At 38.3% G+C, this 136,272-nt stretch overlaps 3 protein-coding genes across 8 annotated transcripts; 1 reads left to right on the top strand and 2 right to left on the bottom strand.

Moving 5' to 3' along the window:
- Window positions 1-197: 197 nt before the first annotated feature.
- Window positions 198-8,739, bottom strand: tnfsf10.L (TNF superfamily member 10 L homeolog). Its single transcript, XM_018263687.2, has 5 exons — window positions 8,546-8,739; window positions 4,952-5,101; window positions 3,264-3,297; window positions 2,511-2,621; window positions 198-1,021 (listed from the first exon to the last, which is right to left on the bottom strand). Exons 1-5 carry the CDS (start codon window positions 8,672-8,674, stop codon window positions 597-599), a joined length of 849 nt encoding a protein of 282 aa, XP_018119176.1. The 5' UTR covers window positions 8,675-8,739; the 3' UTR covers window positions 198-596.
- A 20,515-nt stretch (window positions 8,740-29,254) lies between these two features.
- Window positions 29,255-55,507, bottom strand: nceh1.L (neutral cholesterol ester hydrolase 1 L homeolog). Its single transcript, XM_018263686.2, has 5 exons — window positions 55,129-55,507; window positions 45,407-45,635; window positions 42,768-42,837; window positions 33,932-34,103; window positions 29,255-30,536 (listed from the first exon to the last, which is right to left on the bottom strand). Exons 1-5 carry the CDS (start codon window positions 55,264-55,266, stop codon window positions 29,919-29,921), a joined length of 1,227 nt encoding a protein of 408 aa, XP_018119175.1. The 5' UTR covers window positions 55,267-55,507; the 3' UTR covers window positions 29,255-29,918.
- A 5,516-nt stretch (window positions 55,508-61,023) lies between these two features.
- On the top strand, window positions 61,024-98,085 carry ect2.L (epithelial cell transforming 2 L homeolog). 6 transcript variants are annotated; one of them, XM_018261788.2, is made up of 26 exons: window positions 61,024-61,239; window positions 65,122-65,263; window positions 66,122-66,201; window positions 66,285-66,377; window positions 67,025-67,207; window positions 71,010-71,099; window positions 71,919-72,026; window positions 75,442-75,515; window positions 76,154-76,284; window positions 76,583-76,698; window positions 76,791-76,853; window positions 76,928-77,150; window positions 78,314-78,444; window positions 78,566-78,685; window positions 79,389-79,457; window positions 79,678-79,788; window positions 80,763-80,859; window positions 81,694-81,775; window positions 83,251-83,329; window positions 87,136-87,255; window positions 88,122-88,260; window positions 89,602-89,756; window positions 91,367-91,474; window positions 93,630-93,773; window positions 94,021-94,353; window positions 97,225-97,364. In XM_018261788.2, exons 2-25 carry the CDS (start codon window positions 65,137-65,139, stop codon window positions 94,336-94,338), a joined length of 2,961 nt encoding a protein of 986 aa, XP_018117277.1. In that variant the 5' UTR covers window positions 61,024-61,239; window positions 65,122-65,136; the 3' UTR covers window positions 94,339-94,353; window positions 97,225-97,364.
- The last annotated feature ends 38,187 nt before the right edge of the window (window positions 98,086-136,272 follow it).

Here is a 136,272-nt window from a genome sequence, read left to right as displayed (position 1 = left end):
ATACCACGTCAAGGTAAACCCCAATATGGTGGTCCTAACTTTTTACCTCTGGTCATATCTTTCATAGGCTGGCACCAACCAAAAATCTGTAGAAAATGTGACCAGATGAGTTGAACTTCCATTATATTTTACTTTTATTTTATTTAGCCTTGGGGTGCACCCACAACCCCATTTTTCTTTATTAGTGCTGCCGATCCTTCGTGGCCAATGTGTGTTTTATTGTTAAATAAAATAAAAAACACAAAATCAGACCTTACCCCCAAAGATGAAGATGATGGAAGCCTGATCTGCGGTGTATCATTCCATATGCCTTACTTTAGAGGCAAGTCGAATGTAGAGATGATCCATTACCGTTTTAGTCAGCTCTTGTTGGTTCTTTACTTGCATTGATTAATCCATGGTGCTATGAACATGTTTATTCTTGCCTCATGTTTGAGATCACTGCTGTCCATTAATTTAAAAAAAATATGTGTTGAATTATATGGAAATGGTGATGTTATACAAAGAAGTCTACAGAACCTTTGGTCAGCCTGGGCACCATAAAATCAATCAGAGGCCACTTTTGGCCCACAGTCCTACAGCTGGACAGCACTCATTTAGACCACCAAAAAAGCTCCCATGAATGTTGAGTTTTCATCCATATCTATCACATTAATGTCGCTGACTGTGACAAATATTCGGTCATTTTCATTGAGTTTGAAAACCCCTCCTTGATAGATGGAATGTAGCCCGTAATCTGCCTCTTTAGACCAACATGTTGTTTTAGCATTTTTCATTAAAAGAAGTGGTTCTGGGTAGCTCGTTACCTTGTAAATCTGTTGAACTAGTTGTTTCCCTTTTCTTTCTTCTGTTCCCCTAACGAAACGTTGTCGGAAGTATGTCTGAGAGTAGATGTAGTAAAATCCGCTTTTTCTGATAATTAGCTCACCGTTTTCTACTTCTACGTTGCTTAGAAAAGAGGGAGACCTGTGGGATTTCCATCCTTGTATTTTCTGCCCATTATAGTTCTTAATAAAGGCATCTTTTAAAAGGAAGTGGACAAAGAACAAAAGAACATTTGAATGGCTGCAGGTAAATGACAATGCAGGTGAATGACAATGCAGGTAAATGTTTAATAAGGAAGCAGATAGGGAATTTCAGTCATTCCAAGGTACACAAGGAAATTAGCAGAAGGAAAATACAAGTCAAAGATTTATTGTAAGTGCAGAACTGTAAATTCCAGCAGAAATGAACTTTATGCAAAACATGTATTCCAATAAATTCAGTAGGAGATAGCAGCTATAATATCTTATTAATTCTGATAACGCTCATATACACCACTGTCATTCTGGCTGAACAAATATATACTCATTCATCAAGCATAATGGGTATGGAATAAAAGTGTAATGGAATAAAAGTGGAAAATGGAAAAAAAAAATTGAGCAGAGTGCATTTTCTAAAACCTGCTTGAATTTGGCATATTTCTCGCAATCATAACAAATTTTTCTTTAATTCATTTACTTTTTTTTATTACATACACTTGTTTCTACTTGCATATGGGTTGCTAAATACATCAGAAGATTTGCCAAACCTACATTATATATGTGCCAAAGAGAAGTTGCTTGTATTATGCAAATGTTATTACTGTATTACAACCCCCCATAATTCTTCATGAAAATCATTTGACTCTGTCGATCCACAAGAAAGTAAAGCACTCAATCCTGAAATTCTTTAACAATGTTCTTTTAAGGGTTCATTCACAGCTCCTAAAAGGATCATTCTGCTATTGTATTGCATTGTAATACTTGTTAAACTAATGACTGCACTCTCAATATATATGATATATCACAAAGCAATATAAAGCGTCTTTGAATTACGGGGCTCTGCCATGAAAGACACTTTTGATCTTTTTGAAGTGTCTCCATGTTAGTTATGCGTCATAAGATATATTAAGATATATAAAATAAGGTATATTTTGATCGGAAGTGCGAATAATACAGATAGAGAAATTCTGGCTTAGTAAGTGAAATGTATTTATGCAAGTCTTTATGTTCTGCCAAATATTTGGGTGAATTAGAAAAATTTGTTTACTCTAAACAACATTCATCGCAATCTAGCCTCAGCAGCACTGGCAGGGACACTCTAAAGATTGTGATTTATTATAGAAATTAAATTGAGATATTCCCCTGGGAGAGAAGACCCAGGTATGGGATGGTGGTAGGATGTTTTTGAGGGATGAATGATAGCTAACTTAAGATGTGTTGACAACACTATTACATGCATGGGATGTTCCATTAATATGTTATGCTGTGTTTTTATACCCAAAGGTACTCGTTTATTGTGCAAGAGAAAGGTCTTCTTCGAACATAATTCAAGACAGATAGTCTTTCTCATTCTACAAGTTTCATATAACAGAGAATTGTAAATTGGCAAAGTATTGAAATAACTGTGGTTTTAATTGGGTGTGTATCCACCAATGAAAAGACATTCAGTTACATACTCATTCCATGAGATTCCTTATTATGACTTACTTTCCGGGGGGAGAGCTTTCCCACTATCTCCAGTTACATGTGCGGCTATTACTCCAGCGGGATATTCTTCTTTTTGAGAAACAGCAAATGGAGTCTTTTCTTTAACATTACCTGTGTGAATAACAGGACATTGTGAAACATTTATGAACTTCAAAAATCAGATGAAAATGTGGGTTATTTGAGAGAATGTGCTGAAGATGGATTGCCCCGTAGCTATAAACAGAAGTAATCAGTGGTGTGGCTCAGTCAATTTCCTGCACTCTGTATATTTTCTAGTGCAAAATTATTATGAATATTATAGTTTTGAAAACAGATTTTGTCTTTGTGATTTTGTTTTGCATAAAGCTAGAAGGTGGTACATATTGGGGCATATTTAAGAGTGAAATTAGAGCTCACCACAGTTTGTTAGGGCAAAATGGCACCATTTAATCCCCATACACCATACACTTGAACAAGGTGCAAAGCACAACTTAAACCAGATAATAAGTACAGGGCTCTATGTGTGTTACTCATTGATGTGGCCACCATTTACATGTTATTAACTAACTGGCGCAAGTGTGTGCATCTCTGGAGTCTAGCCTAAGATTCTGACTGCTGCAGTGTCTGAATTTTGGGAAATCATGATGAATTTAAGCAAATTGAGTAGATCTTGTGTTTTGTTTTCTTTTTGCCAGCGATCGTCCCCTTACAGAACCCAGAAGCAAATTCAATATGGTGTGTACAAAATGAAATCGAAATAAAATGAAAAAGTACCTGCGTTGTCTGATTTGTAATTTTTCAAAACAATCTAGAAAAAAACATCAATAATAATAAATAAATAGATGACACAGTTTAGTAAAATGGATCATAGGCATTTACAATAAAGCATAATATTAAACTTAAGCAATTCTGTGGGGACAGTAGGTATAGACTCATGTTTCCATGTGTAGCTGAAGCTGACAGTGAGCATCAGAAAAAAAATTACACAACTAAAAACCCCATGGACATACATACAACAAAAACACCACCCCGCCCAATAAACTTGTTTGACATTTGGGTGATTCATATAATGTGAGGAATGTGAGGTGTGCATTACAGTTATTTGTGTTCATATGATGCTTACGTGAGCTTCTACAAACAGCATGTGATGTAACAACTGAAGTAAATAGCACAGATCTCTTTGCTCTTGTTGTTGTGCTCAATCTAGTCTCCCGTTAAAGGAAAACTTTCTTATATTTATAGTCTGGTCTATATTTACCATCTATTTTCTCCAAAACAGGTGCAATGATACCGTTGCATGAAATATTATGGCAAGATGAAAACAAAAGTTGGGGTGCACAAGGGGCAATTTCCAGTGTTCTGTTCCCTGATTGTTTGTTCAATTCTGTTTGCATCCTCTTATATATTCGCTTTGGGAACCAATCTGCCCTGCGTAAAGTTTATAAATGACCCCCAGTCACTCTTTACTGCTGTACTGCAAGTTGGAGTGATATCACCCCCACCCTTTCTCCCCCCCAGCAGCCCATCAGCAGAACAATGGGAAGGTAACCAGATAGCAGCTCCCTAACACAAGATAGCAGCTGCCTGGTAGCACTCAATAGTAAAATCCAGGTCCTACTGTGTTACATTCAGTTACACTAAGTTGGAGAAACAACAGCCTGTCAGAAAGCAGTTCCATCCTAAAGTGCTGGCTCTTTCTGAAAGCACATGACCAGGCAAAATGACTTGAGATGGCTGCCTACACACCAATATCACAACTAAAAAAATACACTTTTATATGAAAGAGTGAATTATTTGTAGTGTCAACAGTGTAATTTAGAAGTAAAAACTACATCATAAAAATCATGACAGAATGCCTTTAATCTAACTCTTCTTACTTTTCTACTACAGATGTATTATGGAAATGTATGACTTAATGAAGTAAGTAAACGAAGAAAACTAAAAAACAAATTCCCCACCTGGAATGAGATGAGAATGAACAAGGTGCTAACTACAGAGGAAGCAGGCCCTGATGATCACAGGAGAGGCCAGGAGTGTAGACAACCCAGTGAAGCCCTAATTGGTGAGCAGTTTCAATATACAGTATCTTGAATAGGTCAACTTACCATTAGTGATGGGCGAATTTATTCGACAGGCGCAAATTCGTGGCGAATTTGTGCGTTTCGCCGCCAGCGAATAAATTCGCGAAACGCCCGCGAAAATTCGCGGCAAAAACGGGCGAATTTTTCGGCGAAACGGCGCAAATTCGCCCATCACTACTTACCATTTTTGTAGCCCTTATTCGAATTGCTGTGGGGCCTAGAAACATCTAGTTACACCACTGGAATTGTGCCTAGCACAAGTACTAATGCAAAGCAAATGTATATTGTAGCCAGAAATGCCTAGCAGTAACTGTTCCTGCATTTCTATCAATGAAATTATCTCCAGTGCAGCAAACAGGGATATTAATTAAGATTCATTACCTTTCTGATTAAAATGTGCAAGTGGGACTTTATTTCCCAACAAGGATCATTCCTTTCATATCCATCCTCAAAAGTCGAGGGTCGCAATAAATCTCCAACATCTTCTCCAGTTAGACAGGCAATGTTGCTCTTGGCATAGGTTTCACGGAGCTAGATGGGAAAAGTCAATGTAAGGAAGCCTTTATTTACCTATATTGCCTGGGATGAGGTGCACTTGTCAGTCAAATACAGAGCTTAGCAAAAAACAACTCATTTTATATAAGCGTGGGAGAGAAAAATCTTAAATCATGGTTATAGGTCATGCTGCTTGCTCGTGTAATTTCCTATACTTGCCATTTCACTGCTTTTCAGTGGTGATAATATGAATTTGTTCTCTTGGCATTTTATTTCCTATAAGCACTGGCAGGTAGCAGTTCTAATGAAAAAATTCTTAGGGTAGTTGTGCACGGCTTCCTGCTGATACGGTGCATTATTTGTCACCTCTGTTGTTGTCGTTCCTCCATGTGAAATGATGGAATATAATGCCATACACTGATCATCAAAGTCATTTCTTGTATGGTCTTTTTTGAAATTTCGATTATAGTGTTCCATATACTGTATATGATTTATTTCCTTACAGGTGTGGTTACTGTCCTAATGACAGATAGGTGTTCAGACCAATAACAAACAGGAGCAAGAAGGCACGATACAATATTATATTAAGCATAGCAGCTACAGCTGAAAACATTACATCTGTATACACCTTATGCTCAAATGGTTTCTTTTTCATTTCAAGTTGGTAAAGACTCAAGATGAAAGCAAAAGTGAAGCAAAATAAGGAACAATTCATTAGATTAGTAAATATAATGCATCTAAAAGGGAAAAAACCCTTCTGGACAAAATATGGAACAATTCATTAGATTAGTAATATATAATGCATCTAAAAGGGAAAACCCCTTCTGGACCAATGGATCAGCACATGGGATCACATTTGAAAACACATTTTAGTACTATACTAGTAACCATGCATTTAATACTGCAACCCTTTCTTAAAGGTATCTATTCTGTTAGCATTTGGGTGGGTCACATAAAAATGTCCAGAAGGGAAAAACAGTTTCACTTCTACCATTTCCACTTTCTTGGAATACCCTATAAGTTAAAGTTCACCCACTGGGTTTTAAAGCCTGGCCAGGGCAGTTGCTGATGGGATGCCAACTACAGACTGGTTTTGCTCTTATTAGAGCTCATTAGTGTAGTAAACCTTTTCAGCTCTCTAAATCTTGTTGAACTACTTCTTCATCAATCTTGACAGCTAAAGGAATAGAAAGATGCCAGTCTTTGTCCTAGTCTAAGGTAGGAAGCTAATAGGGCCTGTGTGTGCCATGTTCTGTTTTCTATATTATTAGAAGCTGAAAGTAGAAATCATGATAGTTGATTAATGAGCCCAAAGGAACCTCTCCCACTTTAGTGTTCTGTATTCTTTTGCTTTAGGGCAGAGACACATGCTCAGATTTGGGGAGATTAGTCGCCCAGCAACAAATATCCTCTTCTTCGGGGTGACTAATCTCCCCAAACTGCCTCCCACCGGTTAGAATTTAAATTGAGCTTCGTTTTCCAAAGTTACCTGCCCGAGGAAACTTCAGGCGACTTCGGAAAATGAAGAGCACCAAGTGCTATCCCACCGGCGATTTAGATTCTAACCGGAATAGTCTATCCGAAGAAGAGGCGATTTATCGCCGGGTGACTAAATCTCCCCGAATCTTAGTGTGTGTTTCTGCCCTTAGAAAGGAAATGAAACAGGATGCAGGAGCTAACATTTAGCTAAACCTTGCTGTGTTGTTGTCCAGCTTTAGCTGAGACACATTTTGTTTCAGTTTCATGGTTAAGTAAAAAGTCCAGATAAAGAGAGAAAGAATCCAAACACTCTGTTCATGTGTACACAGTGTTATGGCCTCATGACTTATATCTGCTGCAGGCAAACAAAGGGATGATAAAAACTACTTGAGATTCACATGCAGATTTAGGAGAATGTCAGCACTTTTTGCACAGTCCTGATTTGGCCAAAACATCACTGCTTAGTCTAGTAATGAGACGTAAAACATCTAGATAACCAAAAGCAACACATTTTTCTGTGGTCATGTATTAAAGGGATTTGTCACAAAATTCAATATACAAATATTTGGATTCAGTTTAGGTGTTTATCCAAATCCCACCGTTATGTAAATCTTGCATCCCTATATGCATGGCAAAGGGGATTCAAAGAGATGCTCCGTATAATTGCAGAGCTGCCATAACTCATCAGAATCCTTCATCCAGGACACAGGGGCAATAATTGCACAGAACCTGCACTACCAGAATGCCTTGTATGTTTCTTTATGGGTCTGTTAATCAGAAGTCAGCAGTACAGAGAATAAAAAGACACAGGTAAATACTGATTTCAATAACAATTATATTCGCAAATACCAGGGAAAACACCAAATAAGTATTAATATTCATTGCAAAATTAAAATTTCTTTCATTATGGATGTGTGTACAGCGGCTTTTACAAGATGTAAATAAGGCTCTATTGCAAGGATCCGGAGCAACCAGATATTTTCTTTCAGTAGTCTCACTGCATTATATTCATTAAAGTGAATTGCAGGTTGGTTGCTTTGTGTTGCCTCAGAGGAGCAAATGTGTACAGTGCTAGTAAATTAATCCTGTTCTTTCAAAAACTACCTCTCAGAGCAGAAAGCACAGAAAGACCCATTACTGCTTAGGTGTTTCTCAAGGCATGACAAAAGTTGCTGCATATCCAATAACATTATTTGTAAGTATTCCTGTAAATGTGATATACATTATGATATGGCATCGGGAAATTGGCATGCATAAATCATGATTGCTCGATACAATCCTGTGCCAAGAGAAGCATTATTCAAGCACACAACATGTCTGCACAGGGGGCTAAGCCTCAGTAATCCAACAAAGTGTGGCTGCCTATAAAGAGAGATCTGAGCAGAAAGCAAAATGTGTAATGACTCAGATGCAAACATTTTCCTATTACTCCCCAATAAACTTTCAGAATATGTCCCCTGCTAGTGCCAGGACTCCCTGGAGTGATACAGACAGTAATAAACTGCATGAAACATATGATACGTGCATTATAACAAAAAAAAGGTAATATGCATTCCTGCCACCCAAACAAATAGGCATTATTCTTCCCACTCCTTTACCCCTGATTTGCCTGCTCCAAGCTCACTATAACCCATGACCATAAGGGAAAAAGCAGAAAAAGAAGTACAAAAGTCCTATTTAGTGTCTGATACTTTTATTAAGAAGTTATAGGAATTTTTCCTAGATTAAAGACAGGATTAATATTTAAAGATAACTCTCTCTCTGTATCTCATTGTCTTTCTCTTCTCTCCCTCTACTGCCATAATAGTGAGATAATGATGAGCCATGTAGAACAAATTAAATATAGTGTAAACATGTAGACACTTGTGTCTCCAACAGCCATCACATTTTTTTTCCAGGTGAGTCCTGTATACAAAATATTCAGGCAAATACTACAAATACAAATGGTGCCTGCAGGATAGTCCAGTGTATTGCCATATGGAATAAAAAAAGGCAGCATACCTGTTTAAGTTCATTAGTGAAGTATATATATGTGACAGCAACAAAGACAGACTGGAGTAATATTGCAAGAAGCAGTACAAGCCCACAGAGGGAAAAGGGATGGGATGCAGCAGTTGTGGTGGTGATCATCTTGGCAGCAGGCAGAAAACCAGTGATAAGTTGAGGGAATGGCGAGGTTTGTTTTGTAGGGAGGAGGAGCTCTGTTGCTTTTCAAGGAAGTGATCTGAATGTTATGATTTCTCACTAATCCCTGAAAGGCGCAATTCAGCATGTTTGTTCTTGGCTCTGGTTTCAGGAAATAACGTCCCCAGGTTTTAGAGGAAACAAAACTAAGGTCTACTGACGAGAATGTGCAGGAAACTAACAAACTCCTGCTAAAGAGGTTGTTCACCTGACAACATTGTTTCACTTTAATTGTTTACAGATTGTTAGCCAGAAATAAAAACTTTTTTTTTCTTTTCATTTTTTACCTTGCTCGGGGGGGGGGGGTCATCGACTCTGTAAACTATTCTAAATTGATACATTCGTTGATACATTTCTTCTGCTGAACAGAAGCTCTGAGCTTCATTATAGGCAGCTGTTATAATTGATATAATAGTTGCTAATATTTCACAGATTCTGCTGAGAAACCAATGTAGCAAATTGTAACCGTTCACAATTTGCTCCTGGATTAATTGAGTTTGAGACTGAAACATCAGACACAGTAAACTTTAAGGGCAGAGAAGATTCGGGGAGATTAGTCACCTGGCGACAAATCGACTCTTCTTCGGACGACTAATCTCCACAAACTGCCTCCCCGTCAGCTAGAATCTAAATCGCCGGGGGGATGGCCCTCGGAGCGCTTCATTTTCCGAAGTTGCCCGAAGTTTCCTTGTACGACTAGGGTTGCCACCTTTTCTGGAAAAAAATACTGGCCTTCCTATATATTTATCTTTTTTCCCTATTAATAACATTGGGATCAACCATCATTTTTACTGGCTAGGCCAGTGAAATACCGGCCAGGTGGCAACCCTATGTGAGGGAAGGGGAGGCAGTTCGGGGAGATTAGTTGCCCGAAGAGTCGATTTGTCGTGGTGCGACTAAATCTCCCCAAATCTTCTGGTCTGTCTCTGCCCTAAACATCAATTTCTGGATAACAATCTGAGAAGAACTGAACTGAAAAAAGTGTTTGGAAGGTAAACAACTCCTTAAATAACTTCTGCAGTAGGTACATGAAGGTGAAGGCTTTGTTTTGCAGATGGATATGTAGCCTCTCTTATTACAGTGGACATTCCCCTAAAAGTTGCAGCATGTAGAGGTTTAATCAACTTTGCAATGGTTCATGAAGGTTTACTTTGACCGTGATATAAAGAGTCTAGGAATGAAGTCAAAAGCAACTGTATTTCAACAAAAAAGCCCATCAGATGTAGTTACTCCACAAATCCATTTGCTTACGTATTACCTCTACAAGAGCCTGTCTGCAATTGTTGTTTGGTACATGGAGCTTTACCTCTTTCCTGTCTTGATCAATATGTGTCAACTATCCTTGGAAACTGGATAGCATTTCTAATATTATCCAGAGCAGTTGTTAAGCTGGCCAGACATACAGAGTTCAAGGTTGCCAAATAAATGGATCTCTCCCAGATATGCAACAATATTGGGCTCATCTGGTTGTGGGCCTTAGGTCCCAACAATCGGATCACAGAGAGGAGCATACAGCTGTTAGATCAAGAATTGGATCAACGAACCAATGTGGTGCTTGATCTGACGGGATTTTTAACTCTGCCCAATCGACATCTGGCCGACTTTCAGCAATATATCCATCAGAGGGCCCATACACCGCCCAATAAGCTGCCAGTTTATATCTGTCTGTGTATAGGCACCTTATAAAGAATGCACAAAAATTGACCTGTTGCCTCTACTAGCAGTGTTGTAGTTAACAACAGAGATAACCGACATTAGTAAGGGATTGTGTGATAACAGATATAGTGGGTCAATGTCAGGCCCGGACTGGCAATCTGTGGTTTCGGGCAAATTTGTATTAAAATGTAAATGAGCTGCTCACCTAAAAATGCAAATTAGGTTTGTATTTAATATGTAAATGAGCCACTCACGTTAGAAATGTAAATGAGTTGTTACATGAGGCAGCCTAGTCATTTCAAGTATGCCACACTTTGGCCCTATGACACACATGGTAATGAAAGGGTGCATGGTCTAGCTGGGGGCACACAAAGGAAAATTTAGAATATACTGTAAGTATATGGCCACTAGTCCATCTGATAGAATAGTTGTGATAGAAACTTGAGTGAGATATTTGTTTCAAGGGCCAGTTCCAGCACATAGGGTGTATAATATTGCTGGGGATTATATGGTAATGGACACTTAAAATATCTATTAATAAACACTAGTTCTAGTTAATCTTGAGGTTGGAAATATATATCATGCTTTGCATGCGCTTGAATAGATGGGCTGCTTTCATACTTTTGCCAGGGCTGCTTTTTCCTCACAGTCCAGACCTGGTCAATGTGGCAACAGAAAACACTTTGCTTCCTTCCACCCATTACGAACTTCCAGAGGTCTCTGAGGTCCATTCTGGAATGAAAGAGACCTGCAGCTACCCCCATAATAAAAGTGTTATTTGTGTTCATGTATCCATAATGGGTGGTAAGGGGGAGACACAGAAGTGTCACCCTCCTGCCCCCTACCTTGAATTGTGCACTGTATCGTGTGCCAGGTTTTTTGTTTTATCTGGTTCTAGGTGCAGAGCTCTGGGCAGAAGTGCTCAGTGCAAAAGCAGAGTTTGTTAACTTCTGTCCCAGGCAGTGTCCGACTGGGACACCAGGGGCCCACTGGAACACCTTTGACCAGGGGCCCACCAATTATTCTTAGACCAGGGGCCCACTCTTAATACTATTATTCTTCCTCTCCTCACTCAACCTCTATTTTCCTAGTCTCTTTTCATTACATACTATAATCTATTATTCCATCTATTTAGCCACTTCGTTCTCATATAAATAGGGAATGGCCATGAAATTTGCCAAATGTTTAACAGCATGAGGGCCCACTGACACCTGGGCCCACCGACTTTTCCTGGTATCCTGGTGGGCCAGTCCAAAACTGGTCCCAGGTCTGTCCCTCTGTAAATGAACACCCTTTATTTCATTGTTGTCCATGCTTTTCCAAGTCATTGAAGTACAGGACTGAAGAGAGTTGGTTATAGTTAAGCAAGAGCTGTAGCTAATACATTTATACTGTATGTAATTTACCTTGCAAAATCTGCTTTGCCTAGATAAATAATTTTGTAAGTTCCACCGTACCTCCTAATATCTGCTCATGTATATAAACCTACTGCTTATTCTCCTTTGATTGTACCTCTATTTGTAATATGCTGTGTACAGCACTGGCACTACATTGTAACCTGCTGTAAACAGATTGGATTGCCTCACTGCAGTAAGAATGTTTGGAGAATTTTTTAATTGTTACCAACCGCACCAGTGAATGCTGTAGAAGAGAAAACTGTTTTTACCCTTTGGAATAACATCTTGTCAGTGGTTATAAATATTGATACACATATGCTGATTTTAGCATTTTGTTCAACATGGAATTCTTCCAAGAAATATCCACACTGAGAGCTGATAGTCCTTCCAAACAGAATCAACACAAGCCAGCAGGTTTAAAGGGGTTGTTAACCTTCCAAACACTTTTTTTCAGTTCAATTGCTTTCATATTGTTCACCAGAAATAAAGATTGCTTTCCATTTTTTTTAACCATTTTTCCAATATTGAAGATTTAAAGCTCAACCATGTGCAATAATTAATAACTGATTGTCCCTTTTTTGTTTAGTTAATTTGAATGTGCCACAGATCACAACTAATGATTAAATTCAATATTTTTTGGGGTGGAGGTGGATAACCCTCCCTAATATTAGAGAAGGGAAGGTTTTATGTCTTAACTCAAGAAAGAGTTACTTTGATTAAACATATTGCAAGTTATTTTCTACTATAATTCCAAATATAACCCCAGCCAGTCCCTTTCTTCTTTTCTGCTAATTAACAACACATAAACTGCACTGTTGTAAGTTACCTAATTTAGAGACTGACCTGAAATCTACAGCATAAATACAATCTAAAATGTACTATAATTCAGATTCACATTTCATGGCAGCACAGCAAAACTGTCTTATCAGAATTCATGAATATTCTGCACAGTTGCCTCATTTTGTATGACAGATGTAATCTTAAATTATGTTAATAGTGGATTAACAAGTTGCGTGCACTCACCCTCTAAGATCCACGGGTACCAATCCACCGTGCTACAACATAGTGAGCGTCCCCGGATCCAGACGAATTAATATAGATTCAGCAATTGTACTATGGAGCACACAGGTGGTTGTGGAAAAATCAAGTCTTCTTTATTGAAAAAATAGTTTTAAAATCATCAGATCAATATACATGTGGATATGACATCCCCCACACTTGACGCGTTTCGTGGCATCTCGCCACTTCCTCAGAAGCTTCTGAGGAAGTGGCGAGATGCCACGAAACGCGTCAAGTGTGGGGGATGTCATATCCACATGTATATTGATCTGATGATTTTAAAACTATTTTTTCAATAAAGAAGACTTGATTTTTCCACAACCACCTGTGTGCTCCATAGTACAATTGCTGAATCTATATTAAATTATGTTAATGTTTTGTTGATTTCAAACAACCCCTGAATTTGCAGTAACAAATAGCAGCCTATTAAAAGATTAAATATGTGAACAAATGCTACCTGATTATTATTTGTTATAGGTGAGTAGATTAGTAACCTACCTATGCCTGGCTGGGCCCCCTGCAAAGAATCAAGCTTGCCCTTGACCCCCTCCCCTTGTACGTTTGCTGGTTTTCAAAGACACCATCAGGGTTATTTTCTCTATCTGTTTCCTGTTATAATGAGGCACAGTCTGATAAACCTAATCGTACATTTTACAATATTGCTTCCGGGTACTTTCCCGGCCCGATGCATTCAGAGTTTTTCTTTGACTTCTTCCTTAACAATGACTTAAGTGTAAATAGGAATATATAGATGTAAATACCAACTGTACAATAAATAGTAGTGATGTATTTAAAAAACTTTTTGTAATAGGTACATGACATTGTACCTTAAGTCATATATTTGTGAATAATGACATTAAAAGAACTCCAGCATAAGGCACAGTGCATGGTACGTTGTATGCAAGAGAACCCTGTAAAGCAGTGTACAGGTATGGGATCTGTTATCCAGAAAGCTCTGAATTACAGAAAAGGCCATCTCCCATACTCCATTTTATCCAAATAATCCCAATTGTTAAAGATTATTTCCTTTTTCTCTGTAAACGAGTCCGACAGTGGGTCGGGTTACCCACAAAAACCTGTGGTACCTTGCGGATTCCAGAAGTTTTAGGAGCGGGTATAGTCGCGGGTCTGTGGTTCTTTGGGTTTGCGGGTCGCGGGTCTTCTCAACAGCGAGTTTTACTCCTTTTTTTCTGATCATGCCTACTTCTAATAAAGTCACTTCTGGATTACAATGACAGCACTTCATGTTTCTTGATGGTCAGTGTGTCACGGATCGGGTTGCGGATAAGCTACTTGTGGGTCGGGTAGCGGGTCCAAGCTGGTAAGTATGCGGGTTGCGGGTCCAGGTTTTACCAAATTGATTCCTGCGCAGGAATCTACTCTACTGTAATAATAAAACAGTACCTTGTACTTGATCCCAACTAAGATAAAATTAATCATTATTGGAAGCAAAACCAGCCTATTAGGTTTATTTCATATTTACATGATTTTCTAGTAGATGAAAGGTATGAAGATCCAAATTATAGAAAAATTTGTTATCCGGAGAACCCAAAGTCCTGAGCATTATAGATAACAGGTCCCATACCTGTATATGGTTCAAACTATAATTTGTGCTTACAGACTCTCCTTGCCAGCACAAAGGGGCAAATTCACTAAAGCGCGAAGCGCCTAACGTTAGCACAAATTTGTCAGCGTCATGTCATTTTGTTACTTTGCCGATTTACTAGCGGGCGCTGGCGTAAATTCGCTAGTGAAGTGGACCTATTCTAGCGCTACTTCGCACCCTTACGCCAGGCGAAGTTGCGCTATGGCGAAGGGTCAATGTAACTACGCTAATTCACTAACTTGCGCATTTTACTGAACATTACCTCTTGCGCCAGACTTGCCTTCGCCACCTCAGACCAGGTGAAGTGCAATAGAGTAGATAGGGATTGCTTCAAAAATCTTCAAAACGCAGGCATTTTTTCCTTTTTTAAGGGTGATAGGCTGAAAAAGATAGTAAATTTTTTTGGGGGTACCCTCCTTCCCTCCTATATTTCCTAACATATGGCACCTAAACTATACAGTGGGCTCATGTATAGGTTAAAATAACAACTCTATTTTATTTTATGAAGCTTTCCCAGGTTTGTGTAGTGTAATGTATTTGCTGCTACAGATACATCCATTGTACTTTAACTTTGCGTTGTATGCAAATTAGGCATCGCTAGCGTAACTTCGCTTTGCTTGATGAATTAACGCTAGCACAAATTCTCTACTTTTGCCTCCCTGAGCGCAACTTCGGATTTTAGTGAATTTGCGTAGTGCTGGCGAAACTACGCCTGGCAAAGTGTGGCAAAGCTGTTGCTGGCGCAACTTTGTATCTTAGTGAATTTGCCCCTTAGTGTGTATAACACAAGTTTAGGGTTACTAAGAGGACTCTCCCATTCTGCATACATGCTGTCCCATACATGGCAGGTGTAAACTGCACCAGAACCCTCATTTCAGTCATCAGTAAGAGTTCTACAATATATACATTTTTTAAAACAGAAATTATACTTTTTTGTCTAGAGGCACAACCTTCTTTAAATGGTTTCAGTGAAATGTTTGAAACATATTATACCTGTAAAAAACCCATATAAATGTTTTTATTTGAACTTGTAAATGTTGTGTACCATGGTTAGGTTTTGGTATTTTTCTTGTAAATGTATATCATGATTTTAGCTGTAGAAAGCCACTCTGCCTGGTAATTATGTGGCCAATTCAGTTCATCAATAAAAAGTAATGCAGTCTAGCCTATGGTTGCCACTTTTTTAATAAAAATGACATACTGCATGACATGTGACATAAGGAGTGGTGACATATTGGGGGACCAGGTGTCTTGGTGGATTCTAAATTGCTGGGAAGGATGGTGGTTGTCATTATTTTATTTATACTGCGTAATTCCATGGTCAATGGTATTCAGTTATTTAGCTTGTTGCAGTTTGTGGGATGTCCAATCATGGATTATGAAAAATGGCATGATTAACTCCTATTGGCAGCAGAGTTCTCTTTCACAATAACACTCCTAATAAACACTGATCAGCATTGCGACAGAGAAGTGGGCTTTATTTTTTTCGTTTAGTTTTGCCCACAGTCTGCAAAACAGGAGCCCATGTGGCCAGGATTGAAGTTCCATTTCAAAACTGCAAAGGTTTTACATAGTGGAAATAAAAATATAAAATGAGAAACAAAACCAGTTAAATGCTGTTAACTACAACTCTCACTGATTCCTGGCATCTAAGACGACTAATGATATGAAACAAAGACAAGATTATACCACAGGTCACTCTGTAATCTTTGGAATGTTTGGTGTAAACGACTGAATATATATATTCAGTGGAGTGAAATCAAAGGTCAAGGAATACTTTATTTTTTATTGCAGAGTAAAAAGTAAAGTCAACTCCGGAATTTAGCATTTTGAACTTCAATATTTTTTTATTATTAGTACAGGTATGGGACCTGTTATCCAGAATGCTTGGGACCTGGGATTTTCCGGATAACGGATCTTCCTGTGATTTGGATCTTTATACCTTGAGTCTATTAGAAAATCATTAAATAAACCCAATAGGCTGGCTTTTCTTCCAATAAGGATTCATTATATCTTAGTGTGGATCAAGTACAAGCTACTGGGAAATCTTTAAATTTAAAAAAAAATTGGATTATTTGAATAAAATTGAGTCAATGGGAGACAGCCTTTCTGTAATTCGAAGCTTTCTGGATAATGGCTTCCAGATAATGGATCCCACACCTGTATAAAAAAAGTTTAAAATATATATTTTTTGTTAATTTACAAACTTTATACTGTATGACATATCAAGACTTATAGTAACGTTCAATATTCTGGGATTTTAGCCCTAATTTTTATCCCTAATTATTAAGATTAATTATTTGGGTAGGATTTGGGTGCTAGGCTGCTAGTCCTGGCCAATAGTTACATGGGGTAACCAGATTACTTTTCTAATAAGTGCAAACTGCTGGGTTACACTGCATATTGGTGCATTTAGAAGCACTTCTGCCTAGCAGCACTGGGGTTCAGGTTTGGGTGCTATCTGTAAGGATTTTGTATGTTCGGCAACCCTAGTGTGGGTTTCCTCCAAAAACATACAGGCAGGTAAATTGGCCCTAGTTAGTGTGATAGTGACCCTTATATTGAAAGCTTCACTGGGGCAGTGAATGATGTATAATCTCTGTATAGCATCAGGAATATGTCAGAACTATATTTATATATCAATGTAGCCCTTCTCCTGGATTATTAACATTGGGGGTACATTTACTAATAGTGGGCAAAGTCTCACCACTCATAACCTGCCCAGGGCAAATTTTCACCCCTCACAACCTGCCCAGGCTGCCGTAAAGAGATACTGACATCAGAAAATTATCTTTTTCTTATCTATCATAATATTGTCTTTGAATGCTATTTATAATTTTGTCATAAAAGTATTTGCCTGATGCTTTTTCATTACTTTTCTTACTACCCTATGCCAAAATTTGATTTGAATTGAAAAAACTTTGAATATTCGACCATTCGAATAAAAACTTAAAAAAACGTAGACTTCGACACTTTGCCACCTTAAACCTGACGAATTGCTATATTAGCCTATGGGGACCTCCTAGAACCTATAGCCAGTATTTGGCTAAGTTTTTAGAAGTCAAAGTTTTTCTTTTGAAAATAGTTCAATTGATCGATTAAATTGTTCGAATCGTTCGATTCGAACGATTTCTACGATCGATCGAACAATTTGAATTCGATCTAAAACAGCTAAATTCACAAAAAAAAAAAACTTAGACTATCGAATGGCCAGATATCGATCGGGAAGACCAGTCGAAAGCCCCATACACGGGCAGATAAGCTGTCAAATCGGTCCAAACGACCGATATCGGCAGCTTTATCTGCCCGTGTATGGCCACCTTTATTCATATTCCACTCTCTTATTCAAATCAGTGAATGGTGGCTAGGGTAATTTGTACCCTAGCAACCAGATTGTTGAAACTGCAAACTGCAAGTATGGAAATGAGGGGGGGGGGGTACGGAGTGCTAACAATAAAAGTAGCCCAATATGCAGTTGTGTTTTTTTATGTATCAGACACAATTGTGCTTAAAATTGTCAGAGTAGGGATTGCATCGTTTTCAGTGCTTACCTAAACTATTTCTGCTTATGATTCTTTAAATCTTTTATGATTTTTAAGAACAGTTGAGTGGGCACAATGGCACTTGGAGCAAATACATACAAGTGTGAAAGGCATCAATACGTGGACTGATCACATCCATTTTTGTGTGACCACAATTGTGCCCACCAGTGATGTAGCCCGGCGCACCCAATTGCACCAAATCCAGGCCCCCCATCACAGGACTGTGGGTGAATGTTTAAAGAAAAAATGCCTGGTCATGTGGCTGCATAAGAATATTTAAATAAGCACCAACTTATTTCAAGCTATAGAGAAAGACGACTGGGCCCCCTTTTTTCCACATACCCCACCAGTGGCATTATTATATGCTACAGTTGCAGGGGGGCCTGTGGAACAGGGGGGCCTAGACTGTGGGGTCTACTTCCTCTAAAGCTAATAAGAAAAACCCCTCCTCCCCAGCCGCTCTCGTACCTTCGAGGAAGGGGACACAAGCCACGACAGGATGTGGGCAGAGTTGGGGTGGGGTGTGGGCAGGAGGATGTGGATAGGAGTGCGCCTGTCCCCTCTGAAGGTTTTTTTGCAGGAGGGTCCAGCGCACTCTAGTTACGCCACTATACCCCACGCTACCGCAGGGTCTGCTTCCTCTATAGTTGTGTCACTGGTGCACACATTCATAAATAAGTATTGTTATCACATAAAAGGGCTGTACTTGTGTCTGTATGTGTATATTTACTTGCTGTAAAATGTGTTTTTGATGCTGGCTTAATAAAGGACACAGGAGCAGATATTATGGTTGTTTGTATTTATTATGTAGAATAAAAGGAGACAAGAACAGTACATAAGAGCAAAGAAACCAAACTAAGCCCACCTGTATATTATACCTGTATTATGTTTTAGGAAAATAAACGTAAAATAAACCTAAACAGTTCTATCGATCACATACGTTTTTCCATCAGGAATGATCTAAAGTTTCTTTTTTGACAATGACCAAAATGCTTTCTGTTCTCACAAAAGGGAATATATAGCAGGTAAACTCATAGCGAAATGAGAGAAGGAAAACAGAGGAAACAAAAGTAAAAATATATTTACACTGACTCTACCACACCCTGTTACTTTACACTGCAAATTGATATTGAGTTTGTGACATAGCAGCTTAGCACCAAGCTGTGCAAATATGTCTGTCTGCACCACTGTCATTCTTGCAATTCAGTTTACTATACAGGACTGAATCAGGGTATCAGGATGTCATTGCTCATACATATTTATTCCCCTGTCCATTGTACAGTGACGTAAATAGAATCTTGTAGTTTACACCCTTACTCTCTAACCACACACTTATGAACCATATTACCACCCATGTTTTTATACCCAGAACCCCCCTCTATCCCCCAACTTCAACATGTGAGATTGTGAGACCTGCTCTCCGTGGTGTTTATTTTTTAACTTGACCTTCCATAGTGGTAGCTCTGAATGTTTGCACCTCATGTAGTATTGCCCCTGTCAGACCTAGCACAGTCCTAGCTCCAATCAATTTGGGTGGCTGTGTGATACAATTTTCACAACCTCCCTGAAAGTATCTGTAGATTCTAGAAATGTTTTCTAAGTACATTACTGCTTGTGCCAGGTGGTTGCACAAGGATGAGTTGGGACTAAAAGGGTATCCATGCCTCAAATCTACTATAATAATCATCAGCTTCTGGTTATCTCTTTCCTGATTGCACATGTTGTTTCATGACACAGTGAACATAACTGAAGGACATCTATGTAATACTGAAGAAGTGAAACTCCTGAAAGCAGGAACAGTATGAAATGAGTCCGATGAATATTCACCCAGGATAAGTAATGCCGTCAGCAGTTCCTGACTAACATGAAATGCACGATCCCTTATGTCAATGCGGGTTTTCCAAAATTAACAGGTTAATGAAAATTTGTTCAGAAGGATGCAATTCATTAGTTTCAGGGTGACATAAATGAGCTATTAGCACAACATTACTGTCAACCACTAGTTATAGGAGGAATCAGACATAACGACAAGGATGGGCATTTTGTAAATTTAAATGAACACCCCAAAATAAAGCTTGATTACATTACTGGAACTGCTGCCTGGGGAGGTGTTTGACCGATTCAGTTACAGTAGTTACAGTAGTTGAAGACAGGGTGCTAAAAATGAAATGGGGTGCTTAAAATGTGAGGTTATTATGCAATGACATTATCATTATTAAGAATTGTATTATCTTCTTGGAAATGATTTGTTACTGTTGTAAACTTGTATGGCAATTATGGACATTATTTATATGAGTGCCCAGGAAATAGAGGGGAAACTCAGAATAGATTTCCACTTCCTTATTTAGAAATAAGGGATTATTTACAATGTCTCTCGTAGTGAGACTTTTGTTTTTTTTTTTTTGCACTTTGCATACTGTGTGGGGCATGTGAAGAATGCCAACATGCCTGTATTAGGCAGTGCTCAATCCAATATATGCAGGTGGGGGACTCATATAGGCAGGCAGTAAGGACAGGGATAGCACCTCCTCCTGATGCTGCTCTCTGAACTGAGATTTGGACTTGAGACCCAATGGTCTGTAAGTGAGCACTACTAAGGTACGGTATCTACTGTATAATCTATAGTAAAATCTAGTAACCCATTATCCAGAAAGCTCCTAATTATTGCAATACCAAAATGTTAGACAGGGGTCCTTTGTTTAGACTGGGGTATACCTGTAACTATAGCAGAGGGGTACACCAGGTGCAATAAAGATCTCAGATGTGGCAAGGATGAGACAGCTGAGCTATTTTCGTTACTTCGCCAATTTACTAACGGGTGCTGCTGTAAATTCGCTAGCGAAGTGAACCTACTCTAGCGCTACTTCGCACCCTTACGCCAGGCGAAGTTGCACTATGGCGAAGGGACATAACTACGCTAATTCACTAACTTGCGCATTTTACTGAATGTTACCTCTGGCGCCAGACTTGCCTTCGCCACCTCAGACCAGGCGAAGTGCAATAGAGTAGATAGGGATTGCTTCAAAAAAAGTTGAAATTTTTTCTTAGTCCCAAAAAAACGCTGGCGTCTTTTACTTTTTTAAGAGTGATAGGCTGAAAAAGATTGTAAATTTTTTTGGGGGTACCCTCCTTTCCCCCTAATAACAACTCTATTTTATTTTATGAAGCTTTCCCAGGCTTTTGTAGTGTAATGTATTTGCTGCTACATATACGTCCATTGTACTTTAACTTGGCGCCGTATGCAAATTAGGCATCGCTAGCGTAACTTCACTTTGCTTGACGAATTAACGCTAGCGCAACTTCATTAAGTTCCTCCTCCCTGGGTGCAACTTCGGATTTTAGTTAATTAGAGGCGCAATGGCGAAATGCGGCGAAGCCAACGCTGGCGCAACTTCAAAGGTAAGTAAATTTGCACCATGGTACGGTCCTTTCTTTGGCAGCTTTATATTATCATTTGCTTGATATATTCTTTTACATTAAGGAGGTTATTTATTAAAGCCCAAATGCCAAAAAAATCTAAAAATTCAAGCTATTTTTACTATAAAATCTGAATTTTTAGTGGAAAATAATTTACATTTTTAGAGATTTATTAAACCCAGAGGATGGAAAAAGTTTTGAAAATCCGGCATCTCAGACCTGTCGAGGTTGTATATAAGTCAATGGGAGAGGTCCCTATTATATTTGGAATAAATAATATGATTCGGAATTTCTCTCGATTTTTTTATGTTTGTGCCGATAAATAAGGTCCAAGAGTGGATTCTAGTTTGCTAGGACTTTTTTTTTTTGACAACTAAACTCATATATTTATTTACAGTTTTCTTCTTCACTTCATCAGTTTAACAATCCATCATGTAACATAGGAACAATGTGAGGGAGCAGTTGCACTGTACCACTGTAAGGTAAGGTGGAACCTCTCCACTGAAACTGCCACAGCAGCACTACAGTAAATTGTCACTATAAAGTTTTCATACAGATTTGTAGCTACCTTTGGACCCTGGTGTGTGATGTGCAAACTGCACTGCTGCCTTATCTCTAGTTAAACTGTAGCTAAATCAGATTTAGATTAGTATATCCTCTTTTACCTACATACTGTATATACATACAATAAATATATCACAAAGGCAATTGGAGGTCACCTTATACAGACGCTGTTACACAACACCCAAAGTATAATATATAAGGATGTACTGAATCCACTATTTTGGATTTGGCCCAACCCCCAAATCCTTCGCGAAAGGTTCGGCAGAATACTGAACCGAATCCTAATTTGCATATGCATATGTGGGAAGGGGAAAACAATTCTACTTCCTTATTTTGTGACAAAAAGTCATGCTATTTCCCTCCCCGCACCTAATTTTCATATGCAAATTAGGATTCGGATTCGGTCCGGCTGGGCAAAAGGATTTGGCCGAATCCTGCTAAAAAAGGCTGAATCCTGGCCGAATCCCGAACCGAATCCTGGATTCGGTGCATCTGTAATAATATATAGTACATATTATACTTTGGGTGTTGTGTTACAGCTTCTGTGTAAGGTGCCTTCCAGCTGCCTTTGTCCTACAGTATATTAGGATCACTATACATAATATTACAGGTATTGTTGATTATGCTTGTAAAATTAACGTGCGTGTAGGGTCTTTGCAGCCACTGTCTCCATCTTCTCTGGTTCTCCTTGTTAAGTTATTAGAACTAAAATATACATTCCACAGCCACATCTGTATTAAAACTCACAGAAGCCTTATCTACCTCATACCTTTCTGTGGCTCAGCTGACCCAAGATCTTCCTATATTCCATCATGAATGTGACAATGACACTTCCAAAATGTATCACAAGATCAATCTCTTCCTCACAATCACATCCAGAACCTTCCATCCAGAACCAGAAAAAAAGTGTAATTTGATAACCCATTAGTAATAAGTTGCCAAATTCACTACCACTCAACTAATACTGACTTGTTCATTATATTCATCTTTACCCCTATAGACAAGTCATGCGATATTACATATAAACCTTAATAATAGGCCCAGTGACATTGCTTTAAGCACATACTGTTGTGGTCCAAATGGCATTGCCTTCATGATAATAGCTCAGGGCAACCCAACAGTAATATAAAACAACACACTGCAAATCACCAAAAAGCATTTTAGTTGAAGAAAGACCCCCTTATTTGTAGGCAAAGTAGAAGAAACTATAGGAATAGACTATAGGAATAGACACTTCTAAAATTCCCATTTCCATGGCATACCATAGGTAGGGGCTGAAAATCACCAACTAGGGTTTAAAGCACTGATTGAAGCACATATTCTTAAAGCACTGAGCAGTATGCTGATATAAATCTGCAGTCAAATCCACTATCATTCAGTCATGCCTTTTATAAATCCTCTGATAACCAAAGTTCTTCAGATTAGTTGACTATGATGAAAACTCACCCTGGTGGTCCAGTGGGGCAGTGGGGACGCCCGCCGCGGATTTATGTGCACATAGACGCTGGCATATTACGTCAGCGTGCAATGGAAATTTGAATATTATTTAAAGGGACCTTTGCCCTGTATTCTTTGTCGTTGTTAGGTTCCATTTCTGTGTTCCTGGGTGCGTTCTATGTATATTCTGATTCCTGTTTTAACCCTGCCTGACTTTGCTGACTTCTGTGATCCCGACCTCTGCCTGTTATCTGACTATTCTGAAATCAGTTTTCTTCCTCCTACCTTGACTTATTATTGTTACTATAATTTTGTTTTTGGCATTTCTGCACCATTTTTATTTTTTTCAGGAGTGTGTACCTATGTCTCTGTACAAGACAATAACTTAATTCCAATAGCCTGGAAATAACAAAAATGTGTTGATATAAAGTTTACTAAATGGCATTACTATAGCATTAGTATGGCATTACATATGAGTGCTATTGCCAGTTATTTGCTGCAGAATTTCTAGGGAAGGATATTCTAAGGCAGTCTTTTCGGAGTACAAAAATTGGATCCCATTTCCTCATAATACTCCTTAAACATAATGTCACGTATGGCTCCCTAAATTTAGAACAAGTGCTAAGGTCCCTGGTCACAGCTCAATCTTCTGCCTGTAGCAGCTGCCTTTGGCCTCAGGATGTCATATTCGAACAAGTTAGAAGGGACCAGAACAGAACACAATAAGTCAGGCTCACTACAGAGTGACCTCAACAGAATATGTGACTTGATATTGATAGTGCCTAAAGGGGTGATTCTATGGGAATTTGGCACTTAAATGGTCTATACTGCTCTGCTGATGGAAGGCTGCTATCCTTGAGAATCCACTCACATGTACAGCCTGGCTTTGGAACTGCTTAGGTACAGGTATAGGATTCGTTAACCAAAAACCCGTTATGTGCCATTACAGGAAGGCCATCTACCATAAACTCCATTATAATCAAATAATTAAAACAATTTTAAATGACTTTCTTGTTCTCTGAAATAAAACAGCACCTTGCACTTAGGAATTGGACCGGTTAGCCAGAATCCGCAGGACCTGGGGTTTTCGGGATAAGGGATCTTTCTGTTATATGGATCTCCCTACATGTCTACTAAAAAATAATTTAAACATTTGGGGGCCGATTCACTAAATTCGAGTGAAGGATTCGAAGTAAAAAAACTTCGAATTTCTAAGTATTTTTTGGGCTACTTCGACCATCGAATAGGCTACTTCGGCCTTCGACTACGACTTCGAATCGAAGGATTCGAACTAAAAATCGTTCGACTATTCGACCATTCGATAGTCGAGGTACTGTCTCTTTAAAAAAAAACTTCGACCCCCTACTTCGGCAGCTAAAAGCTACCGAAGTCAATGTTAGCCTATGGGGAAGGTCCCCATAGGCTTGCCTAATTTTTTTTGATCGAAGGATATTCCTTCGATCGTTGGATTTAAATCCTTCGAATCGTTCGATTCGAAGGATTTAATCGTTAGATCGAAGGAATAATCCTTCGATCGTACGATCGTAGCATTTGCGCTAAATCCTTCGACTTCGATATTCGAAGTCGAAGGAATTTAATTCCTAGTCGAATATCGAGGGTTAATTAACCCTCGATATTCGACCCTTAATGAATCAGCCCCTAAATAAAGCCAGTAGGATTGTGTTTCCTCCAAAAAGGATTACTTATATCTTAGTTGAGATCAAGTACAAGGTACTGTTTCATTATTATAGAGAAAAAGGAAATAATTTTTAAAAATGTGAATGATTTAATTTTATTGGAGTCTATAGGAGACCTTTCTGTAATTTGGAACTTTCTGGATAACGGTTTCCGGATAATGCATCCCATACCTGTATAACCGGGAGGTATTTATTAAAAGGTGTAATAAAGCCTGCCACAGAGGAATTCTGCCACTTTCTATTTACTTGTATAGGGGCTTCTGCAACATTTTTATCAAAGGATCAAAATGAGATATAGCGATGCCACTAACAACCCCATACAAGTGAATACAGAGCAGCAGAATTTCCCTCTGGTCATCTGTGGTGGGCCCTCTTTCATCTTTTGATAATTATACCTAATATGTGATCACAGAATTTGAGAATCTAATTTTTAATTGATGAAAACATATTTACAAACAGTCAGCACAGTAGCTCCCCTTTAAATCTAGCTGAACTATGTTTTCTTCCCTTTACTGCCAGGTAATATTGCAACTTTAGACAGCCTTTCATTATCATTTATTATTTTATTGATATTTCAGAAAGGTACACACAAAAGAATAAAAGAATCTTTTTATAGAAGAATTACTGTTGACAAGACAAGATCATAATATAATCATAATATAATCGTTGATACATTTAGTAAGAGGTAATCAATGTAATGTGCCTTATCATTTCCATAACAGTACAAAAGCAGATTAACCCTTTAACGCCCGAAAGAAAATAAATATGTGACTAATGTTTAGTCACCATGTAAGCTACAATACTGCTTTGGGGGTTATCTTAGGATACCTGGGAAATGTATCCAAAAGATAGCACTGCTGGCATATGAAAGAATCATTACTGTGTGTTTTCAAAGGGCAGGGACCATAAAAGGGGACCTGTCACCCTAAGAAATTATTCCAAATTATTTTCTATTTTTCTATTTTCTTTACTATATTTATTGTTTACATTTTCTTTCCTTCAGTCTTGGAATTCAAAATCATCGTAAGCAGGCAGGTGCCATTTTGGGGACAAGGCAAGTTGTGTATCACCCCAAAATCTTGTGAATGTGCCAGAATGGGTGACTTTATGCCCATGCATACTCTACACAATTATATAGTGTGAGAAGGGAAGGGGAATGGAAGGAGAGCAGTGACATCTAGGAAGTATTGAAGGAAAACTGAAAGTGAGTGACTCTATGGCATAGAGGAGGGGCAGGCAATATATGATTGACAGCTGAGACTTTTAAATGAGTTTATAAAAGGTATGGATGTTTAAAAAAAAAATTATTGGATTTCATGTTTCAATTACAAAGGACTTTCATTATACAGCTTTTTTTGTCTGGGTGACAGGTCCACTTTAACTAAGCATAGTTTATACAGTAATAAGCAATCACTGGAGGCATGTCCATAGTTAAATGAATGAGACATGCCACTGCTAGCTAGCCAGTCCGTTACATACAATAGGCATTTAAAGAGAAATAAACTTGAAAGGGTTGTGATCAATAAGGGTCTCAAATCTGGAAGTAGAGTCAGGGCTAACCTTAAATAAACAGCAGAAGGGAACATTACCCATGAGTCAGAAACATCTATACACATATCTTTAATACTTCAAAGAACAGGTTCTTGCTTATTTAAGTCAGACATACAGGTTCAAGTCACTAGACACAGCATAAGCAATGGAAACATATCAGGACAATATATCCCAGATACTTCCCACTGCCTACTGTCTTTTTTGCTTTTTGTTCCTAACAAATGCTGATCAACTGAACTAAAGCATTGCGATGCTAATATGTAATTCAGTGTCTTGAAATCTACATTTACTATGAATGTAACAAAACAAAACTGCAATAACCATACCCATCTGGCATGTCTTCATCGTTGACTAGTCTAAAGGTATGGGACTTTATCCAGAATGCTCTGCACCGGAGGTTTCTGGATAACAGATCTTTCCGTAATTTGGATCTTCATACCTTAAATCTACTAGAAAATCATAAAATAAACCCAATTGGCTGGTTTTGCTTCCAATAAGGATTAATTATATTTTAGTTTGGATCAAGTACAAGGCTCTGTTTTATTATTACAGAGAAAAAGGAAATCATTTTTTTTTTAATAATCTGGATTATTTGGATAAAATGGGGACAGCCTTTCTGTAATTTGGAGTTTTCTGGATAACAGGCTTCCAGATAATGCATCCCACACCTGTATAAAAAGGTATACAATGTACTGTTGGTTATTTGGATAAAATGGAGTATTTAGCAGATGACCTTTTCGTAATTCTGAGCTTTCTGGATAACAGATCCCATACATGTACTATGTAGTTGATTTTATGCAGTTGTGTAATGCAGCTGCCGAGTTGCAGGCTTTCTTTGAAAATAATTTGGCAAACAATATAGACAATCCAAATAAAATGAATTCAAGACCGCCATATTAATCATTATATGACATGGGTGTTCTGATTTGGACAGGAGGTTAAAACATGGAGGTCACCGTGCACTGAGGGCTATTATCAGAGTACACAGGCTATAGTTGCTAAGTGAGGTGGCCATTAATACAAGAAACCAATGGGGCACCACATTTATAAATTTGTGCTATGAAGGCACAGCCTTACCAGTGTATGGACTACATTTCCAACAGCCCTGCAAGATAGAGGCTAATGTCACACTATAAGGTGCAGTGGCAAAACATTAGGCATTATTCCAAACTACTTCTTTTGCTAAGCTCACGGTGCCCAATAAACTATTGTCTATTGTCATTAGAGGAACCAATCCGATGCTATTCCTGCCATTATGTCTCTTAAACAAAGCAATTTCCTTAGAAATGTGGCATAAAATCAGTAGTAGAAACACTAACAAATATTACACAAATTAAACATAAACGTAAGTAAAACTTCCGGTAACGCAGACATAGAGAAATAACATAAAGCTCTGATACACTCAAATTAAAGCTTGTTTTTGTACTGAGGCCTGTATTCTATGGGGACGTTTTGGTCATCAATATGCATGTGCCTGCTGACAGATGCTTCCTATTCAGGTATCCCCACCTAAGGGCAGCCATGTCTGCCAGGCTGCACATTTATCTTTCGCACAAATGGGCTGTTATCAGGGGCTTTTGTGGCAATGTAAAACACATGTGCCATAGGCCTGTGGAGCACTCTAGAAGATACTCTAAATTGTCTACACAAACAAGTCTTGTGCATTTAGAGCACGGACTTCTTTCTAAAGGGAATTAATTCTGATTGTCTATGCATGAGCGTGTGTCTTTGGGGAATGGAAGATTGTGATATGCTATACTGGTGGCAATTATCCTAAAACATGAAATGTTTGGAAATAAGACTGACATCTTATAAGACTGTTTCCCTTTCACTATTTTGCTACTATAGTTTAAACTGTTGGCTAATCTAGCTATAAAGCTGATTTCGGAAAACAAAGATAGTGCATACCAGGAATTGTACCTTCCTGTTGATCCTATGTATCTGCTATAGAATTTACCTGACATAACATCAAAAATGTTATCCTACATACAGTAAAAAATGTATCAAACATGTAACAGAAACTAAGTTCATTCCCTGTTCAAGCTTCCACCTAACCCAAAGGATGGCTACAGTCCAGAAATGGTAGTTTCTGACCTCATCACCTTTGTAGGGCTCAGCTAAAAGCAATTTTGTAGTTAATGCATCTGATGCTAAACACCGGATTGAGGTAGGGGCCTAATGTCTTCTCTGGGTATTAAAAATAGTTTGCTTACTAGCCTGTGAAACTGCTCAAAACCATTATTAACTATAATAATCTGCTACTACTCTTATACTAGCAGCCAAAGAACACTTTTATACTGTACTAGTATCTACTGGCAGTTTTTTTGAGGCAGTTAGTGGCAAAAGAATGAATTACTCTAGTGCAGTGATTCCCAACCAATGGTTCACAAACAACATGTTGCTCGCCAAACCCTTAGATGTTACTCCCAGTGGTGTCAAAGCAGGTACATATTATTGAATGTCTGGAGGCAAGTTTTGGTTACATAAAAAACAGGTATACTGCAAAACAGAGCCTCTTGTATGTGCCAGACCACATAGGGGCTTTTTGTACACCCCACTTTTCATGCTTGTATTGCTCCCCAGCTCTTTTTACATGTGAATGTGGCTCATGGGTAAAAAAAAAGTTAGGGATCCCTGCTCTAGAACAATACCTACACCCTATATATCTGTTTAGACAAACAACTCTCTGAATCTGACCTAGTGGCAAGAGCATAGAGTAGGACAGTGGATCTGCATAGAAGAACAGATTAAATATATATCACTGGAATAAGACAAACCATATCCAGCTTCATTTCCTTCTACTGTAAGACAGTAGTGTATAAAAGCAGGCTAGTGCAAGGTAGCTCCTATGTTAGTTTAATAAAATACCTAGGTAGTATTTACCCAATTTCACAGAATAAAAGACAAATAATAAACCATAAAGCTCGAAAATTCTAGAAAGTAACACTGTGTATCTTGTGATGCACTATATACCACATATATCCTTAATAGCAGATGCTATTGGATTATGTATTGGAATTTGTATGATTTATTCTTCATAATCCTCTGGTGCCTGCAGAAAGAAGAAATAGTTGATTGCACTGTTTAATGGAGTAGAAGCTGTGTGAGAGAGACATAATGACTGATGTATTGAGAACCAGTGTGACCTAACAAAATGAGAATTCTCATATACTGTTTCCAGCAATGTTGGGAGTAAGTCAAAAACATATACAGATGCTTTATATTTTGCATGAAGTACCCTGTAGCCTGGTATCTTAAAATTATCTACAGATTCTCATTGAGCCACTTTACATATCCATCTCTTGTCCTTGCTCCAACTGAAAAGTAAGTAGGCCATGTGGCAAACAGCATACATCCGTGGAATCCATCTTCATAGTGGTCATGGGTAACATCAACACCAGCTTCCTCCAAGCGTTTAGCATACATGGTCCCATCATCTCTTAAGACATCATGCTCACAGGTTAAGATATAAGTCTTAGGAAGGAGCTGAAGTGATACCTTCTTGGCTATCAGTGGAGATGCACGCAAGTCAAGTAATGCAGGCACCTCACTGATTATTTTGTGGGTGCCCCGGCTTTGTAAAACAGGCTTGTAATTTTTCTTGAGAGATGGAGGTAATAACGAATTCCAGTCCAATAGCTCGCGTAAGGTTACAGTTTCGCTGAGGTCAAGAGATGTGTGATTGTTTATGAGCATTGAATGTGCAAAACTGTGGCTTCCATTCAAGTAGTCGAGCCAAAATTTTATCATGACGAAGCGAGAAAGAATTGGCATGTCCTTGTTTTGTTGATAAGAGGGAGTGTTGAAATCTAACACCTGCAGCACAGGGTAGATGAAGGCTTGGAGTTTCACTTTGGTTTTTACACTGCTATCTCCAGCTAGCTATAAACAAAAAATAGCTGGTTAAAATGAGGTAAATACATAGTGAAAATGATTCATCCACATTCTTTGAACCAGTGCCCAGAGTAAAGAAGTACACGTCTCCAAGAGAAAACAAAGAAATAAAGACTAATTTATGACTGGTACAGACACAAGCGCTGGGTGCAACAAGCACTTCTGCCTGTACTAGTGGCAGCAGCAAGTTACACTATGTGCATTGTGCTGAATTATAGGGTTGTTAACCTGCCAAACACGTTTTAAGTTCAGTTGTTTTTCAGCAGAAAGGACTGTTTCAATTGCTTTCCATTTTTAATATCCTATCGTTTTTCTAAAATTTAAGTTTAACGTTTAATGTTCCTGTCTCTTGCGTTTCAGTCTGACAGTTTAGCTATCTCAACTATTACAATTTGCTGCATTAGCTGATACATTACTCAGCAGCATCTGTGGAGTATTAGTAACTATTGTATCAATTCTAACAGCTGTCTTTAATGAAACTCAGGGATTCTGCTCAGCAGGGCCAAAGATAAGAAATATCAACTAATGTATTATTTAGAACAGTTTACGGAATCAGTGACCCCCCCTGCCCAACCCGAGTGATTAGTTTTCCGAAGTCGCCCGACATTGCCTCAAGAGGAAAACTAAGTGATCCAAGTGCCATCCCGCCGGTGATTTAGATTCTAGCTGGCGGGGAGGCAGTTCAGTGAGATTAGTTGCCCAAAAAAGAGGTGATTTGTTGCCGGGCGACTACTCTCCCCTAATCTTCTGGTCTATCTCTGCCCTTAGAAAGACACAAGAAGGTGAAAAAATTAAACCTGAAACTTTAATATTAGATAAATAGTCACAAATAGAAAATGGAAAGTAAACAAAAAGTATTTATTTCTGGTGAACTATCTAAAAACAATTGAACTGAAAAAGTGTTGGAAGGTGAACAGCCCATTAAAATTTTTTACAGAGTAGTGTAGGTTGAAAGTATCATATAACTACTCTCGTGGGTAGGTTATGGATCCCACAGCAACACAGAATAATAAAGTGTGTATGATGACAACTGGTTCAGGGATTTGTATTAGTGCCTAGAGCTGCCATGATTGTCTGTAAAAAAAAATTGTAGTCTGTAAATTTACAAATCCCCACAATAGGGATTTTTACAGAGATTTTTAGGAATTATATCCTAGAGACAGATACATTAGAGAGCTTCAACAAAGGGCTGGATGGCTAGTTACAAGGTTAGTGAAATCTTACAGAACTAGCTAGCATCTATGTATATCTGTATGTCTTTAGAACACATTTGATCCATGGACTCTTACTGAAGGGAGAAGTGACTAACGCTAGCGAAAATCTGCCAGCGTGACGTCATTTCGGAACTTCGCAGATTTACTAACGGTCGGTGGCATAACTTCGCTAGCAAAGGAGATACAGGCTAGGTATACAGGTGAATTTGCGCTCCGGAGAAAGGACGTAACTACGCAAATTCACTACGATGCGGAAACTTCGTGACTTTCGGCGCATGCGCAGTAGGTCAAACTGGCAAATGCCTTCTACTGCGCATGCGCCGCCAAACACAGGAAGAAGAGCAATCAGACGAAGATCGCGTCCGTGAACTCGGCAAGAGAGGACCTGCATGGAGGGATGACTAACCAGTTAGGTGCATTTGCCCGGGGGGGGGTAGGCCAGGGGGAGGAGGGAGGGGGGAAGGAGTTTTGCGCCATAAGGGCTTCCTTCTCCTTTAAGGTTTCCCAGGCTTGTGTAGTGAAATGTATTTGCTGCAACATATACGTCCATTCAACTTTAACTTCCCATCGTATGCAAATTAGGCAACGCTATCGCGAGTTCACTTTGCTTGGCACAGTAACGCTACAGCAATTTTGTCAGCTGGACACAACTTTGGATTTTAGTGAATTAGCATTGTCTTGGCGAATCTATGTCTGGCGAAGTGTTGCGCTGTGAGGTAAGTAAATTTGCCCCTTGGAGTCAGGAAGGAATGCTTTCCTACTCTGACACAACTTGTATAAGGAATCAAATGAGATTGTTTTTTTTTTAACTTCTGTATCAGGTAAGCAGTTTGAACTTGAGGGACTCAACTACTATGTTATTTCCAATTATTTTTTTCAGTATAGTATAGAAAATGACCTAGCGTGTTTCTTTCTGTGCACATGTATTTGTTGTTTGCTTTCTAGACTTTTTTTTTCAAAATCTTTTCTGAATCTTATAGTGGACATGTAGTGCCACCTAGGGGCTAGATATTTTCTTACACTTCTATCTGTGCAGCAGCACTGTACAATCATTTATTTAGACATAGTGCTCTGAAATAATAGCAAGAACATCCCCACTGCAGTTAATCCAACATTAAGGCATGTAAGATGCCAAGAGCAGGTGGAACGCAACCTAATGTATTCCACCTTCATTTGGCACTTATATGCACCTCAATTTGTAAAGCCCAATCATTATACATGGTCTGTGTTTGTTCCTGCGGTGCAACACGTGAAGGATTAACTACAAGGGGGGTGCAGAAATAACCATCTGTGTTTAAGGGACCTATGGCATTGCTGTATTGGTGACAGGTGGGAGGAAGTGGGGAGGCATGTAGGCATTCTGATAAAATGGCCACATAACACAAAACACATTAAGCAAAGTGTATTCTAACAATATGTTGTACTCCTGTACCTGCATTGTGTTTGGAGATTTGTCTAAAGTACACTTAATAAAGAAATGTTTTTTCATTTCCCCCATCCGACCCCTAAATTGCACATTATTCAGCCATAAGGATAGGTCTCTGCTGCGCCTCCTAACATTTTCAATCTAGAATGAGGAGAAGAGCACAGCTTATCCCAGGAAGCAAGTTTATTAGGATTATTAAGAGACATGCTCTGGCACTTGCATCTCGGGGTAAAATAAATAACCCCTCAATGTTTGTGGACTAGATTATATTACTTCATTAAAATTATTTCAGGGGTCACTACCTAGCAATATTCATTCCCTACTCTTTCTCTAGACAGTACAGGTATGGCATCTATTATTGAAAATAATTTAAGACCAGGGGTTTTCCAGATAACGGATTTTCTATCATTTGTATCACATACATTAAGGGGCATATTTATTATTCTGTGTAAAATGAAATTTGCCGAAAATATTATTACAGAGAAAAAGTAATTCACTTGTAAAAAACAATTATTTGGTTGAAATGCACTCTAAGGGGATGAACTCTCATACTATGAAACTTTCTGGATTTCAGGTATGTGGATAACAGATCCCATACCTGTACATAATAATAAGCATAGTCCTGACTGAGAGAAGTATATAGGCTACTATATACTATACACTAGGTACCGTTCAGTTGAAAGAGTTTAAATGTTTCCCAAAAAGAATTTGGTTAACACAAACGGGAATATTTGTTACAGTACCTGCTGACAGACTGCAGCCGCAAGGTTTCCTCCAGCACTGTCACCAGACACTGCGATTCTCGATGGATCAACAGAATATTCTGCAAGCACTTCTGGGCGCAAAAAGTACTTGGCGGCAGCAAATGCATCATTTAATTGCTCAGGAAAATGAACATCTGGTACCAGTCTGTACCTGAAAAACATGCATTTTATGTTCAGAAGGGCTTCTCCTCAGATGATGGACAAATATACAATACAATCTGTATAAAACAAAGTTTGCATAGCCAGTATGTTTTTACAATTTGTATGCATAACTCTGCTGTGTAACATAAGGCTCCTGGCATTGGGAGCATTTCATCTTATGTATTTTAGCCAGCTAAGAAATACACGTACTGTAGCAGCTCCTACAGCACCCTTGGACTTGAACAGAATGAAAAATATGAGAACTTTCTGTGGATTCTGGACCTTATTGTTGTCTCTACTTTGTATCTCATTTTTTTGTAAAAGGGTACAGAATTTTGTATTTATTATATTAAGAAAATGTTAATTTCATTAAGATTAAGCTTGTACAGTATTTAAATTTGGGGATATCCAGTCCCTGACCTAGTTTGTAGCTCCAGATAGATCATTTCTACTTGTTTTAAGGTTACTAAAAAAATGACTGTTCTCCAGAGCTCACTGTAAGAGGCCATTGGAATGTAATTGTTTCAGTGGATACAATGGCTATCCTGGTGTGCTCTACAAACAGAAACACTTCCTATTATCTCTGTCAATTTCAGTATTTTCCATTATGAATCCAGAACACTGACAGAAACACTGCTTTTAAGCCCATTAACTACAAAAATGATAAATCTGACTGGGCATACTCTTTATTTCTATGCTTGAGATTTTCAAATGTTTTGAAGTATAAATCCTGGTTTTTATTGCAGCATGTTTGTTATCTGCTATTTCAAATATTTCAGATTTTGTGTTATTTTTCAAAATCGTGCCAAATTTACACTAGAGCAGGCTAAAGATGGTCATATACAGGCAGGTCTGGGCCTGATTGGACTACCCACATTCTGGGCCAAATCCGACTGATTAGATCATACATTAGGGTCTAAGGATAGTCACTTTTGTGCTCCTTTTTTGACAGGATTTTAAAAGCTGACCATTTCATATCGGGCAGGCCCATCAGTAGGCCCCATACAGGGGAAGATTAGCTGCAAACTCGCTCTGAGGCTAAGGGCAGACGGGCATATTCAGGGAGATTTAGTCGCCTGGCAACTAATCGCCTCTTCTGCTGGGCGACAATCTCCCAAACTGCCTTCTTCCGCAGAAGAGGCGATTAGTCGCCAGCCGACTAAATCTCCCCGAATCTGCCCATTTGCCCCTACCCTAAAGGGACCAGTTTAAATCTGCCCCTGTATGGTACAATAATAATACAGGATGACTCCTTACTTGAATACAGTTTGAATCAGTTAGAATTTTACTATAATAAATAGCAATGCACCAAATACAGGACTGAGTTTGGGATACAGGTAAGTGCCTGGCTGACCTGAATTTGGTCACACGAATAAGAAAACTGTGACTTTTTTTTCCCACAGGCTGTGTATGCTGCTCTTTTTAAGACTTCCTTGCCCTAATTTGCCTATTCTAATTAGAATCCAGATTTGGTTCATGTTTAGACTTAATCCTTCATGAAAGTTTTGGGATTTGGCCAAATCAAAAAATATTGACAGTGTAGCACACTGTAACCTACAGCACTTTAATACCCCTCAGAATTGTTTCTGTAAGTTACCCTCCCATTTAGACTGTAAGCCCTGTGGGGTAGGGTCCTCCATTCTTTTGTCTCCTTGACACTGAGGACTTAATCTATATTGTAATTATATTTTATATTTATGTGAATTGTATTTCTAATAATGCACTTATTTTTACTTATTATTGCAATGCCCACTTTTACTATGATGTAGAGAGTGATACTTTTTATTCAGCAGTTCTCCGGTTTCAGCAATCTGGTTGCTAGGGCAACCATGCATTGATTTGAATAAGAGACTGGAATATAAATAGGAGAGGCCTGAATATAAAGATGAGTAATAAAAAGTAGCAATAACAATACATTTTTAGCCTTCCAGAGCATTTGTTTTTAGATGGGGTCAGTGATTCAAAAAACAAAAATAATAAAAAATTAAAACCAATTGCAAATAGTTTCAGAATATCACTCGCTACATCATACTAAAAGTTAAGGTTATATAACACAATTTATATAACCTAATGTCTGTCACAGAAGAGTTGTTCACCTTTGAGATAACTTTTAGTAAGTTGTAGAGAGAGTGATATTCTGAGACAATTTGCAATTTGTTTTCATGTTTTATTATTGAAGGTTTTTGAGTTATTTAGCTTTTTATTCAGCAGCTCTTCAATTTGCATCTTAAAGGGGCTGTTCACCTTTGAGATGAGTTTTAATATAGTGTAGAGAGTGATATTCTGAGATAATTTGCAATTGGCTTCCATTTTTTATTATTTAAGGTTTTTGAGTTATTTAGCTTTTTATTCAGCAGCTCTTCAATTTGCATTTTAAGCAATTTGGTAGCTAGGGTTCAAATTACCCTAGCAACCATGCATTGATTTCAAAAAGAGACTGGAATATGAATAGGAGAGGCCTGATTAGAAGGATCAGCAATAAAAAGTAACAATAACAATACATTTGTACCTTACAGAGCATTAGTTTTTTAGAAGGGAGTCAGTGACGCCCATTTGAAAGCTGCAAAGAGTCAGAAGAAAAAGGCAAATAACTATAAAAAATAAATAGTGAAAACCAATTGAATAGTTGCTTAGAATTGGCCATTCTATAACATAATACAAGTTACCACCCCTTCAAACACCATAATTATAAAAAAAAAAAAAAGCAGCATAGCCTGGTCCTTAATAATTGATTACTCTCCAGTTAAACTAGAGCCGTTTTGCTTTTTAAGTAGCATCTCTCCAGAATTTCATAAGCTATTTTGTTGGTAGCCAATTTACCCTTGCAACCAGGCAGTGGTTGAAATGAGAGCCTAGACGATGGATAAGTGAGTTTATCAAATTGTGAAATTAGAGCTCATCACAGTAAAAATACACTACTCTCTATTCATTCCTATGGGATTTTTAGAGTCATATCTATCAGTGGGTGAAAGTTCACCATTTGATAAATACTGTACAATTCTAAATATTTTTTCATATTCCACGAAAAGTTCTATTTACAAATTAGGGGTGTTGCAATGGGTGCTGCCTTTCCACCAACATATGCAAACCTGTTCATGGAATGGTGGGAGGCCAATTATGTTTTCTGTGACCAATGGCCCTATATATTCAATACATCTCACACTGGTTTCGTTATATTGACAATCTGATATTCCTATGGACAGGGGATATGGCAGCTCTGACCGAATTCCTGAACCTTCTCAATCATAATAATTTGTATATTAGATTGACTCATATAATCAGTGAGAAGAGCTTGGATTTCCTGGATGTGACATTGATTATCCAGGAAGATGGCTCTATCAGTACAGATTTATTTCGTAAAACCACTGTGACCAATTCTATTCTGAATTTTGATAGCCATCATCCCATTTCCACCAAAAGAGGTATTCCAGTTGGGGAATTTTTACGTCTTAGACGCAATTGCTCAGATTTATCAGTTTTTAAACTAAGGGCATGCGAACTAACAAAACGCCTACAAGAGAGGGGATACTCACTGACCGTCATCCGGAGAGCGTACTCTAGAGCTTTAAAAACCCCTAGAAATTCCTTATTAGAGGGTCAGAAACGATTGACATCCAATGCAGATCAGCCTGTCTGATTTATCGGTACTTACTCCAAACAGTGGTCAACTATAGATACTATAATAAAGAAGCACTGGCACATTTTACACACTGACCCAACATTGGACAAATTATTGGGTACAAAACCTTTGACCTGCTGTCGCAGGGCACCCGATTTAAGGGATTGACTAGTAAAAAGTCATTTTTCCAGACCACCAATCAAACCCACACGAGTAGGCACATTTGCCTGTGGTAAATGCAGGGCCTGTGTCCTTATGTATAATCAGAATACTGTTACTGACAGGTTTGGCAAGATACACAGGATCACACAGTCATTCACTTGCACTACCGACAATGTCATTTACATGTTATTTTGTCCATGTTATAAGTTCTATATTGGCAAAATCAACAGGCCTTTTAAGAAATGCATTCTGGAGCATGTCTCTAGTATCGAGAATGCACCAGAATGGGTTAAGAACCATAGAAAATTACCACCTGTTAGTCGGCATTTCATGGAATATCTTAATAATTCCAGCACTAACCTCAAAGCAATGGGTCTTTTTAAAGTCTCCCTAGGGATTAGAGGTGGTGACATTGAAACGGTACTGCTATCTAGAGAAAGTGAATAGATCTTTAGAATGAATGCACTAATGTAAGAGCATTACAATGAATGTATTCATCTAAGGATATTCACTAGTCTTATGGAAACAGGAGGACAAATAGTTTCCATTTTGTTTCTTTGCCTTATCTGATAAAACTACAATGTTGCAATGTTTACTGTAAATGGCAACATCACCTATATATGTACTCACAATTGAGACTTGGTATCCTTTGGTGGTATCAATTTACTCTATAGTGCTCAATTCTTTTCACTATAACTATGTTTCACATACACATGTTGTCTAACTGAAGGCTTACCAGACAAGTATTTGAAATATAAGCGGCAGTCAGATTTAGATATTTTTATTACATACTACCGGCAGATGGGGTAAGATATTGCCAGTATCATCCATAGCGTTTGCGCAATCATTGTGGATGCGGCAGCTGTAACTATTTCGTGGCAGATGAGAGTCCGCACAGTTACATTAGCAGCATCATTTTTGTATTTGATCAGACCGGCACAATTGAATCAATGATGGATTGGATCCTCCTCTTGGTGACGTGTAGATCCGAGATTGGCCGGTTCAAATCTTAACCGCTCCACGCTTGTCTATTTATAGGGGTAAGCTTTTGGCAGCCGAATGCCTTTGACAAAGCCTGCTCTACGCGGGTGAAACGCGCGTCAGACACATTTTAGTTTAGTTAGGCAGGGGGACTGAACTGCAAGAATTTAGGCCACTGCTTCACGGCTCAAACGGGAGACAAGCTCTGTGGGTGAAGGGGTGAGCGATTTACAGAGCCTCTCTCTGGGGTAGCTTAAATTCGAGCTTCTGAAGTACCATTATTTACCCTTAACATTTAATTAGTGGACCAACTTTTGATGCCACCTAGACATAGCATTTCTTCCAAGATAATGGGAGGGTGCGTCGGAGGGTGAATGGGTGGCAGAATAACTAAGGCTGGAAACTGGATTGATGGTGGAAAGGGTGGTAATTAAAGAGGTTATCTATACCTGTTATAGGCTACGTGACATTTGTCCTTTTTTGCCCTACAACACGTCATTAGTGTAGTGTAGTTGTATACTACACCACGCTATTTTTGTTGTTGTTTACTACAGACTGTAGTGGTTCACTACGGACTTTGTGTATCAGCCTTATATTCAACCTAGGGGTTACAATTATCACTTAACCTAACCAAGGTTCTTTGTCTCCCTGTTCCTAACTTTGTTTTAAATGTTCTTCTGGATTAATGATTTTAATTAAGTTATTAGTAAAAGTTAAGTTTTAATATTGTTCCGTGAGTTATAAGGCTCTATGATGGGGTGGTCCAGCTTTAAGGGTTAACTTTTTCTTTTTTTCGCTTAATACTTATTTCTTTAACCTGCACACCATCTACTGGTTTTCTCAACTGATGGGTGGTGCTCCCTTACCTCGCTTGTGATACAATTCTAAATATCGCATAGGAATGACTAGAGAATGGTGGAATTTTACTCTGATGAGCTCTAATTACACACTGATAAATATGCCCCTTTGAGTTAACTGAAAGGTGATCTACCCCTTTAAAGGGGAAGGAAACCTCCTCGGCGCTAACCCCCCACCCCCCCTCCTGTGTATTGCCCCCCCTCCCTCCTCCCCCCTGGCCTACCCCTCCCGCTGGGCAAATGCCCCTAACTTGTTACTTACCCTTCTGCGCAGGTCCAGTCCAGGGAGTTCACAGGCGACATCTTCTTCCACGCGATCTTCTTCCTCCTTTGACCGGCGCATGCGCAGTAGGATCATTTCGCCGGTACGATCTACTGCGCATGCGCGTGACTTTTGGCGCATGCGCAGTAGATCCGTACCGCTGAAATGCTCCTACTGCGCATGCGCCAAAACGCCGGTCAAAGGAGGAAGAAGATCGCGTGGAAGAAGATGTCGCCTGTGAACTCCCTGGACTGGACCTGCGCAGAAGGTTAAGTAACAAGTTAGGGGCATTTGCCCAGCGGGAGGGGTAGGCCAGGGGGGAGGAGGGGCAATACACGGGAGGGGGGGTGGGGGGTTAGCGCCGAGGAGGTTTCCTTCCCCTTTAAGAGCCTAAAGGTGGCCATAGATGTAGAGATCGATAGATAGATGGCGATGTTGCTAAACAAGCGGATCTCTCCCCGATATGCCCACATTGAGGTGGGCGATATTGGGTTGATCTGATCGTGGGCCCTAGGAACGATCGGATCATAATGGATCTGATATGGCTGGTCCGGTCGCGGGACCGCATAAACATACAGATGCGGGCGCGATCCAAAGGGATTTTTTTACCTGCCCGATCGAGATCTGGCCGGCTTTCGTTCAGATATCAATCGCGGAAGGCTGTCGGATGGCCCCACACACGGTCCAATAAGCTGCCGACTCGGTCTGTCGGCAGCTTTTATCAGCCCGTGTATAGGGGCCTTTTTACCCTCTAGAGATAGAAGAATTGGTTGCTCCTAAAAATAAAAATTATTATTGAGTCTATCAAAATTTATATAACAATTTCTAATGTAATTAAGTAATTTGGAGTTAGAGGTTTAGCTCAAATTATATAGTGGATAATGTACCCCCTTCTGTAATTTATAAAGATATTATTTTACCGAGGAGTTATGTGACCATATAAAAGCATGAGGCCGCAGGCCGAGTGCTTTTATACAGGTCACATAACTCCGAGGTGACTATTAATATCTTTATAATTTTCTGTAGGGGGTACATTATCCATTATAATCTACAGTGTTTTTACTTTTTTTATTGTCTCTCTGTGTGATTCTTCTCCTTTAAACTAAGTTCTGTGGCATTCTGACCACATGGTTGCAGTTGCAGTCATTTGGCTTTAAGCTAAAAAGTGGCAGAAGGGGAAAGGCACGAAGGGTGTAAAATGCAGGGGGGTGGGCAACTCCAGAGATGAACTGAGTGAGATAAACAGAGAGGAGATTGATGGCACAAGAGGGACGTGAGTGGGAGGGACAGACGCAGCGAGACTAAAGTTTGAAGCTGGGGGGTGGGAGCAGCAAACAGATCGAGACAAAGGGTAACAGGGTGTGGGAGGGGCAGATGGAGTGTGACGAAGAAGGAGGGGGAGCAGTAGAGAGAGGCAGACGGAGCAATATTGAAGTTACCTGGATTGGAGCGCTGAAGAAACAGGAGCAAACGGTGACAGGGTGTGGGAGGGGCAGAGGGAGGAGGAGCGGAAGAGGAAGCCCGAGGCAGACGAAGCAAGATCAGTAATGGAGGGGGAACAGAAGAGGAAGAGAGACACTGAGGGAGCAAGCATCAGAAGGTGGGAGACAAATGGAGAACGGAGAGGTAGGAAAGGCAGCGAGAGAGCACGCAGCGTGAAGGCGGAAGTGAGGCAGACAAAGCAGGAGGAAAGCTGTAGGGAGAGTGCAGCACTGATAGCTGCTGACGCATTAAGCTATAATCAGCGCGTTCCGACGTCAGAATGCGCCGTTTATAAGGATATAATTTACAGTCTGGTCCCATAGGGAAATGACCAGACTGTAGATTATATAAATATTAAGTACAAGCCTAGTGAAACTTCCAGCCCATTAGGCTGTGTCAGGATTGCCAACTAACAGGTTTCAGATAATATCAGTCCACATTTCCTGCTTACACACTTGAACAACCAGATTAGATTTAATCATGGTTAATGTGATGTGACAAATGGGGAAATCAGGTTATCATGCTTGATTAACCTTAAAGGAAAAGTTTTTACCTGGTCATTTAGCATTTTATACAAATATTTGTAACCTATACCAACATTTAAACAGTGAAATTGAATAGATCCTACATTTTGCCATTAGATGGAGCATGCCATTAGATGGACAACTACCCACATAGAAAACAAGAGCTGGCAGTCAAAGCCTGCCATATTATTCTCCACACCAACAGCAAGAAAACTTGTCCAGCAGTGCTAAACTGTACTAAATACATAACTGTGTGCATAGTAATGACTATCTATCCTTTTTAGCAGCTGAGCAACTGCAGAATGAAGGTTACACTGAGCGCTGCCATACGGGTTTTGGCAATGCTGGTCATGCTATAGTGTAAGTAAAGCTGGCCATAGACGCAAAGATCCGACCGTATGAATCAAGGATTTGTACAATTTTCGGACCGTGTGTGGAGAGTCCCGACATTTTTCGTCCTGTCGTTCAGACAGGTTCGAAAATTTCTGTCGGCTGCCGATAATATCTCTGCGTGTATTGCCGATCGTATGATTTTCAGTGGGAGACTGTCACTAGCTTTGTCGGACATAACTATCGTACAATTGCTGTCAGGGGCAGAACATTGCCTGATATGTTCTTTAACTAATTTATTTGATCTGACTGGTAAGACTTTGATCTGAATGGTTAGTGGCAGGTCGGGAGATGGGGAAGTCCGATCATACGATGATTCGTACGATCGGATCTTTGCATCTATGGCCAGCTTTAGACTCAGACCTGGTCATTTATTCCCTTGGTTCTTTACACTTACTCAACAGAAACAACGACCGCATTCACATCTTCAGATATTTTACGACATAAGCTATCATAGGACCTCGTTCCTACAAAGAGAAGAGCAAACATTAGATGCATCATCAGGAACAGTATGTGGCAGACAGGAAAATCATAGCGTATAGCCCGCAGCCTCAGTGCATTGCACATAACATTCAACTTTACTTGTCTGCAGCAGGACCAAAACTGGGAGGATGATTTGTTTAACAGGAAAAGGTATGGGATAAATTTAATAGGTTTAGCTTTTTAACATGTCGTTTGCAGTGGGAAGTCACTATCAGGAAGCTGTTCTGTAGAACAGGAAGGCATTGTGCAAAATTAAGGAATTTCTTAGGACATGTAATAAAAGTTGTAAAGGAGAAAAGTGCATAAATAAAAGTTTGCAATCCACAATGAAATATTCTTCATTATTTACCAAAGTGTGAATTTTATTTTAACATATCAAATGATTAATGACCTGTTTTAGAGCAAAAATTACTTTAAGTAAGAAGTTTTATTACATGTGCCATTGTTCTTGCAAACAGTGAGACAGAAAGAAAAGAGGTCTGTATCCTGTGTCTAATGATAATGAAAAACACCAGCAGAGAATACACCAATACCATCCCATGTCTGTAGGCAGCAACATCAATGGCATAAGCCTGTCACTGCACTCACACTGCAGATTTCTGGGTGAAAATAAAGGTAAACTGAAAATAACTTTAAAGGGGATATAAACCTCCCAAAAATTAAATGGTGTAAATTTATTCAGAATAGTCCTCGGAGCACTTTTGCATTTACATTTTCTTTTTTTTCAAATTTACAGTTTTAGACTGCTAATAGCATGCAAGGTTCAACAGCTTTTGAAGGTCCAAAGTGTCAGTGATGCTAATGGTCTATGCATGTTCTATGTACTTCCTGTATTCAGTTAACCCCCAGGTTGCTGACTCTCAGTTGAGCCAAAAGCCTGCTATTCATTTAAAATGGCAAATATCTCCAAAACCATTAAAAATAGAAAACAAGTGTAAATTGCAAAGATGCTCAGAGAAGCCCAAAAAGCAAGGAAATTCTGTGGGTTTAGATTCCCTTTAATTTAACCTTCAGCTTGTGGAAATAAGAGACTAATTATAAAATTGCTTACTGCTTATGAAATAAATCTTCAATAAATCTCTCGGCAATCTGTCTGTCATCATGCAACTTTGTGTCAGAGTTGGTTATTTTGAAACAGTTGGCTCTAGTACACAATCTAGGTAAAGTGAGCACATACTAATGTATTTGACCTGTCAATGAAAATCTGACCGACTCCTCTATGAACTTTCTCTTAAGTATTTCAAAAATATTACAGTTGTTTTGATTTTACTTAATTATATATTTACATCATGATGTATGAGATAAAGCTTAATTACATTTTCACTATAGTTCCCCTTTATGTGTGCAAAATAAGGTAGTGGTATTTCCTAGGCCAGTGGAGAAGTGTGTCATTAGCCTTAGGAAACTATAATTGAAAGCAACCTTCTGAGAAGGTTAAGAAATCTTCAAATATTGCAGCCATGTAAAGCCTATGTGGTACAGATAAAGAATCTATAGCCTTAATGAATTAATTAAATTAAAAAAAAGGAGGTGTATTAAATTTCCCTGAGTGCCGCCACCCTTATGTGTGGAAAGTACTTTGTTGTTATTTGGAAAGTACTTTGTAATTAGAAAAGATGATAAGCTATTTACAGGCTTGGAGGTTAGGGAGGAATCTAACTGAAGCAGGGAATACCAGGAAAACTCTTAAAGGAGAAGGAAAGTCCTGTTATATTTGGGATGCCTAACTTTTGGCACCCCCAAGAATAACAGGACTTTACTTCTCGTTTAAGGTTTTACCTGGTATTCCCTGCTTCAGTTAGATCGCGTTTACTTACCTGACACCCTGGGCCAGTGCTCCTATCAGGAGAAAACTGCACCGGTCTGGGGTTCTTCCAGCGAGCACCACGGATCGTTCGTCTTAAGGCTTCTTCTTTCTTCTCGTGGCTGCATATACGCAGTAGAGCGAAAAGCCAAACTTTAATAAAAAAGACAGCAATTTTGTTCTACTGTGCATGCGTCTTCCCGGGAAATTTGAAGAAAGAAGAAGCAGGAAAACAATCGCTCAGTGGTGCTCCCTGGAAGGATCGTAGGCTGGTGCAGTTTTCTCCTGATAGGTGCACCGGGCCAGGGTTTTAGGTAAGTAAATCTGATCACTTGGAGGTGCCTAACTTTTGGCAACCCCAATAAGAAGGACTTTCCTTATCCTTTAAAGGCATGTAACTTCCCTTAGAATAACATTAAGATCACCATAAGCAAAACCTGGGGAAAAGCAAAGGGATCCAATTTCCCGCAATTAAACCAGATCGCTACGAGTAATAGGATTAAAATGCTCACCATAAGGGAAACCATGCATTAAAATCTATAGTGTGCTATAAGAAATAGATACTGTGTTATAGACTTGACTATTTTATGGATTGATAGAATGTCAAGAGTGCTGCCTCCAGCTTTTAAAAGCCCTGAGATGGTTGTAAATCCCTCTTGCATAGAAAAAAAATCTACAATATTTGCTTATTTTTATCCAGCTCAGAGTATTAAAGACATTTAAAGGAACAGTAAAATAAATGCACATACTTGCACTTCCCAGGGCCCATCCTCCACCATGGATATATACAATGGCTTTTTTCAATTTCTTATTAAAACCCTTTGTAGGTTCAAAGATTCTGACTTCAACCCCATCAAACACCGTATCTGTGACTTTTAAATGCTCTGAAGATACAGGATCCAACTTGTCGAAATAGTTAGAAACAAAATTCAGGACTCTCAAATGATGACTGAGACCAAAATAGTGGACCAAATTGCTCTAAAAAATAAACAAATTGTGTTAATACATGCATGAGAGCTCACTTTATTCATTAAATACAACAAATGACATTATTTTTACATAATATGTAATTTGTAATATTTTTTAGAAATAAGTTGAAGCTAGTTTTCTTTTTTCCCTTTTTGTACTCTTTGGGGATTTAAAGAAATAGTGACATTTGTGTAAATAATTATATCCTTAAATTCCATTTTTTTCAAATAACTGCTGCATTTTTAGCAATTAGATTGTTCCTCTGTCTATGTGCAGAGGGACATGTGGCTAGTGGTCAGACTACCATCGATATTGAAGAAGAAAACAGCTGTCAGAACTTTGAAGATTATAATTTTCAAGAAACATGTGCTGACTCCAGGGCCCTACGTATGATATGATTGCAACATTTCTTTAGGAGTCGGCATTCCTAATAACAAAAGTAATTTTCTGAAATACACAATTTAGTTTTACAATATATTTATCTGTATTCCACCAGTATCCAAATTAATATAAGAATAATAGTTTTTATGTACTTAGATTAACCATGGTTTGCACAAAAGGATTAATACATACAACTATGTACACAAGGGCCCTACATATGATATGATTGCAACATTTCTTACAAGAGTCGGCATTCCTATAAACAAAAGTTCTTTTCTGAAATACACAATTTAGTTTTACAATATATTTATCTTTTTTCCACCAATATCCAAATTAATATAAGAATAAAAGTTTTTATGTACTTAGATTAACCATGGTTTGCACAAAAGGATTAATACATACAACTATGTACACAATCACTAGTTTCAGATCTCACATTAATTATTGAGGCTCAGCATATGGCAGTGAAAAGTAAACAAACTAACTAGCGTCCCAAAATATACACACAGCTTAAAGCCAGTGGAACAGAGCTTTTTCTGTGCAAGCATAATTAGCTAAGAAAGGGTCAACCTGCTCCAGTCCGCCTGTTTTCCACACTGACAGACATGAATTGTCCCACCAGTGAGCAAACATGGTAGATTTCAGCACCAAAATGCTAAAATCTCACCCTGAAATCCACTGCAGTATCTGTCAGAGCACACCCAAAATAAGGCAGACTGTCAGCTTTTTCCTTACTCCAGCAGAAAAAAAACCCTGTGTGTAGTAATGGGCGAATCTGACCCGTTTCACATAGACAAAAAATTGCAAAATGGAAAAAAAAAATCACCACATTGAAGATGATGGCCGATTTTTTTGTGTAACATTTTTTTGAATAGCCATTATAGTCAATATGGTTGTTTTTTGTTGTCGAAATGAGGCAAAATATTTTGCTCATCCCTACCCTGTGTGTGGGTAATCTCGTTGTAAGGCTTAGGGCAGAGAAACGCTGCTATTCGGGAGATTAGTTGTCCTGCGACAAACCGCTTCTTCTTCAGGCGACTAATCTCCCTGAAAAGCCTTTTCGCCGGCTAGAATCTAAATCGCCGATGGGATGGCACTCGGATCGCTTTGGCTTTCTGAAGCCGTCCTCATGAGGCAACTTCAGGCAACTTTGGAAAACAAAGCATTCCGAGTGCCATCCAGTTGCGATCTTCATTCTAGCTGGCGAGAAGGCAGTTTGGGGAGATTAGTCGCCTGAAGAAGAAGCAATTTGTCGCTGGGCAACTAATCTCCCGAAATAGCAGCGTGTGTCTCTACTCTTATGTATTGCTCCTAAAAAGTGCCCAAAATTGCCCTCTTTGGCTATCAATGACTCCCACCACTGTTTGCCATAAGCATAAATACTGCAATGAAGCATTAAAATGTATACAAGGAAAGATTTACAATTTTCACAACTGCACAATAAAATAACATTTTAAAAACATAAAAAACCAACCCCCCCTCCCCGTAATCTGAAAACAAAAACTGCACCTAAAAACTTGAATAGGTTAATCACAATCATGTGTAATTGCGGAAAAAAGTTGTTTGCAAAATCATATTATTCTATTTATTTTGAAAGAGGCTGTCAATCTCAACTGTCTCAAAAAAAAACTTGAAGTTAAAAGGGCAAATCAACTTGCTTGAACACTGAAGACTTTCCAACTGACTTCTAAAAGGTTGTAGTTGTCAAATTTTTTAGTTTGACTTAAGACTTTTAACTAATATATTTTAAAAAATTGAGTTTTAAGACTTTTAACTAATATATTTTTAAAAATTGAGTTTTAAAAATACAAATATTTTTTGGCACTCTTTTCTTTGCAGCAAAATGTCTAAATTTTAATGAAACACTCCCTATGCACTGGCCTGTAAATAGTTAAAAAGTATGTCTACACTGTTTGCCTACATAACTTTCTATGCACATCACCACACTACAGAAGACCAGTAGTAAAAACAAAAAAAAAATCATTTATTTGTAGCACACCCTTTAAAACACTGCTGCTATATAGCACGTCACCTGACTGAATATATTGAGTCATCTAACTAAAACTTATAATATGAAATCGTGCACCACTATTTATAAAATATGAGAATACTAAAAGCTCTGAGTTCCATAAGCTTCAAAAAAGCACTTTCATACGTTGATGGAACTCCACAGTGACTTCCTTATATGTCAATGGCAGAGCAGGAAACAAAGAAGGGGGTAGGGTAGGGGTGATGTACTGTCAGCACAATCAAAAAGGAAAAGGTCTTAGTTTAGGAAATACTTTGCAACATAGCAAAGGGACATTGGAGTGGCTGTACAATCTACTACAGATATATGCAAACCAGAGATGTTGTGCATTGCCGACTTGACAGTATATCACATGAGCATAGAAGAGGAATAAATGTATGGTTGAGATACCAAAATGACTTTGAACTGCAACCAGTGGCCACCAGAGGGACTGTTCAATGCATCCAAGGGGTTTGGAAGAGACTGTGACCAAAACACAAGAAAAAAGAATGGCAAAACGGGTGAGAATGTAAAAACAGAAAATTATAAGAAACAAGGAAAAAATGATGGAGAAGAAAAATGGAAGGACAAGGACAGAGAGAAGGCTCATTGACTAATTTTTCACCTTTCTAAAGTTGCTCTGGGGAGACTCTCTAAACTGTTCTAAATTGATACATCAGTTGATACATTTCTTCTGCTGAGCAGCATCCTCGGGTTTCATTAAAGGCAGCTGTTAGAATTGATACAATTGTTGCTAATACTTCAGAGATGCTGCTGAGAAATGTATCAACTAAATGTTGCAAAATTGTAACGGTTTAAAGTCTGCACCTGAGTTACTGAGCTGCCAGACTCAAACACCAGAGACAGGGATATTAAACTTTAAAGGGGAACTCTGGTTTCCAAACCAAAATTCACAGTTACCTGTTTCTTCAGAAAGTATGAATAAATGCAATTTTCTATGCTGAAATCCAGCTGTTTAAGGGCTCTTACTGACGAGTGTTTTTACCTGCGCTCCCCTGCGTTCCGTTTTTCTGCGTTCAGCCACAGGGGAGCGCAGGAATAGACGCATTACATTTTTTCCAATGGGGCTGTACTCCCACATGCGCGTGTAGGCGCCGAACGCAGGAAAAATGCAGCATGTTGCGTCTCAACCTGCGTTCGTCGCCTACACGTGCCTGTGTGAGTACAGCCCTATTGGAAAAAATCGAATGCGTCTATTCCTGCGCTCCCCTGCGGCTGAACGCAAAAAATGGAACGCAGGGGAGCGCAGGTAAAAACGTTCGTCAGTAAGAGCCCTAACAGTTCTCTTTCTGCATCATTTGAAATCCTGGCAGGGAAGGAGGGACTAAACACTGATGTTACAAATTGTAACACTTTCTCCACAGCTTACAGACAGCATGCAGGAACTACATAACCCACATTGCACTGTGATCTTCTTATTGAAATCACGTGTGCAGGGAATTGTGGAGTTTGGAGGATGCATACTGAGGTCAGATGGCTGTTAAAACAAAGTAACAGTAGTCAGCCAGCTCAGAAAAGTAGTCAGAAAGATCAGCAGGAGAGCAGGGGGCTAGGGCTTAGGAAACTGTTCCAAACCATTAAAAATCATGAAAAGTCTGAATATTTTGTAATTGATTTACACTGCAAAATTGCTTGAAATTATGTTTATTTTTCAAAAAAAGCTTGTTATGTTTTTGTGGAGTTCCCCTTTAAACTTAGATTTTGGAAAAATTGTAAAAAAAAAAAAGGAAAGCAATGGGAAAGTAGAAAGTGTTCGGAAGGTGAACAACCCCTTTAATGGAGAAATATATGCGCAATGAGAACCATTTTCCTTCTGTGTAAATACTTTTCACTTTGTACATACAGTAGTTATGATATGGAAGCACACAACAACGCAAACTCTACATTGTGTGGTTTGTCATATGCACCACTGCATGTAGTAAAATATATTATTGAAAAGCAGTTATTCTTCACCAAGGAAAAAAAGTAAACATCACTTCAATCTGGACATAAAAATGTGCAATTGAAACTTGCAATGTATATTGAACATTATTACATTGCTAAATGCCATTTTTTATTCTTAGAATTCTCAGGACAAGGCAGTTCATTGCACATAATCAGCTACTGAGTGACAGACAATGGGTCATGTGACTGTTGTTTAGCAGTTGCAGATGTCCTACAGGCAGAAGTAGGGGAAAGGTCACTCACTCACACAGACCAGCTGTAATGCAAGGGAAAGGTCTGTTAGTCCCTGAGCAGTTTCACTCCCAAACTCCTTTGCTTGCAACATCCTCCGCTCTGCCATCTCTCTTTTCCCTCAGGAATTCAAAGAATTTGGGTTTCAAATAACAAAATTATGAAACACAAAAAAACGTAAAAAGTTATTTGGTCCAAAATAATAATCTGAGTGTCCTGTGCACTTTGTTTTAATGTCATGCCATGTTTCTATTGTTTTAAAATGAGTGACTACCATCAGGTCTTATTGTTCTAACGCTCTGTGCAAGACAGGCCAGCAGGAGCCCTTTGCCACTAGAAATGTTTAATAAATGCCCTTCTCGCTCACCATCCCTCTGGGTAAGGCCATGAGTGAGGTGCCCACCGCAAGACTAGTCATTAATATATATCACACATGGCTGCAGAAACAGAATAAGCTGCTAAATGCAGTTTCTATTTAAAAAGAATTGGAGCAGAGGTCATGTGTCTAGCGACTGGCAAGCCAGGGTTACTCAGGGACATGATATACATGGGGGGAAAAACTCCACAAAGGACAGATCCGTCTTAGTAAATCAAGTTGTCATGTAACTGATATAGTTATGAAGGGTCCTTTAAATGGGTGGTTCACCTTTATGGTAACTTTTATTATGTTATAGAACAGCCAATTCTAAGCAACTTTTAAATTGGTTTTCATTATTTACTTTGTATAGTTTTATAGTTATTTGCCTTTTTCTTCTAACTCTTTGCAGCTTTCAAATGGGCATAGCTGACTCCCTTCTAAAAAAACAAATGCTCTGTAAGGCTACAAATGTATTGTTATTGTTACTTTTTATTACTTATCTTTCTATTCAGGCAGTAACGTAACTAGAGGGGGACGGACCCTGGCGCGAGACGTGCAGCCGGGCCCCCGCCCCCTCCGTATGCCATTTTCTGTTGCCGGAGTCAGTGACGAGCGAGCTGCCGAGGGGCCCTGAGGGGGTGCAGGCCCTGGCCCAATCGCACCCCCTGCCCCCCCCCCCACCGTAGTTACGCCACTGTATTCAGGCCTCTCCTATTATTCTAATCAGTGCATGGTTGCTAGGGTAATTTGGACCTTAGCAATCAGACTGCTGAAATTACAAACTGGAAAGCTGTGAACAAAAAGCTAAATAACTCAAAAACCTTCAATAATAAAAAAATGAAAACCCAATGACAAATTGTCTCAGAATAGCACTCTCTACATCGTACTAAAAGTTATTTCAAAGGTGAACAACCCCTTTAAGGGATATCTTGGGAAAGGAATAATTCAGGGACTTTCTTTTTCTTCTGTGATCTCTAAAAATGTTGGCTTTTCTCTGACCTCCGTGTATCTAAAGCAAAGGTTCAAAAATGCACAGCAAAGCATTGGGTGAAAGTGCTTAAAAAAAAGAAAATCTCTTTTACCCACTCTGGGCATTTTTGGCACAAAAGCTTGCTGTGTCAGTAAATATGAAGAAGACATGGATATCCAGAAACATATTAAGCAGCTGTTAAATAAAAGTAATAAACTAGCACAGCAAATAAATGTGGCATTCAGTAAAGAGAATACATCATTACTGATGACAGAATGCAATATATCCAGGGCATCTGCCAAGCCATTTAACTGTACAATGGCAGCTTACTTGCCATTATAACTAGTAGTAGATTATCACATGAAAACGTTTCTGTGTTTCTGGTGTGCTTTAATGTGATAATCGTGCCTGTGCTGTGTCATGTGATAAACCTAGCAGTAAGGCTCACATGCAGTGTTGCCATCCAGAATTTATTTATGGCTTCTGTCTGCTAAAGGCTTTGCAGTTGCCAACCTATTTTACAAATGTGACACAACATTCACCCATCCCAGCTGGTTAGGTGACGTAATAGCCCAAATACCTTCCATTTGTGTTAAATGATTTAATTATATGTCTCACAACATTCTTTCAGACAATGACAGTAACCAAAAGTCCATAAAAATTTCATAAAAACCTTGCAATTGTATTTAGCAGTAGAGACTGTTGCTCAACCCTTAAGGCTACTTACACAAGGGCAACTATTAGAACTGAGCATGTGTGCGTACAGCACAACTGCTACCCAGTCTACCCTGGTTAAGCTGGTTAAAAAAGGCCTTGTCACTTACCACAGACCTACTAATTGCAGGGGTGACAAACTGCTTGCAAATGCTGATTGTGCCATTTTGTATGACAAGTGACACATGCTTATGCAGTGTAAAATGTGCTGTCCTAGGCTCTGGCCTTGGAGACAGTCCCACCCGCAAGGCATTATCATTCAACAGAAGCTGCTTATTGCACAGGATGAGGGGGGTGCAGTAAAAATGTTTTCGCCAGTTTTTTAGACTATTACAATGCTGCAAAACTGATATAGGTATGGGATCTGCTATTCAGAATGCAAATAACCTGGGTTTTTTCAAAAAAGGGATCTCTCTATAATTTAGATCTCCAAAATCATTTAAAGAGGTTGCTCACCATAGTTAGTATCATGTCGAGAGTGATATTCTAAGACAATTTGCTATTGGTTTTCATTTTTTATTATAGGTGTTTTTTTTTGTTATTTAGCTTTTAATGCAGCAGCTCTCCAGTTTGCAACTTCAGCAATCTGGTTGCTAGGGTCAAAATTACCCGAGCAACCATACATTGATTTGAATAGGAGACTGGAATATGAAAAGGAGAGGGCTTGAATAGAAAGATGAGTAATAATAAGTAGCAATAACAATAAATTAGTAGCTTTACAGTGCATTTGTTTTGGATGAGGTGAGTGACCCCCATTTAAAAGCTGGTAAGAGTTAGAGCAAAAATCCAAACAATTAAAAAACAATAAAAAAAGAAATAATAATTGGCCATTCTATAACATATAAAAGTTAATATAAAGGTGAACCACCCCTTTAAACATGTTGTTACATGCACCATAAAGTACAGGGTACTGTTTTATTATTGCAGAGAAAAATTAAACCATTTTTCAAAATATTCATTTGATTGAAATGGTCTCTATGGGAGATGGCTGTTCCATCATTGAAAGCTTTCTGGAGAATGGGTTTCCGGAACAGATCCCATACCTGTACAACAGCAGATTCCCTATGTTACACTTTTAAGCCACTTATTACAGCCCTTTGAAAACTATTATTTGTTCTTAATTTTTCTGAAATTGCTTTGCTCCATCAGCCTCTGTTTTTTGTTTTTATCAGCCATGAGCATTTTCTGTTTTTATAGGCGTAACCGGCTCATTGGCTTTCTTGGAGTAATGCTGCTGTAACTGGAAACCTTACTGTTTAGGCTGCGTTGGAAGCACAAATGAAGAAAACCCCTGATCACAAACATGTGAGCGCATGCCCTGCTCCTTCAAGCAGTACCTGAAATCCTGAGGCAGTATTGAGATTACTGGCCTGTCCAGTTTTTGCAAATAAGCACTTTCAGTTTTAACCTATGTTACACAAGGAGATTATTAGCTGCTGGTAAATAGTGTAATTGTTTTTTTTATTGGCCAAGCAGTCTAGTATATCTCTACAGCCCTTTGGCCCCCAGATGATGATGGACTACAACTCCCAGCATCCTCCAACATAGCCTCTAATGTCAATGCAAGGCTAAAGGTTATTGCTCTGCAACATCTGGGGTTAGGAAACAGGAAATTTAGCCCAAAAAAAGTCTTTAAGTTTCCTACTGCTTTATAGTAATAATCAAATGAATATGAAATGCATTTACTCATTATAGAATGTTTTCTAATGAGCAGGGCTCTTGGTTATTTGTTTGTAATTTGTCTTTTTGCAGGGTCGGACTGGGCCGCTTCCTAAAATTGTTCCCTAAATTAAGTTTACTGCCGCGACCTCCCTTTTTTGGGCAGGTTGCAGCAATACAAAGCGCGCACATGCGCATGTGCGCTGTGGCAGAGGGCAGCTTGGAGCGGGAACCCAGCAGGGGGGCCCTACTGCAGCAGCCCCGGTGGACCCCAGGCCCCCCAGTCCAACCCTGTCTGTTTGTATGTACCCTCCTACTGTACAGTGCTGCATAATATATTGGCATTTTACAAACACTTCTATATTTGGGTTCATAAGCACACATTATTCAAGCTTAATATAGAGACTTGCAAAGATGTGCAAATACTACTGCCTAGCAGAGTTGGGGTCCCTGGTTTGATTCTAGCCAGGGAACTATCTACAGAAAAGTTTGTATGTTCTCCCTGTGCTTGCGTGGGTACCCCCCATCAGTGTGGGTGAATGTTCAAGTTTCGTTAATTGCAAGCTCCATGGGGCAGTAAATAATGTGCAATCTCTGGAAAGCACTGCTGAATATGTCAGCACTATATAAAAAATAATTGTGTATGCCTGTTTACTCATGTATACAAAAAATTTTAAAATATTGCCTGCAGACAGAACCCCCAAAACAGCAAACTGCTCATGGACAGACTGTACCAATGCTATCAGAAACCACCCAATCAATTAGAAAGTAATGAGCCTTACATGCCCTTTGTTTATACTCCAGCATTATGCTGAGATAGATTCTACACTAGATTTATACACCTATAGTTTATACTTGAGAAATACAGCACACAATAATAATGTTCTTTTTAGAAATAATATTGGTAATAGTCTGTCTCTGAACACACACCCTGCCTGTGACATCTGTTGTGATCCACGAATGACACAGTAATGGGATAAGAAGGGCAGAAGATCGCAGACAAAGGCTGTTAGTGTTAGGGCTATTGTAGGTCAGCTTAGTAGATATGGAGGTACATTAGCGCAACAATTCTGATGAGGTTGTTCTTTTCTTAATAAGGGGAATCCTTCCCAGACATAAGCCTCCCTATAAATAAGATGGTCTCTGGGTAAGAGCGAGGAACAGCTGCTGGAGAGTGTATAGTGAGGAATACAGAGGTACCAGTGCGACTACTCACCAGATCCTGCGCACATCTGAAGGTGGCATCCAGCAGCATCAGCTTCCAGGGCTCTGACATGGTGCTGGGCAGGGGAGAGTACACATAATAGGCGCTAAGCGCAGTCAGTGCCGTAAGCACAGCAGGAGCCGCTCTCATGATGCCGCCGGCTTCTGTTCATACAAACTCCTCAATGGCCAAGTTATTGCAAGGCTGTTGATTCCATTGAAGAGGCTAAAGCCGCATCATCCAATCACGTCGAGCCTAGGAAGGAAGTCAAGCGCTTTAATAGTGTCATGTCCTTGCAAAGCCGGTAGCGCACATAACAGCAATAATGTCCGCAGCGCCCTCTAATGGTATCACGTATAAACATATACAAAGACGGGCCTTGTTCAAGGAGTGGGAAGAGGAAATCGTTGTCTCATAATTATATTATATGTTGCTAATTTCATGGCACTACGTTTGTGTTCCTATTACCAGGGCCGGATTTACATAGCGGGCGCCCTAGGCCCACTGCCATTCGTCACCCGTGTCCCCCCTTTATTTATGCAAATTTTCATGATCGGGACCTGAGCAATGGGGCTGGGCACAGGAAATTTACAAAATTACTGTATCTTCTGCACATCCCCAGTGTTTTTGTACTAATGGGGGTGTGGTTGGGCAGCATGCCGCCCCCCTAAAATCCTGCCGCCCTCGCCTAGGTGGCCTTTCCACAAATCCGGGCCTGCCTATTACTACAGAAGTAAAACAAATGTAATGAATGACGATCAGTTATACCATAGGACTGCCATAGAACTAACATTTTCCCTTTGACAAAGAGGTTGGGTGTTGTAATGTTAAAGGGACAGTTTGGCTCAAAATAAACACAACTATTGCAGTGTCTTGTATTCTAGGTTGTCTTTTAACTGTTATGTGACCACTGCTAGCTTTGCCTAAGAAAGGACTACTTGAACAACAAACGTAAGCAAAATGCTGGAGGAATGGGGGTAGATTTATATCATATCTCTTGATCTTGCTTTCTGGGTTTTGAAAAGCACTGCTGTCAAAAGTGCAAAATAGTGCAAAATATAGTGGAAATATTTAAAAGCACAACTAGTTCAACCTACCCCTCTACAAGTTTAATCCCCCATAGGTGGACTAATAAAATAACTTAATGTAGCCATATTTAGCCAAAGCCTACTGTGGACAGTTAAAACACACTGAAATCACTCCATTGGCCCTTGGTTAAAAAATACTTTCGCCCCTTTAGAATTTACTTACAGTAAAATATGCCTTAATCTCTCCCCACACCAGGCTTGGCCTTGGACCTATTGGACCAAATTGGGGCCAGCACCAGGGGGCAGCACAGATAAGAATGCCACCAGCACATAAATCTGCCCGCCCCGCCCCCCAACTCTGATATGCCCTGCCCACTGCCAACCCTGATAGACTCAGCCTGCCCAACAATCCTAATAGGTCCAGCCTGCCCCCCCCCCCAACCTCATGGACCAAGCCCGCCCAGAACCCGAATCGGCCCAGTTTGCCCAACCTTGTTCGGCCCAGTCGACTCTCCTATTTCCGTCCTGTATGGTGCCTTGTGTGCCCCTACATCTCCCTTTCTCTCGTGCCTCTATTTCCTTCCTGCCTTTGCTGAGTCTGTATGCCTCTATTTCCACCCTGTCTCCTGCTCTTTGTGCCCATATTTCCTCCCTCTCTTGCCCGTGCCATTATTTCACCCCTCTCTCTCTTTTGCCCCCGTGTGCCCCTATTTACTCCCTTTCTCTCTTGCCTTTTGTGCCCCTTTTCCTCCCTCATGCTCTGTGTGCACCTATTTCCTCCCTCTCTCCTGTCCCTGTGTGCCATTATTTCATCCCCCTCCCTCATGCTCTGTGTGGCCCTATTTCCTTCCTCCCTCTCTCCTTCCCTATGTGCCCCTATTTCCTCCCTCTCTCCATTATTTCTTACCCCTCCCTCATGCTCTGTGTGCCCTTATTTCCTCCCTCTCTCCTTTCCTGTGTGCCCCTATTTCCTCCCTCTTGCTTGTCCCTGTGTGCCATTATTTCTTCCCCCCTCATGCTCTGTGTACCCCCATATCATCCCTCTCTTCCCCTATGTGCCCCTATTTCCTCCATCTCTTTTGTAACCTTTGCATCCTCCTTTTCTTTTGTGTTGTGTACCCCTATTTTCTTGCTCTCTCTCTCTCTTGCCATGTGCTCCATTTCCTCCCTCTCTTTTGTGCTCTATGTAACCCCTATTTCCTCCCTCTCTTGGGCCTGTATAACCTTTTTTCCTACAGTATATACTTGGTGTGTCAGTAGGCAGAAAGAAGAATTCCCAATAGGGCTTGGCATTTGATAGGACCAGCCCTGCCCCAAACCGTAGTAACTCCTATTATATATGTGTCCCAGTATTTGCCCAGGGTGTTGTGGGCTGTATATTTCAATGGAGGATAGACAGGACATTGGATACAGTAGCTTCAATGCTGTCAGGTAGAAGATGACAACTATCACCTGCCATAGGGGAACACTTTTGTGCACTTCAGTTACTCCATTTTGGTACAATATGCCACACACACATTATATATATATATGACTGACATGTCCATGAGCCCCTGGATTCTGGATAAGTGTTTACAACTTGATCTATTCAGTTCTACATAATAATTACTTAATTTTTCAGGATTCTTTGAGGTCTGGCATGGTGCCGAGTGACTGGCGAATTGCTAATGTGGTGCCTCTATTCAAAAAGGGATCCTGTTCTCAGCCTCAAAACTATAGGCCTCATCTGGAGTATGCAGAGCAATTTTGGACTCCAGTCCTTAAGAGGGATATAAATGAGATGGAGAGAGTGCAGAGACGTGCAACTAAACTGGTTAGAGGGATGGAAGACTTAAATTATGAGGGTAGACTGTCAAGGTTGGGGTTGTTTTCTCTGGAAAAAAGGCGCTTGTGAGGGGACATGATTACACTTTACAAGTACATTAGAGGACATAATAGACAAATAGCAGGGGGCCTTTTTACCCACAAAGAGGATCACCGTACCAGAGGCCACCCCTTCAGACTAGAAGAAAAGAACTTTCATTTGAAGCAACATAGGTGGTTCTTCACAGTCAGGACAGTGAAGTTGTGGAATGTACTGCCAGGTGATGATGTGATGGCTGACTCTATTAATGCCTTTAAGAGGAGCTTGGATGATTTCTTGGATAGACATAATATCAAAGGCTTTTGTAATTTTAAATTCTATAGTTAGTATAGATATGGGTATATATAATTTATGTGAAAGTATGGAGGGGTGTGTGTATGGATGCTGGGTTTTCATTTGGAGGAGTTGAACTTGATGGACTTTGTCTTTTTTCAACCCGATTTAACTATGTAACTATGTAAAAGGAACAACCGACTACAAAGGAGCTTAAAAAACTGCATTATCCTAGCAGCTAGGCAACCCCTATTGAGGTCCTGGAGGCCTTCTTCTATAAACATATATTATGCCTGGCTGGATTCTTGCAAGTAAGAAATTAGTCAGTGTAACTCTGAAAAAAAACTTTAATTGCTTCTAGAAATATAAAATCCCTGGATAGACTATAGATTCATTGGATCTTTACCCACACAAATATATCTAACTTCCATGTTAATCCATGGAACTGGTTAAAAACTGCATTATCCTAGCAGCTAGGCAACCCCTATTGAGGTCCTGGAGGCCTTCTTCTATAAACATATATTATGCCTGGCTGGATTCTTGCAAGTAAGAAATTAGTCAGTGTAACTCTGAAAAAAAACTTTAATTGCTTCTAGAAATATAAAATCCCTGGATAGACTATAGATTCATTGGATCTTTACCCACACAAATATATCTAACTTCCATGTTAATCCATGGAACTGGTTATATTTAGTAAGAACTACTGGGTTATGGCCTACTACTTAACCAATAAAGTGAATTTTGCAATCCATCATCAATTATAATTACAAACACTCACTTTACACGTGGAAACAAAGGCACTTTATGTTATTTGTAGAAACTTAAATTCACACTAATGTAACAATACAGTATATTTGTGTGTCAATTTATTGTTTAAATATAAAATGAACAAACAGTGGTAAAAATAAAAAAATGTATATATCCATTTTGTCTCTAATAAATCTATCTCCACAATTTCCCTGACCCAAATAAGAGGGCTTGCATGTTCAACAATCCCTTTAGTGTCACCATGACTATTTTCACAAGCAAAGCTGCTTGAGTTCTTGGAAGTAAGGTGGGGGGGGGAGCTCCCCCCTGCCATTTGAAAGTATGATCAGTTTCCCTGCAGAGCAGTTAGGGACTGCCTAGTTTCCTATCTGTAGCAAATAAAATGAAGGAGGAATTTTACTGCATACAATCAGGTTTAATTTGTTTGCCTTTACATCCCCTTTAAGTATTCACTATTATTCTCTTAAGTGGTAGTATACAGTCCTGCTGTCCAATTTTTGAAATATGGACAAAATAAAACAATGCTAATATGATCTGGACAGGGCAAATTCCAGCTCACCAATCATAGCCCTGCATCCTGTCACCCCTTCAGGGAGGAGCTAGGGGCCACATGGCAGAGTTTGGCCCAGTAGCATAACTACAATCAACCCTGTCCCCCTGCAAAAAAAAACTCATCACTGGGGCCTGGCACTTATAGGCCAATTCCCAAACCACAGTCAGCTGGCTGCTGCTTGCTTACTTGAAGCAGGTGCCAAACTAGCATCAGTGATGGGAACTGCAATACAGCAGAACCCACAGTCTGGACCCCCTGTCCTCCAAGCTCCCCAAGGCAGCAGGGTCTTCTGTATTGTTGGTATACCACTTTTTGGGACCCAAGAGACTCACAGGTATGATTCGCAAGTAGGGTTGCCACCTGGCCTGTACTTTACCGGCCTGGCCGGTAAAAACGATGGTTGATCCCCAATGTTATTAAAAGGGAAAAAAAAAAAATATATATAGGAAGGCTGGTATTTTTTTCCAGAAAAGGTGGCAACCCTATTCGCAAGTCACAAAAGGAAACGCACTTGCGAGATTGGCTAGAGTTTGGACTAGGGTTGCCACCTGGCCGGTAAAAATGATAGTTGATCCCAGTGTTATTAATAGGTAAAAAAAGAGAAATATATTGGACAGCCAGCATTTTTATTCTAAAAAGGTGGCAACCCTAGTTTGGGCAGATCACGGGTGAGATTTTGGTAGAATTGGGGCATGGGCGAATATATGTAACACGTGCAAGAGGCATTTTATTTAAATTGGGGTAACTCCTTGAGGGGAGGGCCCTGCCTACTAAGTAGTATGATGTTCAATGACTACTGATGGTGGACCTGGATAAATATTAGTTAGTTTACACTTTCCTGAAAGACAGGAATGTTTTGTAAAATCCTAAAACACATGATGTAGCAAGTGTGTAAGGGCCAGGCTACTACTCTTTGTTAATTAGCGGTGGAAAAGGCGGGCCCTTATAGATTTCCAGTCAAATTAATGATTCTGCCTCAATAAATCCCCCAGGAAATGCCTGGAAAGTGGGAAAAAAAGGACTTTTAAAAATCGGCTACAAATGAAGTACAAAGTTCGGCTCGCAGCGAATATTCTTCAAAAAAAACTTCAACTCTCCTTTGTTTTGAATTAACACCAACACAAACATTACACACGAAAACAGCTCAGTCCACGGCTCATTTGCAGAGAGCGCTCTCTAGCACCGAGGAATGAAAGGGCAGAAAGATAAACAATCCAATACAAAGAGAAACAGTTTCGGCGTGACATCAGCCAATAGACCGCAGCCTTTCTTCCGCCACTTATTAACCAATCGTTCAAATTTGCGGACTACCAATGAGCGTTTGCTTGACGTTATCCCTTAGAGGCCAGGTGGGATCGAGTTAGCCAATCCGAAGACACGTGAGAAATGACTGTTAGCAAGCGCGTCTCCGCCAGCCAATAGGGGGTGTTCTATCATATGCTTTGCGTGCGCCCAATCAGAAGCGGCCTTATGATTAGGCTCGAGAGTTTGAATCTGGTTGATGGCTGCTTGTGCTGGAGGAGAATGAGTTCTATGTAGTGAGGCGGCTCTTGTATTGCGTGCCTCCCCGTATACCTGCATTTCCTCCATTGAGCTCGCTACTGCTGCTACCTGCTTCTCTTCAGTCCTGCGGACCGGTAATGACATTTAGGCAGATACACACCTGTGTCAATAGCTCGGCTTTTACATGGCGCCCATTGCTCTCGGTGCTGCTGGTAATCGGCACATCTCCGGTTCTACCGGAAGCCGCTGTCAGGGGATGTTGAGGTGTATAGTTCAGCAACAGCTGGAGAAGTAGGAACATGCCGGCTTGTTAGTAGTGTCTGAGTGAATGTGGGCTACAGCCGAGGGAGGGGCCTACTGAGGAAGACTCAGGTGCCAGGCCCTGAGGGGCACATTATTTCTATGCAGTATGGGTGTTTGTCTGGGTAGCACCTGTGTGAATACTTGTCTAGTTACCTGGATGTTAGTTTATTCATTCTATGACCCTCCCAATAGTGTGGGCTGCACACATAAACAGGTACGTTTTGGCACTGCTTGTCTTGGTGCTTCCATCATTTACACCAGTGATCCCCAACCAGTAACAGGTTGCTCTTCAACCCCTCGGATGTTGCTCCCAGTGGCCTCCAAGCAGGTGCTTCTTTTTGAATTTCTGGCTTAAAGGCAAGCTTTAGTTGCATACAAAATATGTATACTGCAAAACATATCCTCCTGTTGGCTGCAAGTCCACTTAGGGGCTATCAATAACCAATCACAGCCCTTATTTGGAAGCCCCGGAAACTTTTTGCATGCTTGTGTTCCTCCCCAACACTATTTTATACCTGAGTGTGGCTCATGGGTAAAAAAGGTTGGGGACCCCAATCTACACCATAGTTCTCCATGTTCTGTCCTTCCTACTGTTTTGCCACTAGAAGCCAATTTGTTTCAGGGAGTTTTAGTCCAACAACCTGTAGGATCACATTCTTTCTTGAAATTTAACTCAAATGAATACAATATTTTGGTAACTATGTAATGAGAATCAGAGGGAGATATATATGTTTCACTGTGTTTGTGTATATGTTTTTGTGTGTCACATAAGGAGTTACATACCTGGGTGCAATACAGGGATGCAATATTCACTCAAGAAAAATGCTGCTGCACACCAGGATTTATTGTGAAAAAGTTAATCCTTTATTTGATCAAATAAAGGATTAACTTTTTCACAATAAATCATATATATATATATATATATATATATATATATATATATATATATATATATATATATATATATATATATATATATATATATATAATTTTTTTTTTTTTTTTTTTTTTTTTTTTTGTTTGTGTAGTTGTTACAAGAAAGCTCCAAGTTGCGAAAAGGCTGTCTCCCATAGACTACATTTTATCCACATAATCCAAATTGTTAAAAGTTATTTTCTTTTGTCTCTCTAATAAAGCAGTACCTTATATTTGATCCAAACTAAGATATAAATGTAGTTGTTATCCAGAAAGCTCCAAATTACGGAAAGGCCATCTCCCATAGACTACATTTTAGCCACATAATCCAAACTGTTAAAAATTATTTTTCTTTTGTCTCTGTAATAATAAAACAATACCTTGTACTTGAACCAAACTAAGATATAAATAATCCTTATTGGAGAAAAAACTACCCCTTTAGGTTTATTTAATGTTTAAACGAGTAGTAGTGTAGTAGTAGTAGATTAGTTGTATTTAGATCCAAATTACTGAAAGTTCCCTTATCCAGAAAACACCAGTTCCCGAGAATTCTGCATAAGAAGTCCCTTACCTGTATCGGAAACATGTTGAGAGAAATTAAAATAAGCAATTACTGTGCCTTAGATATTCTGATTGATTTTTATGGATTACAATTGTGAGAACAATGCCCCTGCACATTTTCTGTCAGTTAAAATATTTCAGTGATTGTAAGTTTGAACACGCGGTACATAGAATGGCTGCATTTTATAATTGCCTCATTGTATTGCCTCTCCCATTAGTGCTTCTGACTGCAGTCTCTGTGTAGTGTCATATTTGTAAGAATTTGTCATAAAAGAATGTATAAGACACCTGGTGAAAAACAAGTTTTGTGATTTACTAGTTTGTGTTGTAAAAGTCTCTTTTGTAAAACCAGTTACAGTTTAAAGCATCTCTATCTGTTAAATTATAACAAAGCAACCCACCACAAACCATGTAATTACATGTTGGCAAACAATAATATTTTTTTTTCTTTTGGGAGGAGAAGAGGCTAATGTATTACTGACAAATTCTAAAAATTCTAGAAGCCACAAAAACAATAATAAAGGGGTTGTTCACCTTCCAGACCCTTTTTTCAGTTAATTTGTTTTCAGATTGTTCCCCAGAAATACTTTTTTCAATTACTTCCCATTATTTATTTGTTACTGTTAACAAAATCTAAGTTTAAAGTTGAATGTTCCTGTCTCTGGTGTTTCGGTCAGGCAGCTCAGTAATTCAGGTGCAGACTCTAAACTGTTACAATATGCAACATTTTGTTGATCAATTTCTCAGCAGCATCTCTGGAGTATTAGCAACTATTGTATCAATTCCAACAGCTGCCTGTAATGAAACCCAGTGAATCTGCTCTGCAGGGACAAAGATAAGAAATGTATCAACTAAATGTATCCATTTTGAACAGTTTAAAGGGTCGGTGACCCCCCTTCTTCCAGAGCTGCTTTAGAAGATGAAAAATTACTTTACAATTCAATATTAGTAAAACGGTGACACATAGAAAATAGAATGTATTTGGAAAAAGTCACTATTAAGGTGAGCTATCTGAAAACAACTAGTTGTTTGAAGGTAAACAACCCCTTTAATTGCTGAGGGATATTTTGCTATTGTAAAAAGTGCAAGTAATCACTAGTAAGCATAGGGTTCAATATACAAGCATAAAAATTAGTCCCACGTTCTCAAGTATAGTATTAAATTACAAATATCTTTATTATGACAGTATATAAAATATACAAACCTGTGTCATAATAAAACATATACCTTATCTGTCTCAAGTATTCTGGATAACAGGTCCCATACTTGTATCGGTAAGCAATGATCAGGAGTGGAGGGACACAGCAAATTAAAATGCTTGTTTTAATAACATTTGTGCATCTCTTCGTAAGGATAAAAGATGTTAAAAACACTTTTTCCATTGATTAATAGTTTCCTTTGGTGTTGGTTTTATTCAGTGTATTACTGATCATCTATGAGTGACCAGTTTTAGGTTTGTGTTGACCTTACTCTCAAGAATATTATTTGCTGTTTCTGCTTGTTTTTCTCCTGGCCTTTTTACAGGCTGTTTATGAGAGATGATGCCTCTCAGTTGCCATCTAATCCCTATTTGTAGATAGGCAGCCAGCTGCTTGGTGGAGCTGGGTTAGCTCCACTAAATTTCCTACTGTGAAACGCTAACAATATACATAAATTGGAGTGCATTGTACACATATTCTAAACAATACGTTCTAAAGTACAATGTGCCATATTGTTAACAAAACACAGCGACCAGAGGGAAACAACAACTAGAATATCCAAAAAAAAATCCATATCAATGCAGTTTGGCTTGCTATTCACCTAACATCATACCAGTTCCCATATTTTTAGGCCATGCCCCTTTTTAGGCTTCATGTAAAGTTTAAATGGAAGATTGTGGCCCACAACCAATAGACTGCTGTTTAGGAGCGTCTAAAAATACCTGCAAGCCAATCAGTAAGTAATGTGTTCATAGTAGCTTGGAGATCTATAAAGCAACAGGCAATAAAGTACTTATTCAACTTTGTTTCCACTGTAGTACTTCATAAGGATGATAAAAAAAAAAAAACGATTGTTATCTAGTTGCAGTTAGTTGCGGCTAATGTTTTAACTTTCTCATTGTAGGAATTTTTGCAATGATTCGCTTGAAGCTTGGCAACACTTTTTTTTTTTTTGTTTTGTATTTCTTTCTGTGGGTGGTTTAGTGGTAACTTGACTGGAAAGCTTTAATGTGTGTTATTTTTTTGCTTTGCACACAGAGTTAACATAGTATAATGGGCGACAACAGCATGCTGGCACAGATCGCAGGAAAGAGTCTCCTAGCAGACTCCTCCGTGTTTGACTCTAAAATCACAGAGACCTCCAAAGATAACCTGTTTGCTGGCTCTGCAGATATTGACGGTAAAGAACATTTTCTTCTGCTTTTGCAACAATTGTTTTTTGTCTGACACTGCTTTTAAGAGTACGAAGCCAGTCACATAATTCAACAATGGATTATAACTTCTCTGTGCAGAGTTTACTTGTGCTTTGTTGAAAATTGGGCACAGTCGGCCATCATTTCCACAGTTCAGCGTGTGAATGGTGTGTGCATCCTATTCTTTTGGAGCACTCTGAGGGGTGCAGCCTGCTGTGGTAACTCTGGTGCTACCTCCACCTCTTGACCAGGTCTTAGCGTCAATGTTCTTGCAGCGATGTGCGTCAATTACAGCAGTGTGCAACTTACTGCCACTGTGCTTGCAGGTGTAAATGAGCCCTAAGCTGTAGCTCCACTTTACTCCCTGCAGTTCCAGTAGTTTGGATTAACTGCCTCATCAATAGAATGTGACAATCCACATGTATAGTTAGCTAAAGGAGAACTCAACCCCCCACTAACAAACCCCTACCCAGTACCCTACATGAGCAGTTGCTAAGAACAGGAACACTGCTCCAACTGCGAATGCGCCAGTATGGCGCTCACTTCTAAAGAAATTCGAAGAGCCAAAAGATGGCACCCACGGAGCTTGTGGGCGCCATATTTCAGCTCTTTTGATTTCTTCGGAAGTGAGCTCAACTTTTCTCAACTTTTTAGTTGAAACGTTTCACAGGTTTTTGAAGCTGAAAAAATAATAATCGGGCTTCATTATCAAATCTCTACCCACATCTTTCCTTGTGAATTTTTCCCCAAGAATATTGCATGTCTGCTCCTAAGTTAGTCAAAATCACTGGTTACCAAACTTGGCTTTGTGCTTATTATGTATGTTCTCCCATTTTTTAATACAGAAGAAATGCCACAAATTGAAACCAGAGTGGTTTTAGTTGAAGACGCTGGAAGAAATGAAGAGTTAATAAAGGCCCTAGAGGTACAAATATAGCAAATTGTTTGTTTTTTGTTTTTTTGTAATTTTCCCCCTACATTATTGTAACTAAATATTCCTTTTCACAGACAGTAAAAGTATTGGAAGTTCCAGTTATAAAGATAAAGGAAAACTGTCCTGAAAAATCCAGGGAATCCTTTATAAAAAGTATTGTTAATATGGTATGGTCATATATTCATACCATTGTCTTGCATGCAGCACTTCATGAATTACTTTATTTGCACAACTAACATTGTCTAAATTTGAAGCACTGGGATTGTTACACATGGGCTGAAAACCAGCAAAGCTCAAACCCAGTTTGAGCTTTGCATGAAAGCACTAATGTGTTTAAGATATGCTTTCTTTCTGGAGCTAAAGTAACAACTCTAACAAGTAAATATTCATGGTTTTTTTTTTTATCAAGGTGAAGGATTTTCTGTCTCTATAAATCTTCTAAATTGGGTAAACTCGCCATATATCTTGGGCAATTTATTTACTTATTAGCCACTTTGAAATATATTTCTATTAAAAACTTCACACTTAAGTGCTGTGGTGCTTAGGGATGCACATATCTTCTTGTAACTTAAAGAAGCGTCTGTAAATGTTGTAATCTGTAACCGTGTAAACCAGTGCTGTCCAATTTTTCCATGCATTTAGCTAATTATCCAATATACCTAGTTTGTGTAAAGAGATGGTGAGTAGGCTTGAGGCCATAAAATGCTTTGGAGGACTAAGTTTGACCTTCAAACTTCTAGATGGGCAGCCCTGGTTTAGACTGTTTTAAAACAAAATTCAGTTACTCAATAACTTTTTTGTCATCGAAAAACAGGAAATCAAGGTACCCTGCATCAAAACAGATTCTGTTGAAGAATTTGTAGAAGCTGACACCCCAGAGTTCGAATCAGTGTTTGTCATATCCGACTTTCAGAAACCTTCATATCGATTCCTTTACAAAGCTGACTGCAGAGTGCTTGGTCCCCCCATCATATTTTATTGTGCACAGAAAGGAGAGGTATGTTAATGTTGATAATTATAAAGAAAAGTATATTCCATTTTTAACTAGGGGGTTCCCTTCACCTTCATTAGGCTATGTTACATAAGTGCCAAATTTGAAAGTGCCGTTGCCAACAGCAGCCAGTCCCCGATTACTTTTGAGCATTCTACTAAAAGTTTAGAAAGTGCAAGCAAAGGCCTTATTGGTTGCCTGTTTGCTGTTGGCAGCCACACATGTGCAATACGACACCTATGTTTATAAATCACCCGCCCAAGCATAGCCTTGCAAAATGTTAATAACCTGGCTATCAAGTAAAATGTGGCTTTTTAGATCAATGGCACACCGTGTTTTGTTGCCCGCATGAAATGGCTTTCTGTACATGGAACAAAATGCCTGAAAATACCTTGGCCTTGCAGACAAAGTGAATTGCAGCATACAAGTAAATACAGTTGCACAATCGCATTTAAATGCTGAAGGGAGCAATTTAATGCAGCTGTGTGATTTGCAATCGCTAAATCTCCCAAAGTTGCATCTGGAGAAAACTTTGGGTGATTAAGCGAAATCTTGGGCATACCACCAGCGATTTCAATTATTGGCAATGCAAAGACATTTTAAGGAGATTTGTCACCCGCAGCTGCGAATAAAAAACTACAGGGGACAAATGTTCTTGTGTGCTGGCCCCAAAACATCCCCCTACATACACTGAAATTGTCTGCCAAGCGCTTGTTCCAACACTACTCGGTTCTCAATTGATAGTTGCCTAAAAAACATTTTCTTTTCAGACAACAATTGCCTGACAAGCAATTTTCTTAGTGCTTTTTTAAGCGATGTTGGTGTATAGGGGACTTGTTATGTTTTGGGTAGCCGAGGATGAGTAGAGTATAACAGTGCTTTATTAGCAGGCTCTCATGCAGCCATTACACAACAGTAACTTTCACTTTTAAGCTCTCCAAGAAGTATGCACAGTATGTCTTGAGCACCTTGACATCTACAGGCCATTTGTATAAACACCACATATTCCCCCTATAGTAGGAAAGCTTTTGGACAACTATAATAACAGCAACAATGAAACCGTATGCATTTTAAAGCAATATTATACATTCTTCACATCACAAAGTCCTTGGTCCACACATGTAGTTTTCTGATTCTCTCAGTACGCCTTTTTTAAGCGATGTTGGTGTATAGGGGACTTGTTATGTTTTGGGTAGCCGAGGATGAGTAGAGTATAACAGTGCTTTATTAGCAGGCTCTCATGCAGCCATTACACAACAGTAACTTTCACTTTTAAGCTCTCCAAGAAGTATGCACAGTATGTCTTGAGCACCTTGACATCTACAGGCCATTTGTATAAACACCACATATTCCCCCTATAGTAGGAAAGCTTTTGGACAACTATAATAACAGCAACAATGAAACCGTATGCATTTTAAAGCAATATTATACATTCTTCACATCACAAAGTCCTTGGTCCACACATGTAGTTTTCTGATTCTCTCAGTACGCCTTATAGGTTCACTTTCTTCAGGCCTGTTGCAGTTGATATCAGGAGTAGGAAAATGTCCTTCATCAAATGGAGCTTCTCCAAAGTCATATCTAAAAGGAGCAAGACAACTTGCATTCCATATGGGTCCATCAGACAGTTCATATGTGTATGGTCCTCGCTGGCGTCTCACTTCAAGTGGTGTAGTAAATTTAGATTGTCCTTGTTTCAGTATTCCTGGTTTCTTCTGACTAAAGATCCAGGCTGAAAGTGTACTACTCTGGCACCACTTTTTCTGTCAGTTTAAGCCTTGCATTTGGCTTGTTGATGTTTCACAATGTCAGCAGTAGATGATTTTGTAGGCACAGTATTTTGTGGAAGTTTGATGTATGCAACATGAAACTTAGTGCGCATATGTCTGCCATGTAATAATTCAGATGGAGATGATTGGGTTGTTGCATCACATGTTGCTCTGTAGTTATGTAGTTCCAGTAAGATTTGTTGTCTGTAGTGCTTCTTTCAAACTTCTGTTGAATCACTCAATTTCTCCATTTGCTTGTGCGTAATACACTGATGATTTCCTATGCACAATATTCCTCTCTCTCAGAAAGGATTCAAACTCATATGAGACAAACTGTGGTCCTTTGTCTAATAACTCCTTTGGATTACCTTCTCTGCTGAAGACTGTAGACAGAAATGTTATTACTGTAGCTGATGTTATATGAGAGACAAATGCAATTTCAGGCCATTTACTGTAATAGTCTATCAAGGTTATAGCAAATCTACAGTCTATAGGAGCATCTGTAAAAGGACCCACAATATCAATAGCAAGTTTTCCCCATGCTGAATCAGAAATGGTACTGGTTTTACATCTGTGTACAAAGTTCTTTGCACTGATGCTGTAGTAATGAGACCATCAATTAATTGTAGGTTTAATGCAGCAAAGAGATCCCTTCCAAGTATAGCAGTACCCTTATTCACAATGTAGAAGTCACATTTTGCAGTATTTGATTCAAATTGTACAGTCACTGGCAAGCAACCAAGCACAGGGATTGGATCCTTTAAGGAACTGACCAGTTTCAGGGCAGGTGCAACAAGAGGATCTTTTGCAAAGTATTTCAAGAAAATATCCTTTGGTAGGATAGAAACAGCTAGTAGTCTCTCTCTAATGTGAGGTGAGTTTGTTTTTTCCACTATTTGGTCTCTTAGCATTTCATCTGTTTCCCAAACTCACAGGTAACACCAAGCTCTCTCAAAGCTGCTACAAACTGTTCTGTGGATTCGCCATTACACTGTCCATGTTGGCGAATTTATATCTTTCAGCAACCACATTTACTCTTGGCACGAAAAAGTTCTTTATAGCAGTTAGAGCAGTTTCATAAGTATCATCAAGTAATGGTAATGTATAGCATATACTCTGTCCCTCTGCTCCCAGGCAGTGAATAAGTAAAGCACGCTTTCTAGCAGCAGAAATCTCCTCTTGGTCAGCAGCAATAATGTAATTTTCAAACATATGGATCCAAGCAGTAAAAGGTATGCTAGGCTCACCAAGGTTTGGAATAAAGGTGCAGGCTGCTGCAGAGGTAGACGATCCATCTCGTCGTCAATATGTTATGTTTTGGGTAGGATGGGATGAGGATGAGTAGAGTATAACAGGACTTTTACATGTACTTTAACACACTTCACCTTTGAGTTAACTTTTAGTGTGATGTAGAGGGTGATATTCTGAGACAATTAGCAGTTGGTATTCATTTTTTATTTTTTGTGGTTTTTGAGTTATTTAGCTTTTTATTCAGGAGCGCTACAATTTGCAATTCAGCAATCCAAATTACCGAAGCAACCATGCAATAATTTGAATTAGATACTGCAGAGAGACCTGAATAGAAAGGTGATTAATAAAAAGTGATAACTATACATTTGTAGCCTTACAGAGCATTTGTTATTAGATGTAGTCTGGGACAACCCACTTGAAAGATCGAAAGAGTCAGAAGAAAAAGGCAAATAATTTAAAAGCTATTTAAAAAAAACAAAATGAAGAACAATTGAATAGTAGCTTAGCATTAACCACTCTATAACAAACTAAACATTAAACTAAGTTAACTTGAAGCGAACCACCCATTTAAAGTGAACAGAAACTCCCATTTACAATTGTTTACAAAAGGCCAGTGTTCCTCAGCTATTAAAGCCTTACAATAGTTAAAACTTCTAAAATAAAACTTCTCAACAATGCCCTAAAGGCTAAAACATAATATGAAAGCTTACACATAATCCTTATTTTATTTATTTATTTATTTATTTTAGAGGCTGTAATTAACTGTTCTTTTTTTGGGTTTTCTTTAGCCTTTGCCTTTTACATCCCGACCCCTCTACTGTGCAAATATGCTAAATTTAGTATTGTGCTTCACTGGTTTCAGAAGGAAAGAAGAATTGGTAAGTATTTCTTTATTGCACCATAATCTCTGTAAGGAACTGTACACATTGGTTTTACTTTTATACTGTTTAAAAAGTTTTTTTTTTCTCTTGTGTTAACATTCTATTTTTCCCACCTTGTTCTGCATTAAAAATGCAACACTTTTCTCTTGCATTTAGCTTTAGGAACCATAAGGGTATACCTTCCACCCCCAGAATAACATACGACATAGCATTGTGGTTTTACAATCTTGCATGCATGGAATTACTTCTTAATAGCTTGGAGGACAACGGGCTTTTGCCTATTTCTTACTTTCACCAGCTTTTTTTTTGTGTATGATTATTCTATTTAGCAAAAGCAGTGTTCTCTCTGAAGGGGCATTTTCTACGTGCTAGTGGAAAAAGATTTAATAGATGATAACATGATTATCATTTTGACAATTTGCTATTATTGGTAACAATTTTAGCCTGGTTGAAACTGATAGAAAAGTACTCTGATTCAAGCTTTACCTAGCCATACCATCACAATTTCATATGGTGCAATTGGACTTGGAGGCTAGCAGATTGCCACAAACATAGAATAAATGCCATAATGTATTAATATAAGATCACAATTTTTAAAGCCCAGTTGTTTGCTAGCTGCAGCAATTTGTTCTATAATCCAAAGATCAAATGCAATTTTACTTCTGTATCAGTCATCCTTTCTCTTTGTTTCAACAATTCTCAAATGTCCTTGTCATACACCTTTGTTTAAATTATGTATCCTTGATCAGTGTCCTCTCCATTTAACACAAACAGATTCTGCTAGTCTCTGATAGCTTCTTTTATTTTCTTTTTAAGGTCAAACTAGTAACGTTGGTTCATCACATGGGAGGTACAATAAGGAAAGACTTCAGCTCAAAAGTTACCCATCTTATTGCCAATTCAACTCATGGAGATAAATTTAGGGTTTGTATTGCATTTTTATTTTGCAGTAAGTTCTTTTGTTTCTGACTTTTTTTTTTTATTCCCTCCTTCTTTAAATGCAATTCCAAAATTGTACAGTAACACTGCACAAAATGTTTTATATGCATTTAAATATAATGTAGTTACCCTGCACTAGTAAAATATTTGTTTGCTTTCAAAATACCATACATATATTTATTAATACCTGTCTACAGGTCCGCCATCGGGGGGGGGGGGGAGTACTGCTGTCCTGGCCCCTGATGGTTTGGGGAGTTAAGGGGGGCCTGGCCGAGCTGCATTTACTTGCACAGCAGGACACCTGCTGTCAGTGAGCTGTAGACTTTCGAAGGGATGGTGGACTGGAGCTCCGGAGCCTGCCTGTGAAGTGTAAGTCCCAGTAAAGCAGAATGGGGATTGGATGGGTGAAGTTTGAACCGCCCCTCCAGTTTATCAAATCACCATCAGGCTTTACCGGGACTTAAACTTCACAGGCAAATCAGAGCACAAGAAACTGAAGATAAAGGCACTTGAGCTCCCTGGCTAAAGTAAGTGCAGTGTTCTTTTTTTCTTATAACTTGTAGGGGCCCTAGCCACAAACTTTTTTTCTTTAACTTGTAGGGGGTCAGTTGCCACCAAAACTTGTAGGGAGGCCCATTGGGCGCCAAAGTTCTTTAACTTGTAGGGGGGCACTTAATATTTTATCAAGTGTGTCTTTCTTACTGATGGGTGAGGGAGGGGTGACCAAGGGGGGCTCAGAAAATGTTGTTGTGCGGACCCCTGTGATTTCTGATGGCAGCCCTGCCTGTATAAATAATATAGCTATTATAAATAAGCTGCAATATTGGCATAGGGGCAGCCATTCAAATAGTTCAAAAAGAAATATGCTTACACAGCATGTGACAGTGGATAGACAGTGAATAGACTTGTTATAATAATGAGGCTTCAGATATGTATGTTCTATTAATGTCGTTAAAGGCATCCATACAACTATTGCTTTTGTGTAAAACAAACTGTATTCTGCTCATCTTGACCAGCAATAAAATTGAATTTAAAGGACTCCACCCTAAAACTGTTTTTGTATAATGAAACAAATAATTCTAATTTTCAATATACATTAATAACTAATGGCTTTATTTGTTGGCCAGAAAAATACTGCTTTCATTATCTACTACAGATGTTTATATTCTCTGCATTTCTGGTTCTGACTCCTCTGCCAAAAGCCACCTGATTAATAGACGAGGGGGAGAATTAATTCTGCTGCACTTTTATAGGAACTGTAACACCAACAAAATAAAAGCGCTTAAAGTACAGGTATGGGACCTGTTATCTAGAATGCTCTGGACCCTGGGGTTTTTCATGTATGGTATCTTTCTGTAAATGGATCTCCATACCTTAAGGCTACTTAAAATAATTTAAACATGAAATAAACTCAACCCAATCCAATAAGGATGAATCGTATCATGGTTGGGATCAAGTAAAAGGTAATGTTTTTACAGAGTTAAAATTGAATTTTTTTTTGTCAGTTATTTTATAAAAATTGCTTCTTTAATTCAGAACTTTTTGGATAATGGATTTCTGGATAACTGATCCCGTACCTATAATTATAATAGTGTGCTGTTGCACTGCACTGGTAAAAGTTGTGCTTTGCTTCAGAAAGACTGATACAGTTTATATAAATAAGCTGCACCCGTTGCATATCCGAAAACAGTTAAGCTTTGTAAAAGACCATTGATTTCTACAGTATTTATCTATCTGCTATGTAACCTGTGCCATTTAACCCTATTTGCCCCCATGGTTACACAGCAGCTTGTTTATATAAGGTGTAGTCATGTTTCTGAAGCAAACACACCGGTTGTGCAAGTACATTGTTTTTAAATTTTTGGTGTTACTGTTCCTTTGTCAGGTAACAGAAGGAGATAAACACTGCTTTCAACCACAAAAATAGACATTTTTTAATGTATATATTTTGGCAAATTGCTTAGCATTACACTTTTATCATTATGAGAAGAAAAAAAAACGTTCTGGAGTGGAGATTTTTTATACCATTTTTAAAACCAATTATGTAAAATTCAGTTTGGTTAAAGCACATTTCTGATGCTGATATTTTGGCAGCATCTTTCAGGGTTATGTATAGCTCTTTTTGAATTGAGAGGCCAGTGGTGAACTAAAAATGCTGTCGGCTTTTACAGTGGGAACCCCCTGTCATCGGTCCAATATGTACGGAAAACTTCTCACTTGTACAGTTTCCCTATGGGTAACTCCTATGCATATTCATTTAAACCATTTGCTGCTTCTACAGCAACTTTCAAGTACAGCTGTTGTGCCTAAACCTGGAAGCCCTAACCCTGGAAACTGCTTCTAAGAAAGTTTAAATGTCTTAAACTTGAAATTGAAACTTAGCAGATGGGTTATATGCCCTTTGAGTCTGCATTTATGTTATTGTTAAAGCATCTGAAAGATGTTTTATTAAAGGAGAAGGAAAGGTTAAAACTAAGTAAGCCTTATCAGAAAGGTCCATCAAAATATACCAGTAAACCCCCCAAGTAATGTTGATCTGAGTCCCCTGTAAAAAGAAATACTGCATTTCTTTCCTTCTATTGTGTACACATGGGCTTCTGTATCAGACTTCCTGCCTTCAGCTTAAACCTCATTGCCCTGGGCAAGAGCATGCTCAGTTTGCTCCTTTCCCCCCACTCCTCCCTTCTCTACTGTAATCTGAGCCCAGAGCAGGGAGAGACTCAGGCAGGAAGTGATGTCACACCACATTAATACTGCAGCTCCTATTCTAAACAAACAGAGAGTTTTTAGAGCTTTTTACTCAGGTATGGTTAAACATTGTACAGAATAAATATAGCATTCTAGCTTGCACTATTGCAGCTAATCTATTGGCAATAAAATGCCTCCGTAGCTTTCCTTCTCCTTTAAAAAAAACCTTCCCTATATAAATTGTATTCTAGTTTTTTGTTACCCATAAAGGGGTTGTGAACTCAAAAACAAAAATGTTACATAATGAAAGAAAATATTCTAAGCGCCTGTCCAATAAGCAATCGTTACAAAATGTCAATGAATTTAAAGGAATTTTTACATATAACTGCTAATAAAGAAATGTCTGTCCCTCGGTCACCATTGCTGGTTCTGACTATTGAATCAATGTAGCAGAAACTACTCTGGGGAATGGGAGTCTTGGCTGAAGGCAAGCTGACATGCTACAGTGTTCATAGGAAAAGGACAAATACTGCTTTCAGTTGCAAATATATTTACAAATAACTGTTAAAAACAGGTTAACCCCATTAATACACCACTTTACTTTTTGTATCCTGCAATTTTGGGGGATTTTGTCCAAATCTGAATATTCAAAATATATTTAGTACTTAATTGTTGGTTAATGGATTTGCTCTGTGTTTTTTTTTCTGTCTAGGTTGCAGTTAGTCTTGGAACTCCTATAATGAAGGCTGATTGGATTTTCCAAGCTTGGGAGAAAAGGAATGAACTGTAAGTTATTTTTTTATTTTTTTTTCTCTTTGTATTTCAGGACAATTATGTCTTGAATTCTGTTATGGGGTTGACATTTTATGTAGTTTGCATGAATGTTCGGTCTGCTGGACAGAAAATACACAATGCCAAGACTTGCTTCTTCTAGAACCCACCAACTTCAATATTCTGTTTAGATACTAGACATTCTTTTATTTTTTTATTTCCTGTTTTGTCTGTTAAATTCTATGACCTTTCAGTGCAAAATGTGGCTTTTCTTTTGTCCTTGTACTTTGTAAATTTTTTAACCAAAAATATTCTAATTAATTATGCATGCCTCTTTCTTGGAAATAGAATACCTTTTTGCACATGTATACCTACATTTTGTATCACTGATCTTATCACCTATTTTCTTCTTTCTGCATAAATTGATAAAGCAAAATACTAATATTTCTTGCAGCTGGTTTTGCTGTTTGTGCTTTAATTGCCTAAACCTGTGTTAAAAATCCCATATTTATTCCTATTGCAGAGATTACCTTGTACATTCATTTGTTATTCTGAGAATTATCTTCTGTATCTACATGTGTTGAACATATCAACAGAGCATTGTTGTGTTTTCTATATTTGTTTTCCTAATTATTTATGGGTTGTCTTGTCAGTGAATTCAGTGCAACAAATGAAGAGTTCAAAAATCAGTTTAAGGTTCCTCCATTCCAAGACTGCATATTAAGTTTTCTGGGGTTTTCCGATGAAGACCGAGTCAGTATGGAAGAAATGACTGAAATGCAAGGTAGAAATATTTTATATTGATTCTCAATTAAATACTATTCTATGGCAATTAGCCTGGTCGGCACTCTTGCTGGCATTTGGGATTGCAAGTGAAATTAGGGTTTGGAGCCTATGATAGATGTTTTAGGATGGTCTCCATATCTTATCTTATATATACACACACACATTTTTTTCCCAGGCTGATGTGTATAAGAGAGGTTGAATCAGAACATAATGTATAATGCTCATTTAATAATGCTAATTTTTTTCTGAAGCTTTTGTCTCCCAAAAAGAAACCTTTTAATTTTCCTATTTATTAGGAGGGAAGTTTTTATCTGTTGGAGATGAAAAATGCACACATCTGGTGGTAGACGAAAATTCTGTAAAAGAGTTACCATTTGAACCTCCTAAGAAACTGTATGTGGTGAAGCAAGAGGTATGCAGCAGCCTCTTCCAGTGTATTGTACACACTACAATTCCCTCACTCTGTTTAGAAAGCAATCATTTTTTTTTCTTTCTTCATAACAGTGGTTTTGGGGAAGTATCCAAATGGATGCCAGAGCAGGAGAAACAATGTACCTGTTTGAAAAGGTATTTTCCTTTTTAATGTTCAGATGTTGTATATTGTTAAACAAGACAGACTTAACTGGTTCTTCTTTTTGCAGAATGAAAGTCCAGCTTTAAAAAAATCTGTCTCTCTGCTGACCTTGAACACACCAAGTAGCAATCGTAAGAAACGTCGTCTTAAAGATACTCTTGCTCAGTTAACCCGGGAGACAGATCTCACACCTTTTCCTCCTCGAAAACGTCCTTCGGCCGAACATTCCCTTTCTATTGGATCGCTGCTAGATATTTCAAACACGCCCGAGTCTGGAAAATCTTTTTCAGGTACTGCCATGATACATTTTGTATGCTCTATCTGCGTGATTTACATTTTTGCTATAATCACAGCAGTACACAGTGTTCTGCAATTCAGTTTAGCAGTAACGTTTACGGTTGTGTTTCTTTTAATCGTGTATTATATGTAAACGTTCTGAAAGCTTTTCTTGTGTAGGAAGTAGAATAGCTATATTGAGGTGCAATATAAATCATAGTAATGTAGAAAGCCAAGGAAGAATACAAATGAAAGTTCTATGTTGAGTGATTCTTCTACATCACAGCAAGAGAACTTGAGAAATATCATAGAAAATGCTCCTATATATAAACCAATGAAGTACAGCCAGTTGGAAGCACTGAAGCTAGAAATTTACATCGTAACAAAAGAAATGCGTGTTGGTACATTATCATTATTATTATCTAGAGGTAACGTTTTCTGAAAGCACACTTCTTATTTGCAAAATGGTATTCTTCTGTTATTTAGTTCATTTTGAGAATGTACCAACATGCATTCATTGCATATCTAAGTTTATGAATATCAAACAGCATCTATAGAGTTTTGTAATACATCTAGTGTATTCACACTTGAGAATAGGCACCTATCAATGAATGTAGATCCAGAAGCTGTAATTCAGCAAGATTGTGCTCAAACTTGCTTTTGTGTAAAGCCTAAGCATGGATCCAAGGCAAATGTAAATGTAAATTTGAATAAAAAAGAAGTCTGAACAGAAGAATTCTTCAAATATGGGTTTCAACTCCCTAGTTCAGACTGCTACTCTCGGCTTGAGTCTTGATTTATTTAATTGCCTCCTTCCAGCTTTCACGTGGGTGGGTTGGGGGGGCACTGACCCAGATGGGCAACCAACGCCTGGTTGCTAGGGTAAATTAAACCCCAGCAGGGAAATAGCTGTTGAAGTTCCAAACTGGAGCTGCAGAACAAAAAGCTAAATAATTTAAAAAAATAAAAACCAATTGCAAATTACTGTCTACAACTTACTGAAATTTAAAGGTGAATCTCCCATTTATGCAGTTATGAAATATCTATAAAATCTTTTTATTTTACTATGAGGGAATATATACATTAAAATAACCTTTTTAAGTTGTATTACTTCGAGAATAATATAAATCTAAAAATAACATCTCTGGTAGCTTAATATGCTTTTCTGTTTTCATAGATACACCAAAAATTATAAAGCCTTCAAAAGTATCTACTCCTGTACCCCAGCAATCAGCAAGGTGGCAAGTTGCTATGGAACTGTATCAGACTGAGAGTAATTATGTTGATATTTTAACTACAATTGTACAGGTAACGGGTATAGCTGCTTTTTTTTTTTTTTTAATCTGAAAATAATAAAACCTTCTGAAATTTGTGTAAAGATGTTAAAAGCCTATTGGTCTTGATAATGGTTCTTTCATTGTTTTGACAGCTTTTTCAACTTCCGTTGGAAAAAGAGGGGCAGCTAGGAGGCCCAATCCTTGCTCAGGAAGAGATTAAAACTATTTTTGGCAGTATACCAGATATCCTTGATGTTCACACTAACATAAAGGTTATATATTTTGAATTTAAATACATGTAGTAGTTTTAGACTTTTCCTTGTATATGCTGTAATTTGTATATGCTCTAATTTAAAAAAAAAAAAAGGTGGTTATGCAAGCTTAAAAAGTTTGACTTGTGTGGGTCTCTCTAAAACGCAGTGTAACTCACTTTATCTCTTTCTACAAACAGCATATATGTAAGGGAAATTGAACTTTGTAATGCTTTTTATTATAATAGGGATTATAGTGCCTTAACTCAATGAATGTGTGACCAGATATCACACAAAAAAAACTCTTAATAGTAATGTTGTTTACTCTTATTTGCTCATGATTTATATTGTAGCATTCTCTTATATTTGGGACAGGTATGTCATCCATTAGCTTGAAACCTGTTATCCAGAATGCTCCGAGACAATCTCCCTGTAGACTCCATTTATAAACATTTTTTATTAATTTGATTATAATGATTTTCTTCTCTGTAATAATAAAACAGTACCGTGTACTTGACAACTACGATATAATTAATCTTTATTGATGGCAAAACAATCCTGTTAGGTTAATTTAATGTTTAAATGATTTTTTAGTAGACTTAAGATATGGATACTCAAATAACAAGACCCCTTATCCAGAACCGAAGGTCCAGAGCATTCTGAATAACCTGTCCCATAACATGTACTCAATATTCACATGATCTTCAACTATATTTTCTTCTAGGGTGACCTGGAAAAACTTATGATTGACTGGGCAGAAAGCAAAAGTATTGGGGACATTATCCTCACCTATGTAAGTTTTAAATTTAAAATGCTTGCTTTCACAATGTCTTATTCTTGCTGACCTTTTTACACTATGCTTAGTGTTTATAGTTAAAGGAAATTTAAGTTAAAATCAAACGTTGCAGGATCCCCATATGAGACCAACTAACCTAATGCAGTGTGCAAAGTAGCCTTGTACCTTACTTACTAGTTCTGCTTAATGTGCTAAATATATACATTTTCTGTCTTAGTCTAAAGATCTAGAGAAAATCTATCCACCTTTTGTCAACTTCTTTGAAATGAGCAAGGAAACTATTATAAAATGTGAAAAGCAAAAGCCAAGATTTCACGCTTTTCTAAAGGTATGTGTGCAGTTTATACAACTTTAAGTTTCTTAAAGAGATACGAACACCGAAAATTAAACCACATCTATCGTAAAATTGTCCTTGCATGCTTTTTATTATAATGCCATAAGAGTATTTGCCCAATGTTTTTACATTACGTATCTTATGCTCCATTTTGTTCTATGAGGGGCCTGCCAGTAGTACGTTCGTCTAAAGTTTCTTATGCCAACAGGTTGAAAAGGGGACAGTCAGGTTGGCAAAACAGTCAGGTTTACTAACTTTAGGGTAACACATAAGCAGACATTTCAGTGAAAAACTGTCCACATGACCTATCGGTAACTTTTAATGTACATAAATATTTTAAAGCTTTTACTGTCAGGATCACATTAACGCTTATATTCTTGTGATGTTTTTTGATAAGTTGGGAACATATGCCTGACTGGTACACATTTAACAGTTGTACTGTTATGGTTATCTCACAATGAAAATTATTTTAGAATGTCCCTCTGCGTTGAGGCTAAAAGGAATTCTACTGTTGGTAGAAAAAACTCCAAGGATTTTCCCTTTATACCCTTGTAGTGGTTAATGCTAAATGATGGGTAGAAGAATCTCTGCAATAGGAATAGATTAATGCAGTAGATGTAGGCTGGATTGGTATAAAGGTCTTGAGTGACTCCGATGGGTTGGAAGGTCTTTAAGATCCTTAAAAGCCACTGCTCTGTTACCTTCCATGGTTGGCACAAAAAGCAAAAGTAGTTTGTAACTTCTTGATCATTATAAAGGACCCCTCATTATACATTAGAAAGCTTCTTGTAAAATGTTATATGCATTCCTCCCAACCCACTACCTGTACTAAGTTTTTTGCTTTGCTCCTATCACCTCTGAAATGCAGGCTTATGATCATATCATTGTGTATTACACACTACCATAATGTGACTCTCTTCCTGATACGTCAATGATGGTTCTAAGACACTTTGCTAATATGCTTCTAGATCAACCAATCAAAGCCTGAATGTGGACGACAAACTTTAGTCGAGTTACTTATCAGACCTGTTCAACGGTTACCAAGCGTGGCTCTTCTTCTGAATGGTAAGAAGAATATGTATACGTTCATACGTTGTTTATTAGTACTTAGAACAGGTATGGGATTCTTTATCCGGAAACCCGTTATCCAGAAAGCTTAGAATTATGGAAAGGCTTTCTCCCATAGACTCCATTTTATTCAAATAATCAACATTTTAAATAATCATCTCTTTTTTTTTTTTTTTTTTCTCTGTAATAATAAAACAGTATCTTGTACTTAATCCAAACTAAGATCTAATTAATCCTTATTGGAGCTAAAATCAGCCTATTGGATTTATTTAATGTTTACATGATTGTCTAGTAGACTTAAGGTATAAAGACCCAAATTAGGGAAAGATCCGTTATCCGGAAAACCCCAGGTCCCAAGAATTCTTTAAAACAGGTCCCATACCTGTACTTACTACTGCTCAGCTTACTAATTCTGGTCTGCAGCTTATGCTGTAGTTAACCTACTATGTGGATATTGTGGCTGGTGGTGCACGACTTTCAATTCTGAGGATTGATTTAAAGGGCTCCCAGTACAGGCAGCTGGCGTGCATGCATATATTGAATTAGTCTCCCTGTTTGCTCAGTATGCACTCATTATGCACATGCATGTACCCTAACATGGCTACCCACACTGGGAGTATGGTCTCTGTTAACCCACACCTCTGGTGAGGTGGAACAATTTTTCAGTAATACAGTATGTGCCTTTTAAAGGATCAGTAACATAATTATTTTTTTTTTACAAAAAATTCGTTCGTATAGAATGGGAAAAAAAATGTTTTGCATAGATTGTTGTCGGTTATCACTCTCCTGTTTTTTTTTGTTTTTTTAAACGTTTCCTGTACGTTGTTTTAGATATTAAAAAGCACACCGCAGATGATAATCCAGACAAAGTGTTGTTGGAGAAAGCAATCGATTCATTAAAACAAGTCATGACGTAAGTAATAGGTATAGACCTAAAAAAAAAACATGGGTTAAAATGACATGCTTACTGTGCAATTAAATGCATGAAACTGCACTGCATAGAATAAAATATTAAATACATTGCCACAAAAGCATTTGTATGGTCTTTAGGAATCACTGTTGGAGATATTGCATTAAAAATGTTATCTGAACTTTACAAGTTCTTGCTAACATCATATGTAGGAGATACTGTTCAAATTGTATTTACAGGAGGAATCAGAAGTCATAAAGTGTATCTAAAAACTTCATTTCATGTAGGGGCACTTCCACATATTTTCTCGCTTTCTATATTGGAAATGGTAGTTGTATTTAGTAACCCGTTTAAAACAATGTGCTCATTGGTCATGAATCCAGATAATGATGGGGGGGGGGGAAATGACATGTATCCACTTACCAATATACATTTTTAACCTTTTAAGTAATAAGTCACTTGAGACTTTTTTTTTTATTTGACTGACTAAGCTCCTTCGTAGGTAGTTATGACGCTCCTGGTGCTGCCTGTGGCAGATGCCGATGTTGAAAATGTTTGGGAAGCTTAAGCTGGCCATAGATGCAAAGATCCGATCGTACGATTGGACTTTCCCATCTCCCGACCCGCCACTAACCATTCAGATCAAAGTCTTACCAGTCAGATTAGTTAAAGAACAGATCAGCAATGTTCTGCCCCTGACAGCAATCGTTCCATATCTATGTTTGACAAAGCTAGTGACAGTCTCCCACTGAAAATCGTACGATCGGCAATACACGCAGAGATATTATCGGCAGCGGACAGAAATTTTCTAACCTGTCCGATTGACCAAACGACCGATCTCCGCCGGATGAAAAATGTCGGGACTCTCCACACATGGTCCGAAAATCGAGGATTCGTACGATCAGATCTTTGCGTCTATGGCCAGCTTAAGTCTCCCATCCTGAACATTCCCTGAACAACCCCGTTGTGTCTAGAGGGGTTTGGAAATCCTTTATTTTTTTTTCTAGGGTTTGCTCACCTGGGGGGATTTCTTTGTACAGATCTTTGAGAGATCTTAAGACAGATGTTGCCATTTTGTATATGGAGGGAATTTTTCTTGGGTCTGGTCCCCATGTGTTTCCATATCTCCCAGAAAGAGTTTTTTCTTGCAGGACATCCTCCAATTGTTGGAGATTGTGTTAGATATGATTTTTACTGGCTTGTTTTTCTTGCAGCCAGTCCTTTTCAGTTGAGAGAGTTCTGCCATGAAATGTAGTATTTTATTGAGGTTGTTTGTTTCTTGGTTCACTCCTTGTGGGGGTTCTCTCGTATGGGTTGTTTTGGAAGTTTGCTGACCTCGCTCCCTCTCTCGCATCTCTTTCTGTCGCATCTCAGCTATATATCTTAATACACTCCTACTTAGTGTAAATACATAAGTGGTGCTATCAAAGGGGCAATACTGTGATGACTGAATACATTTAACTGTCCCTCATCTCTAGGTACATTAATGAAGATAAAAGGAAGACTGAAGGGCAAAAACAGATTTTTGATGTGGTCTATGAAGTAGATGGATGTCCTGTAAGTATTTATTTCATGTTTTTAGTCTTTACAGGCAGTATTTATTATGATTATAGGAGAACATAAATGTGTTTTTATGATCTTTGTGAATTGTAGTAAACTTAAAAATCTTCCCAAATTGTGCTTAGTACTTGGGAAGTTTTCATAGGATTCTTGTAAAGGCATAGGTAAATCTTGACTTTATTATCTTATATATTTGCCTTTGTGTTCCCATTTCAAAGCTTTCAGCTTCTCTACAAGGTTTATTGTTTAATCCATTTTTTTTACTTTATTACAACTGTCGGCATCATATTGAAGAACTGACAGAGGACACCACAACATCAGAAAGATGAAACTGATGACCTTGCACACTCCATATTTGGCAGCATTGTTGAAGGCAATGGTGGCTTACAGCTGTCGTCTGGAATTACAGGGTCCTATACTACCAAGTTAGCAGAAAAAAAAGTAGAATGATATAAACATGATTCTTGGAAACTGTACCATGCCCATGATCCACCCAGTCATGCCCCCACTATACTTTAACCTCACCCCCTATCCTGCAAGCCAAGCCCACTCCCAAACAGGCTGTGCCCTTTTGTGACGCTTTTAGGGCCCCTTTTTACCATTAAGCCCCTACCAGCTGCACCCCCTGAAGAGGGTTTAACTGGTTTATCTTTTTGGAAGGCCGCGTTTCCTGGATTGCGATCTCTGCTGTATCTTTAGCTGAGCGCCTTTTTAAATATAAATCCAAATATTGCATGGCTTAGTTGTATGAATCAGCCTTACAGCTTTAGGCATATACTGCCTTTCAGTTCCGAAATACATGTATTTTGGAATATGTGTAAATTTAAAGAGGAGTTGTTACACAGAAGGAGATGTTTTGTACAAATTAGAACCAAATACAAAGATTTGTTTTTTTCTTAAAACAACAAATCAGTCTGGTGATAAACCACAATTAAAAAAAAAAACTCATGTAATGATCCAATTCTGAGCATGTACGTTAAGCACTTTCAGTGACTGGTCTGGCCAACTGGCTGATTAACAGACTCTTTGCAGTTTGGCCATCCTGATTATCCTGCTGGACTGTTGTCTGCATATCTGAACCCAGCCAGAGTGGCCAGTATCAAAGCCGGTACTGAAGTGTTTAGAAGTATCATACTTGCACTGCACACATTAGCCACACTAGTACTGTACATACAAACACATTAATGCATTAGTAGGGCCATGTGAACCAGTTAAAACTGTACACATTTACAGTGGTGTGAAAAACTATTTGCCCCCTTCCTGATTTCTTATTCTTTTGCATGTTTGTCACACTTAAATGTTTCTGCTCATCAAAAACCGTTAACTATTAGTCAAAGATAACATAATTGAACACAAAATGCAGTTTTTAAATGAAGGTTTACTTTATTAAGGGAGAAAAAAAACTCCAAATCTACATGGGCCTGTGTGAAAAAGTGATTGCCCCCCTTGTTAAAAAATAACTTAACTGTGGTTTATCACACCTGAGTTCAATTTCAAAGGTTATAAAGCCATTTCTAAAGCTTTGGGACTCCAGCGAACCACAGTGAGAGCCATTATCCACAAATGGCAAAAACATGGAACAGTGGTGAACCTTCCCAGGAGTGGCCGGCCGACCAAAATGACCCCAAGAGCGCAGAGACAACTCATCCGAGAGGCCACAAAAGACTCCAGGACAACATCTAAAGAACTGCAGGCCTCACTTGCCTCAATTAAGGTTAAGGGTCAGTGTTCACGACTCCACCATAAGAAAGAGACTGGGCAAAAACGGCCTGCATGGCAGATTTCCAAGGCGCAAACCACTTTTAAGCAAAAAGAACATTAAGGCTCGTCTCAATTTTGCTAAAAGACTCAATGATTGCCAAGACTTTTGGGAAAATACCTTGTGGACCGACGAGACAAAAGTTGAACTTTTTGGAAGGTGCGCGTCCCGTTACATCTGGCGTAAAAGTAACACAGCATTTCAGAAAAAGAACATCATACCAACAGTAAAATATGGTGGTGGTAGTGTGATGGTCTGGGGTTGTTTTGCTGCTTCAGGACCTGGAAGCCTTGCTGTGATAGATGGAACCATGAATTCTACTGTCTACCAAAAAATCCTGAAGGAGAATGTCCGGCCATCTGTTCGTCAACTCAAGCTGAAGCGATCTTGGGTGCTGCAGCAGGACAATGACCCAAAACACACCAGCAAATCCACCTCTGAATGGCTGAAGAAAAACAAAATGAAGACTTTGGAGTGGACTAGTCAAAGTCCTGACCTGAATCCTATTGAGATGTTGTGGCATGACCTTAAAAAGGCGGTTCATGCTAGAAAACCCTCAAATAAAGCTGAATTACAACAATTCTGCAAAGATGAGTGGGCCAAAATTCCTCCAGAGCGCTGTAAAAGACTCGTTGCAAGTTATCGCAAACGCTTGATTGCAGTTATTGCTGCTAAGGGTGGCCAACCAGTTATTAGGTTCAGGGGGCAATTACTTTTTCACACAGGTTTGGATTTCTTTTCTCCCTAAATAATAAAAACCCATTTAAAACACTCATTTAAAAACTGCATTTTGTGTTTACTTGTGTTATCTTTGACTAATAGTTAAATGTGTTTGATGATCAGAAACATTTTGTGTGACAAACATGCAAAAGAATAAGAAATCAGGAAGGGGGCAAATAGTTTTTCACACCACTGTAGATCCACAAGTCCGGTATGAGCATTTTGCATGTGCTTTATTGGCAACTATAATAACGAGTGGTTTATTACTTGTAGAACGCTGGGGTGTTTTTGCCTCAGACTAGATTTCTTGGGCCCAGACAGGAAGCAGGATATTTGATTTAAATATAAAAGAATATAATAGATGAAAACCGTAACATTATATAGGAAATTAAAAAAAAAATGTTTGATTCTTGAGAAAAAAAAATTGTTCTGAAGCGTGGTATGGGATACGAAAAATAATCTTTACCAGCAACACTATTCTGATTGAATAGAACTCATGATGGTATTCATTTTAACAAGCTTATATTATTTGATTGTATATTTAAAGGAAAAGTGGAATCCTGCCCACAAGAATTCCACTAATTGCTTCTCACCAAAGTGCTGCTTTTTGGACGTTATGTGTACATTAGTTTTTGCTCCTGCCATTTTGCAAGCCTGTTGGATGTCCTCCTTCCTTAATTAGAAGTTCAGAAATTATTTGCGGTTTGCCACCTGACCTGCAGTCACTGAACAGCTGAACAACTGAACTGAAACCATTCTGGGCAGCAGATAATGGAAAATATGGCTAGAATTTTCTGTTAAAGGGGTTGTTCTCCTTTGTTAACTTTTAGTATGATGTAGAAAGTGATATTCTGAAATTTGCAATAGATTTTCAATTTTTATTATTTGTAGTTTTTCAGTTATTTATCTTTTTATACAGCTTGCTAGGGAACAAATTACCATAGCAACCATTCTTTGATTTGTATAAGAGACTGGAATATGAATAGGAGAGAGTCTGAATAGAAAGATGAGTAATTGAAAGTAGCAATAACAATATATTTGTAGCCTTACAGAGCATTTGTTTTTTAGACGGGGTCAGTGACTCCCATTTGAAAGGTGGAAAGATCCAGAAGAATAAGGCAAATAACTAAAACAACTATAAGAAATAAATAATGAAGACCAATTGAAAAGTTGCTTAGAATTGACAATTCTTTGACATACTAAAAGTTAAATTAAAGGTGAACCACCCCCTTTAAATGTTTTTATGAGCCGCAACTCTGACATTTTTGCAGCACTTTGGGCATGATATAGATCTATATCAAATGTTTTATTTCCATTGTTCTAGGCAAATCTACTATCTTCCCACCGAATGTTAGTGCAGCGTGTGGAAACAATTGCACTTGGTGAAGATCTTTGTGATCGAGGAGAACAAGTTACACTTTTCCTGTTTAATGACTGCCTTGAGGTAAAACACTTTTGAAAATGAGTTTAGATAGAGCATGGTGAAAAGGAACTTGTTCTAATATGCATCTGCTAATTTTCAAATTAATATTTTTGTTTTTGTTAACCGGATGGCCGTAATGTTCCTTCACACTTTTATACATATATACCTTTTTGTCCGCATTCAAATTTAAATAGTGCAAAAACAAAAAGCTATTTTTCTTCAGGGAAAAAAGTAAAAATCCATTTTTTTTCCCCATATCTGCCGCTTAGGCACTTAATAGAAATGTGCCTACATTGCTATACATTCATTTTACACACTTGTTTTCCTTTACTTAATGATATACCGAGAATTTAATACTGTACACTAGACTGCTATTGTGCTCCCAGACACGGTTCCTATCCCATACTAGAAAATCTGCATTCACATGTAAATTGATAAGCAAACACTTGTTCATACTCATTTTAAGCACCTACATATGCTTATCCAATGTTTTACACTTAGGGACATCTTAATTAACACTGGTGACAAACATCACCTGGCATGTTGCCCGTAGCAACCAATCAGATCTTTAATTTTGCTTTCTAACATGTTGATGAGGGTTGTTCAAAGCTGATTGGTTGCTATGGACAGCATCACTGGTGATGTCTATCTCCGATGTTAATAAATATGCCCCTTGATGTATCAGGCGCACATTACTCACTGTTGCATGGTCATTTCTATATATTCTTCAATTAACCTACTGCTACTAGCTTTTAAACTCCCCTTCATGTTCACTTTCAGATTTACAAAAATGAATATATGTATTAACCTACACTTGCACTGACTTTCACTGCTCGCAAACACTCACTGCTCAAAATTTGATGTTCTCTGTTCAATTTGTCTTCCAGATTGCAAGGAAACGACATAAGGGTATAGGAGCATTCAAGAGCCCTCATGGGCACACAAGACCCCCTGCGTGCTTGAAACACATATGCCTTATGCCTCTTTCACAGATTAAGAAAGTTCTTAACGTCAAAGACACTGAAGGTTAGTTTAAAGTCAACATATATTTTCTGGGGTTTGCCCTGGAACATACCTGATCAACTGTTGCCTTAGATGAGGATGGTGGCGTTTCATAAATAACCAGTTTGGTTGTGTAATTCCAGACAACAAATTAAATTGTAGAATGGCATTTGTACTCTAACTTTGAACTTTAAGTCTATTGAGGTACAAAGGTAGATTAGGTTGAAGAAAGACATGTTCAACCTTTTATCTAAATCTGAAACTTGCCTAACTGCTAGTTGGTGCAGAGAGAGTAGTAAAAAGAAAACACATCTGAAACAGCTCAGATGGGTGATATATTCCTTCCTGACTCCAACTAACCTGTTTTTATTTTCTTATTTAACTTGCTAAATAGGTATTCGGCCTTTTATATGTTAAACAAAAATAAATGTAAATTATTAGAAAAAAAAAGTCATGGCACTCAACTGATGCGGCCCTCAACAGACTGTACTTTGAAACCTCCCCAATTTTCAGCCAGGTACTGAGCATCCCGGACCCATAAACAGGCTAATCTGCCAACTTGGACTGAATTTTACACATTGATGCTTGGCATGCAACTCTTTATGCCATTGCAAGAGATTTGTTTAGTGATATTGGATTCACTTATTACAGGACACACGCAACAATGGAAAATTAGATTAGTCTGGTCACATTTCATAAAAATTGAGTACTTGTGAACGGACGAGTTCAACCCAGTCCTGCCCCCCAGGTTTATTTTTCCCAACCCAGTCTCCTTGCCAGTTTTTTAATAACTCTTAAATAAAATAACCTTTTAGCAAATCATATCCCACGTCCCCCTTTCCGAGTATTTGGATAATTTTATTGTTGTTAACTTAACTCTTTATTTTTTTCTACCTGCATCTGTTAATTTTAAAGTAAATTCTGTTACTGCTGTAAATGAAATGCTGCTGCATCTCTGTGCCTCCTCTCCTGGCAAAGCCATTGAAACGGATCATTTCCTTCCTTTCTGCACGATCGTGTAATGAATCATGTTACTTGCAAACCTGCCATGTAGGAATGTATTGCAAAGTGTATAACGCACTTGTTAAGCATTGAATGAAAGCTGTGTATCAGAGTGTTGCAGCAACACACAGTTTATTAATAACACTTAATTTGATACATATAATTTTGACTGTTCAAAGATCTGTCCAGAGTTCCTTTTATTCTGTTAATTTTGAATGTGGCTTTGTGCAATCTCGTTAATGTGTAAATGAATTGTTTATCAGGATTATAACCTGAAAACTAATTTAAGAAAGATTTCTTGAATAACTGTCTGGGAAATGAGCTAAATAACCCATCTGTAATGTTTCCTTTTAAATTCTGCAGAGTGTCATAATGCATTTGCATTGGTAGTGCGACCTCCAACAGAACAGACAAACCAGTTATTTAGTTTCCAGCTGACAACAGAGGAGCTTCCTAAGGTGGATTGGCTGAAGATGCTGTGCCGGCATGTAGCCAACACCATTTGTAAAGCAGATGCTGTAAGTTCTCTCCTACTGCTGTATCATATGACTGTGTTCCTTAACCCACTGAACATCATTCTAAATATGCAATTATAAACATTTGCTTAACAGTTATAAATCTACATGCCATGCATGTTCTATTTGGGGTCTACTGTCTTTTATATTTAAAAAGAACAATAATATAATAGTCTAAACTTTCTTACAAATGCTGTCATGTACATTGCCACATGAAAATCTGTTCAAACGCAGCATAGTTTATTACGTTTAAGACATTTTGCATTATAACAAAGACTGTTGGAAAGTTAAAGGGTTGACAATTTTTATTATTTCATCCAGCATCCAGGGTTTTTTCGAGTACGGGTTTGTTTCTCCTTTAAGGAGTTCTACCGTAATCATTTAAACATTCAATAAACCCAATAGGCTGGTTTTGCTTCCAATAAGGATTAATTATATCTTGTTTTGGATCAAGTAAAAGGTTCTGTTTTATTATTGCAGAGAATATAGAAATAATTTTTAAAAATTTGGATTATTTGGATAAAATTTTCTATGGGAGGATGACCTTTCCGTAATTCAGAGTTCTATGGATAATGGGTTTATGGATAACAGACCTTCGTGATCCGTAGTTTAGCGCTGGCCAAATTATCCAACAGAATCGCTGATTATAGCTTTTGAAAAACGGCTTTATTAAAACACACAATAAGTGATAGTATTGGCAGTGGGTAGGTGGTCAAACTAATGCGTTTCGTGCCCTTATTGTCGGCACTTCATCAGAGTCAAAGGGGAGACACATGACATGCTATTTAAATAGGCTCTCTAGTTCTTGTTCAATTAATACCCTCTTTATGTTGGATAAATTCTGGACTATGATAAAAGGGTTACTCAAAAATGGAGAAGTGGAGACTGTAGGGTTATCATTCATAAACATAGCTTCTCTAAGTTTTGTTGATTATTTTAATTTGCCAGTTATAATCCGGGTAAGATTTCTTTTTATTAGAGTTCAAAAGTAACACATTTATTAATGTGGATTTTTTTGTTATACAAAAGTCAGGTTATTTGGACTCTTATCAGCTAATAGGAAGGTCTCTATGAACATTCTGATAAGCCCAGTGTTTAAAAGTTTTAATTCTTTGGCAAAACTAGAGGCCTGTTTCCTTTTTACGTACCAGGAAGTATAGGGTAAAACCTCTTAGGCATTTATTTTACAAGAGCTGTCCTAGAACTTTGGGGTCTACTTTTTGCGCAATCCCATAAACATCTGCCATCTTGCATGTGCTGGTAGAATTTCATTGTACTGTATAGCACATCTGTATTAGTGTCTGTAGTAATTCTTGAGAACTGAGATATAAACGAAGATGAGAATGAGGTGGTGGCACTTGATATATAATATTTTTTGTTTTGCTGATTGTAAAAACAGAGATGGCTTTAATGTTTTCTGAGTAAAACACAACAAAATGTCCACACAAATACATTTCTTTATAGGCCTCCACTTGATGGCAGTAAAGGTTTAAATAACACCGCTTAGTTGTGCTATTCCTCACCAATTGGTTTAGCAACAGTGTAAATATATTGCCTTTTTGCCTGTTTTTTTTGACAGAACATGCCCTTTATTTACATGATTTTATTTCTAGGAAAATCTGATTTATTCTACTGATGCCGATTCACTGGAAGTGAGCACAAAAGATGTGGATAGTACATTGAGTAGAGCATCAAGGGCCATAAAGAAAACTTCTAAGAAAGTGAGTACGCCTGCAATTGATTTTTATTGTTCAATAAAGATGTAATTTCTTCTTCAATCTCTCATTCAAGTAGTAACTAATTTCTGCAAGCTCTTTCCTGCAGTAGCAGCTTTATAGAATTTATTTAATCACCATGGTGACACTACATTTACTCGGTTATCCGTCTGTCCTGAAAATGGTTACTGACATTCACTGAAAGCCGACATTGTTTAGGTGTGACTTCATTGTGCAGTTATTTGGTGCCCCTTAAATGATTGGGTGGGAATAAATCTGGCCTAAATGCGGTGCCTTAAAAGTTCTTCATTGTCTGTATTATAAATTTTGTTGTACACATAGCTAGCACTTGGCATCCTGGTGTTCGTACTGCCCGATAATTCAAAGGTGTTTGGATGCAGGGTCCACCAATGTGTACTTATTCTAAATACATCCTTAGGGCCATGACACACGAGGAGTTTGCGGAGGGCAACAAATAACCTGAGTGTTACCCACCGGCAATAATGTAAGTCAGCAATTGGAATACAAATGCGCCACTTTGTTTTTCTTAAGTTGCCCAAGTTCCTTGTGAGGCAACTCGTGTGACTTTAGGAAAAAACAAGTGATACAGATGTTTTCCCACCAGTAATCTACAATTTTGTTGGTGGCAAATTAATTTCTTTGAAACTAGTTGCCAGCTATAAATCCACGCTAAAACAGACTAATCAGCCCATGCGCCATCGCCACTTTTTATTTATTTATTTTTTTGCAACATAATTATTTTATGTAGATCTGTACAGCTATATTTGTTTTTTTCTTCCTTTGCTAGATTTATTTATTTATTTATTTTTTTATTGCAACTAGACTGTTGGGGTTATAAAGGTCATTGCTGAACAGGTTCCAAACAGAATTTGTAACACAATGTTTTGTTATACAGTTAGCTTGATTCTCTCTATTATACCTGGTGTTTTGATCACCATTCTTGTAATCCACTACCAACCATTACCCATATGTTACCATGTTTTCCTGCTACGGTTTGAAAGTGAACCATGGCTTGTTGCAGACATTGACATTAAAGTATTGCCGATTAAGAGTACAACTACACAATCGTCTTCAGCGCGATTCCGGCAGATCCGACACGGTGCGCCAAACGCAGGCGACATGTCGGATGCGACGGAAAATAAGGTAAGCTATAGCAATGTCGGTGTCGCAGCGTTCATCCGACGCGACATGACTGTCTGATGCAGACGCAGCGTCTGCATCAGACAGTCGTGTCGCATCAGATGAACGCTGCGACACCATCCGACATTTGTATTTCTTACCTTATTTTCCGGTGCATCCGACTTGATGCCTGCATTTTGGCGCACCGTGTCGGAATCGCGTTGAAGACGCTTGTGTAGTTGTACCCTGAAGGAGAAGTAACACCAATGTTTTAATACATTAATTACCACTATGCTGCTCTAATAATAGGCACATCTTGATCCCTGTTAAATTTTCTAGCTGTGTCGCCCTTAATTACATTTATAACATGTATTTTCTAGCTCTGCTGGAATATTCCAAATAGTTTTACTAGGCAACATACAGACTGAATACTGTAGCTCTGCATGCTCGCTTCTGCTTTGAATGAGAAGTCAACTCTCTTCAAAGCTTTGTAGTGAAGAAACTTCAGCAATCTGCATCTGCAGAGTAAGTGTTTGTAGTCTATGGCACATCTCTCCCAAGTTCAAACATACATTTTCACTGCAGACTTCAAGCCATTCTGAGCTCTGATGACTTCCGGTTTACAGCAAGTTTAGTCCTGCTGAACTAGGAAATGCCTTTTGTTAGTGTAATTAAGGTAAAGCAATTGAAAAAGTGAAGGAGCTGTATGATGTAACGGTTATTATAATAACATAGATTGTCATAAATGTATTTTAATTAAAAATATTCGTGTTACTGGCACTTTAAATGGACTTTAGCCAAACATTATTTCAGACCGAGAGAGGGGGTTCGCAGCAACATGCGTACATGGAAAGGCATGACGCTATTCAAGCTCAGAATTGGACCATGATGTCTAATTTTATGCATTTGTTTCTGGTGGATAGCTATTTTTTTATTCAACGAATACACCTTGACATGTTCATTTTATATTGGCTGAACCACAATTTTATAGGTTACTTATTAATCTGTCTTTTATTTCCAGGTTACAAGAGCCTTTTCATTCACCAAAACGCCCAAGAGAGCTCTTCAGAGGGCACTGATGGTGCAAAATGCAGATGGCCGAAGCCCTGGCCCAAGTAATGAGGGTTTTGCAAGCTGTCGTATGCCGAGCACCACATCTCTGGCAGTGAGTAACAGTCATCAGAGTATCCTATATATGTATATATAATTGCTACATAATGACTGAAGGGGCAGGTTGCTTTGCAAATTAATTTAAATTAATTTAATTAGATGTTCTGGTAATATAAAAATTTTTTTACATTTGTGTTCGTGGAATAAAATACACACAACATTTATGGCTACATTTACATTTTTATCCTGGCTGGGTATGTAAAGCTGCTTTCTTTTAACTTCTCATTCATTCCTGTTTATAGATATCTCGTTCCTCCTCTACCTTCAGCATTAATGGACCAAGCAAAATCCCTAGTGTTCAGCGCTCCAATTCTCTTGATGGGAGCCCTAGATCCCATCCTGTTCTTTGCCCAGGCTCCCCTAGCAGCCCCATGACACATTCTCTAAGAGGGGCAGCCAATCAGTCCAGCCCTCCATTATCTCCTTTCAGTGGGAAGTTTTGCAAAACCCTAGTTGTTCCACCAAATAGAACATCGGGGTGTGCAGGCCAGAGTCAACAGGGCTCCGACCCTCCCTGCGTCAAGAAATCTTTGAGCATGAAAAGGGAGACTGCGCTCTGAACTGCATGTTATTATGTGAGCCTGATGTAAATTTTCCACGAGTTCTATCACTAACGAACAGTTGCCTGCAAATTGGGGTGTTAAACCACTTAAGTATAATAAATCCAGTTTTTCTGGTCTTTCTTTCCAAGGGTTTTGAGTTTAAGCATCTTTAGGGGAAACCTGTCTCACTCCATTATGTTTAAAATAGCTGTTTGAATATCCTGTTTGATTCAAGTTGTTTTCTCCCCCACTAGTTGCTTATTCATGGAGTGAGTCCAACAGCTGCATGTTGTGGCTTTTTCTGATGACCTGTCCATTAGTGAGTTTAAATAAAAACGCATGCAATTCTGGCACCTAATGAACATTTTCAAAAGAATTTTGCCATAGGATTAATGCAGCACGTTTATACAGAGGTGCCTTTCCTGAACTCAGAAAATAATCTTCACGTAATCGAGGATTACCCCCCTACATACATCTGCCATATTGTACATAATGTCTGTTTGGTGTATCTTTTGAAAATGTTATATAATCTGCAAAGAATTCTTAGAAATAGCACACTTAAACTTGGAAAGAAAGATTGTCTTTATCACACAGAGGGTCACAAACGGTTTGTCGGGCGTAGACACTTTTTCTAACTTTTTTTCCAGTAAACCTTTTCAATAGTATATGGCTTAACCAAAATCAGTTTTAAGGTGTGTTTTGCTGGAAGCAAGATACCCAAATATTTCTAATTTTATATAATCACATTCTTTGCATCATTTTGGCTAAATCAGATAAAGGGCAATATACCCTGTTTAACTTGAGTTCAATTACCTGGGCTTGTGTGAACATTTTTTGCCTATTCTTTGCTCCGCAATTTCTCTTATTTTGTATTATGCAAACCGTGAAATTGAAAGAATTTCATTTCCAATATCCTTGTTCTTCAGCATAGTTGTGCTAGGAGGAAAAGGCAGGTTCTCAATTTACACTGCATTTGACTTCAGCTAAACGATCTGCAGCTTGGGGGGGGGGCTTGTTTATACAGAGCTCTTTATCTCTATATAAGCAGTCCCTGCGGAGGAAGGGGGTATTTATAACAATAAAAAAAACACAATCTTAAGAATTGTTTTTAAACAAATATGGGCATCATAAATATTTAACACAAGTCCTAATTTTTTTTGCTCCTGTAAGGCAAAGCACACCTATAAATGAAGAGCACTTTGTATAAAATAACTGTTCTTGAAGTGGAAACAAACATGCCCGCTTAATACTTAAGGGGAACTATCGCGAAATTGAAAATTTTAAATAAGCATCATACTGAAATAAGAAACTTTATAAATACAAGCAATTAAATATTCTGTACCATTTCTGCAATAGTCAAGTTTATCTTCACTAATCCTCTTTCAGCATCTGTTTCTCTTCATTCTGTCTTCATTCAGGAGTTGGGTGTCTGATGAATGATCCAATATATCTTATAGGGGGGCTCCTTTTGCCTAGGAGACAGTAGCGTAACTAGAGGGGGGCGGGCCCTGGTGCAGGACGTGCAGCCGGGAAACCCCCCCCCCCCCCCCCGCCTGTACACTATTTTCCACCCGAAATCAGCGGTGCGCGAGCTGCCGGGGGGCCCTGAGGGGGTGTGGGCCCTGGCCCAATCACACCCCCTCCTCCCCCGGTAGTTCCTCCACTGCTAGGAGATGTATTAGAGCTCATTCTTAAAATCACCAGAAATCTTGTCTCTCTACATGCAGGATTTGTGCAAAAGGCAGTTATTGTATTAGATTTTGTTTGTACTGGAATCTGTTATTTGAGTGAGCTCCAATTCATCTGCTAGGAAAGGGAGCCCCCCTATGAGATATATTGGATCTAACCGTCAATTAATATCTGATACCCAACTCCTGCATGAAGAGAAAATGAAGGGAAGCAAAAGTAAAAAATAGATGCAATTTTACAACTTTATACGGTGTTCACAGAGGTACCTCCAAATACCTCTGTTTACACCAAATAAAGTTGTAAGAGTGCATCTTTTTTCTAATTTGCTTCGTATTACGTTGATGTGGAGTCACATGACTTGAGGAAAGTTTGCACCGACTGGAAAATTGCAGGAAGTGTTGCATTCAAAACCGTGAGTGTATCGGACCTATTTACTTTGACAGAATGAAGAATACCGGTGCTGAGAGAGGAATAGGGAAGATAAACTTGATTATTTCAGAAACGGTACAGAATTTTTAATTGTGTATTTAGAAAGTTTCTTATTTCATTATGAAAGCTTATATTAAATTTTCATTTTCGCGATGGTTCCCCTTTAAAAAAGAATGAAAGGTAGAATCGGTATGAGAGTGCCAAATTACTAGGCAGCCCCAGTGATTCTAATTGCAGACCTGCTCCCCAGTCTAGTGATCCGCATCTTCATAAAAATGCACTGGCCTGGGATATATTTCTCCAAGTCTGCGCTATTCCCATTCAGCAGTGCCGTAGCAGATTAGTAATTAGAATCTCTGGATGGGCGCATAACATATTAACACCCCTAGTGATTTTAGCTTTAGTTCTCTATTAAAAGAAACTAGGCAAATGCTGTTTTTTAATAGAGTGAAAGCATGTATATACATTAAAAACTAGTTAATGACCCATTCATTTACAGTCTCTAACGTAGTCATTTTACTTAACTGGCACCAATCCCTTAGGAGTGTCAATGTGTATTTAGAATGCCGTGGCTCATTCAGCACTGGCCACATATTATGAGACTTTTATGGACCAGGGAGAAATGATTTAGCTTGGAATTTAGATAAGCGTTTCACTGGTAGATGACCTATTGACAACCATTTTCAGGGGAATTATACAGTAGGTCAACTGTGGAGCGGAGTGAATGTTTCTTTGGAAATTTGAAGCACACATCTTAATATTATCCCCTTTAAAATTCCGTTTCAGGCCGTTCCGTCTCCGTCCTTGGTAAACCTGTCATCCCTGTTTGAGAGGAAGTACCATACATTTAGCCGATCCACGACTCACCTTATATGAAAGTGCTGAAATCCTTCTTTTCCTGCAACTGACACAAGCAGCTGGCTCTTGTTAAAGACTTCTATCAGTTCCAGCACGGTACTTAATAGCACTTCGTAGAAACAAAGATGAAGATTTTTTTTTTGATACAATAAAGCTATGCCCAGTGTGTATTTGGCATTGTTTTATTGTGCTTTTCCGTTTGGAATTCGTTTGTTATATATGTGTATGTTCCTCTGTAATCTATTGTTAGTAATTATTTGTAAGCCGTAAATATCTATGGATCTTTAAAGGAAGTCAATAGTTATTCTTGACTGGAGCAAAACAGTTAATGTGTAAGGACGGTTTGCTTTTCCACAGCTATTATGAATTATTTTATTTTTTTTTCCAGACATGTGTATGTTATTTGAAATATATAACGTATCAAATAAGTATATGATGCAGGATTAGTCTGACTGAAATGGAGGCAACTTAATTTAAAGCAATTAAAAAAAAAAAATAAAACCTTTAGAATCTCCACTAATTTTACGTTTGCTCAAGTTTTTGATTTTACTCCTATTTATTTATAGCCAGAAGATTTCGTTTTTAATGCAAGAAAATTGTGGTAATGATTCTCTAACACTGATACACGTGACTTTCTTCTGCATCCCAACGCTACATTTTTCTTGTATATTTATTGGTAGAGTGATCACTGTCGACATATCGAGGATCGCAAACTGCTTCATTTTAAAACGGTTTGTAAAAGACAAAAAAAAACTGTATCTTGTTTGTAAATAAACTTGTAAAGCCAAACTTTTCTTTTGCATCGAGGGTTTTTTATTTTTAACCTTCTACAGATTTCTGATAGAATAAAACCTAATATATCTCTATGCAGGTATATCTAATATATTTCTTTACATCGTTTTTCCATTTTGGTTTTTCTTTTATGAGGTGTTATTGGCCTGCTTTGGGCCCCCAGTGTTAAAATTGCCACTCTCATAAATGTTCAACATAGAGCAATAGCCACCTGATGGTGGAAACCTGTCCTAGGCAGTATGTTTCCCATTCAAGTAAGTGGCCATCATCCGTATAGTGTGAAGGGTGTTCTAAACATCACGAATTTCTTTTTTTAATGTTTTAAAATACCCACTGCTATTTATATAAGGTTGGGGATAGGCAGGCAGTGAAGAAAGATGATGCAAGCTTTCAGTATAGTGGATGGATCTGAGCAAATAATAAGTGGAAGGATAATCCTTAATAGAAACATTTTTGGCCTTTCTATGCAAGGGGTGATTTAGTATCCCCTCTCTCTACACCTTGTGAAAAAATCTGTATGTAATACCCATAGGTAGGCTCTAAGTACAGTGCTACCCAGTGACTTGTGCCCACCGAGGCTCCCATGATTGCATGCAGGGCGGCCATCAGGGGGTCACATGGGGTACAAGTGTACTGGGCCCGGGCCTGAAGGGGAGCTTGGCAGTGCTGAACTTTTCGAAAGAGCCTGCCCCCCTTGACAGCGCCGAAGCCATGCCGCCTCCTTCTGAAGTCCCGAACAGCCGAAATGCGGAAGTGCCGAAAAAGCCGAACAGCAAGAAGACCCGAAGCCACCAAAATAGCTGAAATTGAAGTCTTGAAGCGGCGAAAAGACCCAAAGTCACAAAAGGAGGTGAAGCTGAAGTCCTGAAGCCACGAGTGCAAGTCCTTGGAATACCAATTTGTGTGTTTATTTTTTTAATCCCCTGGCCACCAATGTTTTTTAATATTTTATAGGCCCCTGCCACCAATGTTTTTTTTTTTTTTTTTTTAAAAATATTCTTTGGGGCCCCAATTTTTTTTTTAACTTGTAAGGGGGGCCCTGGCGCCAATGCATTTTAAAAAAAACTTTTATGGGGGGCCCTGGTGCCAATATTTTTTTTTTTTTTTAAAGTTATAGGGGGGGCCCTGGTCCCCAATAGCTTTTTATAACTTGTGTGGGGGGGTTACCGTTTTTACCCCTCATGTCTGTGTGGTCTTTTAACTGTGATGTGTAGTTGGTGGGGCCCAGGGGGCAACGAAAATTTTGTTGTAAAGGGCCCTGTGATTTCAAACTGTGGCCCTGATTGCATGACTGAATGGTGCTCCAGGGTCGCCCTAGTTCCATCCATTTATTGCCCACTCTGGATGCAGATACGCTGTATGCAGACATCCCAGCTCTAGGTGGCATAGAAAACTTTATCATCAACACCACACAGGTGAAACAATGGTCTGGCACAAAGATCTAATCTACACTCATAGCCTATAGTCAGTGTCCAGAGAAGTAGACTGACAACTGTATAAGTAAGCAACACATGTTTTTTTTTATTTACACCAAAAAAAATCCCAAGCAGAGTGGAATAAATCCAGCCAGTTTCCTACCAGTAAGTGGACAGATGGAAGGGTACTCCATGTATAGGCTACTAACTCTGCTCATTTGTAACATACCTTTATCTCTTTCTGTATTGATAACACCATCATGCATTGCTGACCATGGATCGTAAATGCTAAAATGATTTATATATATATATATATATATATATATATATATATATATATATATATATATATATATATATATATATATATATATATATATATATATATATATATATATATATATATATATATATATATATATATATATATATACTGAACTAAACAAATTAACCCAGCACTATCATTATACAACTTTAAGGAACAATTGGATTAAAGAGAACTTATCTGAATTTGGCAAAAAGAGACACTTTTGGTTACATGGTTTGTACAAAGTATGCATAAGCTGATGCCCCCCGCCAAGGCAGTGTCCATGCATCAGTCCTACCTAAGTGAAAAAGGGTATTTTCTTTGGGAGGAGAAAGACCATACCATTTTTCCTTAAAGTTGTATAATGATAGTGCTGGGTTAATTTGTTTAGTTCAGTATATGATATAAGCCACACACCCATGCACCAGACTGATTTTAATTGCAACACGTGGATGAGCTGCATTTTTTGTTTTTGTATATATATATATATAAATGAGAGTTTGAATATTCTGAGCTGAAATCCATGCCAATGCAGTACCATTGGATGGAGACACAGAACATTATTTAATACCTTTTGGATCAAAAACATCTATTAGCTTAAAAATTGTGCCCTCCCCCTTTGCAACTTCCTGTCCAGGACTTTCCAGTATCAGGCTCTAGAGTCACCATCTCTTTCTGCTTAAGTTAAAGAGCAGCAGCCAGTGAGGGAGGAGTGGGCATGTCTGTGATGTCACACTCAGTCATTCCCTGCAGACATCTGTTAACCCTTACTGCTTGTTTTTTCCCGTCACTGAACTGCTCCTTTCTGCCCTGTTCATTTAACCCCCTCTCTGCCCTGTTTGTTTTCCTTCACCGCTTGTTCTTTTCCCTTGCCCTGCAATAATTGGGGGGAAAAAGAAAAGCAAACTTCTGTATAAAGAAAACCTAATCTGCTACTAAAAGTATTTTATTCTTTTCGGGGGCAATGTGTATCAGCAGTTAGTGCAAATAACATAGTCATTTTCTGCACAGTAGTATGTTACATACAAAAAGCAATCAACATCTTTTTGGTTTTTCTTTGTAACTCCCTGCATCTGTTATATGTTATACAATTCCAGAACATCGGCTGCGTTTATTCCCTTACAACTCCCTGCACCTCAACATAAATTGTTCCATAACAGCTGCTTTTTACCTTGTACCTCAGTGCACCTAATCATAAATTGTTCCACACCAGCTCTGTATAAACCTTCACATCTATTGCTTTATGTTGAGCATTTAGGGTATATTGGTTTAAGTGAATGAACAGGCTGCAGCATAAGACAGGTATGTGCAGGCTGGAAACACGCAAGACAGAGGTTGGGAGGGGAGGAGTTTGGCTGCTACAGCTCCAGAGTTCCTGTCAGTGAGCGCTGTGACCACTTCCTGTGAGAGAATGAACAGACACTCCCACTCTTTATTTCAGCCTAGCTTCTGACCTGTAAACGACTCTGATATAAATGCTTTCAAAACGTTTCTTTTTCTGCATCATTACATTTTTTTTGAGGAAGGATGAGTAGTAAATCTGAAAATTAAGGTTATGTAAAATGTCTCCTTAAAAGGGGTGGTACACATTTAAGTTAACGTTTAGTATACTATAGAATGGCTGCTTCTAAGCAACTTTTCAATAGGCTTTTATATTTTCTTTTTTTTTGTTTTTGAATTCTTTGCCGCCTTCTTATGACTCTTTCTGGCTTTCAAATGCGGGTCACTGACCCCATCTAAAAAGCAAATATTAATATTGTTATTGCTACTTTGTATTACTCTTCTTTCTATTCAGGCCTCTCCTATTCATATTCCAGCCTCTTATTCAAATCACTGCATGGTTGCTAGGGGTCCAAATTGCTGAAACTGGAGAGCTGCTGAATAAAAAGCAAAATAACTCAAACACCAATTGCAAATTGTCAGAATATCACTTTCTAAATCAGACTAAAAGTTAATTTAAAGGTGACCAGCCCAATTAATGCAAGCAGAGGGCTTTCCATCGCTTATGAGGCCCAGAAACCGTGTGGCACTACCCTGAGTAAGGTTTAAATCTCTGGGTGCATCTGTTTCCTTCTAAAGCATCAATATTTTTGGTTTTTTTAACCTTTGCAGACAATATCTCCCTAAAACTTAAAGGGGACCTGTCAACCTAAGAAATAAATTCTAAATTATTTTTTTTATCATGTTGAGAGAAAAAAAAAAACTTACCTACACTACATTTATTATTTAAATTTTGTTTCCTTCAGTCTTGAAATTACACAATCACAGCATGCAGGCAGGAGCCATTTTGTGGACACTGTTATTAAGAAAAGTTGTATATCACCCCAAAATCTTGTGTATGTGCCCAAATGGGGGACCTAATGCCCATACACATTGCCCTAATTATAGAGTGTAAGGAGGGAGGGGGAATGTGGGGAGTGCTGCAACATCTAGGAAGTGGTGAATGGAAAGTGAAAGTATTTGACTGCCCCGCCTCAGGCATAGAGGCGGGGCATGTTATATTTGTTTGACAGCTCAGATATTTAAACACCTTTATAACAGGTATAGCTGCTTTAATGGAAAAAACAATTTGGGTTCCATGTTTAATTTGCAAACGACTTTTGATATACAGGTGTCAGGTCCACTTTAACGGACAAGGAAAGGCAAAAAAATAAAACCCCATTTTTACTTTATATAATGAAAAAAAAACCTATCTCCAATATACTATAATTAAAAAATGTGTACCATTTTATAAGAAACCTGACTGTATGCAGTGAAATTCTCCCTTCATTTACTGCTGGGGATAGGAATTGTCAGATGGTCCCTAACTGCTGGGGAGGGAAACAATTATCCTTATGAACAGTAGGGGAGCCCCCGCCTTACTTCCCAGCCATGCAGACCTCAAGCAGCTTTGTTTATGATGATCCCTTAGCAGCCCAGACCACACTGAGCATGTGCAGGGTCAGGCAAAGATGTTACAAGATGACAGCCCCCCTGTGGCCAACTTTGAAAGCATAAATCATTTGTTTGATTAGGCTTTGTGGTGCAGTAAGTTCATGCTTATGTTTAGTATACAAAATACAGCATTTCTAGCCTTATTCTATTTTAGACTTTCCTTGTCCTTTAATGGCTAGGGACTGTGTTTTTAAATATTGAATGCTATAATAATTCTTAAATTCAAAATAAATATATTTAAATTGTAGGTCCACAGGGTGCTGCTACTCATGAGAAAGAAGTCTCATTATGTGGCAATAAGCTCGTCCATGAAAAAATAAAACTGTATAAGGTTGCCCAGTTTCTCTTTCCACCTATACAATGATATAATAAAATAGAATGTGCTATGTGTACATTGCACTTTGAATTTATTCAGCTAAACCTCTCCTTTAATCAGTTCCCCCCCTGACTCAAGCCATTATTTAAAACTGTTCATAATCACCAGTCATCACCCAGCATGGTGGCCATACGTGGTGGCATGTAGTCAAGGCAAGTGTTAGCCACCCTAACCAGCAAGTACTGTGTCATCTGCTTATCTATATCTCTATTAGTCTTCCCATGTCACTTCTAACCATTACACAATATGCACACGATGTATGACTGTTTAGCAATTTATTTAGAATATGCTGTGTCTAAGCAGGCATGAATAATGCCTTCACATTAATTTGCTAATTAGGATGGGGATATTGCATGTGTGTCCTGTTTGAAAGGGTTGAATTATCTTCCTACCACTTGGTATAATTATCGTTTAAAGGGGCATTTCACCTTCACAGAACTTATGATTTTCCAATAACACCACAAATAATGACTTTTTTTTTTTCAGTTGCTTTGTGTTCATTTTACAATTTTTCTCAAATGTTTGTGAAAACTGAATGTAATCTTCGTCTGTGTCACAGAAGCTTTTAGTGATCAAGATCACTGTTTACATATAAGCTGTTGCAATTTAGTACATTCATTGATGTGTTCTCAGCAGTATCAGGGAAAAGGGCAAGTTTTTTCCGTTACAGACTTCAGTAAAACCCTGGAAGCATGCTCAGTAGAGGCAAAAGCTTCTGCCGCTAACCATTGTACCGGCTAATAATCTATCATACGGTAAGAATTAGAAAGTCACATGAGAAGAATTATTTTTAAGGACCGGTAACAGAAAAACAAAATGAAAAGGATATGAATATAATATATTTAAATATAATTTGCACTGATCTACCACAACTACTAACTACTATAACTACCGATTGTACAGTCAGTGGAACTGACTATCAAGTTTGGAGCTGTTATGAAATTCATTATATTAGAAGTTAATAAATACAATCACCTAGACGAGAGCAATTTTACATTTAACCTTTTTTAAGGTTTATGCATCCTTTAAAGGAGAAGCTACTGAGGAATTTTAGAGATTAGAAAATTTGCACATGCTAGAATGCTATATTTATTCTGTAGAATGCTCTGTTTACGATAGCACAGCCATATTAGCTTGGTATGACATCACTTCCTGTCCAAGTCTCTCCCTGCTCAATCATAGTTCTGGGCTCAGAATACTGCGAGGGGGAGAGAGGAGCAAACTGAGCATGCTCAAGACCGTGCCCTCGAGGTTTAAGCTGAATGAAGGAAGTCTGATACAGACGAATCTTTTGACAGAGGACTCTGATCAGCATTACTTTGAGGGTTTACTGGTGTATTTATATAGACCTTTCTGAGAAAGCTTAGTTTTAACATTTCCTTCTCCTTTGACCTGCATGTCATTTAGGCAAACTGGCTACAGTCGGCTGAACATGTATTTCCTAAAAAAAGTAATATCTTGCGCTGTTGCTTTACTTTAAAATGACCAGAGGAACATCATATGACTTTTCTCTTCTGCTCATTAACCACATATTCTGAGCAGAGCAACAACATAAGATGTTGCCTTTCTCAGGATATTCATTTTCTGCCAACTGCAGTTGGCCTAAATGACCAGCAGGTAGCACTGTTCTTTTAAATTCATATTAGCTGTTTTTAAACTTGAAAATGAAATCATGTAAATTGCTTTGAACAGAGCTCTGAGCCATTTTGACATTACTTGTTTTGAACGTTTATATTTCCTTTAAGAAAGACATAGAACTGTGAGTGCAAATCTGCATCTTGGGTCTTCGGTGTCATTTTTATCAGGCTTTAGCTGCCCTTTAATCATTTTTCTCTTGAGTAGATATAACATTTCTGAGCCACTGTTTCTGTTTGGCACTCCCGTGTCACTTAGCTTTGTGCATGTATATAACAAACGTTTATTGTTCTTTGAATTCAGTGCTTAGAGCTCTCCTCTTTCCACAATCCATATCCTATCACTTTTTCATTTACGCTACCTAAGCTTTGGCACTGTAACCCAGCTTAGCGACTTGTCAGTTCAGCAGTTTACAGCCTTTTATATTCTAGTTTTATTTTATTTTTTTTCCAGGCATCTGTTCAAACCTTTAACTATTTCATTGGCTAACTTAAAGGAAAACTATACCCCCCAAACAATGTAGGTCTCTATTAAAAGATACTGAGTAAAACAGCTCATGTGTAAAACCCTGCTTCATGTAAATGAACCATTATCATAATAATATACCTTTTTAGTAGTATGTGCCATTGGGTAATAATAAATAGAAAATTGCGATTTTAAAAAATAAGGGCCGCCCCCTGAGATCCTACGATTCACTGTGTACACATACAAACCACATGTAAGGTCACATGAGCCAATTAACAGACAGAGTTCTGCCTTTTGCTTCCTCACTTCTTCCTGTTACAGTTAGTGTTGTAGTATTTCTGGTCAGGTGATCTCTGAGGCAGCACAGATAGAGTCACGAAATGGTGGTTCAGGGCAAGAGATGTAAAAGGGCAATATTTATGTAAATAAATATTACCAGTTTGGTAAGATTCTTTAATATGTCATTCAATTTGATATAAACTATCTGTTGCTTAAGTATTCATTTTGGGGGTATAGTTTTCCTTTAAAGAAGTGAAAACAAAAAACCCTTAATCTTACAGTAGACCGAAGGTCCCCAACCTTCATTACTAGTGAGCAACATTCAGATGTAAAAAGAGTTGGGGAGCAAAGTAAGCATGGACATTGTTCCTGGGTGGTGCAAAATAAGTGCTGCTATTGTTATTGGCCATTTGATAGCCCCTATGTGAGCTGGTAGCCTACAGGGGGCTCTGTTTGGTGGTACACATGGATTTTATGCAACCAAAACCTCCAAACCAGGAATTCAAAAAGAAGCACTTTCTCTGAGACCAGTGGGAGCAACATCCATGGGGTTGGTGAGAAACATGTTGCTCACAAGCCACTGCTTAGACTAAGACCTACAGTATTTGGAGCCAAAATAACTTTGGCTGCAGAGACTTAGCTGAGACTGTTCCAGAACTGTGAAAGTCATTTGTTTCTCCATATGTCGGTCAATTTGTTTCAATGAGGAGCAAGTTTATCTTGGCTAAAAAGGCATCATGCAGTGTTTTATTTCACTTGGTCATGTTTTGCCGGTTGGAAGATCTTTCATACTGTTTACAAATCAGTAGTGGGAAATGTGCCACTAAATCTGGTCTGTATGATGAGATCTATCAGGGCAAAGGCATCCATCAGATCAATATAGTTCCAGGAACAGAAAAAGGACGGAGCACCGTGAGAATTCAGTAAAGTGTTAAAAAATAAAGATTTTATTCAGTAGACATATAAAAACAGGTTACAGCAGCAATAAACCCCTGGCTGCCCGCTTAACGCGTTTCGTGGCGTCCTGCCACTTCATCAGATCAATATAGTTCCACCATTATTTAAGAACATTTGTCACATAGTTCCCTATAAAGCCATGACTAATATTCCTGATGTTTCCTTGGTTTTAGCTTTGTTCCAAAATTAAATTTTAGGCTCTAACTTACCACCATCTGAAAAAACATATGTCGGTACTAAACAGGACACCACTCCAGTTCTTGGGAGGATTAAAATGACTTTTTTCCCCATTTTTGCCTACACAACTTCACAAGAAAAGTCTCCATGACAAAAGTTTGGGGAGAGTTAGGAATGCTTAGCTGTGCCATTCAAAAAATAAAATGGCACAGCTCAGCATTCCTCGCTCTCACCTAACTACCAAACTTTTGTCATGGAGACTTTTCTTGGGAAGTTGTGGAGGCAAAATAGGGGGAAAAAATCATTCTACATCTACAGTCAATCTGACAAATGGCCCAGAGAACTTGAAGAAAAATCTTACACCTATAGCATTCTATCTACAAAGCTGGATATTGAGATTCATATTCTTTCTTTAAACATTTTGATCAAAATTAAGTTCTTGCCAGGGATAAAAGTGCAGAGCAGCAGTGCACAATATGAAGAACAAGGTTGTCTGCAAGGGAAAGGCCTGAGGCTTCTTCTATTCTTTGAACTGAAAGGCAATGCGTTAAAGGCCTAGTTAACACAGGGTGAATTAAAGGAAATGTTCCAGACCTATCTGATAAGAAAATCAGGTGCTTAGTTCAGAGCATAGGTGTGAAGTACAGGTATGGGGCCTGTTATTCAGAATACGTGGGACCTGGGGTTTTCAAGATAAGGGATCTTTCCATAATTTTGATCTCCATACTTTAAATCTACTAAAAATACAATAGTATTGTTTTGCTACTAATAAGAGTTCATTACAGTATATGTTAGTTGGGATCAATTACAAGGTACTTTTTTATTATTACAGAGAACAAGCAAAACATTCAAAAAAAAAAAATATTTGATTAAAATGGAGTCTGCGGGTGCTGGTCTTTCTGTAATTCTGAGCTTTCCGGGTTTTTGGATAACTGATTGCATACCTGTACATGGCTTTCCAGCACTCTACATCCTCCCCATGCTCCCTAGTTTAGTTGTATATGTTGATACATCCCACCTACCACTATATGGAACTCTATATACAGGGCTAGGCCATTCACTGCACTCCCTTTAAGTGGGCAAAGACTTCAAATGCTGGGCAAGGCACAAAGGCATAAAAGAAAGCACTTTTCTCATTTTTTTTTTGTTATTTGCTCCTTATCATTTCCAAATGCTAGCTTTCATTTGTACAGACTGCAGTAAGATCTATTCACGGATATGGGAGGCTTTATTCCTAAAGACAGAATATACAGTAATAGTGTAAATAGTATATACAGTAAGTTAATGCATTAGAATCCTAAAATACCCAATTAAAATCATTTCAATTTCACCTTTGTAATGATATTTAGCATACGATTAATTATACCTAACGGAATGCTAAGATGTTTATTGCTCCGATTTTCTGACGAATTGAATTACATTTTGATAAATCCAAACGTCCCATTATCACCTGTTAATTATCAAAGCAGCAAGGAGGTTGCTAACACCTTTCACTGCAGTTTGAAATCCTACAGCCTAATTGGTCAGTTGTTTTTTTTGGATACACTCACTGTGTGATGTGACACATTTTGCCATGTAGGTAACACTTTGCTTGTGAATGATGTAAATAGAAGGATAATTGATTTTCCAAATATTTTCGGAGCATGTGTTGCAGTTGGCATGTCAGTGAAATCAGCAATGATTGTTAATTAGAAAGCTGAATATCTTAAGGAGATTTCCACTTATGCCTTTTTTCCATTTGGAGCTTCAAAAATGTTATTAAATTTAGCAGAGCTTATCAAGAAACCATATAATTAACTGCTATATCACTTTACCTTGCTATATGAGTTATGCGTCTCTGATGGCACTTCCACAATTGCTAATTAACTAAAATTGATATGCCTCACACACCTTGAACAATGATTTAAAAAAATCTAGCCCTGCTCATAATAAAGCAACATGATTTGGGAACCTTAAACGAGTTAGTGCTAGGAGGACTTTGGAGCATTAACCAGTTCAAAACCGATCACCTAGTAATATGTACTGGTTACTTATTTGATGCAAAACATCTGGTTCTATAAGTATATTTTCACTCTATATTAGGCATATCCAACATCCAATGTACCACTAGGTAATTTGCCCTGGTAGACATTTACCTACAAAGACACTTTAATCGTGCTGGGTGTTTGGATATTAGTGTGTAGATGATAGGATTGGGTATGGGATCTGCTCAATTGTTGAGTTCACTGACATTTATGATCCGTTATTTACAACCACAAGAGTAGAGTGCAAAATGCAATTTTAGATGCAAATGTCTTGTTTTTTTTTTTTTTTAATACCAATAATGCAGCATTTTCCCAATATTCCCAGCATAATTGAGGCTATGTAGGGGTTTGGGCTTATCTCAAAAGCAAAGCAATGCAGCCAATATATTTAGAGTTAGGATTGTAAGTCTGCTACTACTATTGACCCTATTGATCTGCTAAGGGAATCCTGAAATTACAACTAGGTTTAGGGTGGCAGTAGCTCCTGGGTTCCCCAGCATCAATGAGTACACTTGCGCCTAGTGATTCATATTACATGGCAGCTCAGAAACCAGTGCATTCTGCATCAAAAGACAGCAGCTTCTATAATCAGGGCCGGATTTATGATTTGGACGCCCTTGTGTCAGGAGTGCCCGATAATTCCTCTAGTTTTAGCTACTCAACAACAACCTAAAGAACACTGAGTATGTAAGTGATGCTCAAATGATGGCATAACAAGATCCAAGATGGTGAGCTCCTGTGGACACATTTGAAAGCCTGGATCATTAATATTATAGGGATACAGAAAGTTCTAGGGATACAGTAAGGGACTAGTCCAATTGCATTTTTGGAGTCAGGAAGGATTTTTTCCCCCTCTGAGGCAAATTGGAGATTCTTCAGATGGGTTTTTTTTGCCTTCCTCTGGATCAACTGGCAGTTACACAGGTTTAAAAAAAGTTAAAGGTTGAACTTGATAGACGTGTCTCTTTTTTTCAGCCTAACTTACTGTTACTATGTAAAATACAGCATTTCTAGCCACATTCATTGAATGCAGGATGGAGTGTGACCAGACAAGAAAATAACTTAAAATTTGTTAAATAAAAATGAAGACCAATGTAAAAGTCATATAGTATAATTTTATCTATATACCATACCGAAATATAATTTAGTTCCCAGCATGCCACCTGCCAGCTCTGTACTAAGGAAAAGGTATGTCGTAGATGGAATTATTTATCAGCGTGATATGAAAACTTACAGCCTAATGGCTGCACAGAGTTCACTTGGCTGCAATCATTAATACCGGGGAAAGAAATGTTTATTTTTAATAATACTTTTCCTGGTTGAGAGAAGAGAGTGCGTCCTTCAGTTTATGAGCAGACATTTTTCAGCACTGAAAACTGCTGTAGAACTGGCTTATTTCTATACAGGCTTTAGATATTCGAGTCATCAAGAACATTTAAAAAAAAAAAACCATAAGCCCTGGGGGCTCAGTATGAGTGGCAGATCAATCAAAATCCTATATAGCAGCTCTTCATTGTAACATAGTCGATATTTTAGGGTAAGGGGTTGAATGTGACAGCTATATATAGGGTTTACCAATTTACCCCATAAAGGCAGAAAAAAATATTGGTATATGGTACCATTGCATAAATCACCACTGACATCCAAATGAGCTCCCCAGGCAATTGGTCACTGGGGATTTGTATTCACTGTGGTTATACTTTCCCTTGTCATGAATGATGGGTGCCACTAGGCCGATGTTCAAGCCAGCAGTGTGTTTCTCATAGCAACAGCCAATTTCCCTGTCTTAACTCTCAACCTGATGAAAATGATTAAAACAAGGAGCTTAGACAGCATTTCAGCAATATGCGTGTGTCTCTCTATAGAATAAAATGGAAATAGATCGTGGTTAAGGTGCTGTCGTGTTATACTGATATTTTACTCCCTAACACATCTCGTTCTGTGTCAGTGAATTGAAACTCTATTGTTATAATTAGCAGCTATTCAGTTTGTAATTACAAGTTATAATGTGTTGTAATCCAACAGATGAATTCTTATTTACAGACTTCTTTTCATCAAGCAGGAATGTGGCAGCAGATGTTTGTACAATAATCCGGCGTCAGTTCGAAAAGTAAACACCGAAAATGAGTTTGTGGAAGAAATAAAAACTGAAAGGGGGGGGGGGGAACTGCAAATACTATTATTAATCACTTCACTCCACCTAAGCACAATAGAGTAGAGTAGAATAGTGCTTTATTAGCAGAGTCATGCAAGCATTACACAACAGTAATTTTCACTTTCACTTTTAAGCTACCAGGAAGTATGCACAGTATGTCTGAGCACAGTGACATCTACAGGCCATTTGTATAAATACCACAGTCTTGTAACGCTTCTAGGAGTAATTGAAAGCGTCGGAAGGGAATGAGGCTAATAGAGATTGCCAGGAAAAGAAAATCTTAGTTTCACAAGAATTTCTCTTTCCTAGAATTCCTAGCATGTTGAGCTAACGCAACACCTTCTCTTCTATGAACAAGTGAATAGATCAGATGCTATGGGTGCAGATAGGAAGGAGAACCTTTACTGGCTCCCATGCCACTGAATACATTTATAGGCCTAAATATTTCCTTGTGGCCGAATCTTACTTCTGCTGCCTAGGCTGCAGAAAATCCTCCAGTGGAATATGGTTTTACAGATTCCAGTGTCAGTTCCCCTGATCTGTACAGGCTTACTTGATTGCAGTACCTATTCGTGTTCTTAACTAAGCATTGGATATTGCTTCACCTTGTTCCTCCAGGAAGCTTATACTACTGGAGACATCTTTTCTATCCATTGAAATTTGCAGTCTTCCTCTTGTGCATTTAAAACTGCTCATTTTAATACTTGTTATCAGATGAATACTGAATAAGATCAGTTAACTGTCTTTAAAGTGGACCTGTCACACAAAAATTTAAAATGAATTAAAAATGAAATCCTATTTTTCTTTTAATTAAAGCATTCATAGCTATTGTGACTTTATTAAAAATATCAGCTGTCAATCAAATATTGCCTGCCCCTGCTCTATGCCTTAAGAATAGAGGTGGGCCAGGCAATTACTTTCACTTTACATTTAGCACTTACTAGATGTCACTGCTCTCCCCACATTCCCCCCCCCCCCGTTCTCTTCACCGTTTAATTGTGTAGCCAGTGCATGGAAATGGACTTCAGGTCCCCCATTCTGGAGCACATACAAGATTCTGAGATGATGCAAGGCTTGCCTTAATAACAGTGTCCACAAAATGGCTCCTGCCTGCTTGCTATCATTATGAATTCCCAGACCAAAGGAAACAAGATTCAAATACTTTAGACAGTGTTATTAAACTTAATTTTGCTTGACAATTGTAGGATTTGGAATAATATTTTGGGTGACATGTCCCCTTTAAAGATTTCGCAAAGAGATCTGCTGAAATGTTGGAGAGGCCAAGGCTCTAAACACTAAAACATATATTCTAATGTAGTAGATACTGCTTGATCAGTGGATGAATTCTCACTACTAGTGATGATTAAAACTACCCCATTTTGCCAAAAAATGTGTTAAACTGGGGAAACTTATAGAAAAAAAAAACTTTAAAGGGAATTTTTCTCACAGAAAATGCATTGGAGTCGATGGGCAGTTTTCCTTGGGGTTTTGCTCACTCCAAATGCATTGAAGTCATTGGGTGTTTAATTCTTTTACATTCACTTATTTTAAAAGTTTACTTATCCTTTAAGGCTTGATGCCACCTGCTGACTGAGTTGAATATTGGCTAACTATTCCAATCATTCCCAAAATAAATATAACCTCCTTGCAAGCAGATAGGTGACAAGTATTGCTTTAGCATATCCATCTTCTGTAATTGATTCTTAAAGAGTATGTAAAGGCATCCAATGAAAAAGAAACCAATAAATCTCCAATATACTTTAATTAAAAAATGTGTACTTTTTATTTATAAGAAACCTGACTGTATGCAGTGAAATTCACCCTTTGTTATTGTTAGGGTCATCCATAAGTACAAGAAGGGATGTCAGCTGCAGGATGATTGCATGCAAGAGAACAGACGCAGACCAGGAGTCTTATTTGTTCTGTTCTACCATATTGGTGGACAGACCGTTTATTTATAGGTAGAGTACATACAGAATTAGTTAATGATTATGCTTTAAGGTGGGTTAGGGTGGTTTCCCACCATAACCAATTAGAGAAGAGTATTTAGGTTTAGAAATAACAAGTATGACATGACCGTTCACCTAGTTCTGTCTCATGGGTTTAGTCCTTGATTGGGGTATGATTAACTAGGTGATGTTTGTTAATCATGATAAGCCTGATGGAAGTTTGGGGACTTTCTACTCATGTCATGCTGACCTAGAATATTATAGAATATTATTCAAGAAAGAGACTTAGCTTAAAGTGGTATACAGGCATATATTAGATATAGTATATATGTGACTACAATAAAGGCTACCTTATCATTCCCCCCTTTTGGTCACACCCATGACCAAAACTAATACTGAACTAAAACCTTAATCACCTAAATGCAAATAACCGTATTGAGACTACTATGCTCTGAAGAGGGGCTAGGCCTGTCTTCAAAACCAAGAACTCATTCATGACCAGCAGAATTAACACAACTACATGCTGGAGAATTTCTAATCCATCCCAATCTTGTTATTTGCCTAACTACACAAACTAATTCAGTTGAAAAGATGTAACATGAAGTATTACATATCTAATTCTACCAACACCCAAAAGATTACATGCCATGTATTTAGAAATATTGCGGTCAATAAACATAAGTCTCTTTATCCATGTTCTAGTGATGTTTACAAAAGATGGTTCCAACTTATTCATAGTAAAGGCATCTGCAAAGGTATTGTCCCAAGTATATTTCTTAGAAGTGATGAATCCTAGTGACAGGAACTTAGGATACGTGCATCTCCATCTCCATGATATAGTGGTGTTCTTGTAGAGACAGGTGTCAGCAAACACTTTCTTTAAAGTGCTTTGGAAAGAGACATGGAAAAGACGTCCGTAATTAAAGGGAACTGTGAAATAGGAATGGTTCCCATCTATCACAGATTTCGAATTATCAATAAAGAGTGTTCATTTAAAATCATCATCATCATACAAACATGATGCAAGAAAAACGATTGCCAAAATCTTCCACATGCTCAGTTGTTTATCTATAGAAGTAAACAAATTATAATGTTAGAAACTACTTTTATAAAGAATTTCAGAGTCAGGATCTTGAATCTTGACACAGTAGATATGTTTATCATTAGGTTTTGTACTTTGAGAAATTATAAACACAGTAAGTTAGCAAAGGGCATAAAATGATAGCAATATAATGAAAACCATGAACAACAAAACACTCGCTTGCTTATGTAAACTTCCAATAAAACTAAATATATTAATAAGGGTTCCACCCCATATGCCTACTTGCCCTTGTTTCATATTGTAACTCTTTAATCTTATTTACAATTCCCCAAAAATCATTCAACTTTACTTTGGTAAACAATTCTCTTAAAAGGATTGTGGCATGATATAAAATAATAAATAAATAAATATTTGCTGTTACATCATCCTAATCTACAATTGCTATGGCAGGAGCTAAAGTAGCAATAGTACAGGTACCATAGCTTTTCTCTGTTAACCACATAAGCCCATGTACCACATATAAAGTAGTAGGTAGATTTCTATGTAATTAATCCATAAATAGCTAATTCTATTTTAGAATAGAATAGGTTCCAACACTCTATACTTTTCTTAAAGTTAGTATCTGTCAAAGTAAAAGTTGTTTTACAAATACCATCCTCTGCTTGATGCTAAATTCATTAGCTTCATCTTTGGTTGCCTGTAAAAACACACTTAGACCAATCATTATTTTCCATGTGTCATTTAAACTTGTTTAATGCTTCACTAGTGCTATTTTCCAAGCCGTATATAAAAAATAATTGTTATTGTTAAACTAATTTATCAGCGGAAATTGGGAAAGCTACCATGGGTAGTCCATTTGAATCATTTGGCCTAATGCCATACACCCAACAATTAGTTCTATGTGCTTCCTTAGTTATTCTTTGTTTTTTGTATTATGTAAGGATTAGGTTGTTCATAAAAATTACTTTTGCTAAAGGACTTATGAACTAAACCAAAAACCAGTAGTACTTGGTCTCGTAGAGATGTATAACAAAGTTACAAGATGGTGACGCCCTGTGGCCAACTTTAAAATCATAAATCATTTGCTTAATTAGTCTTCTGGTGCAGTAAATTCATGTTTATGTTTAGAATACAAAATAAAACATTCTAGCATTATTAGATTTTAGACTTTAGTTTCCCTTTAAAGAGCAAATGTATTCTGTAGCACTTTAGAGAAATTTTACACCACATCATTCAGTAAGACAGCTGAAAGGACAGAGGTCTGAACTCTCAAGGTTCTGCTGCTAAGACTCTTGTGCAAGCCTAGCTGAAGACATTTTAAAACTTGTGGAACTGATGGCTATAAAGGGCTTACTCCTGATCCCATTGCACATGAATAAAAAGTCTCTTAGATCAGGCCAGACCATAATCAAGTCTTTGTCTTTGGCATCAAGTATTTGCCTTCCTTGATCTCGGAAGGGTTCCTATTACCTTCTCTGAACAGCTGTCCTCACTTAAAGGAGAACAAAAGGTAAAACCAATAGGGGTTGGAATTAGCCACACCCAATTACTGATTGTTACCTTTGGTCAACTTGCTTCTTTAAAAAACACAAACTGGTTAGGGGTCTGGCCGAGGATGAGTAGTGTATAACAGTGCTTTATTAGCAGAGTCATGCAGGCATTACACAACAGTAAGCTTTCACTTTCAAGTTGTACAGAAAGTCCTGTGTATGCACAGTAATGGTAATGTATAGAATATACACTGTCCCTCTGCTCCCAGGCAGTGAATAAGTAAAGCACGCTTTCTAGCAGCAGAAATCTCCCAGCAGCAATTATGTAATTTTCAAAAATACGGATCCAAGCAGTAAAAGGTATGGTAGGCTCACCAGGGTTTAGAGGAAAAGGTGCAGGCTGCTGCAGAGGTAGTAGAGCCATCCTTGTCGCCATTTGTTATGTTTTGGGTAGCCGAGGATGAGTAGTGTATAACAGTGCTTTATTAGCAGGCTCTCAAGCAGCCATTATACAACAATAAGCTTTCACTTTCAAGCTGTACAGAATGTTCTGTGTATGCACATTACAAGTCCTGTGCACAGTGACACCCGCAGGCCATTTGTATAAACACCACAGGGTCCTTTGCTGCAGGGTGCCCATCTTCTTACCTGCTTTTAGGTATGGACATGTATTGTACTGTGCAGGATCCTAACTTGAGTTGGGTCATTACACAATGTAGTATGGTGATGTGGGATGCACTATAACTCCACTTTCTTTTACAAATGTAACAGACCCCCCCCCCAATTAAACCCACCCACTAAGTTCCTTTTTTGCATGTTCCTTTTTGTTTAAAGTTGTGATGCCGCATATGTTGCTTTGAGCTTACTGTGCTTGAAACCTATCTATTCTGATCTATTTTGTTTTAATTTTTGTCTACTTTTTGTTTTCAGTAGGATTCGGGCAAATCCAAGTTTCTGTCCAAACTAAATCAAAATCCTTAAAATCAACTGACTTTTCTTCATACTAAAAAGGAAATTGCTGGGTTTTTTTTTCTTTTTAATTTGCACATGCAAATTAGGGTTCAGGTTCAAGATTTGCCGAATTCTTCATGAAAGATTTGGCCAAATCCCAAAATAGTAGATTCAGTGCATCTCTATATTTTAACAATTAAAATCAGTAGAAACTAGCAATTAAAATGAGATGCAAAGGCAATTTCTAAAGCAATTTTTGGTTGTGAAGCTGCTTCTCTGACTTTTCCCTTGATACTCAATTACTTTGCAAATGTTGGGAAGAAATTCATAGCATTTACTGTACATTTTGTCCTTCAGACTGGGAATTGGGATTTCTTGTACTTTTGTCCCAAGTGGCACAATGAAACAACCAATCTAAAAGAGAATTCTATGACTTAAAATAATCTCCAGTAGTTTCCCTCACATTCTAGTAATTGCAACCCTTTTTTTGAACAGGAGACAAGGCGTTAAAGACAAAGCTATACCAGTTAAATACCTTCTGAACAGTAAATGACAGAGAATGTGTTTAATTCCTTTTTCCCACATTCACTGAAAGGGTCATTATTTAAACAAGAGACAGTAAAATGCTGCTCTGTCTAATGATGCTGAGTTACTGTACCCTGATGATGAAGAGCATTCTTATTTAATAAGCGTGTTGTTTAGCACGCATCTGCTAAGCATTTATTCAAAAATAAAGCATTTTCTATGTTAAGGCATCTGGCAAGTGTTGATGGATGACAATGGAAAATGGCTGACACATCTATTAACGCTACCCATTGATAAGATTTCCTATGCAACTGTCAGTGTTTGTTTATATAGGGGTGGCTAAGAGAGAAGAAGCTAGATGCTCAAGGATATTCTGTATACAGTGGTGTGAGTGTTGTGGCTGTTGAACTAAAGACTAATGTGGTATATAGAAAATGTCTGAATAACTGGGAATAAATGAAACTAAAACAGAAGAGAAATAGGTGAATGAAGGAGATCCAAGCATGACAGAACTGAAGGACACAGTGGTCACCTATGTTTATGATTGTGGGCAAACATCCTCAAATGATTTTATCTTCCAAATGTCAACATTTCAAGAAGGCCATATGGAATCAAACCTCTGACCTATGCACACCCTATTAAATTTTCCTGCCTGTGATGCGGCTCAGTCAACCACCTATGCCAGCTCACATGACCAGTCATGACACCTCATTGACATAGGAAAAAGAGCCATTGAAAACCTTGGATGGACCATGCAATTAGTCCTCTCTCCACTACCCATGGCTCCACTGTTATTTTTCTTTGGGATGAAGATGTATCACCTTTAACCTTCCTTTTTTAATTATTATTGGCCCAGTAGGGAACCTGGACTAAACATAGCATCTCTAAATGTGGTTACTGATGACTGAGGTACCATCTTGCTTTGGCTGTAGCTTCTTTCTCCATGGTGCCATTATTCAAATACATTGCAGCAAACACTAGGGGCTACTTTATAAAAGGCAGTTAATAAACGCATAAAAGCTCAGCAAATTAAAGTCACAGTTCATCCCAAGTAAAATCTCATGCATTTATAAAAAAGTGTCATTTTTTATGTGTACATGCAGACAGGTATAACATTGTAGTGTAGAAACAGATGTTAGCTGAAATAAAGCCACTCGCAAAACACCATTGACACCACTATTCATGCTGATTTTGTCCCACTGACTTTAATGGACTATTCCATGTCTAAACAGATAAAATAATGACATTACATTGTATGACTAGTAGGGTCGTCGCCACAAGCAGTTGAAGTTGGGCAAAGGGGGTGGACCAATGGCATTGGGGGCATGTTGATATAGTCAAGGGTGAACCTAATAACTTCAGGGCAGAATCGTAACATCATGGCCATGGTTATTGTATTACTCGGAGGCAATTGGGTAGATTTTTGTCAGATTTTCACAATGTTTAAAAAAACAAAAACTAGGCAGAAGTTTTGATCCAGATGGGTGACAACCCTAATGTCTGGCATAAAAATTCACACCTTCAGTAACAGTATGCACAAAATGTCTCTGTCTTAAATATATTGATAATGGGTTGAGTGCAGAGGAATCTTGTATTTGTTTATATGTATTTTGTGGTCACACCCTCATTGCACCCCCGCCTAATGATTTTAAAAACTAGTGGTGAGCACAACTTTCCCTTGTTTGTTATAGTTCTACAGGAGCAGTGACCAGCTCCATGTTGTAGCTCCCACCCCCTCCAACTATAGTCAGGTGATCCCACTGGTGTCTAATAAAAGGGCAGCCAAGTTTGGGAGTTTTACTTTGAAAGCAGCTAGTAAGTTGCAGGTAAAACGTATTCGTCCCTTTTATAAAATGTATAATGAAACCATAGAATTCTAAATGAATCAAATGAAAATTGAGCATAGGACTGGCCAGATATGGGATGACTTTGACGTAGTTGGCCAGCTTAAATATATTGCAATATATGGACAAACAATCCCTGTTTTGTTTAAAGGGTAAGGCATTTTTCAGTAGCAGTATGCACAAAATGTCTCTGTCTTAAATATATTGATAATGGGTTGAGTGCAGAGGACTCTTGTATTTGTTTATAAAAATTCACACCTTTATAAATACTATCAGTTGCTCTATTTGAAATCGTTTTGATTCACTGTGTGTGTAAGAACAACAATGGAGCTTTGTTTATTATAATGTATAAATAGATACCAATTTCTAAATGTGCCCTAAAATGACAAATTAAGAGTTTTTTTACCATTAGGTATTTTTCTTAAGATAAAAATACACGAAGACCAGCATAAAATATGAGATAATAAAATACTGATGGCTGTTCTATTTTTTTGCGTAACCGTGAAATACATCTTTAGTCTATCAGTTTGCATGAAATACTAAAACCGATACTGTGGTACAGATTTACTATATCACTTTCAGTTCTCCTGAACATTATCCAGAAAAAGGTTAACTTCATTCACTGACATTTAGTGTTGCTTTTAATCAGTGCTTCGATAAAAGTGTCTAAGGCAAACTTTAAACTCATCTACTGATTGAGACTTTATAGGGGAACTACTGATTGATTTAGTGAGATCCTTACTGGAAACAATCACTTACCAACATTGTACAGTTTACACAGTGACTTTATCTGAAATGTGTTTATATCGATAGATAGATAGATAGATAGATAGATAGATAGATAGATAGATAGATAGATAGATAGATAGATAGATAGATAGATAGATAGATAGATAGATAGATAGATAGATTTACAGATGAGTTATACTGTTCCGTTTCAGATTGTACTTTTTGCCAAAATGTCCAACAGATCATAGAACTATTACAGGCATGGGACCTGCTATCCAGAATGGTCAGGGCCTGTAATTTTCTGGATAAGGGATCTTATCTTTACTTATCTTTACCTTAAGTCTACTAAAAAACCCCAATAGGATTATTTTATCTTCAGTAAAGATTAATTAGATTTTGGTTACCCTCAAGTACAAGGTGCTGTTTTATTATTAAAGCTAAAAAGGAAATCATTTTTTCTAAATCAGAATTATTTGAAAATGGAGTCTATGGGAGATGGCCTTTCCATAATTTGGAGCTTTCTGGATAACATATCCCATACTTGTACAGAATACTGTTACTACAGAAGCCATGGCACAACAAAGAAATACCATTAGGTTAATTTAATCTTCATTAGTGCCGAGCCAACTTCACTGGGCCCCTTCACTGCCCCACTTTATTCCATACATATCAGATTTACCTATACAAAAGGGGCATATACAGTTGAAGAGTGAATAAGGAAAGAGCAAAACTTTCACTTTTGCTATTAGTTTATACTGGAGCAGTGGCCAGATCCTTGTTGTTGCTTCCATTTTTCCCAAAAGGGCAATAATTTGGACATTTTAAAAAACAGGAAAGGCAAATTGCTGGTAAAATGTAAATGCATGATAAATATGAAATAGATCTTAATCAGATGATAGCAGTGTAAGACTGACCAGACCAGGGATGAACTTCAAGTAGTTGGTCAGCTCAAAGAAGAACAAAACTCATAAAACAGTACTGGTCCATTGATGCACCCCAATAATGAAGTAGTGAATAGCAGGTTGGCAACTTTATTTCTTCTCCCAGGCTCCCTGGCAGAGATTGCAGACCAGGAGCATACACTGTTGAAGCTGATGTAGTCCTGAGATCTAGCTTTTAAAAGGATATCCAGCAACTGATGGCATCTGCTAACCTGCTGTGCATCTATAGTGTAGTTTGTGAGGGGGGAGGGGGAAGGCCTTTGCATGGCACTTCATGGGTTGCAGTAATGCATTTCTTTCTTCTACAGTGCCATAGGTTGTTAAAAATAATAACAGAGACTTTGATTTTCTTTTTTAAACCCTTTTTGAGCATGCAGGTCTTAAAACAATTAAGAAAAGTTGCCCTTTAACCACAATACTGTATTTCCATTTTTTACCCACACTTAGACTGAATTGTTTTACTATTAATATGCTTTAAAATGTTTTTGCAATGAAGTCCTTGCAAGTGTAGAAATCAATTCCTCGCTTTGTTTTTCTTCCCTCTTGATTGCTGCTTTACAATCCTTGTAGTAATATGTATAGGTCCAAAAAGATGCATCTTCCTATTCCCTATGACTTTAAAGGGATACTGTCACAGGAAAACATGTTTTTTTCAAAACGCATCAGTTAATAGTGCTGATCCCGGAGAATTCTGCACTTTTTATATTTAATTTTGAAATTTGGAAGGTTGTAGACATATTGTCAGTTTCCCAGGAGCCCTCAGATCATGTGACTTGTGCTCTGATAGACTTCAGTCACTCTTTACTGCTGTACTACAAGTTGTGATATCACCCCCTCCCTTCTCTCCCGAGCAGCCCATCAGCAGCCTAAGGGTGGTGGCAGACGGGGAGATTTATCGCCAAGCAACAAATCTCTACTTTGGGCGACTAATCTCCCAGAAATGCCTTCCCATTGGCAAGAATACAAATAGTCGGATGGGGTGACATACGAATTGCTTCGGATTTCCGAGTCACCTGAAATTCCTCGTAATAGCAGATGGCGGCTACCTGACACCTCGGCTGAAGGTATGGAAGTGGACCAGCGCTTACAGCTTAGGGATAGACGACAAAGATAAATGCCAAATATGGTGTAGTAGTTTTGAACCTAAAGCTAAACTCCAAACCGTAGTGCCACTGTTTTTTTTTTTTTATAGATGGGTTCTTACAAACGTATAAATAGTATTGTGGGCCTTAGAATAGTATCGGTCTTCAGATTTCCAGTAGCTATACAAGATAGGCTTAAACTAGTATAAAACCTTTTATTAAATGATTTTGAGAGCAAAAATTGCAGTCACATTCTCGTATGTATAAAATCGCATGTATAATTGTCTCCGCAATGTCACGTTCCAGACCACCAGTTCAGTAAGTTGTGCTGATTCTGGCATGGCGTGTGATCCTGGACGCACGTGAATGACTTCACTGTCTGACGCGTTTCGCCTTCCAAATTCCTCAAACTACTACACCATATTTGGCATTTATCTTTGTTGTCTATCCCTAAGCTGTAAGTGCTGGTCCACTTCCATAAACTATATTGATTGCTATAACCGACAGAGAAAGGATACTAGGAACTAAACTAAACTAAAAGACTCTAGATATCTACTCTATTTGACCTCTGATGAAGGATTTGTTTGCATTATTTGCAACCCCACCTAGTGGTAGACATGAGAATAGCACCAAAGCAGATAAACCTCTGCTTTTTTTAGCACTGGGAACACAACATAGGGGCAAATTTACTACAGGCCGAAGTGACTAACGCCAGCGAAAATTTGCCAGTGTGAAATCATGGCATAACTTCGCTAGCGAAGGAGATAGACTCTAGCGGTACTTCACTCCCTAACGCCTGGCGAATTTGCGCTCTGGTGAATGGACGGAACTACTCAAATGCACTAACATGCGGATTTTACTGAACGTTACCCTTGTGCCAGACTTGCCTTCGCCACCTCAGACCAGGCCAAGTGCAATAGAGTTGATAGGACTTCCTAAAAAATAGTTGAAAATTTTTCTAAGTCCCAAAAAACGCTTGCGTCTTTTCCTTTTTTAGGGTGATAGGCTGAAAAAGAGTGTACATTTTTTTTGGGGTAACCGGCTTCCCCCCTACATTTCCAAACATATGGCACATAAACTATACACTGGGCTCATGTGTAGGGCAATATGACAACTCTATTTTCTTTTATTAAGGTTTCCCGGGCTTGTGTATTGTATTTGCTGCTACATATACGTCCCGCGTATGCAAATGAGGCAACGCTAGGGCAACTTCGCCAACATTTGGTGCCCTGGACGCAACTTCGGATTTTTGTGAAATAGCGTTAGCCTGGCAAATCTACACCTGGCGACGTGTTGCAATGTGAGCAAAGCCGTTGCTGGTGAATTTTCGGAGGTTAGTAAATTTGCCCCATAGGGTTGTGGTATAATACATTCGGAAGGAGAGAAATAATAGCTGTCTTGAAGCACTTCCATCCTCAAGTGCTGGCTCCTTCTCAGTGCTCAGGATCAGGTACAATGCACTGAGACGGCTGCCTCCACACCAATACTACAGCTAAAAAAATGTTTTGGTTTAAGAATCCAATTTTAAATATTAGAGTAAATTATTTGCAATCCAAACAGTGTAATTTAGAAATAAAAAGTAAATCATAAAAAATCTTGACAGAATCCCTATCAATTGTTGGCCCACAGGCCAAATGATTAGGTCAGCCTTATTCAGCTCAGCACATGGGTGGCTAAATCAGGTGAAGATTTGAAGGGTCAATTACAATTACCTAAGTGCTAGAGCATTAATGGGCCTGAAACATTTTTCTTAGTGCTCATTTATTAATTTAATTTAAGAACTTGCATATGAGGTTTTGTTATACTCTGCACCTTGTGATGGTGGGAAGGACAGGTGTTCTTTAAGCCGGTGTCCTCTGAAGCTCTCCAACAGCTGAATGACAGGTAAGGGGAGTGTGGTAAGACATCTACCTGCCTCCCCCATGCTGTGCCTCATGAATAAATTACTGCTGAATGTAGGCAGCTCTTTATTCATATGGATTGCATAGGTAATTGTACAAGACCTTTGTCCATAGCCATTGATGGCGGGGCAGGGTGCAAAAAAAAAAATGTGGCTTTCACCTCTTTTTTGCACTTCTCACTATCACTTGGCTGCTCTTTTGGCAACCTCACCAAACAAGTGGGTGTTGCTGTGTTTGGCCAGTTTTACTTTAGCCCTGTGGATTGGTCCTAATGCTTTTACATTTCTGCCTTCAGTGAATTAACTGAGAAAAAGTAATGCTTTAAATTTGCAGTTCTATACCTGTTACTGTTTCTTTAAGCAAAAGCATCTCACCTTATGGAAAGTTGCGGGTGTTAAGTGTCAGAATGCCAGCCTTCTTGCCACTTTGCCATGTAGAAACTGTAAAGCAGTTAAAACATGAAAAAATAAGGGAGGAAAAAGCAAGTATATCTTTATTTATGACGGCTGGCAGAGAATGTTCCTGCTAGTTGCTAGGATACCAGTAATAATTTTCTCTCGCCATGTTTAAGGATAGAGGAACACCATGCAACGTACCTACATCCAGTTTATCCGGGCTATGCAAGGTTAGTGTTAGCCATTGCTTTCCCTGAATGCAAGAAACAATCTGCTGAAACTGTTGAAACATGATGGTTTGTGAAACATACTATTTATTTTGATTTATCTGATCTTGTTTAGAAGGTCACCCTGAACTCAGATCTGAGAGACTATTTATAAGGAAATAATGCCTTTTGGGATACCAGGCTAGTCTCACAAATTATATCATGTGAATAATTCATTGAAACTTTTTCTATTCCTTAAAAAGCCTCACATTAAATGTCAAGCTGATTCAAAAGGACAGGTGATGAAAGACCTAAGTCATGGTAGAAAACAAGGTCAAAATGTTTAAAATTATATTATATTTTAACGATTATTGATTGTTGGTTTGCAGGCATAAGCGTAAGGAGGCCAGGGACACTGGGGAGGCTTTTTGAATACACTGAAGCTTGAATGAGCTTTTTATCAAACAATCATGTCACTTCTGGAGGAATAATATGCTATTTAGAATTCTCTTCTGTGGCACAAAAGGCAGTTTGATGTCAGTTACTGGTAGCTTATCACTGAAGGCAAAGGGAAATTCTACTAGTAGTTTGAAACCTGTGAAGATAGTTTTGGGACTATATTATAGACATATAAATAAAAAAAATGTTGTTAAAACCGAATAAAATATGAGGTAGCATGTAGAAAAGTGTATAATTAGTTTCAAAGGGGCACTTTCAATAATTTTCTTTGCTGTTAATATTACCAACATGCTCCACCCTGTGGAAGAATACAAAATTTGTTAATAAATATGAATATGTACAAATATATAAATGAATAAAAGTAACTAATGTAGGGGATCAGACAAATCCTTCCCCTGTTTGTCTGTCTGTGACATCATCCAGTCCAGTTACAACTTACAGGAAATCCGATTGGCTGGGCGCCCCAGTGCATCCTTGGGAGAGGGGGAGTGCCTGACTTTGAAGCCAAATGTACAGGGTTTTCCAGACAGAGCTTATAAAGGGATCATTGCTGCAGCAGCTAGAGAGAATCAGAGCTGTGGAGTGTGACAGTGTTGCTTGAAATGAGTTTCCAGGAAGAAGGAAAGGGCTGTGTTTTGCTCTGCTGGAGAAAGTATTTGATCATTAGGGAAAGCCAGTTTCTATCTCCTGCCTGTGGATACTTTGGTCACTGTGTGTTTCCAGGGGCGATCCTGGCCATTTTGCCGCCCGAGGCAGCCTTCATTCTGACGCCACCTTTCCCTGCGGCACTTACATTTTCAGCACAGGAGGGGGGCGGAGGCGTCCATGTCACTAGTGCAGAGAGTGCAATTGTGCACTTCTGGGTTGAAAAAACTGAAATTTGGCTCATAGTTACCAGAAACAGCATTTTTCCCACCCCTGGCAACCTGGGGGGTGCTGCTGCCTGAGGCGAGTCTCTCAACTCACTTCATTGTGGAGCGCCCCTGTGTGTTTCCCCAGGGTAAAGACAAGTCTTGCTCGTGTACCTGCCACGAGGGAGCAGCTACTACTTTCAAAGGGAATGGTACCTTGGGACAGGTAGCACTAGCTGGGGGCATAAGAGCTTTTGGGGAAGGGACATTGAACTGACCGGAGTGATTCTGCATTTATCCACCCAGTGTAGGACTGTGGCATTGAGAGACTGTGCCAGGGGTGGGGGGGCACAGGTTTCCCAGAGTAAAAGCTATATTGTGTGATTTGCATTTACAGTTACTAAATACAGTTTACATAAAGTTTATATTTGTTTTATTGCAAACTGTGTGTTTTATTTTTCCTAGTGGAAATCCCCTGAGGTGTGCTCCTCAGTGTTCCCTAGGTGGCGGCACTGCATTGTATTTCCCAGTTCCCAGTACTTTTTATACGCAAATGGGATTCGGGGCCCTGGATTGCCAAGGGTTAATTGCTATTTAAAGAGACAATAAGCAAATTATGGTTATACTATTAATGTTAAAACAAAAGCAATGAATGATCATGCTTACAGTATGAGGAGCAGTGTGCAAAGTGTAATTGTTGGACACAAATTGCAATGGTTTTCTTCCCACAATGAAGTGTTATTTTCCAATAGTCTTGCAGCGTGCAGAGTTGTGTTTGCTGCAATTGAGCATGTTTTGTCAAAACAACGCACATTTTTGTAAATCAGTTGCAAGTTGCAGCTAGCATTTCCAGAATATTCCCCTGACTCAAACAGCTGCCCCCACGCTTACCTCCTACCTCCAGAACATTACCTCCCTTGCTCCAAAATGCTTTGGATCCTGGGTCAAGGCCCTTGATTACTAGGGCCCACTGGATCCCAGTCTCCTGCCAGCCTAGTCCCAGCCTGTGTAGCACTTACTAATGCAACCCCGCTGTGGGAACCCTGGAATTACTGGCACGTCCAGATTGGTCATTGCTCCAGGATTCCCCAGCAGCAATAGATGTACTTGCACACTATTTATCAGTAGAGGCAGGATGTATGTACTAGAGAACAGGGGAATGAGTGTGTTTGGTCGCAAAAATGTTTAATGTATAGGGTCAATATACACACAACCTTTTGTCCCAAACTAAAGTGTGTCCAAGCCTATGGTTGCGTTCTAGTGTCCCTATAAATACACTAACATTGTGTTCTATTTTAGTTTAATGTCGCACATTTGTTACTTCTGACATTCTAGCTTGTGCCAATGAGGAGCAGGTGTTATTTTTTGGCACTTCAGAAGTCAGTGTTGCCAAGTGGCAGTATGTGCATTACACAATGCATTTCTAATTTAAGGGAGTGGGAAGCAGTTCTTTGGGACAAGGGGGGGTTGTGATAGTCATAGAACAACAATGATCATAATTAAAACCCTGTGCGCATCAGCCTAAGTATGTGGAATATAGAATTGTTTGGTTCAGTGAGCTTGCGGCTGTCTTTAGTCTGTGGATATAGTATTTCGGGTAAAGTGTTTCCGGCAGGTCTAGTCTATGGTATTTAAGCCTTTCTGTTAAACTTATGGTTCACAAATTTCTGCTTCTGCAGATCTACAGATGAATAGTTCTGTTGTAGGAAAAAAAGCTGCCTAATGCTCTATTCACATAGCAAGATTTTTGCAGTGTTCAGCCAATCAAGTGATCCAATTAGCTCTGCGTCCCGGAGTGCTTTATGAGAATGAACAATTACTATGCAGTGTATTTCTTTAATGGACACGTTGCTTTAATCCAATCCTTTACATCTTTTCTTCGGTTTAATTATTTATGCCAAAAAAAAATTCTAATCTTCATAATCGCATGTAACAACAGCACGGCAACGAATGCTTTCTTCTTGTTTTTTTTATTTTAAACACATTTACTGAGCTGTGATCCCAAGTATGTTCAGGAAAATCACTCCTACACAAAAAATAAGAACACAGTTTTAACCTCTAGAGAGATGTCCTTTGAAATGTTTTGTCTTCCGACCTTATCTTCTTTTGTGTGGATATAAATAGAATGATGGAGAGCAGTTGCCTTTCCTTTCTGTCACTTTTACATAAAGATTCCTCATTTTTGTGCATCAAGAAGAGAGAGTGTGGCATAATATATGGCATCTAGATGAACATCCCCTAACTCATCATGGCCTATATTTTATTTTTCAGGATTTGTACTGCAGTGGAATATTTTTATATTGCAGGATAATTCACAGATGATGAAATCGTATTCATTATAGCTATGGCGTATTCTGTGCAGTCTTTAGTGTGTGCAAGCAAGGATAACGGCACAGGCCCTTTGTTTGTAGGGCCCTATGGAATAGCATTTATACAGTTGGCCTTTGTGATGGTAAAAAAAAAAACATTTACTAGGATGTTCTTTTTTAATCAGACTATTCAGTCTCCAGCAGTTAAAATACAGTTCACAGCATCCCTCTATAGTCTATAGTTAAAGGCCAGGAGTTGTAGTGCAATGACAGCTGTGGGGCTGCAGGTTGGATTATATATAATGGGGCCCACATATAGTATTTAGCTCTGGGCCCTGCAACTATCAAGGACAGACCTGCAGGAAATACAGTTCATCTACTATACAGATCCTGGTGTAAAATGAATGCAGAAGGGCATATACTGTACCTGTTGTTTGTTGGTCTCTTTCATACTCAAAAGTCAATTTGCATTTCTAAAATGTAAAATGTACATTCTCAACATAACATGTTGTATGTAGGTACATTGTCTACATATTTTTTTTATAGGCATATGGCCATTGAGGAATTCTTAGCATATAATGTGTTATTCCCAGAATGAATAAGTTATATGAAGAATTGCAGACCCAATGGTTTACATGGTCAGATAGTCCCTGGTTGCTCCTGCTTAAATATTAATTTCTAAACATTAATGATAGGCTTTGACAACACTGAAATAGTGACCTTAGACAACTCAAGATCTGGACATAAAAGAATATCTTTTTAAGGGCATTTTATTATTATATGCATGTGTGGGTATCAGAATCACACTAATAATCATAAGAATATTCACACAGTGATACCTCTAGTTTAGCTTATAAAGAAAAATATTTATGTATTCTATCCAAAATGCCAACCACTGTCATCTAGAAGATATATCCTACTCCCTGGGGCTGATGGTATGGGTGACACCCAAAGCATTATTTGCATGTAAAGGTAGAGATGGAAGAAGGATACTGGTATTAAGAGTGGATATGGTGGTGTTTGTTATTTACAGAAAGCTCAATTTCAGAGAGAGGATTATTGAAAGCATTTCCCCCAAACTTCAGATATGTGCTCCCCCTGAGTTTCAGATACAGTCATGTTTGAAAGTTTGTGAACCATTTAAAATTTTGTAGGAATGTGACCTAAAACCTCATCTGATTTTCAAACAGTTCCTAAAAGTAGATAAAGAAAACCTAGTCGGTCATGTATTTATTGAAAAAAAATTACCCAATCACATATTTGCATATGGTCAAAGTAAGTGAAACCTTAGGATGATTTAATCAAAGAATTCACCAACGTTCATGCAAGTCTGTACATGCTGCAATTGTGATGTTCTCTCTCAAAAGTCCCTTATACAATACTGTATATAATAAATTTCCAACTAGAAAATTTGGTATTACACTATGCACTCTTACTGGCTATATTTCCCTGCTATGTAGGTTTGTTAGCTGGACATATCATAAAGAAATAATAGCAACAATTCCATGTATCCAAAACTGCAACAAGACCAATGGAATATATATATACAAAAAAAGAACAAAATGCCAGCACCAAGGGTCTTGTGTCAATAAAAGAAACTTGTATTATAACATGGTATGTAAAAACCGACATTTTGGTCCCTCTTGGGACAAATACACACACAATTATTTAATTAAATAACCTCCACCCACATAACGTGACTGTGCCTGTGATTCCTTGTGCATTTAACCTCTTGTATGGCTGTTTTCCAGCAGTATAACAATAAATATGAAAATACATATAAAAAAACTTCATATTAAAAACACAATTTTTTTTTTAGCATTCTAAAAAGTGCTGAGTGCCTGTAAAAGTGTAAAAAGCTTTTGCCACACAAAGTGTATCACCTCCTGGATATACTGAACCCTTAGTACTCCCCATGTTAGTATAAGAAAGAAATTGTATACCTCAGTAACACTGTTGCCGAACATGACCCAATCGCTACATTGTCATTTAAATAGGGAATACTTACAGAAAAGTTACATTGTTTTACTACCACTGTAACCAAGAACATTATCTCTTATTTAGAAAGCCATTAAATTGGAGGGTAGAGTTCAGTCCTTTAGGAGCCACGCATCCCAGTTCAAAAGTCCAGAATGCCTCTTTCTGAAGTAAAATTTGGTTAGGCACCACCTCTACGTGGAGGTTTCACATAGTCAATGGGCATACATTTAAACGATGAAATCGAGTGATTCGCTTGCAGCCAGTGTTGTACAATGGGTTGTTTCAATATATCTTGTTTACCCCTTTTGGTATGATAATCCGAGTCCAGTGACACTCTTATTGTAGACCAGTGCGTGCTGATCCTGCCTCTCAGCTGCCTTGTGGTTTTGCCACAATACAAAAACCCACATGGACATTTAAGGGCACATTTACTAAGCTTGAGTGAAGGATTCGAAGTAAAAAAACATCGAATTTCGAATTTTTTTTGGGGGTACTTCGACCATTGAATAGGCTACTTCAACCTTCAACTACGACTTGAAATCGAACGATTCAAACTAAAAATCGTTCGACCATTCGACCATTCGATAGTTGAAGTACTGTCTCTTAAAAAAAAACTTCGACTACCGAGTTTAAACCTACCGAGCTACAATGTTAGCCTATGGGGACCTTCCCCATAAGCTTTCTAAGTTTTTTTTTGATCGAAGGAAAATCCTTTGATCGATGGATCGTTCGATTCGCAGGATTTAATCGTTTGATCGATTGATTTTTCCTTCGATCGTTCGATCAAAGTATTTGCAGTATATCCTTCGACTTCGATATTTGAAGTTGAAGGATTTTACTTCGATGGTCGAATATTGAGGGTTAATTTACCCTCGATATTCAACCCTTAGTGAATATGCCCCTTAATGATATATAGATTAGGTCAAATTCTGCAACAGTGTTACTGAGATGACAATTTCTTTCATATAATAAAATGGAGAGTACTAAGGGTTCAGTATATCCAGGAGGTGATACACTTTGTGTGGCAAAAGCTTTTTACACTTTTTTACAGGCACTCAGCACTTTTAGAATGCTAAAAAAAATTGTTAGTGTTTTTAATTTGAATGTTTTTTATATGTATTTTCATATTTATTGTTATACTTCAGCCATACAAGAGATTAAATGCACAAGGAATAACAGGCAAAGTCACGTGATGGGGGTGGAGGTTATTTAATGAAATAATTGTGTGTGTATTTGTACCTTGAAAAAGGTTATAGTACAAGTTCTTTTTTTGTATATGAAATTGGATTCGTGCACAGGGGCAGCTATAGACTAGCTGTTTGGAGGTGCTGTCCATACAGGAATATATATATATATATATAACCTTGTTGCACTTCTGTATTGTCTTTTAAGGTGTATTCATGCTGTGATATGATGCATGATGCACAATATAACCCATAAAAGAAGTTAATACATACAAAGTTGTTATTCGGTTCTTCTTCAGTAGCCACAGAAGATCAGAAAGAACATTCTTTTGCTAAACTCTCCCTTCGGAGAATCTTGTCACAGGCACATATACACAGTAATTCTGTTTACTGTTATAGCCAACATTTTTTAACCGACGTTTCTTCACTACTTTTATGACCTGGCAAGTAATGAATCGTTTTATTTTTCACAAAAAAATTATTAAAAAAAACACAGACTTAGGAATAGTGTCTAAAAGGGTTTCAGGCTTATCAGTCACTTGTCAGAGACCAACGCTATAAGGTTCTCTTCTTTCTGAGCATAATTGATTCTAGTATCTGACATACACAGTAGACATTTATTGAATAATTATAGTGTTTTCTTTCTGCACTCTGTGTATTGAATAATTTCACAGCTTTGTCAGTCTCAAGATTTTTAATTATAGGTTACTATGTAAAAATTGTCTTATCTACTTAACTGAGTCAGTCTCACTGCTATATACATCATCATAAGCAGTAAGAAGCGATACAAAATATGTGACTTACATGCCAAAACTAAGCTTTACATTAAATTTATGCCTTTATTTACATATATAAATAATTGGCCACAAAATATTATTTTCAATGCAGAGCACTCAAAATAAATCTGTATAAAAGCGACAGTGCAAAAATGATAGTTAATAATTAGTGGCGTCAAAAATTTTTTTCCGAAAAAACGGACGCCGGCACCAACAGCGAATTTCGCGCGAATTTCGCAAATTTTTCGGCGAAGCGAAACGCCACAAATTCGCCCATCGCTATTAATAATTTTGCACCAAGGTGGAGCTGGAGCTAAACAGCACCGAGGGCATGATTTCACTGTAGCTTGTGCTGATATACAGTGTGATTTATATAGGGTGCTGGAAACACAGTATATACTTTAGCATTCAGAAAATGTGCATCTTCTAAAAGTACAATGGAACAGTCTCAGGGCTAAGTGGCCAAAATAACTAATAACGTTATGACAGTAAAGATGTAGCCCCTCAGAAAATGAGCCCCATTTTCTCTTCCTTTCTTCATGTTTGGCTCCATGGCTGTACCCACTAACAAATATTTAACATAATTCCTGGATGAATGGTAATATTTTTAAGTAAGAATGTAAAAAGACTGAACTGCTCCACATAAAACCTGCCATAGAGTCAATAACACTTTTAACAGATGGAGCCGATTTCACAAGTAGTGCTAAATCAGCAATATCATTCTAATGAACTTGAAAGCTTAGAGCATGTCAGTCTGATAACCCAAGATATATATTACTACTCTCTGCATTGTACTGGCCTGTCAGAGCACTGGAGAACTGCCATTTAGCCATCAGCCTCTACCATAAGCCTATACAACATCTATTTTAGCACTTACTGTATTTGTCTAATATATGTGACAGTGGGCCCACAGTATCTGGTTACTATGCAGGATAAGTACAGGAGATAATAATTTGTACCCCTGTAAAAATGTGCCCCTGCTGTACCTGGCTCTAACCTTAATAAGCTAACCTGGCTATCTCTCACTCCTAGGGGCAGATTTATCAAGGGTCAAATTTCGAAGTAGAAAAAACTTAGAAATTCGTCCATCAAATAGAATCCTCCGACATTCGAAGTCGGAGGATTTTATACATCGTACGATCGTATTCCGATCGTATTCCGATCGTATTCCGATCGTACGATTGTACTCCGATCGTGCTTCGAAACGAACGATTTTATCATATGATCATAAGATTTTCCCAAAAAATCCTTTGACTTAAAAAAACTTGGCAAAACACACAGAAGGTCCCCCATAGACTAAAGAGCAATTCAGCATGTTTAAGTTGGCGAACTATTGAAGTCGAAGTTTTTTTAAAGAGAGTACTTTGATTTTCGAATGGTCGAATAGTCGAACGATTTTTACTTCGAAACGAAGTCTAAGTAAATTCGAAGTCGAAGTATCCAAAAAATTACTTAGAATTTCAAATTTTTTTACTTTGAAAATTCCCTCGAATTCACTTCGACCCTTGATAAATCTACCCCCTAGAGTAAATTGATACCAATCTCCTAACTCGTCGTCTAGCCCTCACAGAATACAACCTCCCAATTGGTCTGCCTCTGTAGTCATTTGTTCTGTAGATGTTCTTAGGCCAAAGAGGAAGTCTCTATCTCAGGGATCCCCAACCTTTTGAACCCGTGAGCAACATTCATAAGTAAAAGGAGTTGGGGAGCAACACTAGCATGAAAAATGTTCTTGGGGTGCCAAATAAGGGCTGTGATTGGCCATTTAGTAGCCCCTATGTGTATTGTCAACCTACATTGAGGCTCCGTTTCGCAGTACGCCTTGTTTTTATACAACCAAAACTTGTCCCAAGCCTGGAATTCACAAATAAGCACCTGCTTTATGGCCACTGGGAGCAACATACAAGGGGTTGCGAAGCAACATGTTGCTCATGAGCTACTGGTTGGGGATCACTGCTCTAGCTCATGCACTTCCTCATATGGTCTTCTGAATGGGGAGTCCCCTACAGGCCAACCTTAAAGGACCAGTAACATCAAAAAATGAAAGTAATACAAATATAATGCAGTGTTGCCCGGCACTGGTATAACTGATGTGTTTGCTTCAGAAACACTATTATTGTTTATATAAATAAGCTGTGTAGCAATGGGGCAGCCATTCATAGGAGAAAAGGCTCAGTTTATACAGCAGATATACTCTGTAGAACATAATGGTGTTATCCACAATTTAACCTGCGCCATATAGTCTTTTTTCAGTTTTCAACATTGCTACTCAGAAGCTTGAACTATAGTAGTGTTTCTGAAGCAAACACATGAGTTTCACCAGTGCAGGGCAACAGTACATGATATTTTCATTACTTTAAAACACTTTCATTTTTTGGTGTTACTGTTCCTTTAAGGCTTGGGGCCACCTGCTGACTGAATTGAATATTGCCTAACTATTCTCATTCCCAAAATAAATATCACCTCCTTGCAATCAGATAGGTGACAAGTATTCCTTTAAGCATATACATCTTCTGTAATTGCTTCTTAAAGCATATTACCTTAACATTACAAGTGTCATCCACTTCTTAATGGAACCATTGGAGGACACCATGCTTCCTAGGAAATGCCTCTAAACAATTATTTTTCTTATGCCCTTTGATGCCTTTTCCTCTTAGACTTACCATTATAAACATTAGACCTAAAGAATAATTATTCTAATTATTATCTGATCTATGAGGCATTTGGAGTCACTGAAGTCACAGCACTTGGTAATCCCTAGGAGTGCACTTTTATATGTATGTATGTATGTATGTATATTTTTATTTGTAAAACGCTCCTTGAGGGCAAAGCATTGTACAGCAAAACAATAAATTAGTAGTAACAAACAAGAGGGCATTGAAATAAAAAGTAACAATAAGTGTATTATTGGAATACAATTCACAAAAATATCAAATATAATTACAATGCAGATTAAGTGCTCAGTGTCAAGGAAACAAAAGGCTAGAGGACCCTACCCCATAGGGCTTACAGTCTAAATGTGAGGGTAACATACAGACACAATTCAGTGGGGTATTAAGGTGCTGTGGGTTACAGTTTGTTACACTGTTATATACAGTAAGTGCCAGTTCAGGTGTTATCCAGGTGCTCCCAGAGGTAGTCTTTGAGTTTTGTTTTAAAAACATTGAAGGAGGATTCTCTCCTGAGAGATTGAGGAATGGCATTCCAAATATAAGGAGTCGCAAGAGAGAAGGGTTTGATAAGGGAAACAGCAGCAGTGGTGGGGGAGTACAACCAAGCGGTTGCTCTGAGAGGAGTGGAGGTTTCGGGCAGGAACATATAGAGAGACAAGAGATGAGATGTAGTTAGGTGCAGAGGAATGAAGGGCTTTAAAGGTTATGAGGAGGAGTTTATAAGTTATTCTTTGTTTTACAGGAAGCCATGATAAGGACTTCAGTAGCGGAGGGGCCTGTACCCTTTTGGATGACAGGAGGATAATTCTTGCAGCAGTGTTTAATACAGACTGTAGAGGGGAGAGATGGGAGTTAGGTAGGTCAGTTAGTAGAAGGTTACAGTAATCTAGTCTGGATAGGATGAGAGCATGCATGAGCGTCTTGGATGTATCAGGTGAAAAGAAGGGACGGATTTTGGCAATATTGCATAAGAAGAAGTGACAGGTTTTGACAGTGGTGTTAATATGATCAGAGAAGGAGAGAGAGGAGTCAAAGATTACCCACAGACAGCGAGCTGAGTTGACAGGATTAATGAGCATGCCATCAATAGAGAGAGTAAATAGGGGAGTAGGACCAGGCTTAGGTGGAAAGATGATTAGTTCAGTTTTTGTTAGGTTGAGTTTGAGGTTGCGTTGGTTCATCCAATTTGAGATAGCCAGGAGGCTCTGTTTCAGCTGTTAATGAAGCAGTGGATAAATATATTTGGGTATCATCAGCATACAGATGATAATTTAAGCCAAATGAATGGATGAGATCTCCCAAAGACAGAGTGTACAGGGAGAACAACAGCGGACCAAGTACGGAGCCTTGCGGCACCCCCACATTAAGTGGAACTGGAGATGAGGTTTTGTTATCATAGGAGACAGTGAATGATCAGTTAGAAATGTAAGATGAGAGCCAAGATGCAGCCTGGTTACGGATGCCAAGCGAAAACAGAATCTGCATCAGGAGAGAGTGATCAACTGTATCAAATGCAGATGATAGGTCAAGGAGGAGAAGGATGGAGAAGTGACCTTTGGCTTTGGCAACCTGAAGATCATTTGTAACTCTGCACAAAGCAGTCTCAGTAGAGTGACCAGCCCGGAAACCAGATTGCAAATGTAAATAATAACTGGGCAAGAAGAAAACAACATATATAGTTGGGCACATCCATAACAGATTCTATTAAAACAAACCTTTTATTTAACTGATTAAAACAGACTTGTCATGTTTCCCTTAAATGCAGAAATGTATTTTGTTGCTTCAGATGTGGGCAGAACAGCCTTTATCTTCCCAAGTTAAATCAGCCTGATCAAGGGAGAGGGATTTTACATGTGGCTTAAAGGGGACCTTTCATCTAGACAAAAAAAGCTGTAAAATAAAAGTCCTTTTCATATTAAACATGAAATCCAAATTCTTTTTTTATTAAAGCATTCATAGCTTATTTAAAAATCTCAGCTGTCAGTCAAATATTCCTTGCCCCTCCTCTATGCCTTATACATAGAGGAGGGACAGGCAATTACTTTCACTTTCCATTCAGCACTTACTAGATGTCACTGCTCTCCCCACATTCCCCCTCTCTCCTCGCCATTTGTGTAACTTGGGCATGGGAATGAACATCAGGTCCCCCATTCTGGTGCACAAACAAGATTCTG

This window comes from Xenopus laevis, chromosome 5L (assembly GCF_017654675.1).
Source record: "Xenopus laevis strain J_2021 chromosome 5L, Xenopus_laevis_v10.1, whole genome shotgun sequence".
Taxonomy (NCBI): domain Eukaryota; kingdom Metazoa; phylum Chordata; class Amphibia; order Anura; family Pipidae; genus Xenopus; species Xenopus laevis.
Note: the sequence above shows the minus strand (reverse complement) of the source record. Positions and strands in the feature narration are given on the sequence as shown.

Coding starts and splice junctions, on each gene's coding strand:
- nceh1.L (XM_018263686.2), bottom strand. CDS start 55,266: ATGAGAGCGGCTCCTGCTGTGCTTACGGCACTGACTGCGCTTAGCGCC. Junction 45,636..55,128: donor TCAGATGTGCGCAGGATCTG/GTGAGTAGTCGC, acceptor TTTATTTTTTAG/AGCAATTTGGTCCACTATTT. Junction 34,104..42,767: donor GCGGTCGTTGTTTCTGTTGA/GTAAGTGTAAAG, acceptor CATGTTTTTCAG/GTACAGACTGGTACCAGATG.
- ect2.L (XM_018261788.2), top strand. CDS start 65,137: ATGGGCGACAACAGCATGCTGGCACAGATCGCAGGAAAGAGTCTCCTA. Junction 78,445..78,565: donor TTTTAACTACAATTGTACAG/GTAACGGGTATA, acceptor TTGTTTTGACAG/CTTTTTCAACTTCCGTTGGA. Junction 79,458..79,677: donor GGGACATTATCCTCACCTAT/GTAAGTTTTAAA, acceptor TTTCTGTCTTAG/TCTAAAGATCTAGAGAAAAT.
- tnfsf10.L (XM_018263687.2), bottom strand. CDS start 8,674: ATGATCACCACCACAACTGCTGCATCCCATCCCTTTTCCCTCTGTGGG. Junction 5,102..8,545: donor TCACTAATGAACTTAAACAG/GTATGCTGCCTT, acceptor TTTCCCATCTAG/CTCCGTGAAACCTATGCCAA. Junction 2,622..3,263: donor TTACAAATCAGACAACGCAG/GTACTTTTTCAT, acceptor TTATTCACACAG/GTAATGTTAAAGAAAAGACT.